At 42.6% G+C, this 144,179-nt stretch overlaps 1 protein-coding gene, 1 non-coding gene and 1 pseudogene across 2 annotated transcripts; 1 reads left to right on the top strand and 2 right to left on the bottom strand.

Moving 5' to 3' along the window:
* Positions 1-15,970: 15,970 nt before the first annotated feature.
* Trnah-gug (transfer RNA histidin (anticodon GUG)) lies at positions 15,971-16,042 on the top strand. Its single transcript has one exon. It is a non-coding gene; the product is annotated as a tRNA-His (tRNA).
* A 23,918-nt stretch (positions 16,043-39,960) lies between these two features.
* Positions 39,961-40,078, bottom strand: LOC126238143 (5S ribosomal RNA; annotated as a pseudogene).
* Positions 40,079-48,560: 8,482 nt separating this feature from the next.
* Positions 48,561-115,357, bottom strand: LOC126235349 (kelch-like protein 10). The gene is made up of 9 exons (XM_049944071.1): positions 115,068-115,357; positions 110,088-110,339; positions 101,886-102,165; positions 79,109-79,345; positions 75,662-75,831; positions 66,618-66,787; positions 54,636-54,794; positions 51,634-51,838; positions 48,561-48,732 (listed from the first exon to the last, which is right to left on the bottom strand). Exons 1-9 carry the CDS (start codon positions 115,355-115,357, stop codon positions 48,561-48,563), a joined length of 1,935 nt encoding a protein of 644 aa, XP_049800028.1.
* Positions 115,358-144,179: the final 28,822 nt, after the last annotated feature.

Genomic DNA, 144,179 nt, shown 5'->3' with positions numbered 1-144,179 from the left:
CAAGACAACATTTCACAAGAACTCATCATTTGCACGACACAGATAGACACTTATCACAGTAAGCTGAGAAGGGAATATGGACTCTAGCTCAATGTTTCACTGTGCCACTCAAACACTCGTGAAAATAGATGAAACGCGTTCGGGTTCTAACTAATGACATTCCATTTAGATCAGAAATATAGAAATACTTACGCAATGTGTACCGATGATGTGGAATTTTATTTTTCAGAACCGAGGTCCCTGAAGCCGAGAGCCAGATATCGACTTCCGGTTTGGGCTATATCGCTTCCTGTTTCTATAGCATCAGTCTGAAGCGGACTACTTTACCTGGTATAGGATAGACCTACCAACGTAAGTGCATATCGGTGCCGAATGTCAGAACATTTGGGGCACAAATCCTATCAACGCAAGGTCCCCACGTTGCACACTAGTTGGAAAGAAGCCTGTTTGCCTTAGGACTCGCTTTGCCGCCGTCCTCTGCTCTAGCCACGCGGGAAACTACACGCGCGCGACCCATCTGATCCCGAATCTCCGCTGCCCGATGCCCATGACCGCTCAATTTAATCACAACGGCCCCTTCCCCTCTTCTGCTCCCCCTCTTTCCGGCAGAGCCATATGGCACCAGTCGATATATTGCTTTAATTTACACATCTAGTTCATTCGCGTATTTGTTCAGCTAGAGATAACTGCGTTTGTCAATGCATCCGTCAGAGAACGGAATTAAAGTCTGTTTGAGCCGTCGAAATGCGGAAATGAGTACTGTGACGTTTCAGTTGTGTACCATATTCTACAACACCGTCAAAAAATAAGAGCTTTTACTTGTAAGATCGTGGCGATATTGAGAGGTAATAGCATTATCGAAAATACACTACTGGCCATTAAAATTGCTACTCCAAGAAGAAATGCAGATTAGAAACGGGTATTCATTGGACAAATATATTATACTAGAACTGACATGTGATTACATTTTCACGCAATTTGGATGCGTAGATCACACTGAGAAATCAGTACCCACAACAACCACCTGTGGCCGTAATAACGGCCTTGATACGCCTGGGCATTGAGTCAAACAGAGCTTGGATGAAACTTCCTGGCAGATTAAAACTGCGTGCCCGACCGAGACTCGAACTCGGGACCTTTGCCTTTCGCGGGCAAGTGCTCTACCAACTGAGCTACCGAAGCACGACTCACGCCCGGTCTCACAGCTTTACTTCTGCCAGTATCTCGTCTCCTACCTTCCAAACTTTACAGAAGCTCTCCTGCGAAGACGAGATACTGGCAGAAGTGAAGCTGTGAGACCGGGCGTGAGTCGTGCTTCGGTAGCTCAGTTGGTAGAGCACTTGCCCGCGAAAGGCAAAGGTCCCGAGTTCGAGTCTCGGTCGGGCACGCAGTTTTAATCTGCCAGGAAGTTTCATATCAGCGCACACTCCGCTGCAGAGTGAAAATCTCATTCTGGAAACATCCCCAAGGCTGTGGCTAAGCCATGTCTCCGCAGTATCCTTTCTTTCAGGAGTGCCAGTTCTGCAAGGTTCGCAGGAGAGCTTCTGTAAAGTTTGGAAGGTAGGAGACGAGATACTGGCAGAAGTAAAGCTGTGAGACCGGGCGTGAGTCGTGGTTCGGTAGCTCAGTTGGTAGAGCACTTGCCCGCGAAAGGCAAAGGTCCCGAGTTCGAGTCTCGGTCGGGCACGCAGTTTTAATCTGCCAGGAAGTTTCATATCAGCGCACACTCCGCTGCAGAGAGAAAATCTCATTCTGAGAGCTTGGATGGTGTGAACATGTACAGCTGCCCATGCAGCTTCAACATGATACCACAGTTCACCAAGAGTAGTGACTGGAGTATTGTGACGAGCCGGTTCCTCGGCCACCATTGACCGGACGTATTCAATTGGTGAGAGATCTGGAGAATGTGCTGGCCAGGGCAGCAATCGAACATTTTCTGTATCCAGAAAGGCCTGTACAGGACCTGCAACATGCGGTCGTGCATTATCCTGCTGAAATGTAGGGTTTCGCAGGGATCGAATGAAGGGTAGAGCCACGGGTCGTAACACATCTGAAATTTAACGTCCACTGTTCAAAATGTCATCAATGCGAACAAGACGTGACCGAGACGTGTAACCAATGGCACCCCATATCATCACGCCGGGTGATACGCCAGTATGGCGATGACGAATACACGCATCCAATGTGCGTTCACCGCGTTGTCGCGAAACACGGATGCGACCATCATGATGCTGTAAACAGAACCTGGATTCATTCGAAAAAATTACGCTTTGTCATTCGTGCACCCAGGTTCGTCGTTGAGTACACCATCGCACACGCTCCTGTCTGTGATGCAGCGTCAAGGGTCACCACAGCCATGGTCACCGAGCTGATAGTCCATGCTGCTGCAAACGTCGTCGAACTCTTCGTGCAGATGGTTGTTGTCTTGCAAACGTCCCCATCTGTTGACTCAGGGATCGAGATGTGGCTGCACGATCCGTTACAGCCATGCGGAAAAGATGCCTGTCATCTCGAATGCTAGTGATACGAAGCCGTTGGGATCCAGCACGGCGCTCAGTATTACCTTCCTGAACCCACCGATTCCATATTCTGCTGACAGTCATTGGATCTCGACCAACGCGAGCAGCAATGTCGCGATACGATAAACCGCTATCGCGATAGACTACAATACGACCTTTATCAAAGTGATGGTGCGCATTTCTCCTCCTTACACGGGGCATCACAACAACAATTCACCAGGCAACCCCGGTCAACTGGTGTTTGTGTATGAGAAATCAGTTGGAAACTTTCCTCATGTCAGCACGTTGTAGGTGTCGCCACAAGCGCCAACCTTGTGTGAATGTTCTGAAAAGCTAATCATTTGCATATCACAGCATCTTCTTCCTGTCGGTTAAATTTCGAGTCTGTAGCACGTAATCTTCGTGGTGTAGCAATTATAATGGCCAGTAGTGTATAAGAAACCTTGCAAAAGATAAAAATCGAAGTAGTTGATAGGTTAAATCCAGTCACCAGAAGAGGTTACTAGTAGGTTGAGTCATAAACGCGAGATGTGGCTATAATATCACGAAACTGTTGCTGTAAGTCATTTTATTTCAATATTTAGTTATTCACCCTCAGTATACTCACCTCCTCTGTCCCTACAACGCTCCGTGCGAGTTTACCATTAATGGAAACAGTGCTGGAACTCATGTGTGAGCTGCTTGATGATACGAGCTGCTTTTTCTTTGACTGCCTCAACAGATTGTAAAGTTGTTCCTTTTAGTGCAGATTTGACCTTGGGAAACAGACAAGAGTCTCTTGGTGCTAGAGGTCAGGCGAACAAGGTGGCGCCGGCCGGGGTGGCCGAGCGGTTCTAGGCATTACAGACTGGAACCGCGCGACCGCTACGGTCGCAGGTTCGAATCCTGCCTCGGGCATGGGTGTGTGTGATGTCCTTAGGTTAGTTAGGTTTTAATAGTTCTAAGTTCTAGGGGACTGATGACCTCAGAAGTTAAGTCTCATAGTGCTCAGAGCCATTTCTTTGAATAAGGTGGCTAACCTAACACCGGGATGCTGTACTTCACCAGAAACCTCTATCACACAATGCAGTATCAGCCGGCGCGTGATCTTTGTGCAGAACCCATGACTTGTTCTTCCACAATTCATGCCTTTGCTTTCTCTTATTTTCTCACGCTTTTGAGCAAGAACCACAAAGTAATAACGGTGCTTAATAGTCTGGCATTCAGGAACCCAATGAAGATACAAAGTTTCACGAATACTGAAAACGACAATCATGATTTTGAATCTTGATTTGCTCGTTGGAGCTTTTTTCGCTCTCGGAGAAGTTGGGCCATTCCAAAGCATGGATTGCTGCTTAGTTTCTGGATCATAAGTGAAAAAGCAAGATTCATCACATTTTACCATGCTTTAAGCAGTATTCGAAATTTCAGTGAAAACATTTTCACGAACTTCTTTTTATTCGTGAGGATTTTCGGCACCAGTTTCGTACACACTGTTGTTAAATCGGGAGTGTAAAATTAGCCTTAAACATTCTTTGTAAATTTCTTCTGTTTCAGCAATTGACCTGATACTCAACCGATGGTCAGACCGAATCAGATTACCTACTCTTTCGATATGTTCATCAATTTATTTATGTTGAAGGGTGTCGCGGGTGTGAGTCATCTTCAACGTCATCTTCTGGAGCATCTCGGACACACTTGAACCACTCAGAAACTCGCGTACGTGATAAACTGCCTTCGCCATTCACTTCTTTTATTAACAGATAGGTTTCAGCAGCAGTTTTTTCAAGTTTCATGAGGAACTTCACAACAATTCGTTGCTCCATCATATTTCCGAGAAAACAAAGTAACAGCCCTCCCACAAACTAAGGCCAAGGCCACACTGATTTGTCTGCAGACACCAGAGACACCATATACGAGTGAGAAGGCTTCGCACTTCACGCAGTTGGTCGTTCATTTTTGTTGCATGCATACTTACTCTGTGACAGCACCAGTTTTATAGCCACACCTCGTATCTCAGATTAATACGGCACAGGAACACTTCATTTCCTGGTATAATTTATGACTTCTCAAGATAAAACTACCCGTACAGTGGCAAAAATTATAAATCATATCAGCTGCCACTTCCATTGCCGTGGATTTTATCCTCCTGTTTGTGAATAATCCACTACAATATCTCATACTTTGACACTAAACTTACCCGCATCCTCACACTTACCAAATACCACAAGAATGTCTGCAGCAGACTGAAACTACTACCTGACTGAACTTGAGAATTACGTTAGTTCATCATCTATAGCTGTAAAACCATAAACTATTTGAAACGTCCCCGTAGAAAAATTAGTGAATGACTGCTGATAAACCTCTTACGTTATTTGCTTTTCAAACAGCTGAGCAAAACTGAACTTACTCAGACATTACTCTCTTTACTTGTTCTGATCAACCCTAAACACACAATATTTTTAGCGCAACGCAGTCTGACTTTCAAAAATCCCTACAAAAGAATGGCCCTAACTAACAATAACCTATACCTTTCATGAATCACTTACCTCACAAAAATCTTCGTTACTCAAACTACTGCAATACAGCGTGCGCCAATACTGTCATGTAAATAAAAGATTCTAACTACTGAAGTCACTAACTACTGATAGATTTTGATTTTGATAAAGAACAAACAATGTATTTACCTTAATAGTGTTCAAAAGTCATTATATATATATATATATATATATATATATATATATATATATATATATATATATCAGTTCATTACATCCAGTCTTACAAATTTACTGTCTCTGATGGACACACGTCCAGATCATCCGCTCTCAAAACTCCGCCATCTCTGTCCCCACATCCACCACTGCTGGCGGCTCACCTCCAACTGCGCAACGCTAAGCGCTGTTAACAGCAAACTGCCCAACACTACAATAGCAAACAACAATGCAAACCAGCCACAGACTGCACACAGCACAGCCAGTGATTTTCATACACAGCGCTACGTGGCGTTACCAGTATAAAAACCTAAACAGCCTACTTACATATTTTATTCATATTTTTGTCAACGTCAGCCGGACATCTTCAATAAATCTATAAATTGCATCTCAGATTTGAATGCTTAGCATAATGTTTTGTTTTCCGCGTGCAGTTACTCACTGCAACACGAGGCCACCGGCAGCTCGTCAGATTCCTCCGTCTCCTCACCCACGTGACACGCGTATGTGATTACCTTACTATCCGGCTTCGTAAAGTTTAATCCGAGTACTCAGCTGCACTGTATCACCACAACTCTCCCACCAGCATCCTCACAATCCCCATACTTTCTACCAATAAAACTACCATCTTCCACGAACACACCACACTAAATGTCATGACATTTACTCATACTACCAGATATAACGGAACCTCCATTCCTTGTTCCTCATTATGACAGACACCGCTTCTCTCTTTACAAATGCCATTGCTGAACTTTGTGTCACTGCAGAACTATCCAATCCCATACATACGTAACTCTGCGTAGCATCCACACCTCCATCCGATACACTCACTCTACTTTTATTCCATACCTTAGCCTCCAAATTATTGTAAACTATCTCTCTGGTGACGACTGTCCATATAAAAAGGAAAGGAGCTCCTTTCCTGACTGCAGGTGGAAGGCAGCCGCCGCGGTACTAGGAGGGGGAAGGGGACGAACCGATCGCTCCGGCCGCCTTTTACCCTCGAGAAAAATCCCCAGTACTCAATGCTATAGCAAGACAAGTGGACCTGGGCCCGCCCTGGAGGGACTGAAACGAGGAAAATTCCACGTTCCTTCTTGGGACTGAATCGGGTATCTCCAGAGCATGGGTCTAACGCTCTACCTGCTAGAACACCACGGACACGGTTTTTCCACATAATAACAAAAAGGCCCAGATAAGTGCGATTAAGACTCGTGCACCAAGGGTTCTTTATAAAGCTCATTATGTGTGTACATAGCTCACACAGCCCGGGAATCGAGAATTTCAACTTTTGCTTGTTATCAAATTCGGTACTGGCAAGATATCAAAATATGTGACATAAATGGGCGCATCTTTTGATTTCGTTGATATAGAAGCTTATATGTTTTACACCGTCAAGAGATGGTGGACTTTATTGACATAAATTTCAACTTGATACGTTCACCCACCTCCCCCATGAACCATGGACCTTGCCGCTGTTGGGGAGGCTTGCGTGCCTCAGCGATACAGATGGCCGTACCATAGGGGTATCTGTTGAGAGGTCAGACAAACGTGTGGTTCCTGAAGAGGGGCCGCAGCCTTTTAAGTAGTTGCAGGGGCAACAGTCTGGATGATTGACTGATCTGGCCTTGTAACAATAACCAAAACGGCCTTGTGTGCTGGTACTGCGAACGGCTGAAAGCAAGGGGAAACTACAGCCGTAATTTTTCCCGAGGACATGCAGCTTTACTGTATGATTAAATGATGATGGCGTCCTGTTGGGTAAAATATTCCGGAGGTAAAATAGTCCCCCATTCGGATCTCCGGGCGGGAACTACTCAAGAGGACGTCGTTATCAGGAGAAAGAAAACTGGCGTTCTACGGATCGGAGCGTGGAATGTCACATCCCTTAATCGGACAGGTAGGTTAGCGAATTTAAAAAGGGAAATGGATAGGTTAAAGTTAGATATAGTGGAAATTAGTTAAGTTCGGTGGCAGGAGGAACAAGACTATTGGTCAGGTGAATACAGGGTTATAAATACAAAATCAAATAGGGGTAATGCAGGAGTAGGTTTAATAATGAATTAAAAAATGGGAGTGCGGGTAAGCTACTACAAACAGCATAGTGAACGCATTATTGTGGCCAAGATAGACACAAAGCCCACGCCTACTACAGTAGTACAAGTTTATATGCCAACTAGCTCTGCAGATGATGAAGAAATTGTTGAAATGTATGATGAGATAAAAATAAATTATTCAGATAGTGAAGGGAGACGAAAATTTAATAGCCATGGGTGACTGGAATTCGAGTGTAGGAAAAGGGAGAGAAGGAAACATAGTAGGTGAATATGGATTGGGGGTAAGAAATGAAAGAGGAAGCCGTCTGGTAGAATTTTGCACAGAGCATAACTTAATCATAGCTAACACTTGGTTCAAGAATCATAAAAGAAGGTTGTATACATGGAAGAAGCCAGGAGATACTAAAAGGTATCAGATAGATTATATAATGGTAAGACAGAGATTTAGGAACCAGGTTTTAAATTGTAAGACATTTCCAGGGGCAGATGTGGACTCTGACCACAATCTATTGGTTATGAACTGCAGATTAAAACTGAAGAAACTGCAAAAAGGTGGGAATTTAAGGAGATGGGACCTGGATAAACTGACTAAACCAGAGGTTGTGCAGAGTTTCAGGTAGAGCATAAGGGAACAATTGACAGCAGTGGGGGAAATAAGCACAGTACAAGAAGAATGGGTAGCTCTGAGGGATGAAGTAGTGAAGGCAGCAGAGGATCAAGTAGGTAAAAAGACGAGGGCTAATAGAAATCCTTGGGTAACAGAATAAATATTGAATTTAATTGATGAAAGGAGGAAACATAAAAACGCAGTAAATGAAGCAGGTAAAAAGGAATACAAACGTCTCAAAAATGAGATCGACAGGAAGTGCAAAATGGCTAAGCAGGGATGGCTAGAGGACAAATGTAAGGATGTAGAGGCTTATCTCACTAGGGGTAAGATAGATACTGCCTACAGTAAAATTAAAGAGACCTTTGGAGAAAAGAGAATCACTTGTATGAATATCAAGAGCTCAGATGGAAACCCAGTCCTAACCAAAGAAGGGAAAGCAGAAAGGTGGAAGGAGTATATAGAGAGTCTATACAAGGGCGATGTACTTGAGGACAATATTATAGAAATGGAAGAGAATGTAGATGAAGAGCAAATGGGAGATACGATACTGCGTGAAGAGTTTGACAGAGCACTGAAAGACCTGAGCCGAAACAAGGCCCCGGGAGTAGACAACATTCCATTAGAACTACTGACGGCCTTGGGAGAGCCAGTCCTGACAAAACTCTACCATCTGGTGAGCAAGATGTATGAGACAGGCGAAGTACCCTCAGACTTCAAGAAGAATATAATAATTCCGATACCAAAGAAAGCAGGTGCTGGCAGATGTGAAAATTACTGAACTATCAGTTTAATAAGTCACAGCTGCAAAATACTAACGCAAATTCCTTACAGACGAATGGAAAAACTGGTAGAAGCCGACCTCGGGGAAGATCAGTTTGGATTCCGTAGAAATATTGGAACACGTGAGGCAATACTGACCCTACGACTAATCTTAGAATATAGATAAAGGAAAGGCAAACCTACGTTTATAGCATTTGTAGACTTAGAGAAAGCTTTTGACAATGTTGACTGGAATACACTCTTTCAAATTCTAAAGGTGGCAGGGGTAAAACACAGGGAGCGAAAGACTATTTACAATTTGTACAGAAACAAGATGGCAGTTATAAGAGTCGAGGGGCAAGAAAGGGAAGTAGTGGTTGGGAAGGGAGTGAGACAGGGTTGTAGCCTCTCCCCAATGTTATTCAATTTGTATATTGAGCAAGCAGTAAAGGAAACAAAAGAAAAATTCGGAGTAGATATTAAAATCCATGGAGAAGAAATAAAAACTTTGAGGTTCGCTGATGACATTATAATTCTGTCAGAGGCAGCAAAGGACTTGGAAGAGCAGTTGAACGGAATGGACAGTGTCTTAAAAGGAGGATATAAGATGAACATCAACAAAAGCGAAACGAGGATAATGGAATGTAGTCGAATGAAGTCGGGTGATGCTGAGGGAATTAGATTAGGAAATGAGACTCTTAAAGCAGTAAAGGAGTTTTGCTATTTGGGGAGCAAAATAACTGATGATGCTCGAAGTAGAGAGGATATAAAATGTAGACTGGCAATGGCAAGGAAAGCGTTTCTGAAGAAGAGAAATTTGTTAACATCGGGTATAGATTTAAGTGTCAGGAAGTCGTTTCTGAAAGTATATGTATGGAGTGCAGCCATGTATGGAAGTGAAACATGGACGATAAATAGTTTGGACAGGAAGAGAATAGAAGCTTTCGAAATGTGGTGCTACAGAAGAATGCTGAAGATTGGATGGGTAGATCACATAACTAATGAAGAGGTATTGAATAGAATTGGGGAGAAGAGGAGTTTGTGGCACAACTTGACGAGAAGAAGGGACCGGTTGGTAGGACATGTTCTTAGGCATCAAGGGAGCACAAATTTAGCATTGGAGGGCAGCATGGAGGGTAAAAATAGTAGAGGGAGACCAAGAGATGAATACACTAAGCAGATTCAGAAGGATGTAGGTTGCAGTAGGTACTGGGAGATGTAGAAACTTGCACAGGATAGGGTAGCATGGAGAGCTGCATCAAACCAGTCTCAGGACTGAAGACCACAATAACAACAACGTTCACCCAATCCTGCGAAAAGGCGGCTTCAATAGACAGGTTGGAAGACCGATAAAATGACAAAAAATGATACAATTACAAGTTAACAAATTTCTGGTTTTTTTCTTCACTTACGCTCTAAAGCCTTGTTTCTTCCCAGATTTCACGATTCTAGGTCAACGGGAAGTGTCCTGTAGGTTTTGATGATTGAGTTTACAAGTGTCAAAATATGTGACGTAGACAATCGTATCCTTTGACAACATTGACGCAAAAGCTTAAAGTTTTACGTCGCAGACGGACCGTAGACGTTAGTCTGTGTCATAAATTTCAGTTTGATACGTCTATCCGTTCCTGAGAAAGATTTTTCTTAACAGTCTAACATATAGATAGACGACAACAAATGATCCTATAAGAGTTCCTTTTTTACATACTGACGTACGGAACCCTAAAAAGGAGACATTTCCTTCTTTTTCTGCGGATCAGACATCAAGAAAGTGTTTACTTTTTTGTTATTATTATCATATCTTGCCAGAAACTAATGTAGAATTCAGCTGATTTTCCATACAAAAGAAACAAATCAACGAATCACGTCTTAATTCTACACAGAAGCATGATAACTACCACCTTCTAATAATATAGCCCTTCAGGTAAATGTGACATTTAAATAAGACGTACAGAATTAATTGTGTTTACATTAGTAAAAAGACGTACCGTGCAAAATTTTAAATTTTTAGCACTTTTATGTTTTTGGTAAAACGCTTGAGTCAAAATCCGGTGTCATATTATCACTAACAAGTCTATTTTACTCAAATACCAGCCCATATTGGTTTCTACGCTTATCTTCTTAGACTTCGTTTACGGCATCGAATGGCGGATACAACACACTGTAGATATTATGAAGATGAGACTGCTTGAATTGGAGCGCTAGAGGAGAAATCTCAAAACACTTGCACTCCAGGTATCCGTTTACAGAATGTAACATCAGGTTTCATCGCCGAACATTTGTAACACTGCAGCCAGAGAGCAATCAGGCGAGTAGAATTCTAGTGAAATCACGCTACTGATAAGAATCTTAACAGATTACAAATCATGACGAACTACATTAGAATCCGACTGACTCTATGCCACGAAGACCGTGGGAATAGTAGTATTCGCATGTACAGAATTTATTCATTGATGGAGATAAATCTTCAAACACTACTATGACCCTTCCTGAGGTGAGGTGGCTCGCGTGCCTTAACAATACATATAGCTGTACCACTGGTGCAACCACAGTGGATAGATCAGACAAACCTGTAGTTCCTGAGCTGGAGCAGCAGCCTTTTCAACAGTTGCAGGAGCAATAGGGAGGATGACGATTGTTTCATTTGTCCTTGTACTTTAGCTTTTGCTATCTTGGTGCTGTAAAGGCCTGGGAGCGGGTGCAAGCTGTATTCATTCTATTTCCTGATGACTTGTAACTCTACTGTATGGGTTGAAGATGATGGAATCCTCTTGAGTGAAATATTTTTGAGGTAAAATAGTCCAGTCGGAGAGCAGAATGTTTTGTGCTTTAATCGGGTAGGTAGATCAGAGAATTTAAAGAGGGAAGTGGAAAGGTTGTAGTTAGATGTAGAAGGAATTAGTGAAGTGCGGTGGAAGGAAAAATAGAACGTCTGTTCAGTTCAGTATAGGGTTATTAACACAAAATCGATCAGAGACAAGGCAAAATTAATTCTAATAACGAATTAGGAAACAGGAGGGCTGGTAAGTTACTATGAACAGCACAGGAAACGCATTATCGTTTCCACGATAGACACGAAGCAAACACTCACTACAGTAACTCAAGTTTATACACTTTCGGCAAGTGATGAAGAGAAAAATATGTGATGACATAAACTATGAAAATACTAAGGGAGACGGAAATTTTATTGTAATAGTGATCTGGAACGCGATAATACGGAAATGAAGAGACGAAAATATTGAAGGAGATCCTGAACCGCGGAAAGGAATAAAAAGGGAAGCTGTGTGCTAGAACTTTGCACTAATCGTAGTTTAATCATTGCTATTACTTGGTTTAAGAATCATGAAAGTATGTCGTTTACGTCGAAGAGATCTGGAGACAACTGGAAGCTTCAGAGATATTATTCAGGACGCTTGAATATTTTCGGTACAAACGAAAGAGGCGAATGGAGAACAATGAAACAAGCAAACAATCTTAAAAAACATTGCCCCGGAAACCAATTGTTTCCCCAATACAACATATTACGACTGAGCACATGAACACCTTGTAAAGGAGTTCCCTAGGATCCAAACTGCAGATATGCACCTGGGGACAAATAGGGACAAATACATTACAACAAATGTTCCACATGCCACTGTTCATGTGAAAGCTGATTTCAGCACGTTTCCTCATCGATACTTGGACACGTTCAAGAAACCCAATCTGGTTCTGAATGCTTTGACAGCCATCCGCACATCCGCAGTGTGTTTCCGGAGTTCATCGACCCTTTCATCTAGGCTGGAAAACACAGAAACTTTTAAATATCCTCACAAATAAAAATTCCAACAGTTCAAGTCCTGTGTCCTGGGAGGTTATGCTGTTGGCGACCCACGACCGATTCACTTGTCGAAGATTCGTACTACGTATTCCCGAACCGCTACATTAAATTGTGCCTGTGCATCATCATGCATGTCCAACATAAGATTCCTTCCACCACAAGGAACGTCATCCAGAACGTGGCCTCAGACATTAACAGTGTTGTAACTTCGATGTGACTGCACTTGAGCATTACTTCGTGTCAGGAAAAGCATTGGACCCGGACCTACGTTTAATAGGATTATTTGTTTGTTTCATTGTCCTATACCGCCCCCTTTCGTTTGTTCCTATAATAATTGTAATATACAAAACATTTCGAGGGACAGAAATGGATTCTCTCTATTATTTAGTGGTTATGAACTGCAGATCAGAACTCAAGAAATTGCAGAAGGTAGGAAACTGAGGAGATGGGATCCCGATGAATTGAGAGAACCAGAGGTTGTTGAGAGTTTCAAATGGAAAACGAGGCAACAATAAATTAAAATGGAGGAAAGGAATACAATAGAAGAAGAATGGGTGGCCGGCCGGTGTGGCCGAGCGGTTCTAGGCGCTTCAGACTGGATCCGTGCGACCGTTACGGTCGCAAGTTCGAATCCTGCCTCGGGTATGGATGTGCGTGATGTGCTTAAGTTAGTTAGGCTTAAGTAGTTCTAAGTTCTAGGGGACTGATGACCTCAGATGTTAAGTCCCATAGTGCTCACAGCCATTTGAACGAATGGGTGACTTTCAGAGATGAAATAGAAAAAGCTGCAGAGGATCCAAGAGGCAAAAAGTTTATGAACACCATAAATCTTTGGATAACGCACCGTGAGAGGTGGCGCAGTGGTTAACACACTGGACTTGCATTCAGCAGGACGACGCTTCAAACCCATGTCCGGACATCCTGATTTAAGTTTTCCGTGATTTCCCTAAATCGCTTAAGGCAAATGTTGGGATGGTTCCTTCGAAAGGACTCCGCCGCTTACCTTCTCCATTCTTCCCTAATCCGAGCTTGTGCTCCGTCTCTAATGACTTCGTCGTCGACGAGACGTTAACTATTAATCCCGTCCTCCTTTTCCTCCTTTGGATAACATGCAACGTACTAATGAAACGAGAAAATGCAAAAATTCAGCAAATGTAGCAGGCAAAAGGGAATTCAAACGCGTAAAAAAATGAGAATGACAGAAAGTGAAAAATTAGAGAGCACTAACACTCTAGAAGCATGGATGGCTAGGGGAAAAGAAGATGCTGCATAGAGAAAAATTAAAGAGACCTTAGAGAAAAGGGAAGTAACTGAATATCGAATTCAGACGGCAAGCCAGTACTAAGCAAGAAGGTAAAGTTGAGAGATTGGGGGAAATATATACAAGGAAATGAACACGAACAGTGTTATAGCAACTAAAGAGAAGACGAAAATTATAATACTGCGAGAAGAACTTGACAGATCACAGAACGACGTAAGTCGAAACAAAGTCCCTAGAATAGACGACATTCCCTCAAAATTACTGAGATTCAAGGGAGAGCCAGCCATGACAAAACTATTGCAAGATACAAGAAATAGGTGACTTCAGACTTCAACAATGGTGCCAGAATTACAATGCCAAAGAGTTAGGTTCTGAAAGGTGTGAATATTACCTACCAGATCAGTAAGTCATGATTGCAAAACACCGGCAAGAAATGCGTCCAGAAGAATGGAAGAATAGTAGAGGACAACCTCGGTGAAAACCAGATCGGGTTCTAGAGGAATGTAGGGACGCTACAACATACATCAGAAGATTGACTAAAGAAAGGTAAAGCTACGTTTGAAACATTGGAGACTTACAGAAAGCTTTTGAGAAGGTTGACTGGGCTACACTCTTCGAAATTCTGTGTTAGAGATTAAATAAGGACAGATAAAGATTATCCACAATTTGTACAGAAACGAGACTGCAGTTACACTTATAAAGAGTCGAACATCATACTACGAATTGTTCTATACGAACAGGAAGTGTGGTCGTTAATCGTTTCACAGTATCAACATGTACACACAACGATCTGCATACTGCAAAGATCTACGTCATTTTTAACCTGCATGATGATTTTATACTTGACGGACCCGTTGTTTGATATAGACGCGCGCAGTATATGCCACCGATGGTGGAATGTATGATTGAATACGCGTCTGTCAAATAAATACTTTTGAAGTGCAGCTAATGGTGTGCATCAAGATTTCCTTTATCAAGTACGCTAAAGTAATATTATTTGTACTTGTACTGATAATTTGGCAAGTCACACAGCAAAATTTTTCACAGCGTAGACCGAACAAATGACGTCACAAACCATGTTTGCTCGCATGTCATGTGGAGCTGTGTTTAACTCTTGGAAGAATTAACTCTACACCAAGGCCCAGGGATGACCCACAGCCTATGATTAAGCGTGTAAAATGTTAATGTCATAAAAGATAAGTCAGTACTGTACAACACTGGAACCACGCGATATTTCGATAGGAGTCGCGAATGCAGGGTGATCAGAAACAGTCTGAAAAGCTTGTAAGGGTGTTGCAGGATAGGATGTGTTGGAAATAATTTTAAGAAATAAATTCGATACTTTGCTCCATTTCCGAGTCATTTAGTACTGAAGTTAGCCGATGAGGCCGTTGCGCGCGCAAATTCAAGTGGCCCACCAGATACATTAGCCTTTGGCTTGGGTTCAGTCCTTGCTCCCCTCCCACGTCCAATTTTTGAATCTCTCCGCAGTTCGGTTTTAGGAAGCCAAACGGAGAGCACGTTTAGCGACACCGTCTCAGGCGGGCCGCTTGAATTTGCGAGCTCAACGGTCTGATTGGCTAACTTCAGTGCTAATTAACTCGGATATTGCCCAACGTATTGAACTTTTCCTTAATAACTGTTTCTCAACACAACCAACCCTGTACCACAGCTTTTCAGACTGTTTCTGACCACTCTGTATTTCTCGTTAATTGGAAATATCTGTTTATATAATACAGGCCATTATACAAAGATAAAGGGAGGTTTATTTGGAAGCGTGAAAAGAGAATAACAGTTAACAGAAATGACTGCAACCAGTTGTCTTTTATACTGGTAAAAAAACTTTTATTTTGCCATTATCGACTTCGAATCGCTTAGCGAGTCATCATCATCAGGTGGTACACAGTTCTTAATGTTTGTAGTATTGCAGAGGTCGATATGTGGCTGTGGCAAGACACAAAAAATTGAAACAAGTAAGCACTGAATGTGGTGAATTCTCTATAGTTATTTACAGAATAATGTCGACTTTATGGTATCGCTTACAGTTATTCGAAGTTGTATAACACGGAAGTTAATGAAGGAACTCTTCCAAACTCGATTTCGCTGCCTCGTTCTACTGCTCGACAGAGCGGCTCGAGAAAGCGTGCTGACCGCCTTGTGAAGTAGCCAGTGACGTCAGCAAGTAGTCCACATTCCTCGTCTCGTGGTCACCGCTGGGACGGTTGCTGTTCCCTGGCACCGATTACTGCCAGCCGTGATAGTCTAGTGGTTAGGACATTGCGTTGTGGCCGCAAGAACCCAGGTTCGAATCCTGGTCACGGCAAATGGTGTAATTTTTTTATTCCACAAAAATCTTTGTTGATCATCCTCTCATACGGATTCTTGAATATGACTGTGATTTATCTTCTTCTTAATACCGAAACATTTATCTAAATCAACGGAATAAGAGCAACAGTTTAATGATTATTTAATCGTAAACAGCACATAAAATGGAGTCCCTCGAAGGTGTTCGAAACAATAAATTTGTTTATATGGGAGCGCACGTAACGTTGGGAAAAGGCTTATTATTATTATAATATTTATAATCCATTGTAAAACTTGTCTAATGATTTCGAACTTGTTTTTAACAGAGCGTCAAAAAATTTTCCTAGTGTGTACGGTGACATTGCTATGGAAGGTCCGTCTCCATCTATGGGCCGGCTCGATTTCTATGTGAATATTTACAATAGGTGCGTTCTTGCGATCACTGAGTGTACCCCGTGTTGCCAAAGATTCACCATGTTAGTTGTGAGCTATTCCACGAAGGCACAAAGCAACAGTGAGAAAAATCTGACTAGTATTAATGACGGAAACGTCTTAGTGATATTGTAATAGTGATCAAATTTCTGGAGCCGTCATTGGAAAGTAGAAGCGATTCACACCATTTTGCTTTAGTCGCAATAAAGAGTTACCTGCTGTGGGCGGAGACTAAGAGTTATTAAACGATGCGGTGCAAGTTGCCTTAAACGAGCCACCTCGAATTTTGCCTCATCTTAGGCCTAAGTGGGCCACAATGAACAAAATTTAAGTAATAATTTTCCTTATATGTTTTCTAATAATTCGCGTTTTGTTAGTCAGTCGATTTTTTTTCCTTTATTCTGTTTCAGATGCCAGTAGAAAACTCCTAAAACTAAAAAAATATGAAATGTATTGACACTTATATAGATATGTGTAGTACAGTGTGGTTATAATTAAACTTTCGCTGTCTGAGAGCGCCCTCATGAAAAACGAGAGATCGTAAGACAATGAAACTTTGTGTAAACATTTGCAAGGAAATGAGGAAGATAAATAACGAATAAACCTTTGAATAAAACAGAATGTTAATTTCCACGTGAGAGGATAACATTTAGTGATCGCGTATCACGTTAACGTTCCACGTTACAAATGTCGGTCAATGTGGCGACCATGTGCATCCGCGACAGCCTGGAAGCTTGTACGGCCATTTCAGAATTATTGTTCACATCACTTTTCGAACGGTACACCATCGAACGTTCAGTTGTCGAGACACTGCCCGTCTACTGCTTGAAGCATTCTCAACCATGGCAACAGTGACTCCTTCAACAATTTGTGGCGCAATTGACATATAACAGGAGCCATTCCCAAATCGCCAGACAATTCGAACTTCCCAATCATGTTCTTCGAGCCCGTGTGGAAGGAGCACCTCTTCGTATTACCTTAATCCGTCAATACTCGCAAAGAGCAGTAGCACCAATGTTGTTGTTTTGATATAAGAGCGCCGGCCGGAGTGGCCGAGCGGTTCTAGGCGCTACAGTCTGGGACCGCGCGACCGCTACGATTGCAGGTTCGAATCCTGCTTCGGGCATGGATGTCTGTGATGTCCTTAGGTTAGTTAGGTTTAAGTAGTTCTAAGTTCTAGGGGACTGATGACCTGAGAAGTTAAGTCCCATAGTGCTCAGAACCATTTTTGATATAAGAGCTTTACGTGTAAAGCCCTGCGCACCTCACCCTAACCCATGTTGACCGTCAGCAATTGTATTGAATATGGATGCTTGTTTGTGTGTGTGTGTGTGTGTGTGTGTGTGTGTGTGCGTGAATTCCTAAGGGACCAAACTGCTTATGTCATTGGTCCCTAGAGGTAATGGTAGTGGAAAAGATGCACAGAACTGCCGCAACGAGTCACACGTACCAAGAGTTTTATGACACATTTATGGAGAGCTACTGATCTCGGCAGACACAAGAACAAACAAAATACGAGATGAACGCCACAAAAGATTATCAAGGATCGATATTCAAGAGCTTAGTAAAATTTTTAGAGAACATTATCGAGAAAAATCAGTTTCTGGACGAACAATGCATACAAAGGGAGATGATCAGGCACTGCTACACGAAACTGCTGCCTCACTACCAACAGGTATTAGCAGGAACATGCAATGAGGATATCAATACTTTCCGAAATACGCTCCACAAACTGGAGTTTGCGTTTAATGTGTGGCATAGCTGCGGAGGGAATCATGAATACAAAGGACACTTTGGCAGACTGTCGCCGCATGGAAAGCATGAAAGTTACAGTAGAAATGGACATTCAGGAAATTTGTACCATCTGTCGAATATATCAGGAGTAATGGTTTTAGAAACAATATGGACCAAATAATAGAGACTGAAATGGAAGAAAGTGAAATAATCACGGTCCTCGAAATTGGAAGATGTAACAACCAAAAAAATTACAAAAAAGGACCAAAAAGCGATGGATTGCACAATTCAGGAAATATTCGACATGGATAATCTGTCAGAGCTGACGAAGGAGGTGATGAAGTGAACCAAGACAGGGCTCAGATCGTGGAAGTCCGTAAGCCAGACCCACAACCCCATCAGTGAGGATACAGCCCTCCTACGCTTCGACGTTCAGAAGGCAGGGTGGAAGAACATATAAGACTTGCATCATCAGTCAGATCCAGTGTCATCAATGTTATTCAGAATGACGACATTTTAGAAGCCTTATTTGATGAAAAGGATCCTAGTACGACAAGGGAAATCCATCGAGTAATAGATGTCGTGAAAATATTCGGAATTTTGGATAGTGGAAGCAAAATTTTGGCGGTAGCAGAAACAGCGTTCAACAGGCGTAAGAAGAAACATACTTGGCCTGAGCTGTCATTAAGAAAAATTAGGATTAAGGTTGCAGTCACCGGAGAAATCGCTAATGTACACAGAGAAGTGAGATTTGGATTAATGTGTCAAGAACACATGTTAATAGGAAACTCCCTGGTAGTTCAAAAATTTGCAGCTGATATTATAATAGGGGTGGACCTACTGAGTGACTACGGCGCCTTAGTAGACTTAGGAAGACGTGTAGTTACCATGCAAAGAGAACAAAAGATGCAACTTACATTTGAGAATCACGTAATTTGGGCGCAGATACTGGAGAGCTGTTTGTGAGTGTATGTAGACCATGAATATAGGCAAAATGAGAATGAAGATGGTGATGATTCAAGACATAAATAAGAGGAAGGAGGAGGTAGTCAAGAAGGAGTGTGGGAATATCATGTGGGACAAAAGGTTCTGGTCAAGTCTTTCAGTCTGTCCAATAATCAGGAGAAACTGTGCCACAAGCTCTTTTCTGTCTATAATGGACCATTGTATATATACAGGACTGCACATACAAATGCATATGAACTGAAAACAATAAAATCCAAAAACCTGATCGGTGTGCGTAAATCTGTCAAATCAAACCCTTCGTTGAATAAGCATTCCAGATCGTTGTAGCGAAAGCGAGAACGGATCTGTGGACCGGAAATAGGAAACCATGTAGTACAATCAGTGCACGCTATACAAGAAGAACTACTCATAAAACATCAGCAGCCATCACAGAAAAGGGAATCCATAAGAATCAGTGCATAGTGGAAGTAATGGTGATAATCACAAGTACGAACAGTGTACATTACAGAGGAAGTGGTCAGTCACGAAATGCATTATACGTCTGGAATATGACAGTGTTGGATGGGTGTTGTGGGGTATGAAACACTGGGACCGTTCCTCTTGTGGAGCACAAATTTTTCTGGGGTCATTAATATTTTATAGTTGTCAGTTTATTGCAGGGGCAGTTTTGCTCTTGTTTATCCAGTCACTGCAGACCCGTGTCATAGACAACGGTTATTCGATTTATTGTTGTTCTCAGAAGTAATGTGACTCGGCACATTTGCAGACGTTTGTACGTTATATTGGCCCGATGTCACTGACTTATCCTTTCTTAATTTGAACAGCAATTGACAAACTTTTGCCGCCTACAGCAGCGCAGTGTGCTAAATTCACATAATAATCAAGATCATTGAAGATATTCTGGTTGAGGATTTTAAAACTGGCCAATACTTGAAATTAAACTCACCTTAAATTTATGTAATTCCGTTTACAAATATAATTTAATTGAACAATCTTAGACTAAATTTGATAATTTTACTTCATTAATTCCTCTGACTGATTAAGTAATTCCATCACAGAAAACATTGAGGAAAACATTTATTAACGTGTATAAGATAATAAGACACTCCACGTACTGAGCCCATGTTGCAAAGAATTGTGCAGGATCACATAGCGATGAGAAGCAGGGGCACTTGCATTGTGGCGTCTGCTGGCAGCGCAACACAACCAAAGGGGAAAGGTAGTGACATCAAAAATAGCAGGAAAGCCGGGGGCACAGCCGGGTGTCATGTGTCGCGGCCAACGTCAGCCGGTTCCAGCTGCCGTGCGTTCTACAGCGGGGCCCTGAACCTAACGAGCTAGCGCAAAGCCCAATGGAGCACTTAGAACGCACTGGCGACCAGCTGGTGTAGGACATGGCTGCTGAGGCAAACACAGGTTTGCTATGGCGGAGTGCGTTGTCGAAAGGGCGCAACTTGCAAGAGCTGTTGTGACTAGTTTTCTGGTACATTGACACACACGACCCTTCTACAGTCAGCAATTCGTAACAGAACGAGGCAGCTACAACTTGATATCCTAAATATCCGTTTCTCCTGGTGAAACTCAGTCTCGTGTAGCCAAATTGCACCGTCAAACATTTTTGTGCTAGCCAACTTCAATCAATATAACCTCTATTCGAATGCAGAGAACTTCCTGTCTGCTATTTGCCACATCTAATGGTACAGATTACCTTATCCTGTTTTCATAACAAAAGCTTTTGGCTAGTGGGTTGTCAGCCAGCTAGTCCATAAAATTCCTGTTGTGCTCGGGCGAGCACAATCATCTCTGTCAAAGCATAGCTGAAGCGAAATCAGCGACTGATACCAGTTGCATCCGCACGCACCTTGAGGACACTGATGACTGCTGTTCCGGATCACATTCTTGTGACCCAGAAACTATGATACTGGAAAACGTTAGTCATGATCAGTCGCACACGGAGGTGTCAATGTACAACACTCATCCCTCTCTGAATTTTCAAGGACGAGCAGGAGGCCCACGTGCAGTCCTCTGCCATGCCTGTCCCAGTGTAGCGAGATGCCCTTACTGCAAAGGTTCGTGAGACGGCTGCATTCGACTATTATGTGTACTCTTTCCGAATTCTGAGTACATTAAGTATCTCCCACAATGCTTGTGTATCTGTGAGCCAGTGCACAAGTCACTTTTAACGAATGTTTTTTCTATTCTAAAAAGGCAGATCAGGCCCACTTTTTTAATTGAATATTTGTAAAACAATATTCATTTTGCTTATTTACCTTGTTTTGTTACGAACTTCACGTCTCATATCACTTTACCTACGTAGTGTGTGAAAAAATGGAGAGCATTTGTAACAGTTACAATAACAGCACAGATATAATCAAGGTCGTGTTTTGATGGTATTCTTAAGATTCAACGTGTGTAGTTGGGCAGAATCAATATATATATATATATATATATATATATATATATATATATATATATATATATATATATATATATATATATATAGTATTCTTAAGATTCAACGTATGTAGTTGGGCAGAATATATATATTATATCTGTGGTGTTGTTGTAATTGTTACAAATACTCACCATTTTTTCACACACTACGTAGATAAAGTATACCCAATAGATAGGATGCACTACATACAGTACTCACAGAATTATTTAAGAAATCTGGAAACATGGATAGTCATAAGAAACTAATCTGGCGATTTATTAATAATTTTTCAATGTTTAACAAGCCTAAAGTGAAATCGTTCAGATTTGTTCTTTTTTTTTCGCGCTGATGGGAAAAAATTGCAACATCAAAAGCTAATTAATGTAGAGCAACGAAATTTTCGGAATACATTTTTCTAGGCAATATATTTAGGTGATGAACATCGCAAGATTACAGGTTAAAGTAAGTGTGACATAAGCCATTGCACATTTGAAATGATGGTACATTAATATCCAATCTTCCCAGCAGCATATTGAATGTAAGCTTGCAAATGTGCATATATTGTGCTGTACAGGTACTGGATGTCAGTTTGTGACAAGGAGTTTATGACATCTCCCTTACTTTATGAATGCATATGATTTATTTACCAGTGTGTTAATATAATTACTTATATATTTGCACCTGGAGTGGACGTAAGTAAGGGTGATGCATAACAAAGTATTTTTGTTGTGCTTATCTTATAATTTGCCTGAGTCGGGTAGCTGGTGATTCCTTCTAATTAAAACTCCAGGTCATACAATTTGCGGAGGTTTACAGCGAGCGCCACTACTGCCAGCTAAATAAAAGATTCAAAGTACTGAAGGCACTAACTACTGATAGGCATAGATAGCAAATGAAAGATTTTGATAGAGAACAACCAATGTATTTACCTCAATAGTCATAATATATATAGCAGTTCATGACAAATTTCAAAACTCCGCCATCTCTCTCTCCCCACATCCACCACTGCTGGCGGCTCACCTCCAACTGCGCAACGCTACGCGCTGTTCACAGCCAGCTGCCTAACACTACAATGGCAGACAACAATGCAAACTACCCACAGACTGCACACAGCACAGCCAGTGATTTTTCATATAGAGGTGGCGTTACCAATAAAAAAACCTAAACAGCCTACTTACATAGCCCCCATGCTCCCCACAAAAAAATTTTACAAATTTATTTGGGCACTGGCCAATACAGATTTGAAAAAATTTTTCATAATTACAGTAAGAAAGATATCAAATGCACACACTTATTAATACAATGTTGGTCAAAAGCTAAAATTTTCTCACAGTCCATAAAGACAGTCCTGATCATTCATCACAGTGAAACTGCCGTTTCTTTTCTCAAAGTCTGAGCAGTAAAAGACAATGCACACGGAAGCAGTGGATTTCCATGCAGTCTTGAAGAAGTAGTGTTGTCCTTCCAACGGAAAGACAGTGCTGACTCTTGACATGCTGACAGGTAATTGGCCACAACAGAGCAAACCCACAGCAGAGTCATTCGACGTTTTGAAGAATATTGGCAGGTAGGTTATCACAGAGCAGATCCACTGTAGTCCTGGTAGAGATTACGGTATTGGTGGGCCACCAGAGGTGCAGACCCACTGCAGTCCTTGTAGAAATTGTGGTATTGGTGGGCCACCAGAGGTGCAGACCCACTGCAGTCCTGGTAGAAATAATGGTACTGGTGAGTCAGCAAAGGTGTAGACCCACTGTAGTCCTTGTAGAAATAATGGTACTGGTGAGTCAGCAAAGGTGTAGACCCACTGTAGTCCTTGTAGAGACGGCCAGCAGCCATCTGTTGCAAATGTGCAGGTGCACAATCACCATCGAAGAGTCTTGCAGACAGTATAGCAAGTCCATAAACCACCACTTGAGCACTCACAAAGTTTTTTAATTGTCCTTAGAACCAGCAATGCTGTTATCCAGTCCCTTGCTGAATTATTAACACACGTGCAAACACTAACAGTCCCTACTTCTCACATATTGTCCATATACTATGACCAACAGAAACGTGTGCAGTGAAATGTAACTTACAAGTTACTTAATTTGATGAACTGGTGTCAAGTACAATTTTATAACATAAGAACACAATAACAAAGGTACAAAACACATCATTAAAAACATAATAATACAGATAACATTTGTAGTAATAGGGGCTTTACAAAAGAATAGAAATAAACATATACATCAGTGTTACAGGAATTATGACATAAGTAAATACATAAAAGATCAGAATAACTTTTGAAACATCACCTTCACATATGAGCAACAAAACAGAATAAATAATGTCTAAGCATATTTACAAGGTAAATAACATAGTATTTGAAAAATTCAACATAAATCTTATTAGCTAAACACATAAAGACAGGAAAAAGACAAATACACAAGGATACATAAACACATAGCGGAATAATACAAGGAAAGGACAGGGTTTGTTTTACTGCAGTATTTTGCAAACAAAACTTTCTTTACTTCTCGGAGATCTCCCTTCGTTCTTCATTATTTCCAAAAGTCCTATCTATACCTGCTTTCTGTACTTTTTTCGTATAACTTCTCAATGCGTTTCTTCCAATTCATCGCAACTCATTCTCTTATATAGTCTACCCCCTCTTAAGCTAACTTTAATCTACTGAGCTCAGATGCTAAACTAAGGGGCGAGGCAATGCAGCAGCACAAAACAATTAACACAAACAGCAATGATAAAAAATACAAAAGGCAAAGCAAGAAGCATAAATTACAACTAATATAAGGCAATGAGCAGCAAACAATAAAAATAAATCAGTAGTAAAACTGGCTTAACAGAGTAATACAAAGTGAAATTTAGTAGCACTATGCATGGCAAACAGCAGCAGCATCTAAACATGACAAACCTCAAGCAGAAAAAATAGTACACTAAAGACAACAATGCAGATAAGGGAAATGTCTGTTCACATCTTAATGTCTATTTAATTAAAGTGGTGCACCACAAAAACTTATTCTATGAAATAAATTACCAAGTACTTGAAAAGAAAATTATGAATGCAGTTCCTGTAAAGGTAAATATCTTTTTGTACTCCCTCATTTTTTTTGAAAAAAATTATTATTTACTCGATCTGTAGACAGAAAATATTTATATTAGTACATCTATAAAATTTTATTTTAACCAGTGCTGCAGTGCAGCTAGAAACTAGATATTAAACAAAATAGGCAAAGCGAGGCGTGAAATGTCATTCACTAGCCATATGGCATTTCATAGTGCAGTAAACAATCTTTCAACTAGAAAGACAATAGATGTGAAATGTTTCTCATCATTTCATTTCAGTAAATATCACAAATTAAGAGCTCCACAGTGTAATCATATGTTTTCAAGTGCGACCGTGTCGTTTTTGCGATGCTTTCTACAAAGGAACGTCAATAGCAAGGATAATGGCCTCCCTTTTTTTTTTGTTTTTTTCTCCACCTGCGCCTCTGGCACACACTAATGACTTCTTTCCAGGCGACTGTCGCCCATCTGGGTGCCCACGACGCATTACGTGCAGGTGGTCACTTAACTTTCTTACGGAAATATTTACGACAGCAGTTTCCGCTACAGTGACAGTCTCATATAAAAATATTTCACAGGTCAAGAATTTGGGTTACACATCTGTAGAAACAAAATCCTATAAATATAACAGCGTCCAAAAAATTTTCGCCAGCATTGTGATACATTCACGCATATACACACATTTCATAACTCTTAAAGTACGAATCTTGGTTTCCAACAACCTTTTTCACAAACCAGAGTCCCTAACCACTACTCATTATTCCTTACCTTATTCGTCGACACTTCTTCAATATTTCATCATTACAGATATGTAGCATAATCAAATAACTCATATAGCATCAGCTTACTGATCATAAACATACCGCAACAGCATAATACACATAGTCATCGTAATAATAACATCATAACACCTCAGTCAACTCTCAAAATCGTTGTAGCTTCCTCCAATAATTTCAAAACCTAAAAAAATTCACTGCTCATGTCAAAAGTGTCATCTGCCTCAAACGCACTTTAAAAATCGTGATCCCATACCAAATATATCATTCAAAGCTCTCATAATATCACAATGGGTCCGAAAAAATATGAACAGTTCACAAAGTACAGACGAAATACAATTTCATAAGTGTGAAGTTACCCAACTGTGCAATTGTGTAAACATGTGTCACGGATGTAGTAAAAGAAAGTTTATCTCTCAGTTAAATGATCAGATAGCTGTGTAATTTGTGTGTTAGAGAAATATGGTACCAATGTGTAAAGTTGTATAAGCAAATACCATATTAGCTAGGGCTCCTTGTGCTTGCCAAACACATGGTACACAAAGTAAGCATGTACCCCCCTGAGGATAAATGAATAATACCCTCAGGTGTTACAGATTACAGCACTGGAATGAAATGTATCACGGAATACCTTTGTATCATTGTACTTCAAATATCTTTAAAAATAAATGTTTTAAGTACAAAATTAATCACTCAAATGCGTGTACTGTAGCGCTAAACTGTGCGTCATGTTGTAAGATAATCTCTGTGGAAGTGTCGTAGTTATCGTCCTCCGAAAGCTAAGTTCTGCAGAAGTCAATGTACTTACCTCACGATACACAAAAATGAAATGCTTTGCGAATAGATATCTTAGTTATTACGCTTATTGCCGTGATGAAGAAAGTACTGTGCTATAACGTATTGTTGTGCTATGGAAAAGGCTGTCTCATTGTAGCTATACCACAAAAGTTACTACTAAAATATGTTTTACTTTCCAGAAGAATTCAGAAAAACTGTGCAGATATAAAACAGATACACCGCAAAAGCAACAAGGTAAATTGTGTCACACATTAGTAGCGTTGTGATATAGTCGTGTAGCTGTCAAATAAACTAACCACTGTGTCATCTGGTATCTCTCAGAAAGCACCTTGAATCCATAATGTATTTTCAAGTAAACCAAAATGTTGCATTAAAATCTCATTAGCAGTACTGGTAAATGTTCTAAGTATGTGAGCCTTATAGTCGTTACGTAATCGTGCAACAAACAAGCAAGAATGCACACACACAATAACACTGTGTCGTCTGTTCACAATAACAGTGCATTCGTAATTTCTGTTTAAAAATGTTCCCTGGGTTCTTGACTGGATAGTTAACTTTAAAACATAGTTGCATGTTAACAGATTCTAAGTCTGACAAAGCATACTAGTAATGTAAAGTGAAAAATTTTATAGCAAAGACTAAGTTAAAAAAACAGATTATCTTTAAATAAACGGTTTTACATGTGAAGTGTGGTGCTATCCTTTACTGTTCATAGTACTCACAGTTTGATTTGAATGCAATTATAATGTTGTATACGTCGCTAAGGAATGCTAAAATTTTTTTTCAAGGTTAGCGTGTATGCTATTTTTCCCTGAGCCAGCCGGCGCATGTGGCTGCCTGCGGTGCGAGTCATTGTCTGTTTCTTTGTTGGCGCGCGCCGTTATTGGGATTAGGAGACCTAGCTTCTACAAATTCGCCTTGCCGAGAGGGCTCTGCTCTGTTTGAATCCCGCCAGTTCTTATGCAATTCAGGTCTGTCGTTACGAATATATCGTCTGTCGTCATGTCGGTAGGTTCCGTAGTTTCTTCCTTGTCTGTCACGTGGTGGAGAATTTCTCCCTGAATCATAACTGTGCGCCGAACTGTTGCGTCTGAAGTTATTCTGTCTCCCTTGATAATAATAGTTCTGACTTCCATATTGTCTGTTTCTTTGATTGTTTCTGTCACATTCATTACTTCGGAAATGCGATCTTTCTCTGTAACTATTACTCTGCCAGTGGTTGTCATATGGGTGGTGTCTGTTTTGGTCACCATTTGCGTTGTAAGAATAGCCTCGTCGTGTCCAGTTATTATTTCTTTCATCGCGGAATTGCGACGGATGTGACCTGTAATTGTTGTGTTCCTGTTTTCCGCGATTGTCAGTGTCAATTTCCAGTTCTTGTAACAGTCCCTGAAAAGCTTCAATGTCGTCTTTGCAACGTCCTGCCAAAATAATATGTCGTAAATGTTCAGGTAATTTGATTAAGCAAATGCGGATGAGTTCTGAGGGGCTGTATGGGTTTGACAGGTACTGATTCTTGTGCAACATGTCTTCAAAATATTTCACAAGACTGGAAAATTCAGATTGTTCAAAGTGTTTCATCATCATGATGCTATGTTTTACTCGGTCTTGTGTAGCTTGAGACCAATATGCTGAGAGGAAGGCATGATAAAAATCTCCTTCATTGTGGCAATCGTGAATGACCGATCGCATTCTTACAGCTGGTTCATTCTCCAAGTAGCCACACATAAATTCTAATCTGTGCTCCAATGACCAGTTGGGAGGAAAACAATGAGAGAATTGATGGAGCCACACTTGTGGATGAATGTCGTTGCCAGAATTCTTAAATGTTTTGAATTTACGTGTAGTAATGAACAGCTTATAGTCAAAATCATCGTGTCAGCGAATAGCATATCGGTCATTGTTACGTCGTTTCGGCGGTTCCATTTCAAAATTCGGTGCACCTTGCCAATTTCTTTCATAGTTTCCGAAATGCCCTGTGTTATTATTTTGTGGCTTTTCCGTATTTCTATGTCCCTCTTCCCGTATTGGGGCGCGAGTGTCCTCTGAAATATGAAATTTTTATATTACTTGCGCCAACTGATCTTGTACTTCCCGGATTTCTCTTTTGTATTGCATATTAATCTGATTCTAATTTTGTTTGAATTTCTTAATTTGTTCATACTCTTCTGTGTCAGTGATGGCTACAGGTCTTGTGTCATTCAGATCACCATCTACCTTTGTAGATAAGTTAGTGAACTGATCCGAAAGTTCAGCTACTTTCTCCGATAGTGTACTTATTTCCTCAGTGTGTTTTTCTGAACCAAGTTTCAGAGTATCTACTGTGTCCTTTAAGTTTTCTTGAGTTTTAGCAAGTTGCATAACCGAATCGGTAGATGCAACTGAGTCAATTTTAGCTTGCAAGGTGTCGTGGTTTTCATGAACAATGGTTTGCAGTTCTTTTATGGCTGCTTCGTGATTCTGTAATGCATTTTCATGTCGCGAAAAAATGGTTGGAAATGCTCACAAATTTGTGTTTTTACGCCATTACAGACTTTTTGACATTTCGATTCGATGTTATGTAACTCAGTAGTTAAAACTTCACGTGTTTGTTCAAGCTTATGTTCCACTGAGTCTAACTTTTGAAGCTTTTGTTCCATTGCGTCTAATTGTTGCTGTGTTTGTCTCTGGTGTTGTTCCATTGTGTCTAACTTTTGAAGATTTTGTTCCATTGTGTCTAACTGTTGCTGTGTTTGTCTCTGATTTTGTTCCATTGTGTCTAACTTTTCAAGCTTTTGTCCCATTTGTTGCATTAATTGTAATAACAATGCACTGGTGTCTGGAACATGTTCCTCAGTGCTTTTCGGCAGTGAATTTGCACCGGCAACATTCACATTTTGACAAGCGGAAAATGTGTCTTGACTCATTTGAGAAAACGGTGAGAACCCAAAACCTGGGTCTACAATATTTGCAAAATTGTGTCCTGTCATTCCCGATTCCTGAGGTGGGCTGTTGCCGACCGACCGATCGATAATGCTTCCCTGCTCACTAATTGTTTCACTGTCTACGCCATTGTTTGCCGCCCGCTCCATTTCCCTATGCACAATTACCAAATTACTACTTTGATCATTAGTTAATTCATTACTCGGTGGCGCTAACACACTGCTTTCGTTTTCACTGTCATTTCTCAGTTTACTTTGGAGCCTAGTATTACGTTTTTCACACGCCATTATTGTCACAATATTTCACACGACAACACAGAAAAACACAATTTGAAGAGCAAAATAAAATAACATAGCAATGGAAATAATGTCTACTTAATTGCAAGCGCAGCTGCGAAATACTTGGTGCAAATCTACATGCATGTCACAACTGTTTTACTGTACAACAATGAAAAACTACAACTACAATGGAAATTCTCTCTACAATTACGCGCTAGCAATAAACAAAATCTACACTAATTACACAAACTACAAGAAATAAATCAGAAGATTCCAGTGAGGTATCCTCGGCTAAGGGTCGACGTATGAAATGTCCCCTTTTGAACAATTTATACCTGACTGTGCTTAAACTGACACACAGTATTTTTAGCGCAACGCAATCTGACTTTCAAAAATTCCTACAAAAGAATGGGCCCTGACTAACATTAAACTATACCTTTCACAAATCACTTATCTCACAAAAATCTTCGCTACTCAAGCTACTGCAATACAGCGAGCGCCACTACTGCCAGCTAAATAAAAGATTCAAAGTACTGAAGGCACTAACTACTGATAGGCATAGTTAGCAAATGAAAGATTTTGATAGAGAACAACCAATGTATTTACCTCAATAGTCATAATATATATAGCAGTTCATGACAAATTTCAAAACTCCGCCATCTCTCTCCCCCCACATCCACCACTGCTGGCGGCTCACCTCCAACTGCGCAACGCTACGCGCTGTTCACAGCCAGCTGCCTAACACTACAATGGCAGACAACAATGCAAACTACCCACAGACTGCACACAGCACAGCCAGTGATTTTTCTTATAGAGGTGGCGTTACCAATTAAAAAACCTAAACAGCCTACTTACATAATATACAAAAGTTTGACAATCAGATTACTTACAGCATAAAATATTACTTCATTTCACATGAGTTTTAGGCTAGAAATTGTACAATTTGAGATTGAAAATTAAATATGACTTTTTTACAATAATATTTTCATTAATTTAATAATTACAAATCAATTATTGCTAACATTTACGTAATATATACACAAGTTGTTTAACCTCTTTAATAGCTCATAACTTTGAAATATGCGTCCAAATGTAAGTAATGGAGTTAACTACGTGTGCTAACAATGATCAATAAATTATTTTAGTAATGGTATTAATTCTGGTTTACAAATGTGGGTTTGAAATTACATCTCACTTGAAATTACGTGAATTTAAATTTGCTTCTTGCTTTTTGATCGATTTACTATAATGTTTTCCAAACTAGACTTTCGAGATCTATTTGCAGTTAATTAGTGAAGTAATAACGATGCTAACATTTATAACTAATCAAATTAATTACATACTGATTATTATAGTTCTGAGTAAATGTTGATGGTTCATAGTGATTATTATGTTACATATTTACATATTATTTAATTATTCGTAAATTTTGTTTAAATATCATTTATAGTATTATATAGTACAATTACATAACAGGAAAAGGTGCCATAGTGGCATGATTTTTATTCTTTGTGTAACAGAAAGTACCGATACCCGGCTACAAATTCTGGGTATCGAATATTTTAGTAGTGTTGGGAGGGTGGGGGGATGTTACAAGTTCCATCCTGTTGCGCTTGGTTGATCAGTGCAAGAACGGTTAATGCTGTTCGTGGACGACGCTGGAGATGTCGTCCAATGATGCCTTATATGTCCAGTGTTGGAGACGGATCTGGTGATCGAGCAAGCCAAAAAAGCATGTCGACACTCTGCAGAGCATGAGGGGTTACAGCAGCGGTACGTGGGCAAGCGTTATCCTGTTCTAAAACACCCCTTGGAATGCTATTCTTGAATGGCAGCACAAGAGGTTTAATCAACAGATTGACGTACAATTTTGTAATCAGAATGCATGGGACAACCACGAGTGTGTTCTTGCTGTTGTACAAAATCGCACCCCAAACCATAACTCCAGATGTAGGTTGTAACGTCTCGTAGCAAAAGACATATTATGTGATAAAAAGAAAGAACATTGTGTATCATGTTTTGTTATTGTATGGAATTATGTACTTTTTTTACTATTTATTTTAATTAATATCTGTGTCGGCGAGTACTGAAACCGCCACAGACGATAAATATCACACAAAGATGAGAATGTGTGACTAGTATAAATAATACAGCACGAACATTAATGTATCTGTCTTCTTCTTGGAGTTAAGCGAGTAGGATAGCCTGTGACGTTGTATTGTACGCTAGCGTAGCCTTCTTTTGTCAAGACTGAGAGATGTACGCCATTACGTACTCATTTTAAAGGTGTGTAATAGTTAACATATTTAAATGTTTTGAATAGAGTTATTTAATGAAACCTTGCATTATTATTTGTAATAGCTTGCTTGGCATATTATCCCATCCTTTTGAGACATTTTCAGTTATTTAAATATTATCCGTGGTGCACAGCTGCGCTACGAACGATCGAGCCGCTGCCGCGGCGTATTCAAACTGCATTAAATGAAATCTATCATACCGCAAAGAAGCGGGAAGGTAATAGTGAAATAAAATTATTTCTTTCAGCTTCCGGACTTGCAGAGCAGAGCAGCAGATTTTATGATGTGTTTTGCAGGTTGACGCGGGCTGCTGGTAATATATTACTAATAGTACAAAAAAGATAAATTACCATCGTAACATGATAGGAATCTTGCTGTGCTTAGTTCTTGTCTGGCAAACCTCATAGTAAAAACGTATTTTTCTCCGACAATAGTCTCATGTTCTTGTGCTAGTCGTGGTAATTATTGGTGTTTTACTGTTAACAAAAAATCCACTGCAAAATTATTTTGATGAACAATCATTACGAACTGTAACATCAGTATTTCACAACAAAGCAATTTTCATTAACATTTTCAATAACCATAAAGTAGGGAAGATATGCTGAATTTTATAGTGAGTTACAGTAACGAAAAATGTTCCTTTAACAGAAAGCCAGATACAGAACAATAAGAACCCAATATATTCTGTTTAGTTGAAAATTAATGATCATAAAGAAATTCATGGCACAGCATTAATAAAAAGTATTTCGCCGCTCTTTTCGTATATGCGTTGTTACGCAAATAAGAATAATAATAATAATAATACAAAGCAAATAATAGAAAAGAGCTTACGAAGCGAAAAGGTTTAGTGTGTCTAGCAGGCAGACAGGTAGTTTGCAGGCCCTCAACTGGCCTCCCTGTAACCAACGCACGGCCATCTCTGGCAGAACCAGCTTTCATCACAAAACACACCCTCCAGTGAGCTCTCACTGGAAACCACAGCAGCAAATGGCGGTGGTTGGGGGGTCTGTTTAATGCGCACTACAGGGCGTCTGGCTCAGAACTGTCCTTGAAGTAACCGATGTGTAACAGTTCGTTGTGTCACTGCGGTGCCAACTGCTGCTGATATTGCTACCGCAGATGCAGTACCATGTATCAGAGCCATACGCCGAACAAGATGGTCTTCCCTCTCGATAGTACCATGTGGCTGTCTGAGGCGCTGTCTTCTTGCGACCTTACATTCTCGTGATCACCGCTGACAGCAATCGTGTACTGTGGCTACATTCCTGCCAAGTATTTCTGTAGTACCGCTGAAGGCACATCAAGCATCTCAAAGTCCTATTACACGATCTCGTTCAAACTCAGTGAGGTGTTGATAATGGCTCCATCGTCGTCTTAAAGGCATTCTTGACCAACATCAATTCATCGCATCCAGTCGAAAAGATAACTAACACTCACATCCGTTACAGCGTGCATTTAAAGGAAACCTTATTTGCTTACAAGTACGCTACTAGCGCCCCTCTTATGCAATTGGAGCGAAATCAGAATAGACATCATCTTGCAGATGTAGAAACACGCCTACCGAATTTTGTTTATGTCGAACAACTTCTTCTTGCTGTTAGTGTTTTTTTCATCAGCGTATTTTTTATCGGTCTCAGGATAAATTCAATCAGATCTAAGGATGTTAATGTTCAGTTTTTCATTGTAGATGTTATCAATGTCAACCCAGAAATTACAATTTACATACTACACTTTTCTTAGATAAATATCAATGACTAGTCAGATGCTCTTGTAATGTGAATGGCAAGGATCCAATTAAATGTCACGGAGAGTAAATTTTCACCATATACTGTTCAAAGCTCGCCACTGTCGAGTCTTGTACTGCAAGGAAGCAAGGGAGAGGATGTTGTTGTGGTGACCGGTATAATCTTTCTACATCACAAATGCACACATGGATTAATATGGTCCTTTATTTAAATGAACTGGAAATTTTACTTAACTTGAATAGAGTCCATGTATTGTGGTACAAGGTCATGAGTAATAGTCCTCTTGCAGACTGATCGGTAATCTAGCTATTACAAACTTTAGGTTCTCACTGGTAGTAAGTACAATTCTGATTGAGGTAAACTAGTCCCGCTATATAGTCACTAATCCGGTCGCTATGTGCTGCCGTAGCCTGTGAGGAACTAGATCCGCTGTGCAAGTAAACTGACAGACGCCAGACTGAATGATTGAGGCCCTTCAGTCAGCGGCGGCGGCTGTCGAGAGGGCGTAGGCAGCGTGTTGCTTGTGGAATTGTCTCTGGCCTGTCTCGTGGTAGGTGCACTTGAGCCAGCGCCTACTAATCGATCTTCGCTCACCAGCACACGGTGAACCTACTGTTTTGGGTAGTTAAGATGACGGACGTCGGCATCAAGTTTGTGACGTAATGACAATTCATTTTTTTACCTCCACGTACACCACGATACAACAATGATCTGAATACCAACGTATTAATTCGTTTAAAAATTCTCACCCTCATAACGATAACTAAATTAACTTTCTTTCAAAAATCAATCATCTTTCCCTTTAAATAAAATGCTGGAGATAATTTCTGTCCTTTGTAACTTAACAGATGAAATAATTTCTCTTTGGAAATTGACAAATCTAAACTAATACTCTTATTTCTTTGGGAATTAATATCTTTGCTTTTTATAACATTGCAGAGTTTTTCGTTATCTAATCTTTGACCTCCTCCTACCACTTTATGATATTTGCAAATTGTTCATTTGGTATAAAATTAAACTTTACTTTTTAAATATCTTTGAATATTAAATATGGTGCAAATAAGACTCGGGACACTATTTTTATTTTTAAAACAGAAACTGTTCTGTCTTTATTGACTGCTTTTTTTTTCATTTACAGGTACAAGTCAGCTTTGATTTTACGAGTGCTGGCGAATCAAATAAACCCCTCGAAGCGGAAAAGTGGAAAATAATTGAACAAATAACCTGGGTGCCATCGCCACTTCTTAAACTGCGTAAAATTTAAAATAGATACAAAATAATCCACTTTCCGCGCACCCGCTACTATTGGAGTTATTTAAACACAGCACTTGCACTACAGGTTATTTAAAACACTACAGGAAACACAAGTAGCGTGTCCTCAATAACAGGGGTTCTTGCTTTGTCGTTTAGCATTTTATAGGAAAAGCTACTAAATTGGAGACCACGCGTGCAAATCTCCAAGTAATTTAGATTGCTTCTCACCACATCACACACAACTTTAGGACGTCCCTTCTACGAATTACACTCACGTTCAGAAAGAAACAGAACACCTTGAACGAATAGAGATAGGACGTTCATATTCACAGGACAAGAACATCAGTAAGTTCTGCGGAATGGATTAGCATTTAAACTGAGTCAGCCCGCGTGTTCAGTGTCAACATCAATATCGCTGCGCAACACCACCTACTGGTAAAATGTGCCTGCGACTCTCTTTGTCGACATAAACCGAACGTAATGGATCAGTGTGACTTGAGCTGAGGTACAGGATGCCTCACACATGTATACCCGAACCGCACCGTCAAATCAGCGAGTTTGAAAGAGAACGCATTATTGGCATGAGAGAATTTCATGCATCCATCCGGGAAATTGCTGTTCATGTGGGACGAGGTATTTCGGCAGTGCAACGGGTGTGTGCAGAATGGTTCACGGAAGAGCGTAGAACACGACAGGATGAGTCAGGTCGCACCACCCCGCGAGAAGACCGACACCTCATCCGAATGGGTTTGCAGGACAGATCTGCTCCCTCCTCGGTTCTGGCGCAATAGACAAACAGTGGAACACATCGTACACTATCAGGAGTGACAGTCCGTCGCCGTTTATTGCGGCGTGAGTTACGTGCATGTCGTTCACTTCTCCGCCTATATTTGACGAATGTGCAGAAACACGGTAGACGGCTGTGGTGTAAGGAACGACATCAAGAGAGACAGGAATGGCATCAGATAGTGTTTTCGGACGAATCTAGGTTCTGTTGTTTGAAAATGATGGCCACATTTTGGTTCGCCGAAGACAGGGGAAGTAGCTTTATAGTGACTGATTCGCACAAGACATACAGCGCCAGCTCAAAGGCCTTATGGTGTGGGGTGCTACTGGGTACAACCACAAATGACAACTGGTGCGTGTCCAGCGCACTGTGATGATCAGTGAGACCTACTGGACACGTTCTAGGCGAGACAGTCTGGAACCGCGAGACCGCTACGGTCGCAGGTTCGAATCCTGCTTCGGGCATGGATGTGTCTGATGTCCTTAGGTTAGTTAGGTTTAAGTAGTTCTAAGTTCTACGGGACTGATGACCTCAGAAGTTAAGTCCCATAGTGCTCAGAGCCATTTGAACCATTTGAATCGTATCAGCCAACTATTTTTGATCATAGTGGCTACATACTGCTTGACCCGCTTCGTTTTAATGGCCAGTAAATTACTGCACTTCGACTGTTGTTTTGTCGTAAAATAATGCATTGCGACTGGAGGAGAGCGGTGTGGCTTCCTACCATCTTGGTTTGTGACATCACAGATAACATGGCTTGTCATGTGATTGATAATGGGGGAGTTGCTCGCCAATATCTTGGATTTTTGAATTTTGTAACCGTTCTTTAGAGAGTGGTTATACAGAAACGAGTATTAGATTAAATTCTGTAATACGAAATGATCTAAGAGCAAAAAAACGGTAGTAATATTTCGAAGTAATAGTTAGTTAAAATTTTACAGAGAGTAGATATTCGAAATAAAGTAACGCAAAGTATTACAAAGGAAATCCAAGGAAGACATAACAGAGCTGCGTTTTGTTTATAATGTAATATATAAAACCAATGTGCATTACTGTTAGGTCTCTGAGTTTTTGTTTTCAGCGGTGGCGAGTGTGTTCGCAGTTCTTCCGTGGAAGTCGGAATTTTGGTATTAGAAGCCTAATTAAATTGCATTCTTAGAACTGGACTAGACATTGGAGTGGTGGAGAATAGATTATTTTGGGATAAATTCAGAGACGGAGTCATTTAGAGGTGATTGGGTGTACGAACATTGATAACCATGTGAATAGTGATTGTACGTGTTAAATGAAATGTTACCATGGTGCACATAAGATTGTGAAGAGATTTAACAATATCGAAACTTTTATGTTGAATTAGGACTTTATTCGCTGTATGCGAATTATTAGACTATTGGGACCGAAAATACAGTAGTTTGGACCTTATCACACGGCGAAGCGATATCTGTGCTGTCCCGACGTCGGTGGGTCTGCGGGCATAATTTCATGCCACCACCAGCGAGCGCAACGCTAACTTGCGGCAGAAACTTGAACTATTAGTCAAAGTAGCCATAGATATACACTATTTCTTCTAGCATTTATTGTGTATGAATTAATGATTCATTATCAAGCTAAAGGGATAGGTGAACTCTTGATGTTAATAAATTACGTTCTGTTTAATCTAGGCACCTTATTTAAGCTCTTCCGATGCAATGACGCTCCTAACCAGTGGTATAAGAGTAGTGATTGCTGATGTACTTTCCCAGACCTTATCCTGCAACGGGGTCCCACTGCGTTTCAGGAAATACAAGTAAGATGTGAAAGTGTGTAGCTATAAAAAAGAACATTGACAGATGAGGACGTTAGCCAGCATCTCCACTGATGTCACACCATACTCCAAAGCAGAAACTGCAACTGTTTTAGTCAAAGATGTTGCAGAACACATCTGGATAGCCAAGCATATTACACGCTACTTCTGGGGATCGAGGAGGCGAGCCTGCCATTGGTAGACTTCGCCATGTGGAGTATCGACAACGGCTGGCAAGCAGGCTTGCTGGATGTAGTTTTTAGGTGGTTACGCACATCCAGCTAGATACTAGGTAAATACCAGATGGTAGCCAGGTTCGGCCTCAGAAAGATGCTACACAGATCGTTAGAAAATTTTCTCTCACTTGAGCATCATTTTACTTTGTACTATATCATGTACGATTATTTGACAAACTTTATCCTCCATCATTTTCTTGGGCTCCCTCTCCCCCCCTTCCATCCTCTTTTTTCCCCACCTACCCTCTCTCTGCCCCCCTTCTCTCCCCCGAGTCCTTTTGCATTTCCCTCCTCTGCCTTTTCCCATTCCCTCTCGCGTCTGCCCTGCCCCTCCCTCCCCCCCCCCCCCCCTATGGGTCCTCTCCCTTCTTTGGTTCCCTCCCCCTTTCGTTTTTTCTTCTCCTCCCTCCTTGTTTTCCCCTTCATCTGTCCGACATTTTCTTGCAGTGTTTTACAGTGAGTGTTCAGTGTTGTGTGTCTTTTGGGAAGTGTTGCGAACGGCCATCATACTGTCGCTGGGTGTGATTTTTTTATCTCTTGCGAACAGAAACCAGACTGTCGCCATGTTTTTTTAATAGTGTGTCTACTATGTTACTTGTCTGATTCCTGTGTATTTTATTAGCATTTCCAACCCCTTTTCTTTATGTTTAACTTTCCACAATTTTCCACCGTTTTACAATTTAAGTCACCGTTTTATCGCCTGCTTTTATTGTTTCTTTTCTTCTTACGTTTTTAAAAAAAGTCTGTAGGCTGTAGAGCAGCGTACTAAGCTGCTGCCAGCTCGCCCCCTTCGGAGGGAATCGAAATTCAATAAAGAAAAAAAAAAGGCAAACTTCAGAAATGTGTATGACTTGTACGTTCTTAGGTTCAAATGTAAGGAAATAGGCGCGCAAGTGACGGGCCGGAGCTGATAAGAGGCAGTGAAGAGCGTGACGGACAGATGAAAGCGCAATGTGCCTCCAACAGTCAGAGATAATATGACGAGGCAAACGCTCATCAGTGCAATGAATTCCCTGTCATGATAATTGTTCTTCTGAATTAAATGTAACATGTGACTGAGTTATTAAATTTTAATCGCGATGGTGTGAAACCTTGTAGTAGAAAGACATGTACTGAATTTTGGGAGATGTAAGCACATTGTTAGGCGCCATTAGTTGCTCATTAGATGGGATTTCTAAGACAGTTAAGTGTCTGGGGTTTATGGATCATTAAATGAAGACTGAAATTACATTCAATTAAAAATGATTGTTGCAATTAATTATTTCATCTATTTCATCTGCTTGTATTAGGTATGGCAGAAACAGGGGTGTGTGTGCTTTGCTTAGGCGGAAGAGCCTGCAAATAGTTACGTAGTCTGAAGTTATATTTTCAGTTCGAAACTTTCTAAAGGTTTTCCGTTCACTCAACTCCGCCTTAGTCAAATGCCTACATAGCACTTCGGCATTGCACTACGACGATCCTAACAGTTTCATGCATGCCGTATGAATAATTTTCATAAAAGAAAAGAAATAGCGGCACATTACAGGAATCACAGAAATATCAGGGAGAAGAAGTAAGCTACAAATCTGCAAAAAGTAAATGATTGTCGGTTTGTATATATGAAAGTGCGATGATCAGATTACTTATTCAGATTGATTTACTTGGTGATGAAACCTTGAAAGTGAATGTGTAATTACTGGGGTGTAGCGAGTGGTAACATCTAAACAATTTATATTAACCTCCTGAAGGTTCTTTGTTTTGCTGATATATGCTTTATGTTCTTACACACACGATAGGAATTAACGACGACATCTTGAAATTTATTTTGTGGAGAAATTATAGCGCCCCCCAACCGATATGAAATAATAATAATAAAATTGTTCAAATGGCCCTAAGCACTATGGGACTTAACATCTGATGTCATCAGTCTCCTAGACTTAGAAGTACTTAAACCTAACTAACCTAAGGACATCACACACATCCATGCTGGAGGCAGGATTCGAACCTGCGACGGTAGCAGCCGCGCGGTTCCGGACTGAAGCGCCCACAAGCGCTCGGCCACAGCGGCCGGCATAATAATAATAGTTTTTGCAAGTGAAGTGGGACACAAAAACTATTAAAAATGTCGTGTGACTATGAAACGCGTAAATATTGTGTTTTATGCGGACAACTACGAAAATCGATAGTTTAAAAAACAAAGACAATATAACGTATTTAAAAAATAAACAATGTCATTGTACTGAAAAAATGCACTCCGTCTTCAGGCCAAAAATGGCCTACCAGGACCATCCGACCGCCGTGTCACCCTCAGTAGAGGATGCGGATAGGAGGGCCGTGGGGTCAGCACACCGCTCTCCCGGTCGTAATGATGGTATTCTTGACGTAAGCCGCTACTATTCGGTCGAGTAGCTCCTCAGTTGGCATCACGAGGCTGAGTGCACCCCGAAAAATGGCAACAGTGCATGGCGGCCTGAATGGTCACCCATCCAAGTGCCGACCACGCCCGCCAGTGCTTAACTTCGGTGATCTCACGGGAACCGGTGTAACCACTGCGGGAAGGCCGTTGCCTCATTGTACTGAAATGATCGTATGGCATTGTTGGCCGGGAGGCCCCTTTCGGGGGGAGCTCGGCCGCTGTAGTACAAGTCCTTTTTAGGTGACGCCACATCGGCGACTTGCGAGTCAATGATGAAGGACACACAACACCCAGTCCCCTGCCGGGAGTCGAACCCGGGCCGCCTGCGGTAACGCTACCGCTACGCTACGGAGGCGGACTATCATTGTACTGATAAGTGGTCATCTTCGGTCTTCAACTGATTTACGTATGTAAATGTTCTCTCTCTCTCTCTCTCTCTCTTTCTCTATGGTCGTCTTTCGAAACGTTATTGCGTATAGTGCTTATCCAGACCTGTAACGTAACGTAATGTAATTTACTGAAGTGATGTCAAATAAATAATAAGTTAAAAAATCAATATAATTCTAATTATAGAAGTGTTAAACCTGTGTCAAATTATCCTAGTTTTCAGAATTGTAGCATCGTCTGCAGCAGAGTGAAGACAGCATCGCTGGAGCATATATTTACATTATTGCGTTACAAGTGCATTACTATCAGCGCATATTGTTTAACAATTTTTCTTCTAGCAAAGCTGGAGATCTGGACCAAGCAGTGTTATTTTTCGAATTTGCCAGTCATTTTAAGGTGTTGGGTGGAATTAGGCCCTGGCCTGTACAACGTCTAAAGGACGACGACTTTCATCACAAAGTGTGAACATTGTTTTTGAACTTGCACGTTGAAAAGCAAAGAGATAGCTAAAAGCATATTTATTTTCACGTATAATTATCAAGGTGCATTTGGTTGTGTTTTAATGTGTGCGTGCGATATCGATCGTATGTGGGAAGAATTAGCATAACATTGCTAGATTGTTTTTACTGTTTCATGAATTGTAGCAATATTACGCCGCATACAGACAATTTCATTGAAATAGTAATATTTAATATACGTAATAATATATTTTTAAAGGAATATGCAAAACATAATTTAATCTGAGTACTGACGCCTTAAAAATCTAAAACTATTAATATACATCAAGCAGACTTTTATTATGGCTGTGTGAGCGTGTGGATAGGACATACAAACGTATACACCACTTACAACATAATTATTTGAGATGAAATAAAATGAAATGATCGTTTGGCGCTGATGGCCGGGAGGCCCCATCCGGGGAAGTTCGGCCACCAGCTTGCAGGTTTTGTTTTTTTACAGACACACCGCTAACAACTTCATACTGGTAACAGTGAGGACAATACAGCTCTACATGCAGACGGAGGGGGTACACGAAGTTCAACCCGGAGAGAGTGATGCCATCAGGATGGCACTGTCATTAACACTGTCAAAACAAATATGACAATGCCTTCGCAATACATATACGGTAACAAGGAGAATAAGATGATGACGATGTTGTAGAACAAATAGTAAAAAAAGAAACAATTAATTTAACTTGAAGGAATTTATATTTTACTTGTTTCTGAAAAAGTTTTGACATTTTTATTTCAGCTAAATTTCTCTTTTTACTTCTTGTGCGTGACGTTCCACTTTCCAGTAGCGACACAAAAGGAAACATCCGTTTAATACAAAACAGTGTCTGGAACCGGACTGTTGGAACGTATTTAGTACGGTGATCTCTTCTTTGAGTTCTTCTTTGAGGTCTTCGTCTAGGCTGCGTGCTGGCAGTTCCGTGAGTCGCCGACCACGTCCCGCATCAGTGCCCGGTCTTCGTCCTGCGCAGAACAAGCCATCGGAGTCAGGACCTAAACGGCAGCGCGCAGACATTTGAAGAAAGAGTAATCGAGCGTACAATGTATTTCACATACCTAGGCGTGTCTATATTAACAGAAAAATATATATTTTAGCCACATATCTTTGTCGCCTATTACGTTTATGTTACGTAAATTGTAGGTGGAAGGAGAAGAAAGGAAAGGAACTACTGAAGTCAGCTGCATCGGGACTTTATGCATGCGGAATCAGCCCGAAAATGTGCCAGACTGAGATTCGAACCCAGGATCTCCTCCTTAGTAGGCACTTGCCATAACCACTCAGCCACCTACACACGATGTTTATAGTGGTGGTGGTGGTTAGTGTTTAACGTCCCGTCGACAACGAGGTCATTAGAGACGGAGCGCAAGCTCGGGTTAGGGAAGGATTGGGAAGGAAATCGGCCGTGCCCTTTCAAAGGAACCATCCCGGCATTTGCCTGAAACGATTTAGGGAAATCACGGAAAACCTAAATCAGGATGGCTGGAGACGGGATTGAACCGTCGTCCTCCCGAATGCGAGTCCAGTGTGCTAACCACTGCGCCACCTCGCTCGGTACGATGTTTATAGCCATTGTATGAAGTATCTCGGGACGCCCCTAGACTGACCCACATTCCCACCTAGCGCCATGTCCGAAATAACGGACACCACACATTCATATAGTTTTTTTTCTCCTTTATTGAATTTCGATTCCCCCCCCCCCCCCTCCCAGAGGGGCGGGCGGCGGGCTGGCAGCAGCTGATAATAATGGTGATGATAAGACACACAGTAAGCAGACAGGCACAATAGTAGACAGACAATTAAAAAAAAAAACACGGCAACAGTCTGGTTTCTCTTCGCAAGAGATAAAAAAAAATCACACCTAGCACTGAAAAAAGGGGCAATCAACACTGAACACTCACTTGAACACTGTACTATAGAGTAGACATGAAGACGACACACCACAGCCTAAGCCAGATAGGGGGCGGGGGGGGGGGGGAGGACCCGGACAGATGAGGGGGGAAAAAGGGGGGAGGCGAGGAAAAGGCAAAAGAGGAGGTGAGCCAATGGAGGGAGAGGACACATAAAAGGAAGGGGGGGGGGGGGCAGGGCGGACGCGAGAAGTAGTGGGGAATGCAGAGGAAGCGAAAGCAATATAATATAGTGTTTATGTTTGTCAATATACCGCTGATCAACGTTCAAGCCATCGTGTAAATGTTACATTTTTCGAACACAGGTTGATATATGCGTTTACTCGAATACGTTTACACAAATTCTAGGATTATAACCACACTGATGTGAGGGAAGCAGCGTGCTTGAAAGGGGCTTAGTCACCATCAACAGTTATCTTTCTCTAATAGGTCTACAACTTTTTGCTTCCGCCGCTTTGCAATATATAGCAGTAGCGGCAAGTGGTAGTGCAGGTGGTAGGTTGTTAAGTTTCACACAATAAGACGAGGTATTGCAAACATAAGGCCATCAAAATATTTGTCGGTTTTTGATTGCTTCATAAAGTAATTCTCGATTGAATATGTCAATGTACGAGCGCTATTCTTGTCATTTGCCGGAAGTTTTCAGTTTCTTGTTTAACGTGAGAAATTTGCTGCTGAGGCTTGTAAAATGCTGGATAAGACCTATAGTGCACCTGTTAGTGAAAGAACGTGCAGCGGATGTTTTCAGTGCTTCAAGAACGGTGCTTTTGACGAAGACCGGCGTGGCGGTGGAACAGAGAAGTTACTGAAAACGACGGTAACGATCACAGGAGATCAATACCGAAAAAAATTGATGCGTCTGAGCCGAGCACTGAAGGACAAACGGCCACAATACGGTGATAGACTTGGAAAGGTAATTTCGCAGCACGACAGTGCTCCATTTCATATCGCAAAACCCGTCTGAACATATGTGACTGTGAAGTGTAAACGAGATGGAACAACCATAGATAAACCGAGACCATACATACTTCATGTACTGACACACAGGGGCCATCAGCATTGCAGAGGGCGGTTGATGGAAAAAATGGATGCAATCCGCGGAAGGAATCACTCGAGAGTTCAAAAGTGGTCCAGCAGTCCAGCTAGTACAATGAATATGCGTAGTAGTTAAAAAGTAGTGGAACATCTCTCATAAGACACATATTTCTGTATTCACTGCTAAACAACGTTTCACGCCGTGTTAGGAGCGCCGTCACTGGACATTGGATGATGGGAAACGAGTATTTGATATGATGAATCACGCTGTACTCTGTAGCAATCAGATGGGAGTTGTTTCAGCTTGCCAGTGGCTGGAGAACGTTATGTGCCAACAGTGAGGTACGGAAGAGGTAGATAGCGATGTGGGGGTGTTCTCCGTGGTTAGGGTGTGGACCCTTTTTGCGCTTAAGAATGTGGAAGGATGTGAACACATTCTACAGCACTGATACTGAAAAAAGTATAGGAATAGTTCGGATGATTCCCGTATCAGCGTGACAATACATTCTATCATAAAGTGGTATCTGTGAGGAAATGGTTCGTGGACAATAACGTCCCTTAAATGGACTGGCTTGGTGAGAGTTCCGACCTAAACACAATGCAACAACCTTAGGGTGAGTTAGAAAGTCTACTTCGCTTCAGATCCCAGCGACTCACATCACCACCTGCTGGGTTTCGGCTGCCATTTCCCCACAGACATTTGGACACCTTACTGAAAATGTTCCTGGCAGACTTCAGTTCTCATAAAGGCAAAGGGTGGACATGCCCTGTGATATCGTACAGAGATCGCGTTGCCACACCAGCGCTAATCGGTGTGGCAACGCGAATCAATACCACAGACATCGTCGAGGGATCACTGCAGTCTGCAACGATGTATGGAAGGAGCTCCTGAAGACCACATCTCCCGTCTCAGCATAGCAGTGCCCTCACGCTGAGGTCACTATAGTGATGAGCTAGCAAGAGCTCTCCCCCATTTCGTGACCTCATCTGAAGGGGTCAACGTCACCAACATGATAGTTAAAGTTTCTGATGGACTTATTCCTTTAAATGCGAAACGTTCTACTGCAACAGAACCGTTTGTTAATCTATGCATCAACTGTCTCGAAGTTCAATAAATGTGTCATTCATTTACGTAATAAGGTGAACTAATATTGCATGTGTTCAGGTTTAATGTGCCATCTTATCGAGCAGTCAAAGAACTCAGTTGTGGCTGGACGATTGTAATTTCGTCTGGTCACAACGATCCCCATGTTAAAGTCCACTGATAGGTTTCTGGATGCTTTTAATCACATAGTGTATACAAGAAAATGAAAGCAGGTATGAGGGAGGTTCTGTTAAACATACGGCACCAGATCTTTTCGCGTTACTTGAACAGCATCACTGGTAAGTTCGTCGCTCTGTGTCATCCGATGTATCATAATAACATATACTGAACGATCTACCAAAATAACATAGACTGAAACGCCAGAGAAACTGGAACAGGCACCCGTATTCAAATACAGAGATATGTAAACAGCCAGAACACGGCGCTGCGGTGTACAACGTGTATATGAGACAACAAGTGTCTGACGCAGTTGTTAGATCGGTTACTGCTGCTACAAAGCAGGTTATCAAGATTCAAGTGAGTTTGAAAGTGGTGTTATAGTAGGAGCACGAGCGATTGGACACAGCACCTCCAATGTATCGATGAAGTGGAGATTTTCCTATATGACTATTTCGCAAGTGTACCTTGAATATCAGGAATCTGCCAAAACTTCAAATCTCCGACATCGCTGCTGCCGGCAAATATCCTGCAAGAACGGGACCAACGACGACTGAAGAGAATCGTTCAGCGTGACAGAAGTGCAACCCTTCTGCAAATTGCTGCAGATTTCAATGCTGGGCCATCAACAAGTGTCAGCATGCGAACTATTCAACGAAACATCATCGAGATGGGCTTTCGGAGCCGAAGGCTCACTCGTGTATCCATGATGACTGCACGACACAAAACTTGACGCCTTGCCTGCTCCCGTCAGCACCGACAATGGATTATTGATGACTGGAAACATGTATCCTGGTCGGACGAGTCTCCTTTCAAAAGGTATCGAACGGATGGACGTGTTCGGGTATGCAGACAACCTCACAAATCCATGGATACTGCATGTCAGCAGGGGACTTTTCAAGTTGGTGGAGGCTCTATAATGGTGTGGGATGAGTGCAGTTGGAGTGATATGGGACCCCTGATACGTATAGTTACGATTCTAACAGGTGACACGTACGTAAGCATCCTGTCTGATCACCTGCATCCATTCATGTCCATTGAGCATTGCGATGGACTTGGGCAATTCCAACAGGAACAATGCGAAACCCCACACGTCCAGAATTGCTACAGGGTGGCTCCAGGAACACTCTTCTGAGTTTAAACACTTCCTCTGGTCAGCAAACTCTGCAAACATGAACATTATTGAGCGTATATGGGATGCCTTCCAACGTGCTGTTCAATCAATCAATGTCATGTGACGAGGGCCTCCCGTCGGGTAGAACCTTCGCCGGGTGCAAGTCTTTCGATTTGACGCCACTTCGGCGACTTGCGCGTCGATGGGGATGAAACGATGATGATTAGGACAACACAACACCCAGTACCTGAGGGGAGAAAATCTCCGACCCAGCCGGGAATCGAACCCGGGTCCTTAGGATTGACATTCTATCGCGCTGACCACTCAGCTACCGGAGGCGGACAACGTGCTGTTCAGAAGATATCTCCATCCCCTCGAACTCTTACGGATTTATGGATAGTCCTGCACGATTCATAGCGTCAATTCACTCCAGCACTACTTCAGACATTAGTCGAGTCCATGCCACGTCGTGTTGGGGCACTTCTGCGTGCTAGTGTGGGCCGTACATAATATTACGCAGGTCTGTCAGTTTCTTTGGCTCTTCAGTGTATATTAATCGAGTTTCACAAATAGCGAGCAACTGGATACTTATGTAGTTTCCTTGCCAAAACAGGTAACCTGCCATAAAGTTCGAAGACTTCAGCACTCACGCGTACTGCCATAAAATGGCCCCTAAAATGTAGGCCCATATGTCATTGAGTCTGACTACTTATCGTGGAAGGGACTTTTGAAGTGTACAAGGTAGTCCAAAACATGAGAGCCACTGCTCGCCTTCATTGCTAATTAAAACCTCTGCTGCAAACAACAAAAGCCAGCAGACTAAACTGGTATTTGCTATAGCTAACTTAACTGTGTCTTTTGCAGAAGGTCTAGAAGGACAACACTGGAATGTGACAGACACTGACATCATTTAACGGCCAACTTCATCTTGCAAATGTATCCCTGAGCATTAAGGCGTTCAAGTTCATACAAAGGCTTGGTTCCAACTGAAATTGCCATCTTGGCGATAATTAGTATCTTATTGGGACTAGTGCAGCAGGGGATACAACCCGTCGGCTTTGAACAATGACGTCACAAGTCGCCAGAGAGCATGTATTGCAGAGCTGAAAGAGCTGAGGAGAATGTTGAGAAACAAAGGAATGCGAGAGAGATAAACATTGATCTTGTCAAAAGCATAAGTGTTTTTTGACTTAAAAAAAAAAAAAACTCACGAGATAGAATAAACTGATCCTACTTTATTAAGCAATATCTTGTCAAAAGCCGAGAAGCGATTGTTCTTAATGTTCTAGCTCCCTTCAGTACGTAATAAGTGTTTTTTGACTTAAAAAAAAATCTCACGAGATAGAATAAACTGATCCTACTTTATTAAGCAGCTCCCTTCAGTACCTAATAACTGTTTTTTGCCTTAAAAAAAATCTCACGAGATAGAATAAACTGATCCTACTTTATTAAGCAATATCTAGTCAAAAGCCGAGAAGCGATTCTTCTTAGTGTTCTAGCTCCCTTCAGTACGTAATAAGAGTTTTTTGGCTTTTTAAAAAAAAAATGTCACGAGATGGAATAAACTGATCCTACTTTATTAAGCAATAGTGTTTTTTGGCTTTTTTAAAAAAAAATCTCACGAGATAGAGTAAACTGATCCTACTTTATTAAGCAATATCTTGTCAGAAGCCGAGAAGCGATTCTTCGTAGTGTTGTAGCTGCCTTCAGTAGCTGATAAGTGTTTTTTGGCTTTAAAAAAAAATCTCACGAGATAGAATAAACTGATCCTACTTTATTAAGCAATCAGTAAAAAAACGAAATGGAAAGATAATAGCAAAAGCTGTTATGTTTTAGTTTAGTTTTTTTTATTGATTGCTGAATAAAGTAGGATCAGTTTATTCTATCTCGTGAGATTTTTTTTAAAAAAAAGCCAAAAAAACACAATCCACATTACCTCAATATCATTACGAAAAATATTAAGTACCGGACGAATAAAAAACAAACAATTAAGTTAATTAAATCACACATTTAATGATGCACCGAATATCAAGCGATCGCTTTTAGATTAACATTCAATTATTTTAATGATAGTGCTTATTAGAACACAGAACTGCTTTATTATCTATGCCTCGAAGTGAAGACATTACGATCTATGACTAAGGAATGACGTCATTGTTCAAAGCCGACGGGTTGTATCCCCTGCTGCACTAGACCCAACTTATTTATGAAACTAGGCATCGACTCGCAAAATCCAGGAAAAAGTATGTTTATACGTATGTATCCTCATTAACTGTGTGTCACCTTTCAGTAGCTGTCGCATCACACGTCAACCTCAGGTGCAAGTTTGCACGCTCATGGCGATGTCTCTGAATTAATTTTTAGCCTCGATTGCTTCATTTTTTAAAACTAAGTAACTATGAATGTTTATTGTTTTATCACCGCCCCTTGCGGTTTTGGAGCCACGGTCTCACCTCGCGCCGAAAGCAGGGACCGCAGCTGGCCATGGAGAGTTGCCACCAGCTGTCCCGCGGGGGCGGCAGTTCGGGGGCGGAGACCACACACGCCGCCAGTGCAGAGCGGCGGACGTTCAGGTTGGCCGCTCCGTACCTGCGCGAGCAGCTCACTCTCACAACACAGCTCTCTGTCAAAACAGCTCAGCAAGTACAGACAACACGAAAGAAAGGTAATCAGCCGAATAATAACTAGGGTATGGAAGCCTTACTATCGGCGCTTGATGATTTATTTATTTTGATCAGTTTAACATTGCATCAACGACAACGCCATTTGATACCTCATAATACACACTCAATAAGAGAGAAGTAAAATTCGGTAACTGGTAGAGACTCTAAATTCCGGCATTAAAGTAACGTTGCAAACAATAAAAATGCCGTGACCGCTTTGTAAATGATATTCCCCGATTTGTTGGTGTTTCAAAACAGACTGCCAATGTCGCTAAAGGAATTTAGTGAACCGCTCGGATCAACGTAAAACTAAGTAATACAAGTGATCGTAAAAATGTAGTAACCAATAGGGTCTGGAGATGAGTGTCACCCTTGTTAATGACTGTCAGTTTCAAATTCGACAAGAATTTTTGCTGTCATGTTCCATCCACTAGTTTCTGATGGAAAATTTGCAAAGCAGGTTGGAGTCGGGTAACTTTCTAAAGGTCATTGCTCACATGATCACATCGCTCAAAGCTGCACATCTTCAATGAACCTAACAATACAGAAACTGGACAACAGGTGACTCGACGCGTGAAATGTGGTCCGACGGATCACGCTTTTTGTCTCTTTTTCGATTCACGAGAGGGTCGAGTGCGTCGACCGCTGAATAAGACGTTTACCCAAAGTTTGTGGAGGATTTATTTCACACTGGAGGTAGTTCTGTGACGTTTATGATGTGTTTTTCGTAACTTGACTTGGGCCCGATCATTCAACAGTTTTCCATGAACACAATTCTCGGTGACCAAGTGATGGCCTATCTCCTACGTTATCATTATAAGTCTGCTGTGGACGCATATGTTCCTGTGTTGATCAACACTCAGGTGCCCTATCGCCTTTGATCAGTAGCGCTACATCAACTGATCTTAATTGCATTGAAAATGCGTTCAATACGTAATGTGACAAATCTGTTTCTCGGCCAGTTTCGGTTGAAAAAGTGTACAATTTGTTGTGGGACGTCGTGGAATATTCCCGCTTCAGCCCCTAGAGTTTCATGAAGTTCCACTTGGTGGTGGCGCTATACATAGCCTTCAAAATGGCGTCTGTAACGGAGGCGCGTTCCAAGCAGAGAGCTGTCATTGAGTTTCTTTTGGCAGAAAACCAGAGCATCGCATATATTCACAGGCGCTTGCAGAATGTCTAGGGATACGTTGGCCAATGAAGGGTGCATTCCACGGGAAGCAGTATGTGGGTGATGGTGAGCTTATTGAAGCAGCAAGACGTTGGCTCCGATGTCGACGAGTAGAGTGATATCTTGCTGGCATACAGGCATCTCCTGTAAAATGGCGTAAGAACGTTGTACTGAACGGAGGTTATGTTGAAAACTAGACCTTTGAAGCCAAAAGAGTGGGGAATAACACTGTGTACTGGAATCCTGAATAAAACCAACCCGCTTTCAGGAAGAAACGTTTCACATTACTTATTAACCGCCTGTCATACACTGAACAGCCAGAGAAACTGGTACACTTGCCTAATATCGTGTAGGGCCTCCGCGAGCACCCAGAAGTGCCGCAACACCACGTGGCATGGACTCGACTTGTGTCTGAAGTAGTGCTGGAGGGAACTGACACCATGAATCCTGCAGGGCTGTCCATAGATCGGTAAGAGTACGACGGGGTGGAAATCTCTTCTAAACAGCACGTTGCAAGGCATCCCAGATATGCTCAATAATGTTCATGTCTGGGGAGTTTGGTGGCCAGCGGAAATGTTTAAACTCAGAAGAGTGTTCCTGGAGCCACTCTGAAGCAATTCTCGACGTGTGGTGTGTCGCATTGTCCTGCTAGTATTGCCGTAAGTTCTTCGGAAGGCACAATGGAATGAATGGATGCAGGTGATCAGACAGGATGCTTACGTACGTGTCACCTATCAGAGTCATACCTATACGTGTCATGGGTCCCATATCACTCAAACTGCACACGTCTCACACAATTACAGAGCCTCCACTAGCTTAAACAGTCACCTGCTGACATGCCTGCGGCTCCAAAAGCCCATATCGATGATGTTTCGTTGAATGGTTCGCAGGCTGAAACTTGTTGATGGCCCAGCATTGAAATCTGCAGCAATTTGCGGAAGGGTTGCACTTCTGTCACGATGAACGATTTTCTTCAGTCGTCGTTGGTCCCATTCTTGGAGGATCTTTTTCCGGCGCCAGCGATGTCGGAGAAATGATGTTATACCGGATTCCTGATAACCATATTACACTCGTGAAATGGTGGTACTGGAAAATCTCCACTTCATCGCTACCTCGGAGATGCTGTGTCCCATCGTTCGTGCGCCGACTATAACAACACGTTCAAACTCATTTAAATCTTGATAACCTGCCATTGTAGCAGCAGTAACCGATCTAACAACTGTGCCAGACACGTCTTGTCTTATTTCGACGTTGCCGACCGCAGCGCCGTATTCTGCCTGTTTACAAGTCTCTGTATTTGATTACGCGTGCCTATACCAGCTTCTTTGGCGCTTCAGTGTATTAGGAACAGCGGAAGCAATGTAGCCATCAACATCTACGGGTTCTAAGCATCAATACCTGGCTTCGTCTGGATATGACATGCCTAAAGAAACTTATGTACTATTTTTCCTCGCCGTACTGAGGCCGTCATCAAGACTAGAGGCGTTGTTACATGGTTTTAGGGTGATTTCTCCTTTCAGCATTTTTTTGGTTGTGTTTGACTTTACTGCACCTAACGTTGGGTTTCAGTGCACGTTAAACAAGTAACAACTCTCCTTAATTTTCTTGAGAATACTCTCTTGGCAACAGCGGCTAAACTCCGCACAATGTACTCACCACTCGTTGGCAGAAGGACTGTAGCACTCGACGTAGGAGACGGTTGAAGTTCCGTCGTAGCCGCCGACGGCGAATATCATGTCGTCGATGACTGCGATGGCGTGGTTACTGCGCGGCGTGTACATCTCTGGGGTGAGCGTCCACTGACCGGTAGCAGGGTCGTATCTCTCGACGCTCCGCAGTCTCGAATAGCCGTTGTTTCCACCTGGAGGAAGACCTTAGCTATGACACACGTTTCACTTTCTTCTGCTGTACAGAAAAGATCACATATGGCAACATTCATTGCTGTATAACGTAGTCTATATTGCTGGAACATATAAGGGGCAGTCAAATGAGTGTGACACAGATGAAAAAAAGTAAGTATACTGTTTATTATTTCAAAAGTAAGTTTATCCCACCATCAGACAAGAGGGTCAATGTCTTCATGCAAAAATGTCTTCTGCTACCTGCGGCTACACCCAGGCGGTGCACCTCTTTCCATGAAACAAACAGACGGCCGCGAATGTCTTTCTTCAGGGCCCCAGATAACTTACGACGAGCATGAAGCAATTCTGCGGTACGTGAAATGTGTCCATCCCTGAAACGGTCGAGCAGCTCGTCACAAACCACTCGTTTCTGTAGTCGGTGAGAAGCGATGCTTGAGGCGATGTAACGAACGACTCCACTGGACAGTGGCTGACAGGGAACGAGTAATTTGGAGTGGTAAATCACTCTATACAAAGTGGCAAACCGACTAAAAGGTCCGGGTTCGACGAATGACTGAAGAAGGTTACCTGGCACTACGTGCAGTACCAGAATTTAAGTATAGAAGAGGTGGTGTTACGGTATGGGGGTGTTTTTCGTGGTTAGCATTGGATCCCGTTATTTCTCTTTAAAAAAACGCCAAATTTGAAAGGATATTAACACGTTTACGGCATTGTGTACTGCGTACAGTAGCGGAAAAATTCGGAGATGATGACTGTTTGCATCTGCATGAGACTACTGCCATTATGTGGCAATTGTGAGTCAATGGTCTGTGAACAATAAAATTCCTCAGTTGCGCTGAACTGCCCAGAGTGCCAATCGGAACGTTGTTGAACACCTCTGAGACGAGTTAGACTTCGCTCCAGACTCCAGTGTCTGACACCAATACCTTTCCTTATTTCGGCTCTTGAAGAAGAGTGGGTTGCAATCGGATGCAGCTCATATTAATGTCCACTAAACAGTTCACCAGATACTTTCCGTCAGATAGTGTTAAGTTAGCATATACGGGGCGTTCAAAAAGTCCCTCCGCAGTGCCGTATGATTGTTCGCCTGCCTGGGTTATTTCCCTTCAAGTGGACTCTCCCAACATTCCACTGTTCCGTTTATCTCAGCCAGCGTCAGTAGTATCGTTGGTGGGTGTCATTACGTGTTGACGTGAAAATTTAAGGTCCTTTGTTCGTTTGTTTCGTTTTTGTCACTGTTAAAATGCCAACCATTGAAGAACGTGTGTTTTTAGTCGAACAAGTGTTCAAAGCTGGCGGTAAATACACAGTTTCAGTTAATCAAACATTTAATTCAGTTTTCCCGGAGACAACACTCCCACATCGCGAGTGCGAGATTTGATTAACAAATTTAGAAGTATGGGTTCAGTGACAGATGCTCCGAGAAGTGGTCGTCCTAGAGTTTTGTCTGAGGATATGGTACTCGATATTTCCGATAAAATGTCCATGAGTCCGAACGGGTCAGTAAGAAAACTCGCCCAGGAAATCGATGTTAGTGTCGGAACGGCCCACACAGCTGTAAGGAAAAAATTAGAACTTTTCCCATACAAAGCGACAGTAGTGCAAGAACTGAAAAATACTGATCATGGCAAAAGACTGCATTATTGTCAATGGTTCAAAAATTTCGTTCAACAAAATGGAAGGGATATTCTTAATGAAACGTTTTTCACTGATGAGGCGTGGTTTCACTTATCCGGCTAGATGAACTTGCAAAATTCTAGTATGTGGAGTACTGCAAATCCATTGCGTTTTCATGAGGAACCACTTCATTCTGTGAAAGTAGGAGTTTGGATTGCAATTTCTAGGCGTTGGATTGTGGGTCCCATATTTTTCAACCAAACAATAAACGCACAACGATACTACAGTGATATTCTGTACCCATTCATAGGAAAACTTATGCTAAGTCAAATACTGAACGGTTATTTTCAACAAGATGGTGCAACTGCGCTTACAGCTCGCGTTTCAGTGTCACTGCTTGCTGGTGTTTTTGGTGATCGCATAATTTCACAGAGACTTTGGCCTCCACGATCGCCTGACGTGACACCACCAGACTTTTTCTTCTGGGGTGCAGCGAAAGCAACTGTCTATAAAAACCCTCCAAAATCCATCGATATATTGAAAACTGCAGTATCCATTTTCACTGCTTCTATTACAGAATAAATGTTACAGCTTGCGTTTGGAAACATGATTAGACGAATTGAATTGTGTATTCAACAACAGAGGGGACAGTTTCAACATTTAATGTGAAAATTTTAAGCAACAATGAATATTCAATAAATTAATAACTTGTATTTCACTGAGTTTCATTTCGGTATATTCACTGCGGCATACGGCACTCGCGGCGTCTCATGCGGCACTGCGGAGAGACTTTTTGAACACCCCGTATTTAATACATTACAGGTTGAGCATTTCTGCCCAGGGTTCCACTGAAATCATTTCATCTCATTGCAGGCTCCCTGAATCAGTCCTCACTGGTCCATCCATTTCGTTTCATTTATACTAATTCGATTGTAGTCAAAGTTAAACAATTCCAGTACTCAAGAGGTAATGAATCGAATCGGAGAAAAAGTGAGCAGGTTGAAACTGAAGTAGGTCGCAGTAGTTACGCAGAGGTGAAGAGACTTGCGCAGGTAGACAGGCTTGGAGAGCTGCATCAAACAAGTCGTCCGGGTGCCGAGTACAACAGCACTGAGCGTCTACTACAGCAATAATAAAATACGACGGGCGAAAACAGTGTTACGCCACTTGCTCACCCACCTACGACGTAGAGACAGCCGTAGTAGGCGACGCCGGCGACGCCGCTGCGAGGGAAGCGCATGGGCCGTATGAGGGTCCATTGGTCCGCCACGGGGTTGTACACCTCCACAGACTGCAGGTAGTTCTGCCCGTCGAAACCACCCGCCACGTACAGCCGCCCTGCGCCATCAACATTCCGTTAGTCACGCTCTACGTCTGGAGTCGCATATACTTCCAAAATTTGCAAACCACTGTGAAATCGATGGCAGAGGGTATTCCCTATTGTACAAATGATAAGGCCTTCTACCTGTTCCATTCTCGTATGGAGCGCGTGACGAGTGACTTCAAAAATCTCTTAGTGAGCTGTAATCAGTCTAATCTTGTCTCCAGGATTCCTACGGGAGCGATACGTACAGGAGTGTAGTACATTCCTAGATTCGTCGCTTAAAGCTGATTCTTGAAACATTATATGTAAGTTTCCACGGGGTAGTTTGCGTTTGTATTGTAACGTCTTGTAATAAACAAAGACAATATATTATGTAATAATTAAAATATTAGATGTGTCATATTGTGTCATTATGTAAAATTATGTATTATTTTCTTTATTTTTTATTTTTGAGAACGTCTGTGTCGGCGAGTAATAAGACCGACACAGAAGATAAATGTTGTACAAAGATCACCAAATGAATTTGTATATAAGGCATGATGTAAAGCAATGTCTTTGTCTTCTTAATCTGAAAGCTGCGAGATAAAGATCTCCTGTTGTTGTCGTAGAGAGCGCGAAGGTAGCATTCTTTTGTCGAGATTGTGAATTGGACGCCATTGCGCGTGAATGTACACAGGTCTGTAATTATTAATATATTTAAATGTTTAAATAGAGTTGTTTAAATGAAAACTTGTATTACTTAAATGTTAAAGTGTGCCTGCCTATTATCCCATCCTGTTAAGATATTTTTCAGCCATATAAAAATATTATCTGTGGAGCTGAGCTGTGTGGAGAAAGAAGAGCCGCTGCCGCGGAGTATTTAAACGACTTACAATATAGTCGAGTATACCGCAAGGAAGCGGTAAAATAATAGTAAAAAATAATATTATTTCTTTTAGCTCCCAGGCTGGCAGTGAAGATCAGCAGATTTTATGATGTGTTGCAGGTTGACGCGGGCTGCTGATAGGATATAATTTTCAGCGCAAATAATTTTATGTACCTAAAGAATCTGATAGGAAACTTGCTGTGCTCCGTTCTGATCTGGCTAAATTTTATAGTGAATACGTAATTTTCTTTAATGAGAGTCTCATGTTCTTGGGCTAGCCGTGGTATGAAATAGCATTTTAGTAAGAAATAAAATCCACTGCAAACTTGTATTTGTGAACGATCGTACGAACTGTAACATCAGTGATCATAGGACATTAATTTCAACTTTGAATAATTACGAAGTAGGAAAGATATATTGATACTTAGCATGAGTTGCAGTTACTAAAAAAAATCGTTCTTTAAATTGTAGGTCAGATTCAGAACAATAATACTTCCATCATTTTATTTTGCTAAAAAGGGTAACGATGATAAAGCAATTAAAAGCACAGCATTGTTAAAAGAATTTCACGTCACTCTTCCCATATATTTTTATAAAAGCAACAATTAACGAAAGAAAGGTCAACAACAGCTATAATAGTTTTTTTTTTTAAGAGAGAGACGTGAAACTGGCGCCCAAAAACGCGGGGCCCGAATTTGCAGTGGCCACAATTATAAAATTTTATGTATTTTCTTTCAGTGTCTATTGTTATGTAGGTGTATATGTATATGTATTTAGTGTTAAATGTATGTATATCATGATCTATGCTATGTATTAATGAATGTTCAAACACTCTTTCATGACAAAACGTACTACTGCAAGCGAGTCTGAGAAGACGATCCTGATTGTACTGAGAAGTTCTAACGACTACGTAATCCGGGGGCAGCCGGACCCCGAGATAATAGAAACTAAAGGTAAGACTACAGTGTAGTTGTCCTGTTTGTAGAAGTTGAGCTCCAGTGAAGTAATCTCATATCGCTAGTGGTGTGCAGACTGTACGTAGTTTGATGTTAGTATTTGTGACAGGACAAAGTTGATGTAGATAGTAATTTTTAGTGTGCCGTGTAGTGTATATAAAGTGATGTATTTTGTGTGCAAGGGGAAAAACTGTTAGATTTTGTGTTTTAGTAAGCAATTTAGGAATATGGTTAAGTTGCGTAGTCAACGTCCAAGCAATATGGATACTGAAGAACAACAATTAGCTAGTGAAGGAAATGTGGAACCGGGTGCCTCAAGTAGTACTAGTACTCTCTTTGAAGATATAACTGGCGAAAATGTGGGGGCAGGGCCACAGGAAGTAGTGCCACCGCCCACTAGTCATCAAGTCGATGTTGATAAAGAGATTGTACCAACACCAGAAAAGCAGGAACCAGAGAGTGGTAATCTGCCTGGTGGGTATGCAATTCAGGCTATATTAGAGCGTGTGCTAAATTACCAGGCAAAATTTGCGCAACAGCAAGCCGAGCGAGATCGCCAGCAAGCTGAACGAGATCGTCAGCAAGCTGAGCGAGATCGCAGGCTAGAAGAAAATTTACTTGCACAGCAAGCCGAGCGAGATCGCCAGCAAGCTGAACGAGATCGTCAGCAAGCTGAGCGAGATCGCAGGCTAGAAGAAAATTTACTTGCCCAGCAAGCCGAGCGAGATCGCCAGCAAGCCGAGCGAGATCGCCAGCAAGCCGAGCGGGACCAGCAACTTGTGCAATCGTTAGAAAATATGAAAAAAGAGATAGCAGATATGAAAAAGAATTACGAGTCGATACCTAAGGCCGTGCAGGAGCTGACTGAACAGGTCACCCACCTGCAAGTAGCAAACACTAACATGGTAGATGAAATAGGTGTCTTAGCCAACAGAGTAGAAAAGCTAGAAATAGATTCCACACAGCTTGTAGAGCAGAAGTGGAATGAACAGGCAAATAAAATTGAAATAGAATTTAACTCATGGCTAGAAGTGAAGGAGACTGAGATTGACACGAATATTAATTCTAAAGTAGAAGCAGCAATAGCAAATAGAGATTCAGAATCGTTCAGTACCGCCGTAAATAGTCAGGTACAGAACGATGTGCAAACCATTAAACAAATACTCAGTGAGGATATTCCGCAATGGCAAGTGAATGTTAACAAACGGATATCCGAACTGGAGAAGGGTTTAGCACAAAGCAGGAAACAAGTGGAACAGGAACCTCTGTCGCCAACAGCCCATGGTTTTGGCAACGCACAAACTTATATGCGATACAACAATGGGGAATCTGTAGTCGATAATGCGAAGAGCTGTAGCGCCGGTTCGGAGCACACAGCATATGTCCCAACGGCAAACCCATGTAGTTCAAAAATATTAGTGGAAGAAAGTTTAATTAAAAATAGACAATTTCAAACATTTACTACTGAAAGGAAATCAGTACACCCAGTAGTATTTATAAAAAGCTTTAAAAATATCTTACCCAGTGTATGGAACGAAACACAGAAAATACAATACGTAATGTCGTACATTCAAGGTGACGCAGCACTGTGGGCTACAGAAGTAGCAGACAGCTGCAAGACATACGAACAGTTTGAAAGGGCATTTTTATCGAAATATTGGTCGCCTTGTATACAAGAGCGACTAAGAAAAGAGGTATATAATCCCGAACCGTACTCACCCCGTCTTGGGAATTTGAGGCGGTACTTTGAAAAATATATAAACAAAACACGCTACTGGGACGAGCCTATATCACCGAGAGACATAATAAGACTACTCAAATCCCATTTACCAATTCAGATCAAGGAGAAGTTAATACATGTACCAGAAAGCGACATGGAAAACTTCCTGTCGGTCCTAGATTCCATAGATTTGATACAGGAAGATGTAAAATCGGCGTGCGACCATTTGCGGAATAATGGGTCAGGATGTAATCACGACAGAAACAGTAGTGCACAGAACCACAACCATAGAAATGGTGGGGGTGGTAGCAAGCGACAAGAACAATCGCAAAATGGTAGTAACGGTAGAGGCCAAAACGGGTATGGACAACCAAATTATAACAAAAAGCGTCGATTTGACGACAGATACGAATCCGGAATGTCAGGGACCAACCGCTGGAAAAATGCGCGAGGTCAGTGGCAGAGTAATTATAATGATAGTAATCGAAATTGGCAACAGAATCAGTGTAGAAGCCCAGAGCGACAGGCTAGTGACCGGTATGACAACAATAGACCACCACCGCAAAACGCGCCTATTGCGCAGCCGTGGCGGCCTACAAATCAGAACGTACATATAGTGGAGGTCGCGGACAATAGCCGTCCAAGTACCTCCCAAGTAACTAATCCAACAAACTAGAATCGGCCTCGATATGCTCTCCATCGACGGCCGAGGGATGGAGTGAGAGCAACTCGAGTAATAACAGTAATAGACCTGGGATACGCATGCTGCGATACAACGAAGGTGTCAGTATGGATAAAGATCTGCTGAACGAACCGCACGAATGTAAGAAGGATAATAACGAAAATGTGCAAGCTATTATTGAAGCTAGAATCAATGATGTTGCAGTAAACATAATTCACGACACAGGTGCTTCAGTAAGTGTGATGAGTATGGAGCTATTTAAAGCACTGGGAAAGGGACATAGTATTCCGACCTTCCCGGTTAATAATTGTAAGGTGTCTGGAGCCATTAGTGCACAGAGCCAATCAGTTAAGTACCAGGTGCAGGTGGAGATTTATAAGGAGGGCGAAGCCATAGTGAGCTCGTTCCTCGTGGTTAAAGGATTGAAGGTGGCCTGCATTCTGGGAGTAGATTTTCTCCGTGAGAGGGACGCATTGATCGACCTCTCCGTGGGGAAACTAAGCATAATTAATAGGGGTAGAAGGATTGAATTATCTATGATGAAATCGAAGGAGGTACTTGTGCCGTGCTGTAATCGAATCGATATCAAAGGTAGGAACCCTTGGGTACTACACATCGATGATTTTTCACATGCAACAGACCTCTATTACCCGAACTTAGAGGATCAAAATTTCGAAACAAATGTTGAGGCATTTCAGACTAAAGTGCACGAATCGGAAGGTTTAAATGATACGCAAAAGCAACAGTTGACGCAGCTGCTATCGAAATATACTATGGTATTTACCGACCGTCCAGGAATAGTCAAAGGGTACCACTATCACATAGAGGTGATACCCCATAATACATACTGTCGCGCAACCTACTCCATCCCTTGGTCGAGGAGGGAATTAGTAGCTATTTGTTAGCACATCCCCATACGGAGAAGATCAAAGGATTATATCCACGTAAAGACGTGAAGTTATTTATTCAGTGACACATAATATATAAAGAGTAATAGGTGTAAAAAGATTTTAATTGTGTTTTAGAATATAAGTGTGTTAGTATTTAGAAAGAAATTTGTGTGTAATGAAGTTGGGAGGAAGTGGAACCAGAAAGTGAGCAATAGCTTACACAGGACAGATTTTGTTTACAGACAATTAGTCATTAAGATATTATGTGCTTATTAAAAAATGAACAATTTTCTTGTTGTATAAAGGATTAATTTCTTGAACCATTTTCTATGTGTAGTGTGTAAGTGCAATTAATGATGCAATCTTATAGAGTAAGGGAATTGCTGTAATTGTATTAGGATAAGAAACCCTGAGAGAGAGAGTCTTTACTAGCCAGACATTGACTTTGCAATATGCAACAATGATGTAATGTGATGTTGGCTGCCAGTAGTGATTTGAGAACGACACTGGAGCAGAACCTAATTAAAAACGAGCCCGTTCCGTGGAAACTCCGTTCTGTATGTAGCAATGCTTCAATTGAAGCCTGTGTACTTGGTACACGACCTTGAATATTCATTACGCGATACGCGAGTTAAGTCAGGCAATGCAGAACCTACACTGTAGTCATATAGGAAAAATCATTAAAAAAAAAAAAATGTTATTGCTGAACGAAGTATTTATTGAACAATATGCCCGAGTCAAGCTGTCATGCACATGGTAAAATCTGTTTGATAGATGGGTGATAATCAGGCAAGCTACACTAAGAAAAAAAAAAATATGTATTAAAAAAAAAAAAAAAAAAAAAAATTTACAAAGGGCCAAATACGCCTAGCAACAATATGAAGAGTATGTTGTGATAAAGTGAAAACAAATAAATGCTATGTAAATCAGAGTGACTATGCAAAGAACAGTTAAAAGGTGTTAAAAAATAAACTGTGTGCATAAACACTTAAGGACAGGACGGAATATTGTGTGTAGTAGGGACAGAAAATGACTGTTGTATCTGCACCAATATATACGTCGATAAATCTAGTGTTGAGTGATAGACTGTCCTAGTGCAGCGCTCAACGAACAATAGACAGTGTATAAAAACAGTAGTTATTGATCCGTTCGGAGACGATTTACACAAACATCGCTCAACGGAGACATGTAGTATGAGTGTAACGAACCATTTTCGCGTGTTGAAAGACGCTCTGGCAGTGCATCAACCGTGGAAGTGAGTGAAAACGTGTAGTACAATGTGCGTGTGACGAACTCTGAATACCAGTGTCACGATGCCACAAAAAACCTGTTATCACGCCAAAACATCCTGTGCATACCAGTGAAGCGACGGCTTACTGAACAATAAACGCTTTTAACAAATTGCCTCTTCTTCCACAGCTAGTAATCTGTGTCCTTAAAGACAGTACACCGTTGTGGAATGTTTGTTTCATGCGCCACGACGGGGAGCCATGCGGAGAAGCAGAGACGAGTGCCGTGCCGCCATCCAGCCGGTTGCGGTAAACCACTGCCACTCGCCGACAACAGCGAATGGTTCAGCGCAGTTCGCGACTGCTTGGGCGCCACGCTAGCACGACCTCACTGTTATTGAGAGCCGGTCATCGAACCCAGCGGCCGTCGGTACGCGGCGTTCCAGACGACGCTACTCAACAATTGCTTCGCGCCGCCAGCTCCATACCACATTGTTGTCATTCAAATGAACTATTAACTATATGTATAATGTGCTAACATGAATGGTGTTTAATGGATACGCAATGACGTGATAAACATTTTTTTTTTTGTTGTTATCCAACACGAACTCACAATATTCATGGATTTAGTGATGTATCGATCTAATATGTTTGCGTCATGTTAATGAAAGATACTCGCACGAATGCTAGACATTTTAAATCAACTGTCGCGAGTAAGTGCAAAGACGGTTCATTATACTATTGTAAAAATGTGTAATAAGTGACTTTCATAACAATCCAGAATACAAGTAGTATATTGATAACAAAGAGACTAAAAGTGTAGCATGCTATCACAAATAGCCTTTGTTATAAGTGGACATTGAATAGAGTCTAAACTTTTCGTGAGATGACCATGGCTCCGGCGCAGTTTTCCCAGGTTTTCTGATCGCACGTAGCCCGAATGGGGGAGCCAAATAAATGTAATGACCCTGGGACTAGGTTGACGGTCACCTCGCAAAGTGTAAGAACAGTATACGAAGTGTAATTAAACCTACAGTGTAAAAGAACTGAGTAGTGTAAAGTGAATGTTCCAACCAAAGTAATAAACCATAAACAAGACAGACGTTAGTGGCAGCATATTGCCGAACATTTTCATCGTTAGTCAAATGCTGCCAGGGGGCAGTGTAACGTCTTGTAATAAACAAAGACAATATATTATGTAATAATTAAAATATTAGATGTGTCATATTGTGTCATTATGTAAAATTATGTATTATTTTCTTTATTTTTTATTTTTGAGAACGTCTGTGTCGGCGAGTAATAAGACCGACACAGAAGATAAATGTTGTACAAAGATCACCAAATGAATTTGTATATAAGGCATGATGTAAAGCAATGTCTTTGTCTTCTTAATCTGAAAGCTGCGAGATAAAGATCTCCTGTTGTTGTCGTAGAGAGCGCGAAGGTAGCATTCTTTTGTCGAGATTGTGAATTGGACGCCATTGCGCGTGAATGTACACAGGTCTGTAATTATTAATATATTTAAATGTTTAAATAGAGTTGTTTAAATGAAAACTTGTATTACTTAAATGTTAAAGTGTGCCTGCCTATTATCCCATCCTGTTAAGATATTTTTCAGCCATATAAAAATATTATCTGTGGAGCTGAGCTGTGTGGAGAAAGAAGAGCCGCTGCCGCGGAGTATTTAAACGACTTACAATATAGTCGAGTATACCGCAAGGAAGCGGTAAAATAATAGTAAAAAATAATATTATTTCTTTTAGCTCCCAGGCTGGCAGTGAAGATCAGCAGATTTTATGATGTGTTGCAGGTTGACGCGGGCTGCTGATAGGATATAATTTTCAGCGCAAATAATTTTATGTACCTAAAGAATCTGATAGGAAACTTGCTGTGCTCCGTTCTGATCTGGCTAAATTTTATAGTGAATACGTAATTTTCTTTAATGAGAGTCTCATGTTCTTGGGCTAGCCGTGGTATGAAATAGCATTTTAGTAAGAAATAAAATCCACTGCAAACTTGTATTTGTGAACGATCGTACGAACTGTAACATCAGTGATCATAGGACATTAATTTCAACTTTGAATAATTACGAAGTAGGAAAGATATATTGATACTTAGCATGAGTTGCAGTTACTAAAAAAAATCGTTCTTTAAATTGTAGGTCAGATTCAGAACAATAATACTTCCATCATTTTATTTTGCTAAAAAGGGTAACGATGATAAAGCAATTAAAAGCACAGCATTGTTAAAAGAATTTCACGTCACTCTTCCCATATATTTTTATAAAAGCAACAATTAACGAAAGAAAGGTCAACAACAGCTATAATAGTTTTTTTTTTAAGAGAGAGACGTGAAAGTATTCAAGTCTATAATGCCAAACTTCTACACTCAACACTGCATATTACTGCTGTCCAGTGAGCCACCAGCAGTGGTGGATGTGGAAAGAGAGATGCCAGAGTTTTGAGAGATAACTATATGAGCACGATCTGGACGTGTGTCCGCCAGAAAAAGGAAATTTGTAAAGATGGATGTCATGAATTGATATATTTTGAACATTATTAAGGTAAATACCGGGTTATCAAATAGTCAGTATAAATTTGAAAACTGAATAAATCACGGAATAAAGTAGATAGAGAGGTACAAATTGACACACATGCTTGGAATGACATGGGGTTTTATTAGAACCAAAAAAATACAAAAGTTAACAAATGTCCAACAGATGGCGCTTCATCTGGTCAGAATAGCAATAATTAGCATAACAAAGTAAGACAAAGCAAAGATGATGTTCTTTACAGTAAATGCTCAATATTTCCACCATAATTCCTCAACAATAGCTGTAGTCGAGGAATAATGTTGTGAACAGCATGCCCGGAGTTATGGTGAGTCATAGGCGTCGGATGTTGTCTTTCAGCATCCCTAGAGACGTTGGTCGATCACGATACGCTTGCGACATCAAGTAACCCCAAAGCCAATAATCGCACGGACTGAGGTCTGGGGACCTGGGAGGCCAAGCATGACGAAAGGGGCGGCTGAGCACACGATCATCACCAAACGACGCGCGCAAGAGATCTTTCACGCGTCAAGCAATATGGGGTGGAGCGCCATCCTGCATAAACATCATACGTTCCAGCAGGTGTTTATCAGCCAGGCCGGGGATGATGCGATTCTGTAACATATCGGCGTACCTCTCACCCATCACGGTAGCAGTTACTGACGGTTTGCTGTCCAGCGCCATCTCTCGGACATTTTGTGTACTTTGTTTTTTTTTGTTTTTTTTTTTTGTTTGTTCTGATAAAACCCCATGTCATTCCAAGCATGTGTGTCAATGTTTACCTCCCTATCTACATTATTCCATGGTTTATTAAGTTTTCAAATTTATACTGAATTTTTGATCACCCGGTACATTGTTTGTTCTCTATCAAAATCTTTCATTTACTAACTATGCCTATCAGTAGTTAGTGCCATCAGTAGTTAGAATCTTTTATTTAGCTTGGAATATTTTATTTAGCAGTATTGGCGCTCGCTGTATTGCAGTAGTTCGAGTAACGAAGATTTTTGTGAGGTAAGTGATTCATGAAAGGTATAGGTTATTATTAGTCAGGGCCTTCTTTTGTAGGGATTATTGAAAGTCAGATTGCGTTGCGCTAAAAACATATTGTGTGTCAGTTTAGTGATGATCAGAATAAGTAAAGAGAGAAATGTCTGAGTGCGTTCAGTTTTGCTCAGCTGTTTGAAAATCAAGTAATGTAAGAGGTTTATCAGCACTGTCATTTTTTAATTTTTCTAAGGGGACGTTTCACTATGTTGAACAGTTGTATGGGGTACATCCATCTGAGATTGTTTGCAAATGATGCTGCCATTTACCGCCCAGTAAAGGCATGAGAAGTTCAAAACTAATTGCGAAGTTTAATCTTCAGTAATGATAGAAGCTGAAGAAATGAATTAAAATTTGGGTGACATCTAGGAGCTGTACCCAGGTGTCGTGTTTTCTTGGCAGATGTATTACCCATTACACTGCTGTAGCAGTATGGCTGTCAGAAATGCAGGGACTACCCTCCTCCAATGACCTCCGTAACACAAACTTCAATTCACACCTTCAGTTCATTTTTCCTTCTTAAATCATCACTATTGCCGAGGCTCTCCGGTATTGGTTAGCACCCCAGTTTTGTAGGTTGGGGACGGCGTCGGAGTAGGGTACCTGTGCAGATACGGTAGCCATACTGCTAAAGTGGTGTGACAGTTAGCACACCTGCCTCGTTAGCAGGCGACCGAGGTTAAAGTCCTAGTGGTGGCACAAATTTTAATTCGTTTTTTCAGCATTTAACATTATAAAAGATGAAGTTTAGACTCACAGATCTCAAGGAAATTGTAATTCCACAGTTGCAAAATGATTTAGACAAAATATCTGTACCGTGCAAAAAGTTGAAATTGCCGCTAAAACTGAAAAGTTAGTGGTCGTGCACATGCGTACTGAAAGGAATCCGTTAAATTTTGGTTACACGAAAATTAACACAAATCTGGAGACAAGCTATCCCACAAAATAACTAGGGATAACGATTACGAACAACCTAAATTGGAACGTTCACATAGGTGATGTTGCGGAGAATGCGAACCAAAGATTGCGTTTCATTGGCTGAAGAGTTAGGAGATGCAGCTAACTCACTACAGAGACTGCCTGCACTACACTTGTCCGTCCTCCGCTAGAGTACTGCTGTGCGGTATGGGGTTCCTTACCAGATAGGATTGAAGGAGGACATCGAAAAAGTTGAAAGAAGGGAAGCTCGTTCTGTATTATCGCAAAACAGGGGAGAGTGTGTCACGGATGATAAGCGATTTGGGGTGGCAATCATTAAAACAAAGGTGTTATTCGTTGCAGCGAGATCTTTTCACGAAAGTGCAATCACTGACTTTCTCCTCCGAATTCGAAAATAATTTGTTGGTACCCACCTACACAGAGAGAAATAAACATCGTAATAAAATAAGAGAAATCAGAGCTCGATCGAAAATATTTCAGTGTTTTTCCAGTGCGCTGTTCGAGAGTGGGACAGTAGGGAAAAAGTGTTAAAGTGTTTCGATGAACCCTCTGCCAGGCGCGCAAGTGTGCACTACAATGGAACCATGTAGATGCATAGGACAGTTCGTGCCATGATGTGCACTAATTCCGCGGTTATACGTTCATTAATAATTTTTTATGATAAAGGGGCATTACTTTTACTTTTGAATCCTACGCAACAGCAACTGATGCCTTGAACTCGACTGGTGCAGATCCCAGAGATCTGTGAAGGGAGATGGAATTGTAGTTTAGATGAATCAATAAGGCTATATGCGAGACCCTCGAGTGTCACATAAAAGTATCATTATAATCATAAGCAAATGTACTCTACAGAGCTTGGTTTACGACCCGCGAGAACGAGAATCCTGTGATGTGATAAGAAGTGAGGAGGACAGAGTATAGGCATGGACACTGCTACGTAATGCACTGGGAGCGGACTTACCGTCGAGGGCTACAGCGGTGGCGTCGGAGCGCGGCGCGTTCATGGGGCAGACCAGCGACCACTGGTTGGTGTAATGGTCGAAGCACTCGACGGTCCTCAGACGCTCCTCACCGTCGTAGCCGCCTATGGCGTAGATGAGTTCACCTAGGGCAGCCGCGCTGACGTAGCACCTGCATGAGGGACAGCCAAACACTGCGTTCACATAGCGTCACACAGAACGTGACACCAAATTTTCTTATAATCTTACTCACGTATACATGTCTGTAATTAGACCCTAGATTCTCCCTTGACGTTGGCAGTCAGATCATTCTCATTCACTTCCCCCTTTATGTCTAGCCCATGAGGAGGACGAGCTGTCGGGGACTGCGAGACGAGCCAGATTATACTGAAAGGTGTGTTATGTAATTTTTAAGTAATTTGCTTGTTTTTGGCTGTCTTAGGAGGCACATGTCATATTTGTATTGTTTAGTTATGTACGTGCAGCCTCGTCAGAGACGTTGTGCTGCACGGAAACTAGTTAGGTCATCTTTGCTCTGCGGACATGCGCGGGTGTTAAATGTTGATCGCGAGGAGAGGAGGCAGGGAGTTGTGAGCGGGTGTCGCGGCACTGAGCTCGTATAGGAAGGGTGCGGAACATGGTGCTCTTGGGAATTATTTTCCGCCGGCCGTGGTGGCCGAGAGGTTCTAGGCGCTTCAGTTTGGAACCACGCGACTGCTACGGTCGCAGGTTCGAATCCTGCCTGGGGCATGGATGTGTGTGATATCCTTAGGTTAGTTAGGTGTAAGTAGTTCTAAGTTCTAGGACACTGATGACCTCAGATGTTGAGTCCCATAGTGCTCAGAGCCAAACCAAGCCAATTATTTTCTCGATCTGATGGGAGATATTATTATTATTGCAAAAGGAACGTTACCATTTTGCACTGAATGAGATAGATTTACTAAGATGGCTACTATTTTTAGTAGATTGGGAGAAGCGATAACGGATGAACATATTTTACTGTATTGCGGCAGCATTTAGTTAGGCATTCTTGGCTCAACACAGACATCCAAAACAGGAATTTCTTGCTATTTTTATAAAGGTTTGTCTCTAAAGTAAAGTCCCTCTTAGCAGGCCTTGGAAGGCCCAACGTTACCCACCGGTCGCCTTGTCATCCTCATCCCACAGGCGTCACTGGATGCTGATATGGAGGGACACGTAGTCAGCACACTGCTCTCTCGGCCGTATGTCAGTTTACGAGACCGGAGCCCCTACTTCTTATCAAGCAGCTCCTCAGTTTGCCACACAAGGGCTGAATGCACCCCACTTGCCAACAGCGCTCGGCAGACCGGATGGTTCAAATGGTTCAGAGCACTATTGGACTTAACTTCTAAGGTCATCAGTCCCCTAGAACTTAGAATTAATTAAACCTAACTAACCTAAGGACATCACACACATCCATGCCCGAGGCAGGATTCGAACCTGCGACCGTAGCGGTCGCGCGGTTCCAGACTGTAGCGCCTAGAACCGCTCAGCCACCCTGGCTGGCAGACCGGATGGTCACCCATCCAAGTGCTAGCCCAGCCCGACAGCGCTTAACTTCGGTGATCTGACAGAAACCGGTGTTACCACTGCGGCAAGGCCATTGGCGTAAAGTTTTGTCACAGTCAATATTAATTGATTTGAAAAGACAAAAAGAACTTTTGTGTTAGAATAAATTTTCATGTGAGTTACATTTTTGTATTTCTACAGTGTTGATCTTACGTAATTGTAAGTTGTAGTGATATATTTCTTTTTTTATCTCTTGCTAAGACTCCAACGGTAAAATGTTGTAAATGGAAAAGCGTCAAGAACTTTTTTTTAGATGAATTTTTTTAAATATAGTTTCCTGAGATGAATTTTTGTCTAGAGAGTAACTCAGACTATCCTACGTCATTATCCAACTCCAATTAAGTGACGAACATTCTTTTTATGAGAGATAAGGATTATGAGAACCAAGTTTTTGCACTGCACGTATTTAAGAAATCGCGTTGCACTACCACGACTCTCTGTAATTAGTAGCAGCCGAGAAACTGCCATTGCGACAGATAAGCCAACTACAAGAGATACGAGTTTTCAGTTTCACAGGGCCAATTAACAGTGGTGAGTTTAATTACTCTCATAAAAGTTCATGATTAGTTCAGAGACGGCATATTTCATTTACATTCTCGCAGTCAGATTTGCTTCTCATTCTCACAAACAGATTTAGTTCGTAACGGTAAACGTGAGATTAGCTTATACTGAGCTTGCACTGTATATGAACATATACAGATAACGTTAGTATCGTGTACACAAGGTATAAAAAGGCAGTGCATTGGCGGCGCTGTCATTCGTACTCAGGTAATTGATGTGAAAAGGTATCCGACGTGAGTTTGGTCGCACAACGGGAAGTAACAGACCCTTTATGCGAAATCGTAGTTGGAGCTAGACGTATGGACATTCTATTTCGGAAATCGTTAGGGAATTCAATATTCCGAGATCCACAGCGTCAAGAGTGTACCGAGAATACCACAAAGCAGTGGCCGACGGCCTTTACTTAGTGACCGAGAACAGCGGCGTTTGTGTAGAGTTGTCATTGCTAACAGAAAAGCAACATTTCGTGAAGCGACCGCGAAAATCAAGGTGAGACGTACGACGAACGTATCAGTCAGGATAGTGCGGCCCGCATCTCGTGGTCGTGCGGTAGCGTTCTCGCTTCCCACGCCCGGGTTCCCGGGTTCGATTCCCGGCGGGGTCAGGGATTTTCTCTGCCTCGTGATGGCTGGGTGTTGTGTGCTGTCCTTAGGTTAGTTAGGTTTAAGTAGTTCTAAGTTCTAGGGGACTTATGACCACAGCAGTTGAGTCCCATAGTGCTCAGAGCCATTTTTTGGACTGAACCTATCATTGATTGGAAATGGTTATGTTCGGCTACTTGGAGACCATCTGCAACTATTCATGGACTTCCTGTTCCCAAACAACGACGGAATTGTCACCGTGCTACAACTGTTAGCGATTTGTTTGAAGAACATTCTATACGAATCGAACGAATGATTTCGCCATCCAGATCGCCCGAAATGAATCCCATCGATCACTTGTGAGACATAATCGAGAGGGCAGTTCATGCACAAAATCCTGCGTCGCAAAATTTTCGCAATTATGGACGACTGTAGAGGCAGCATTGCTCATTATTTCTCCAGGGACGTTCAACGACTTGCTGAATCCATGCTTGGTTTAGTAGCCGCACTAGGCAGGTCCGGCACGATGTTAGAAGGTATCCCATGACTTTTGTCACCTCAGAGTATGCACATATTTCTTTCCTGTGAATGGAGTTTGTTGGTATAAAACAGCTTACATTAATAGAGTATACATTCAGAAAGATACGGACCAGAAGTAAAGCAAACAGGTGCACATTCACATAATCTTCTTTATATTTTTCCTTATTCAGAGCCGGCCGCAGTGGCCGTGCGATTCTAGGGGCTACAGTCTGGAACCGAGCGACCGCTACGGTCGCAGGTTCGAATCCTGCCTCGGGCATTGATGTGTGTGATGTCCTTAGGTTTAATTAGTTCTAAGTTCTAGGCGACTGATGACCTCAGAAGTTAAGTCGCATAGTGCTCAGAGCCATTTGAGCCATTTGAACCTTATTCAGATAACTTCCAGTCCAGAGTGTTCAAAGATTTGTCCAATAAACTTGTTGGATGTGTAGGACATACACTATGTGATCAAAAGTATCTGGACATCTGGCTGAAAATGACTTACAAGTTCGTGGCGCCCTCCATCGGTAATGCTGGGATTCATTTGGTGTTGGCCCACCCTTAGCCTTGATGACAGATTCCACTCTCGCAGGCATACGTTCAATCAGTTACTGGAAGGTTTCTTGGCGAATGGCATCCCATTTACACTGAGTGCTGCGCTGAGGAGAGGCCTGGGACGAAGTCAGCGTTCCAAAACATCCCATAGGCGTTCTTTAGGATTCAGATCAGGACTCTGTGCAGGACAGTCCATTGCAGGGATGTTATTGTCTTGTAATCACTCCGCCACAAGCCGTGCATTATGAACAGGTGCTCGATCGTGTTGAAAGATGCAACTGCCATCCCCAAATTGCTCTTGAACAGTGGGAAGCAAGAAGATGCTTAAAACAACAATGCCGGCGGGGTTTTTTTTTTTTTTGTTTTAAAAAAAATAAAGTTCTAGGCGCTACAGTTTGGTGCCGCGCGACCGCTACGGTCGCAGGTTCGAATCCTGCCTCGGGAATGGATGTGTGTTATGTCCTTAGGTTAGTTAGGTTTAAGTAAATCTAAGTACTAGGGGACTGATGACCTCAGAAGTTAAGTCCCATAGTGCTCAGAGCCAGCCAAAACAACAATGTAGTCCTGTGCTATGATAGTGCCACGCAAAACAACAAGGGGAGCAAGCCACCTCCATGAAAAACACGACCACACCATAACACAACCGCCTCCTAATTTTACTGTTGGGACTACACACGCTGGCAGATGACATTCACCGGGAATTCGCCATACCCACATCCTGCCATCGGATCGCTACATTGTGCACCGTGATTCGTCACTCCAAACAACATTTTTACACTGCTCAATCGTCCAATTTTTACGCACCTTACACCAAGCGAGGCCTATCACAAATTACGACCCTTTTCAACTGTCGGCGGTCTCTGTCAGTCAAAAGACGAAGTCGGCCTGTACGCTTTTGTGCTGTACGTGTCCCTTCACGTTTCCGCTTCACTATCACATCGGAAACAGTGGATCTAGGGATGTTTAGGAGTGTGGAAATCTCGCGTACAGACGTGTGTCACAAGTGACACCAAATCAGCTGACCATGTTCCAAGTGCGTGAGTTTCGCGGAACGCCCCATTCTGCTCTCTCACAATGTCTAATGCTTACTGAGGTCGCTGACATGGAGTGCCTGGCAGTAGGTGGCAGCACAATGCACCTAATATGAAAAACGTATGTTTTTGGGGGTGTTCGGATAGTATGGATCACATAGTGTATACGGAGGACAATTTTTAGCCACGATATATAAATTCTTACCCTGTAGTTTATGAGTTCGGCGCGTGAGTTAGGCGCTTAAGCACCATAGCCAGGTAGAAATTATTTGCTAATCTGCTTTGAGTCTTTGGTGTATCTTACCATAGCTGTTGCTTACGTATGAGGTTCTGGATCCAGCATGAAGTTCAAATTGCCTGAGTTCCCTGAAATGATTATGTGCTATAGTATCGCGAGGAGCAACGAAGAGCTTTGCCGCACTTGCACTGGTAAGGAAATGGGAAGTTGCGTTACAGAAATGAAAACTAAATATCGTCACCAAGGTTCTGATGCCAGCTGGTGGTATGTGTAGTGGTGGTCTATGATATAACGTGTGTACTAAGTGTGCAGTATTCAGTAATGAATGAACAGTGTAGCACTAGCGTTTTACAATATTAATAACTCATTTTCAACAATGTGTAATCAAAACATTGTTGTACAAGAGGCACAAACCGAATGAGGTTACACTGTTTCAAACTGACTGACCTTGCATTAGGGATGAGGATAGCTCCTGATCTAGATTTTCCGTGGTTTCCTAAACTGCTTTAGGTAAATTCCAGGATGGTTCCCACTATAAGGCCACAGTCGAATAGCAGTACCATCGTTGTCAAACTAGACTTTTAAGTATGACGTTGTGTTCTGTTATATTTTTAAACTGTAATATAGCGACATGTCCAACATACTTGTAAAAGATGAATAAAGCTATGATTGCTGTTGCTACTAAAACTACTACTATTCAAGTGTTTCCATTATTATGCTGTTCATCTGTACATCAGTGGGAAATTCAAAGAAAGATTCCCCGTCGACGACTAGATCATTACAGATAGAGTATTAAGATGTGATACCACAAGAATGGGGAGATTAGTCGAGTGTGACTTTTTCAGAGGAACTCCCCTTAGTCTATTTAGAAAAACCACTCAAAACCTGTAAATTGTTGTTGGAGGAGATATGAACACTGATCCTTCCAAGCAAGAGTCCAGTGCTTTAACAAGCATAAAACATCCAGAAAGCAAATGGTAAGACTGTTCTGCTATGGGAAATACACATGTAATTTACTTGCGCGAAGAATTACTTTCCGTGTGAGTTGCGCAGTATAAACAGTCGTAGCGCAGTACACGGTTAGGACATGCTCACTGGTGATTCATGCGCGATAGCCTTGTCGATTGGACGCCGTCCACACTTTGAGTCACGGAGGGCGAGGCAGAGTACGGGGCGATAAGAACGCCGCAAAAGGTTTGTATTACTTGCTGGAGGACACATAGTCACTTCTGTCAATATTCCAGTGACTTAAAGTCCTACGTATGCACGTAAAATGCGAACGTGGTGGTTCGTTACCGAAGAGTTGCAAACCACGGAAGGCGTTTTAAAAGTGTTATGTGGTGCTATAGGCAAGCGTCTAACTTGAAAACGAGTTCCTGGAAGTTCTTTCGTTACTTTCAAGAAGTAGTTGGTAATATGAGACAGAAGAATCAAAGCCTAATAGGAACATTGTCATCAAATTTAATCGATGCTTCTTTATCGTAACCTGTAATTGCCCTACTTGGCCAACTTGGGAGTCATACACACAAGCAAATCACGTATACTTAGCCACTAAGATGAATCGTTCCACTTCATTCCGATAGAAATCGTGTAATTAATCTGCAGGAAAATAATTTATTAACTAACTCTACAACAATGAAGTATATATTTAGAAGGAAGATAGGTAACTGCGCCTGGGATGCTGCCTAATATCAAATTTCCATTCACAAATATGTTGGAATGCTTAAGAAACCACGTAACAAGACACTTGGAAGTATAATTTGGATAAATTACGTAATACAAAGGACAGAGAATTTACATAATTGGAAAGGACAGTCCCAAGCTTCAGTTCAAACGATGACAGTCGTTCATAGCCTGGGGGAATTTATTCCTAGTGGATAATATAAATATTTCTATGTCCGACTATGGTTTAATCACTACTCTAGTTTTTTTTTTAAGTAACAAAAAATGGCTCTGAGCACTATGGGACTCAACATCTTAGGTCATAAGTCCCCTAGAACTTAGAACTACTTAAACCTAACTAACCTAAGGACATCACACACACCCATGCCCGAGGCAGGATTCGAACCTGCGACCGTAGCAGTCCCGCGGTTCCGGACTGCAGCGCCAGAACCGCTAGACCACCGCGGCCGGCCTTTAAGTAACAGTTTTAAAAAATGTCTCTGAGCACTATGGGACTTAACATCTGAGGTCATCAGCCCCCTAGAACTTAGAACTACTTAAACCTAACTAACCTAAGGACATCACACACATCAATGCCCGAGGCAGGATTCGAACCTGCGACCGTAGCTGTCGCGCGGTTCCAGACTGAAGCGCCTAGAACCGCTCGGCCACAACGGCCGGCAGTAACAGTTTTAACACTATTTCTTGGACTCCATGAGTGCATAGCCAGTTATAATAATTACTCACACCGAACACCAAACCTTAGCTTAGTTTACAGATCATACGTCAAAGGCTTTCACGGAAGACTCACGGCAACTATAGTGCACAGAATTTTTGGAGCCAGTTTGATGTCTAAGTCTCATGTTTTCTGCTAGTCTTGAATTTAGTTGGACTTAATGGTCCTTGATTTTTATTTATTTGTAGATAACTCAAAGAACAAGTCTGTCTCTCAACAAGCCAACAATCATTTAAGAGCTCAGGAACATTATTTGACCGGAAACGTTGGCAAAATACTTTGAATAGAGCCTAGCTTTGTAAGGGTGTGAATGTAAGTCACTGCAAAGATAATTTTACACGCCTCTCAAAAAATCAACTCGAAAGCTGTGAAAGGAAGAGGACAATATATTTGTAAGAGAATGTGACTTTTAAAACTGTGATTTTTGTATAACTTAGTTAAACAGCAGAAGAGGTTTCCTGATGCCATTTTCGTTGGTCCTTTTGGGCATCAAAGTAGAAAACGAGAAATGAGTGAGAGTTGTTTGAGGACGCAGCACATTGGAATTCACTCGATCAACTTCATTGCAGGTGTGAATACATCGTCTGCCAAAAAAGTTCCAAGACTGATTTTATTCCTGTCATATAACCAGCATCGGCACAGTAACTGCGGTGGTTCTCGAACTAACAATTGTAAACAATAGATGTGCATTCGACCAGTCAGATGTGAGCTACCAGCCTTAAGTGGTTGACGTCCTGTTGTGATGTGTCAACATTGTTGTCACAAATCGCAATGGAGCAACATCTCTAACTCAAGAAACTCTCAAACAAAAACAACGGGTGACTGAAATGCAAAGTGCCGACAATTATCTTATGGAAAAGGTCATCACGAGACGTCATGTTATCAATACGAAACTGCGACAAAACGACAAAGTGTAGGAATTCACGGGAAGGAGTAACGCCTTGAGCACATAACCGACATTCAAGTCAGCGTGACGCGAGACTTGAACAATATACCGAAGAAGAACTTTCCTGACAGTTTCACATGTTTATATGTTATACTTAAGTGGAGGGGGAGGGGGGGACTATATAGAACACTTGAAGTAGTAAGACCATCATCTCAAGTTTCCTCTTTATTGTTTGTTAGTCTACTCTCGAAACTTTCTGAATTGATGAGATATCTGACGCAGCAACAATATTCCCTTACCAGAAACAGAGGACACGAGAGTACGCTCTACTTCTCTGTAAACTGTTTATTCACTTTTAAGCTCCTGGACTTGCAGCGAGTCAATGCACCATCCTAAGGTTGCCAAGCCGTTTGGAATTTTTCGGCGAAAGCTCCACTCACGTGAAAGTCCCGTGGTCTCCCGATCTTAACCTCACTGGAGGCGACTGAAAGATGTCTGGAGGGGCCTGAGCATCTAGTCTCTGCTGTAAGTAGCTGTTTATTTGGTCGGTGCCCCCTAACGCTAGCAGTGTCTAGCGGAGTCTGTGCCCGATGAGTGGCTCCTGCCACGGCGGCGACGCGATTCGGTGAGTGTCGTTAATGCGGTCGTTCATTGTCGTACTCGTAAAAGGAAGTGTGCGGCACGCACCTGCGAAAGTTCATGGGCGCGACCTCACGCCACTCTTGGACGGCGGCGTTGAAGCAGCGGCACGACCGGAAGACGGTGCGGCCGTTAAAACCGCCGATGACGTACACGTCGGAGCCGATGACGACAATGTCGTGGTACGCGCGCGGGCCCGCTGGGTCTTCTTCCCACACCTGAAGATGACAAACAGCTGTGGGAGCGGCTGCTCGGTATTTCGCGTGCCAAGCGCTGCAAACACGAACGTACGGAAGTATAGCTGAAGAAAGCAAACGCCCAACAGAATTTGCGCACATTTGACTATCGTTCGCATTCAAGTTATACCTTACGTGCTTTGAGAACAACATTTAAAAACATGTTCTCGATGTTCCACAGAGACTTTTATTACTTCAGTAACCAATTTTTAGCTTATAAGGCCCTCTCCTGTTCATAGCTGCATGTCACAATCAGACGCATTTGTGGCTGTTAAGTTAACACCTTAAGTCCCCACCCCCAGTTCCTTAAGAATCGAAATCCCACGAATAAAGCAGCTTCAAACATTTGTTTACTTTACAAATGAGTTAATGTGGTAAATATTTGGCGTTAAGCATGTAAGAGAGAAGGAATCTGGAAAAGGTTTGAAATTATGTTTAAAGCGTGTTGGAAGTTGTGAAGTGCTCTCATTATTAAACACTGGATGAGAATAGTCCGAGTAATTTGCACCCCCTTTTAAGCAACAGCTAGTTTTTCACGAATCTCATTGTTTATGAGGTCATATTTCTTGAGCTATGTGTCGTACAATGATATGTAGAGACCACCATTCATCACTCTCCTTGTATATAGGCTGTCTAGAAGGAGTGCTAACTACTGAGCGGTGATGAGCTGAAGAGTGTGCGCAGGTAACGAAGAGAAAGTTATGGACGTTGGAGTCCACACCGACGTCTGCCAACAATCGTTGTTCTGCACAGCAACAGTGACTGGAACAGGGGAGGGAGGGGGAAGTAGGTGCAGGTGTAGATGTAGACGAGGGTCTTATTATCAATCTATCCCACAGGAAATGTGATTTTATATTTGCGTAACTGTTAGTGCCGTTTTCGAATGGATCCATTAATTAACTAGAGTGGTATTTCGAGTACCTTCTGCTTTAAATGTAACAGCGCTGACACCGGAAACGCTCGTAAAAAACTAAACTTTAATGGTATGTTTTGAACTTCCGTAGTGAAAGGAGTAATGTAGCCACTTCCGAACATTGAATATTACATTAAATTGAGTAGAAGTTCAACAGAGGCTTTTGAAATGATACACTCTATTCTATGGTAGTGAAACAATGAGTCGTAAAAAAGTCTTTAAGTGTTGTGTTAGGTTGTGTGACGATAGTGAGAGAATTGAAGATAAAACACGTCCAGGAGCAACGTCGACAGTTTGTGTAGAAGAAAATTCAAGAAGAGGCTGAAATTCTTCCAAATGATCGTTGTGCATCTACCAGGTTACTTAAGGAGCTCAATGGAATTCCTAAAGCTACTATACAATGCATTCTAACTGAAAATTTGGGAAAGAAGAAAATGTTTAGTCGCTTTGTGACTCACTCACTCGCTGACGATCAAAATGATTGCACAGTGGAACACTGCAGAGACATGAAAAAATCGGTCGCTATGGACCCAGACTTAATGACGTGTATCGCAACAGGTGATGAAATATGGTATTTTCAGTACGAGCCACAAACAAAGCACCAAAACTCGGAATGGAAAGGTCCAGAATCTCCGAGGAGGAAAAAAAAGGCGCGAGCGCATAGAAGCCTGCTCGTTTTCTTTGATTCCAAAGAATCGTCAAATGGTGAATGCTGATAGCCACTTGAGTGTTTTTAATCGCTTGTGGAAGATGACTGTTCGAGTTTAAACGGAATAAAGGAACGTGGTGTTCGCTGCATGACAATGCACAGGCGCACAAAAGCAAGATCGTAAGCGATATATTGGCTCAAAAAATATATCGTGATGCTCAAACACTCTCCTTATTCGATTTTCTCCATGCTACTTCTGGTTATTTCCAAAAGGGAAAACAGCAATGAGAAAAAAAGCGTTTCAAAGAGATTTCAGATGTCCAGAAGACTACGGCCGAGGCAATGAAGGCAATTTCAACGGTTGAGTATCGAAACAGTTTCAAACAGTATACTGAGGTGGCAAATGTCATGGGATAGTGATATGCTCGTGTACTGTTGGCTATAGCATCGCGTAGACAAGGTATAAAAGGGCAGTGCATTGGCGTAGCTGTCATTTGCGCTCAGGCGATTCATGTGAAAAGGTTTCCGAGGTCCACAGTGTCAAGAGTGTGCGGAGAATACCAAATATCAGGCATTACCTCTCACTACGGAAAGCGCAGTGGTGACCGAGAGAAGCGACATCTGCGTGGAGCTGTGAGTGCTAGCAGACTAGCAAAATTCAGTGAAATAACCGCAGAAATTAATGTAGAAATTACGACCAATGCAACCGTTCGGACAGAGCGACGAAAAATGCCGTTAATGGGCTATGGCAGCAGACGACCGACGCAAGTGCCTTTGCTAACAGCACGATATCGCCGGCAGGCCTCTCCAGGTCTCATGACTGGTTGGTTGGACTCTAGACAACTGGAAAACCATGGCGCGGTCAGATGAGTCCCGATTTCAGTCGATGGGAGCTGATCGTAAGGTTCGAGTTGGCGCGTACCCCACGAAGCCATGGACCCAAGTTGTCAACAAGACACTGTGCCATCTTGTGGTGGCTCCTTGCTTGTGTCGGCTGTGCTTACATGGAATAGACTGGGCCCTCCGGCTCAGCTGGACCGATCATTGACTATACATGCTATGTTTGGCTACTTGAAAACCATTTGGAGTTATTCATGGACTTCTTGTTCCCAAATAATGATGGAACTTTTATGGGTGATAGTGTGCCACATCACAGGCCGCAGTTGTTTGTTACTGGTTCGAAAAAAAAGTGCAGTTCCAGTGAATGGTTTGGCCACCCAGATCGCCCGACATAAATCCCATTGAACATTTATAGGACACAATGTAGAGGAGAGTTCGTGCAAAATCCTGCACCGACAAGACTTTCGCAATTACTGGCTATAGAGGCAGTGTGGCTCAGTATTTGTGCAGGGGCTTCCAATGACTTGTTGAAAACGAGCCACTTCGAGTTGCTGCACTACGGCTGGAAAAAGGACGTCCGATTCAATATTCTGAGATATCCCGTGACTGTTGTCACCTCAGTGTATTTCCAACGCTTTCAGTTGCGTATTGACTCATAAGAAGCCTGTTTTGAGTAAAACGTTATATAGACTAAAAATAAACAACCTCTTTTATTTTATTTCAAATCAGTCACCTTTCCTGGCGGACAAACTGTTCAGGTAAGTAGATTTCATCATTGGCCGCTGTCTGTGTATTCGGGCTCTCCAACGGGAGAAACACTGACCGCCCTCATTTGGGTGGGAGGAGTGCGCACGCACCTCGGTCCACTCGTCGGTGCGCGTGTTGTACATCTCGAAGCAGGCGGTGCTGCCGTCGCCGGTCCAGCCGCCGATGGCGAGCACCACCTCGTAGGGGACGCGCGGCCGCGACAGAGGGTGCGGCGCGGCGAGCGCCCCCGGCCCGCCGGGGTTCTCGCGCCGGTACAGCAGCATCAGCGCCTCCAGCACCACCGGCCGGCACTCCCGGTTGCCCTCCACGTACGGGTGGCTCTTCACCTGCACCCACCAAACGCCGCTGCCTGTCTGACAGAGCTCACTGCAGAGCGTAGCTGTAGTATAGTGGGACGTCCCTGATCTACACTGACTGACGAAAAAGGCGAAGAACCCGGAAGGGGAGGAGGAAACGGTATGTAAATTCATAGACTGAAAGGGTACGTCGTGTTATGTCAGTGATCACAGAATCAGTCACATTTTCAATGAATTTGGCAGTTGGAGCCTGCTAACCAATATGGCGTTTCACTCCTTCTAGCCTGGAAACATGTGCTGAGTCAGTTTGAAAGGATGTCATAAAGCAGTTGCATCCTGTCCAGAGGCAAGCCGGACAGCAACTGTTGTATCTGATCCTAGACATCCCAGATACTAGCACTGGGGCACAGCTGATGTCTCAGCTGATTCCACACATGTTCTGGTTGGGATAGATCGGGGATCTTACTGGGCATGGGACTACCTCAGTATCACGTGGACAGTTCATAGAGACACGTGCCATGTGTGAACGAGCATTGTCATGTTGGAAAATGGTACCACGATACTGTCAGATTAGAGGTAACACCGGAGAAAGCAGGATGTCCGTGACAGGTTGTTGTGGCATCAGAGTTCTCTGTGATCTGAAATCAAACCCGATGGCTTCCCACTCCATTATGACAGGAGTAAACCCATTGCGCCTCTCCAAATCATTGTAAGAATATTGGACCTCTCCCCATGTCGTCGACATACATGCTGACGATAATCATCTGAGGACATGCAGAACCGTGGTTCATCACTGAACACACTGCGATGCCGTTCATCAGCAGTCTACAAATGAGACAGCAATTCCCCAGACCGGCTGCTGTTAGGATCTGACCAATGGTGTTGGAGGTCACAGAATGTTGCAGGGAGTCTATAGATTTGAAGTGGTTGCGATGTGCTTGGTGCCCAATATGGTGATCCTCCTTTGTGATGGTCAGACAGTGTTGATGGGTATGGCTGTCCTCACGTTCCCATACGGGCCACTACCACATCCGAATTCCCCACAAACCTGAATACTGATCGATTCGACCACCGGACAAATGGAACTCACAATGAGGCACACTCAGACTCTGTCAGGTGGTGATAACGCTGTCTCACACTAGTATGCGGCATCTCTGTGTTCTTCACCGTGATCACTCAACATCTGACGCTGTTCACGCCCTTTATATACCCTACCATGCCTCGTAACAATCTTAAACACGAACAACACTAATGCCGCCTGCAGGCCATCCTGACTATCACAGAGAACTGCAACATTAATCATTTACATATCCGCCGATGGTGTGTATGTGTATGAAGTTACAATGACATCCCCCCATGTCTTCTGGGTGTTCCACTTTTTTGTGAGACAGTATATATATACTGCTGGCTATTATAGTTTCGGCACCAGGATTTATAGTAAAGAACTAACTTTTACTTACTGTGCTTATACACCATAGTACAATTTAAATTTGTAGATGATTTTCGGAGGGGGACGGGGGGGAAGGGGGGAGGTGTAGATGGTGCAGGATTCAGCACACAGAGCACAGAGTTGAAACTTCTGACAGCAAGGACAGCCCTAATGCGGGTGGGCTTTGAGTCAAATTGAAATTGGATGACATATATGGGTACATCATTCTGTGCTGCTTTTCTCTATACCATTGAACAATCTTAGCGGCCGACGAGTGGTGGCGTGACACTCTCGAGGTAACCTAAGACCAGGTATTTTTAATGACTGAGGGATCTGGAAAACTTGCTGATCAGTCACACACCTACTTTACTGAGGATGGTCAAGACAGCACCTGCAACATTCGGTCTAGTGTTATCTTGTTGAAAAATAACACCACGGAGACCTCGTTAACATGCCAGAAGTGTATCGGCCTCTGTCCAAATTACAGACAATGCAAAACAAAGGGGACAGTGTTGTCTACCCAACGGCAATCCATACCACACGCCAGTCACATGCCCTTAAGACAACAACGAATGCAACCAGACAACGTGTGTTCTCCTCGGAACCTCCACTCACGGATACGTCAATTGTGATATTGTACGGAGAGCCGCGATCCATCTAAAAAGAGGAGGCGGCGACATTCTTATGCCCGCTGTATTCGCTGGGCGCACCGCCGTCGGCGCAACTCACTCCGTTGGCACGACAACGAAGACGCAACAATAGTCGCCGTGCTGATAGTCTACGGAGCTCCAAACGTCGTCGCACTGTTAGTACGGTGCTTGTCTTACAACAGATAAGCCCGTTTCATAACTCAGTGTAAGTGACGGAGCTGTACTTCACTGAAGTGCCAAAGAAACTGGTATGGGCATGCGGTCAAATACAGAGATGTAAGCAGGCAGAATACGGCGCTGCGGTCGGCAACGACTGTACAAGACAACAGGTGTCTGGCACAGTTGGTAGATCGGTTACTGCTGCTACAATGTCAGGTTATCAAGATTTAAGTAAGTTTCAACATGGGGTTATACTCGGCGCACGAGCGATGGGACACTGCATCTCCTAGGTAGCAATGAAATGGTGATTTTTCCGTTCGACCATTTCATGAGCGTACCGTGAATATCAGGAACCTGGTAAAACATCACATCTCCGACATCGCTGGGGCCGGAAAAAGATTCTGCAAGAATGGGACCAATGACGACTCAAGAGAATCGTAAAACATGACAGAAGTGCAACCCTTCCGCAAATTGCTGCATACTTCAATACTGCGCGATCAACAAGTATCAGAGTGCGAACCGTTCAACGGAACATTATCGATATGGGCTTTCGGATCCGAAGGCCCACTCGAGTACCCTTGATGACTGCACGTCACAGAGCTTTAAGCCTCGCCTAGGTCCGTCAACATCGTCATTGGACTGATGGTGACTGAAAGCATTTTGCCTGGTTGGACGAGTCTCGTTTCAAATTGTTCGAGCGAATAGACGTATACAGATATGGAGACAACCTCATGGATCCATGAACCCTGCAAGTCAGATGGTTCAGATGGCTCTGAGCACTATGGGACTTAACTTCTGAGGTCATCAGTCCCCTAGAACATAGAACTACTTAAACCTACCTAACCTAAGGACATCAGACACATCCATGCCCGAGACAGGGTTCGAACCTGCGACCGTAGCTGTCGCGCGGTTCCAGACTGCAGCGCCTAGAACCACTCGGCCACCTCGGCCGGCCCCTGCAAGTCAGCAGGGGACTTGCTGGTGGAGGCTCTGTAATGGTGTCGGGCTTGTGCAGTTGGAGTGATATGGGACCCCTGATACTTCTAAATATGACTCTGACTGGTGACACGTACTTAAGCATCCTGTCTGATCACCTGCATCCATTCATGTCCATTGTGCATTCAGACGGGCTTGGGCAATCCGAGCAGGACAGTGCGACACCCCAAACGTCCAGAATTGGTACAGTGTGGCTCCAGGAACACTATCCTGAGTATAAACGCTTCCGCTGGCCACCAGACTCCCTAGACATGAACATTATCTACGTCTACATCTACATCTACATCCATACCCTGCAAGCCACCTGACGGAGTGTGGCGGAGGGTACCTTCAGTACCTCTATCGGTTCTCCCTTCTATTCCAGTCTCGTACTGTTCGTGGAAAGAAAGACTGTCGGTATGCCTCTGTGCGGGCTCTAATCTCTCTGATTTTATACTCATGGTCTCTTCGCGAGATATACGTAGGAGGGAGCAATATACTGCTTGAGTCCTCGGTGAAGGTATGTTCTCGAAACTTCAACAAAAGCCCGTACCGAGCTACTGAGCGTCTCTCTTGCAGAGTCTTCCACTGGAGTTTATCTATCATCTCCGTAACGCTTTCGCGATTACCAAATGATCCTGTAACGGAGCGCGCTGCTCTCCGTTGGATCTTCTCTATCTCTTGTATCAACCCTATCTGGTACGGATCCCACGCCGGTGAGCAGTATTCAAGCAGTGGGCGAACAAGTGTACTGTAACCTACTTCCTTTGTTTTCGGACTGCATTTCCTTAGGATTCTTCCAATGAATCTCAGTTTGGCATCTGATTTACCGACGATTAATTTTATATGGTCATTTCATTTTAAATCACTCCTAATGCCTACTCCCAGATAATTTATGGAATTAACTGCTTCCAGTTGCTGACCTGCTATATTGTAGCTAAATGGTAAAGGATCTCTCTTTCTATGTATTCGCAGACCATTACACTTGTATACGTTGAAATTCAGTTGCCATTCCCTGCACCATGCGTCAATTCGTTGCAAATCCTCCTGCATTTCAGCACAATTTTCCATTGTTACAACCTCTCGATATACGTCAGCATCATCCGCAAAAATCCTCAGTGAACTTCCGATGTTATCCACAAGTTCATTTATATATATTGTGAATAGCAACGGTCCTACGACACTCCCCTGCGGCACACCTGAAATCACTCTTACTTCGGAAGACTTCTCTCCAATGAGAATGAGATGCTGCGTTCTGTTATCTAGGAACTCTTCAATCCAATCACACAATTGGTCTGATAGTCCATATGCTCTTACTTTGTTCATTAAACGACTGTGGGGAACTGTATCAAACACCTTGTGAAAGTTAAGAAACACGGCATCTACATGGGAACCCGTGTCTATGGCCCTCTGAGTCTCGTGGACGAATAGCGCGAGCTGGGTTTCACACGATCGTCTTTTTCGAAACCCATGCTGATTCCTACAGAGTAGATTTCTAGTCTCCAGAAAAGTCATTATACTCGAACATAATATGTGTTCCAAAATTCTACAACTGATCGACTTTAGAGATCTAGGTCTATAGTTCTGCACATCCGTTCGACGTCCCTTCTTGAAAACGGGGATGACCTGTGCCCTTTTCCAATCTTTTGGAACGCTACACTCTTCTAGAGACCTACGGCACACCGCTGCAAAAAGGGGGGCAAGTTCCTTCGCGTACTCTGTGTAAAATCGAACTGGTATCCCGTCAGGTCCAGCGGCCTTTCCTCTTTTGACCGATTTTAATTGTTTTTCTGTCATCTATTTCGATATCTACCATTTTGTCATCTGCCCGACAATCTAGAGAAGGAACTACAGTGCAGTCTTCCTCTGTGAAACAGCTTTGGAAAAAGACATTTAGTATTTCGGCTTTTAGTCTGTAATTCTCTGTTTCAGTACCATTTTGGTCACATAATTGAGCATATCTGGGATGCCTTGCAACGTTCCGTCCAGAAGAGACCTCCACTCCTTCATGCTCTTACGGATTTATGGACATCCCTGCAGGATTCATGGTGTCAAATACCCTCCAGCACATTAGTCGAGTCCATGCCAGATCGCGTTGAGGCACTTCTGCTCGCTCGCAGGGGCTCTACACGATGTTAGGCAGGTGTACCAGTTTCTTTGGCTCTTCGCTGTACTTCGCACGAACGAGCGAACAATATGTCTGTCTTTCAGAGTGATTATCGCGTGGAGACATTGAGAGCGTTGAGTATGGACCTCCTAAACCAGTCAATTCCTGTTGGTATGAAAGTCGTGGGATCGCGATCTCCATGAGCAGCAATATCACGGAACGAAAATCCGAACTCTCTATACGCCGCTATAACGTCGAATTCCGACACTTGCTGGTAGATGTTTCTCCTTCTTAATCGAGGCATAACACGATCTCCTCACAAACAAACAGCATTCAAATGCGATTTCTGAATGAGGAATCAGCTACCTATCATTACGGAAATGCGGTACCGCCTTGAACAAACGCTAATTCCTGCTTGTGTTTGCTCAAGGCAGAATCTCATTTCCTTAATTATATGTTACGAAGCAAACAGGGACAAAAAGAGACCTTGAACCACAAGGTTAATACTCCTCCCTGCATTGTGCGACTACGGCTGAAATGTTAATCATTTTCATACCTAAGCATGTATGTGTACCCTTTATTCCACGTTCATTATATGCCGCATCATAGTGTTGCAATATTAGTGACCAGGAATGTATATGAAAATGGACGTGTGTGTGTGTGGTTGGGGGGGGAGGATGCGGGGGGGGGGGGGGCGGAGGGCGGCTTTGCCTATGTGTGTTCCAGCGTAGATCAGAAACGCCTGAATCTATTTCAACCCGACTTGGTGTACGTTTAAGTTAGTACAAGGAAACAAACGATTTCCGTTCGAATAAGATACCCCTATTTGTGAGTATAGGACTGGAAAAGAGGTGACAGTTAGCATAACTTTGTAACGCGAATAGTAATGTCAAACACACTTAGTTCACACAGTTCAGTTTAGTTTCTTACATGTTCCGTGGATCGTGAAGTACATGTAAGTAGGTGTACAAGTAAGACACATTTCCTCTGTCGATACATGGTTACAAGCAGACCAAATTTACATAATAGGATTTTTTTTTAAATCCCAGTCTACAACAAAATTTGATCATAATTGTAACCCAAATACGTACACACTATCTACTCAGAGGTTCATCTAGGGAGTAGGCGTTTTCAAATAGAAAATTATTTCAAATTTCTTAAAACTTCCATTATCTGCCATTACAGTTAATACATTTTTGTGCAAGAGTAAGGTTAAGTTCAGGATAATGTAGCTTATTAATAAATTATAATCCAACCAGAAAAACAGACGTAGGAAAACCAAGAAGGAGATGGAAAAATAAGTTGAAGTGTAGAAGAAGAAGAAGGAGAAGAAGAAGAAGAAGAAAGTCTCCCTCATGGCAGTCAACCGCGATGACCACTGAATTGAAGGCGATCGTTCAAATAGACATAAGATGCAAAACACTTAGGCAACGTGAAAAAATTTAGCCCTTAGTGTTATCAACAAAAACAGCCATGACTGACAGCAGCTGTTTTGCACAAAGCAGTATAAAAGATGCTGAAAAATATTTGGGTAAAGTGGAGAGGAATAACATTGTCTCGCATAAGCAGATTCATTCATGGCAATTTATCCTCACAAATACAGAAACCAATAGTATCTATTATCTCAAATATTACTTCATGGGATACGCATTATAACGTCGAAATATGGTTCTTTATTACAAATACCCGTCACGCTTCACATAACAAAGTGCTCTATGTTACGAGACAACTGCCGCAAAGCCGCAAAATAGGTTGAAGAGAACTATAACTGGATCTATGTGCATTTTTGGTATGTAGTGTTTTGCAATATCATTTTATGTACCACTTCACACTGAAATATCGCGAAGTACAAAATTGATAACAGTGAACGACGACCTCGCCAGAGGGCAGCTGTCAACAATATACGGAATGCGACACTGCAAACAAGATAAGCCTAAACTGTGATAATCTTTAGGTTGATCAATACAACAGTTAGACCGAGTGTGACCGTAACAGAAGTCTGACTGCACTTGCTGAGTCAGTCAAGATCGCAGCTGCCAAATACAGCCCGACGTTCTCCGCTTGCTTAGAAAAAGACAAAAGCTGAGTTTGGATGAAGTCTTCGAAATTAATAAACGTCTGACATAAAGCCGTCACTTTGTTTTGTAATCATCAGAGTAAAGTTATAACTCCTCCTCTCCTAACTTTCGCACATGGGCGTTTGTGCACCTTCAAGAAAAGCCTCCTTTGTATAGCCATTCCATATATTCGTTCGATATTTTAGCCGTCTCCTCTTTGCTTAGCATTGGCTTGCCATCTGAACTCATGATGTTCATACGTTTCTCCAAAGGTTGTCATAATTTTCCCATCGACTGCATTTACCTTTCCCACAGTCATGCATGCTTCTACAACTTCCAGTTTCTTCCTCCACCCATTCCTGCATTGCTATATTGCACTTCCTGCCAGTCTCGTTTTCAGACGTCTATATATCCTTTTGTCTGCTTCACTTGGTGTGCTCTTTTATATTTTTTTCCCTTCACTTTGATTTAATATGTGTTGTGCAGCCAGATAATGTACTTTGTTGGCTAATTATCTCACACAATTATATTTTATATTTTGTAATGAAGTGAGATAGTCACTCTGTATCACTATATGAAAAACTTGTATCTGGTGAAATGAGCTTCGCCTGAAACAAATAAAATAAATTTAAAAAATATTGTGTTAGTGGTGTGGGCTTGAGACAGTCATCTCCCTTAAACATCGAGGCGTAGCGTTGTGAGACAACGCGAAACCGAACGAGTTAATAAGATCAGTTGTAGGGAAGGAAAAGTGTCGACTTCGGTTTATTGGTTGAATTTTGGTAAAGTCTAATTCATCTGTAAAGGAGACCATGTACAAAATACTCGTGCGACCGATTCTGGAGAACTGTTCCGAGTGGAATCCCCGCAGTGTCGGCTTAAAGAAAGACGTCGAAGGAATTCAGACGCGTGCTACTAGATTCGTTACCGGTAGATTCGATCAACATGCGAGTGTTACGAAAATGCTCCGCGAACACAAACGCGAATTTCTGAGGAGAAGTTCTTTTCGCGAAACACTATCGAGAAAGTTTAGAGAACAGGCATTTGTGACACACTGCAGAACAATGCTACTGCCATCAACACACATCTTGCATAAGGACCGCGGGGACAAGATAAATCAGAGATCGTACAAAAACATATAGACAGTCATTTCTTCTTAGCTCCGTTTGCAAGCGGAACACGAAAGCAGATGACTAACAGTGGGGCACAAGGAACCCTCCGCCCTGCACCGTATAGCGGCTTTCCCAATATGTATGTAGATGAGACACAAAACTACCATCCAATATCTTTGACAAGTATCTATTGTAGAATCTTAGAAAAGCTCTGAACTCAAACGTAATAAGATATCTCGAATAGAATGATATCGTTCAAGCCAACCAGTATGGATTCCAAAAACACTGGTGATGTGAAACACAGTTCGTGCTTTTCTCACATAACCTCCTGAAAGCCGTGGATCAACGCAATGAAGTATGTTCTCTTGAATGGAGAGTCGTTAACAGATATAGAAGTAACTTTAGGCAGCGCTAGGAAAGTGTATTAGAACCTTTGCGTTCATATTGTATGTTCATGGCCTGACAGACAAAATTAACAGTAACCAGACTTTTTGCAGATGATTCATTTATCTAACAAAAATGTGCTTTCTGAGAAACAGTTCACAAATATTCATTCAGATCTTGAAAAGATTTCAGAGCGGCGCGGAGATTGGCCACTACTTTAAATTCTCAGAATCCTAAACCTATGCACTTCTCAAGACGAAAAAACACTGTATCCTGTGACTATAATATCACTGGATTGGTCAACAAACAAAAACAGCTGAATTTGACAGTTTGTAGATACATGAAATCGAATAATCACACGGGTTACTGGTGGCAGACTTTGGTTCATTCGTAGCCTACTAGGAAAATGTAACCACTCCATAAAGGAGACTGCTTGCAAAACACTCTTGTGATTCATCCTAGAATTTTGCTCACCATTGTGGGACCCGTATCAGCTAGGACTAACAGGGGATATTGAACGGATACATAGAAGGGCAGCATGAATGGCCACAAGTTTGTTTAATGCATAGCAAAGTGTCACAAAAATGTTGAAAAACTGACCTCGGTGACGCTTGAAGACAGACTCAAACTATCCAGTGAAAGCCTGCTTACAAAGTCTTCAACGACCAGTAGTAACTGTGGAGTCTAGGAAAATACCCCAACTTCCTACGTGTTGTTCCTGCAGGAACTGAGAAGACAAGACTGGACTAATAATAGCACACTCAAAGGCATTTAGATTGTCATTCTACAGGGCGTTCGGAAAGTTATTGTGCAGTTAAAATTTATGTTGGAAACGACGTCCACGGGTGTCTTTATTAGACTTAACCTACCTAATTTTAAAATAAAACACTTTCTGAAGATCTGATTGTGATATGCTTCTCACGTATGCAGTTATTTCAGCTCTTAAGTCATAAAGCTTGTTTGGGCGATTGCGATACACTACCAATTTTGCTGCTCCCCACACAAAAAAGAAAATCAGTTGTAGTAAGATCCGGAGAGCGATGGGGGCCATAAGTTTTTGCGAGGACTCGTTCCCCAAAATATTCTTCTGGAAGGCACAAAGTATTGTTAGCTCTGTGCGCAGTAGCGGCATCTTGTTGAAACCACGAATAGCTGATTTCGTTTTTTCTTTAGCTGGCCAATGAAATCTAGGATCATTAAACAACAATATTTACTGCTCACGGTTTCCTCAAAAAATAAAGCTCCAATAACACGCCGTCTAGATATTACTACCCAGACTTCAATTTTTTGATCATGCAACGGCGTTTTAAGCACAGCACGAGGATTCTCCGTTGACCGTAATCGTGTGTTTTGTGTGCTAACTGGAACCATGCCTCGTCTGTATAGAAAGTAACATCAAGAATATTAATGGATTCCTCTCAATAAAAGATGTAATCAATTTGCAGTAACGACTTCGCTTTTCATGGTCCGCATCTTTCAATTCTTGCGCTGTTGTCACTTTACACGGGAACAGTTTCAGTGTGTCTCTAACATCTTTAGGTGTAGTTGCAAGCCCGATATCTTTTTCTTGTGCCAACTTGCGCAATGATTTCACTGAGCTCTTCTGCATAGAGTCAGAAATATCCAACAACTTCTATTCCTTTAGTTTAGGTGGTCTGCCAGTTAGTTCGGAATCTAACACTGAACCTGTCTCTTGAAATTTCTAAGTCGACGAACCGCATTACGATCGGGCACAGCTGTATCCGGAAATATTTCAGCAAATGCCTCCTGCACTAAATCTTTGTATTCATCGCCTTATCGTTGCACACGATCAACAAAAAAGATTCCTTCCTCAGTTGATAGTGTCATAATTTTAAAAACAAATTGAAAATCCAGACACTAAACATTACATTCAATAGCTTCCATCAAATGAACCAAACAGTTCACTGTTACGCAAAAGTGGAACAAATTGGAATACAATCATGAATCTATAAAAAAAAAAGCAGTTCTGCCAACTTATGCTCTGCCAACTTTGCTTCGAACTGCCAACGAATCTACATATGCAGACCGTAATCCAGTGCACAGCGACCTTCCGAATGCACTGTACTACAACTGCATCTACGTAAATAATACTCAAATCATTGTTCAGTGCATGGCATAGGGCACATCATATCAAACTTTTCACTTTCTTTCCTATTTCATTTGCGTAGTGAGCGACAGAAAAGCGATTGTCTAAATGCCTCTGTACGTGCCCTAATCTGTTTTATCTTTTTCTTATGATTTCTGAGCGAGACATACTTTATGGCAGCATAATGCTCGCACAGCCACCTTCGAATACCGCTTCTCAGCATTTACCCAAAAGAGTTTCGTGTAAACTTCGTTGTCTTTCTTCCAAGAATTTCCATTTAAAAGTTCTCCAAGCATTTCTGTTACTCTTTTGTAGCGACTACTCCAAGCTGTTACAATTCTAGCAGCGCATCTCTGAATTCGTTGTACGTCTGTCGTCATGCCTAATTGATAAGAACTCCAAACACTGGAACAACACTCAAGAATTAGTCGCACGTGCGTCTTGTACGAGATTTCCTTTACAGATTCACCGCTCTTTCCCAGAACCCTTCCAACAGATCTAGCACTACCCCTAAATACGAGGTGCATTCAAGTTCTAAGGCCTCCGATTTTTTTTATCCGGACTGCAAAGAGATAGAAACATGCGCATTGTTTTAAAATGAGGCCGCGTTCATTGTCAATACGTCCCAGAGATGGCAGCACCGTACGGCAGATGGAATTTTACCGCCAGCGGCGAGAATGAGAACTGTTTTAAATACTTAAAATGGCGACGTTTTCCTTACTTGAACAGCGTGCAATCATTCGTTTTCTGAATTTGCGTGGTGTGAAACCAATTGAAATTCATCGACAGTTGAAGGAGACATGTGGTGATGGAGTTATGGATGTGTCGAAAGTGCGTTCGTGGGTGCAACAGTTTAATGAAGGCAGAACATCGTGTGACAACAAACCGAAACAACCTCGGGCTCGCACAAGCCGGTCTGACTACACGATCGAGAAAGTGGAGAGAATTGTTTTGGGGGATCGCCGAATGACTGTTGAACAGATCGCCTCCAGTGTTGGCATTTCTGTGGGTTCTGTGCACACAATCCTGCATGACGACCTGAAAATGCGAAAAGTGTCATCCAGGTGGGTGCCACGAATGCTGACGGACGACCACACGGCTGCCCGTGTGGCATGTTGCCAAGCAATGTTGACGCGCAATGACAGCATGAATGGGACTTTCTTTTCGTCGGTTGTGACAATGGATGAGACGTGGATGCCATTTTTCAATCCAGAAACAAAGCGCCAGTCAGCTCAATGGAAGCACACAGATTCAGCGCCACCAAAAAAATTTCGGGTAACCGCCAGTGCTGAAAAAATGATGGTGTCCATGTTCTGGGACAGCGAGGGCGTAATCCTTACCCATTGCGTTCCAAAGGGCACTACGGTAACAGGTGCATCCTACGAAAATGTTTTGAAGAACAAATTCCTCCTGCACTGCAACAAAAACGTCCGGGAAGGGCTGCACGTGTGCTGTTTCACCGAGACAACGCACCCGCACATCGAGCTAACGTTACGCAACAGTTTGCCGGCCGAAGTGGCCGTGCGGTTAAAGGCGCTGTAGTCTGGAACCGCAAGACCACTACGGTCGCAGGTTCGAATCCTGCCTTGGGCATGGATGTTTGTGATGTCCTTAGGTTAGTTAGGTTTAACTAGTTCTAAGTTCTAGGGGACTAATGACCTCAGCAGTTGAGTCCCATAGTGCTCAGAGCCATTTGAACCATTTGAACGCAACAGTTTCTTCGTGATAACTTTGAAGTGATTCCTCATGCTCCCTACTCACCTGACCTGGCTCCTAGTGACTTTTGGCTTTTTCCAACAATGAAAGACACTCTCCGTGGCCGCACATTCACCAGCCGTGCTGCTATTGCCTCAGCGATTTTCCAGTGGTCAAAACAGACTCCTAAAGAAGCCTTCGCCGCTGCCATGGAATCATGGCGTCAACGTTGTGAAAAATGTGTACGTCTGCAGGGCGATTACGTCGACAAGTGACGCCAGTTTCATCGATTTCGGGTGAGTAGTTAATTAGAAAAAAAGTCGGAGGCCTTAGAACTTGAATGCACCTCGTACTTACACTATGCAGTGTGCTCAAGATGTTCACCACTAATATTGTAAGCATTACTATGCCATCCTTTCTCTTTGCTACAGGCATTATCTTACGTTTATCCACATTTTTGGAGAGCTGTCATTCATTACATGATGTGGAAATGTTGTCAAGTTTTCTGCAATTTCATACGATCGACAATGACGATGCTTTTCTGAACACTTCCTTGACACTCCACGTTACTTTCTTTTCTATTGAATATTCGCTGTCCAGGACAACGTACGAGTACTGGGTTCTACTAGCGGCCAAGAATTTTGTACACATGTGAAGCTCTTATACACACGTGCAGAGTTCTGCCCAAGTGCACACATCCCTCACTATCAGCCAAGTTGTCTAAGCGGGAAGATGGGAAAGAGAGAGGTAAACTGGAAAACGCCACAATTTTAGTTATTATCTAATAATTTTTGGCACACTGAGGACATATTTAAAATTAATATCGGCTTTAAAGTGTCAACAGATGGACAGACGCAGATTTTCGAAACTTAGGAGGCCACGTGATAGTGACTTATTCATTTTCATGATCGAAAGATACGTTGATCGCAAGATTGTATTACGTTTGCAGCCTCATTACGGCAATGTGGAAACTCTTCCAGACGTAGAAAGCATAGAACTCCTGGACAGTCTTAATATAAAAGAATTTCTCTTTTAAATAGGAATTACATTGCAAAACGATCAGTTCCATCTGTACGTACACAGGAGTGCTCTCAGCTAAAATGGCAAACAGTCTCTAAAACAGCTCAAAAACTGATGTGAAATCGGCGGTGTGCTCAAAACGATTAGAAAACTAATCTCGTAATTCTTTCAGCAGCAGAATGAATTCTTCAAAATACCCGTTCCTTAATGTCATTGAGTTTAGGGAAATGCACTGTGTTAATCAGGATTTGTCCCTTCTACAGAGCGATTTTCTTTTAAATGCATTCCTGTCAAATCAGAAATAAGTCGTTCCTCACCTTGCCGTGTCTTACTGTGAACAGTGTGCAATGAAGTCCACTTAAAATGCGAAATCTACAATCCTTTTCAGATGCTCTAATTTTCCTTCCTACTTTCCTCTTTCTTTAAGAACTTCAACAATTGCAGGTCGTAATTTGAAAAATCGTTCCAGGCATGTTTCTTGACTTACCAATGTACTTTACAGTTATATACAATGTCTCCGTACTCTTTATGCAGTTCCATCAAAACATGTTGCAACTGACTGCATAATAATGCATGCAGCTTCAAAAAAATTGCTGTTCATATCCCCAGTTTCATCAAGCGCTCGATGCCTCCAAAACTAGCACAAAGTGTTTCCTGGTGTTCAGAATTACGAAACTCATACCGATCATCTGTAGATCGTTGTAATTTTTTTGCTCTTTAATAGTCAACTAAATCTCTAATTTCCTTCTGCATGGTGTTGTAACGCTGTTCCATAGCAGATTTGCAGTACTCTCGATTAGCGACTGATAACAGATGTTGATATGAATTGTTCCCAAGCTGCATACCCAGTGAGTGGACCTACGCGAAGTATCCTATGCCATGAACTTTCCGAATGGTTTGCTGAGTACAGGTGTAGATCAAGTCCTTACCACGCCATAGAGGTACAAAGTGAGGCAACTGTTACTGAACTGAAGCCGCCATTTGAAGGGACGAGTATGAATACCGGCCAAGTGATACGAAGGGTATGACAGACAACAAAGGCCAACTGAAGAATAAAATAAAAGGATGTTTACTTCACAATTTCTGCTGAATAATCAAGCCTACCTTAAATGAATGTAGTTTCCTAGTTTTCCATATTAAATCTAAAATTTAGGGCTTGTTTCTGACAAACAGGAGCGAAAATGCGGCATGTAATCGATTAAAGATAGTTGCTTCAAACTTACGAAATAGCTATTTGGGAAATCAATTTGTCATTCGCAAGTTTTTCACTCGCGATTCTTGTTTAGTATTTCCTGACACATCCTCTGCGTCTGTTTTTTGTGCTTGTTTTTTCAGCCTGTAATTTATTTTTTTAATGGAATAATTTTATGTACCTTCCTTTGCACAGTTTTATCGTATATTTTTCTTCAGTTATCTTCAACCTGAGTAACTGTAGTCTTCAATGTAATATGAGTTTGCCATTTCATTATCTCACAGGCTTCGAATAGGGATGCAGAGTCCTCGTGTACGTGATTTGCATCTGTTAAATAATTGTGTATGCATTTTTAACAGATATTTTACATAATTTACTAACAATAAGTGCAAACACAGCGCTCCCTTGATAATGGCGGCTTCAATGTGGGAACGCTACACTAGCGCCAATGAGCAATCTAGTCTATGGTGTAGATCAGGGATGTCCAAACCGTGGCCTGTAGGCCGCATGCAGCCCAAAGCAAGTATCAGTGCGGCCCAAGAAGTGAACACCTATCATATAACCCGTAAAAAAAGGCCCTTAAAATCCCGTTTATGCAAAGTAATGATACCTCATACATAAAATGTCAAATTAATTCCATTTTGCGTTTTTAGATTAAAGAATCATAAATTAATAAATTCTAAAGGTCTTAAACGTGTTAAACACTTCATGTTACACACTTCTAGAGTTTGTAGATGCGATTTTGTAGATCAAGTTTTACAAAGGAACCCGTATCGGGAAACATAATTCAACGACGCTACTGAGGGTCGAAGTATGTATATACAGAGTGATTTCGTGATGATGTTATAAACTTTCTATGCTGATGGAGAAGGATAAATGTATCAATTAGCGGTAAGGGTCACTGTACCGGAAACGAACGAGCTGAAAGTTATAAGGGAAAACGTTTCTGATACCTCTGACAGTGGAATACATGTATTGGTACTGTTGTTGCTAAGATTGTAGGGTTGGGAACTTTTAGTGGCGGTAGTATGGACCTCAACAAGAAAAAAATGTTCAGTAAACATGAGGCGTAAAATGCATACCTCAAGAGCTATGACTGCTTATCATGTGTTTCACAGCAACTAAGATGAACAAGTGCTCATAGATCCTCAGGTATGAGTTTTAGAGCCCATATCTACTGGACATTTTTTCCTTGTTTTGTTATATACTACCGCATCTAAAAGTTACCTACCACACAATCTTAACAACAACACTACCAGTACATGTATTCCACTGTCAGGGGTATCATAATGGTTTTCACTTACAAATTTCGATTTGTTCGTTTCCCCTTACCTCAAACTGCTACATTTATCCTTCTCCATCGTCAGAGAAAGTTTGTAACATCATTGCGAAACCATCCTGTATTTACTCACACTTACAGGCGTCGGTACCTATAACTTATACTCCGTAGGGTCGTTAAAAACGCTTCCGGAATGGATTCCCACGTAAAACTTGATGTACTAACCAGGAAAGTACTTGGGCTCGAACAAACACAAATACACGAAAATCGTGTGAGAAATAATGTAAAGGTATCTTATTGCACTAGTGATACTCCCGCATCTGCAAAACTCTGCAGTCGTCCGTTAGAGGCCTCTGCGTATGCCATGCCGCATTGCACACTGACCTGCCGGTACGCCAGTCGGGACCAGTAGGGACGGTGCAGTGTGCCTCTGAAGTTGCGTTTTGTGACATTATTGTGTATTGAAGCGTCAGATGGCTCGGCGATTGGTAATCAATCCTGCTAATGAATTGCGATTGGTTGACATGAAGTTACGAAGAACCCTTCTTCGTGAAGATGGTATTGGTATATGTTTTCTGGTATCTATTATAGTGCAGAAATATGAGCATAAGTTAGAAACAGATACTGTTGTAACAATAACACATAATGATGTTGATAGGGATGATAATGACGAACAACTCATTGCAAACGGTAGTGCTACGGCAAGTGCGGGAAGAGGCGATGGAAGCAGTGACAGTGAATACCAACCGTCTCCCAAGAAGAAGGTTAAAGTTGCAAGTATCATCAGGGCGTATGATAACACACTGGAGAACATGTACGATGATTATTACGTGAGAGGTTTCGACACATTCGACAAGCTTCTGAAAAGATACCCTAAACTGAAGTCTAAAAGCAATATTAAAAACATACTGGATTACGTGGCAGAGAAAAGAGAAGGAAATACAGTTTTCAAAGGAAATCGTACACTGCTGTTCAAGACCATCAAGGAGCGTGTAATGGCGAAATTCGATGAAGCGCCAGAATGCGGTTCCGCCGTTCATTATTGGCATTTACAAAATGGTTCAAATGGCTCTGAGCACTATGGGACTTAACATCTATGGTCATCAGTCCCCTAGAACTTAGAACTACTTAAACCTAACTAACCTAAGGACATCACACAACACCCAGTCATCACGAGGCAGAGAAAATCCCTGACCCCGCTGGGACTCGAACCCGGGAGGCATTTACAACATTGGGCATTGGACGCAGCCAGAAATCTCGGGTGTACAAACTTTACAGCTTCACTAGGATTTATTACTAATTTGAAAAAGGAGTTTAGGATAACATCACGCCGTATCGCTATGCTCCAAGCACAAAAAGATAAGGATGACGAAGAAGAGCTGATTGAAAGAGCTCAAACGTTTGTTGCTGACGTCAATGAGCATATCACGGGAGAAAACATCGATATTAGTTCTGTGTGGAACTGTGATCAGAGTCAGTTCAATTATGAACTTTCTTGTGACAGAACACTATCCATGAAAGGGGAGAGAAACATTGTCGCGATGTTGCAATCAGTTAACTGTGCAACACATACTTACACGATCGATGTTGCTATATCAATGGACGGACGATTGTCAGACAAACTCTATATTTGCTTCCAAGAATCCAGTGGAAAGTTTGGACCCCGCGTGTCAAGGAAAATAGAAACGCGGTGCCCTCCAAATGTCGTCGTCGATGCAAGTATGAGTGGGAAGTGACGAAACAACATCTGAAGACGTTTTTTCAGTCAGTTTTGAATCCACATTTGTCGAGAAAGTCATTAGTACTTTGTGACTCCTGGTCTGGACATAAGGTTGAACGAGTACTACTGGGAGCATCTGGCGGAAAACATGCAGATTTAAAAATCATTCCGCCTAAAACTATAAAATATGCACAACCTCTGGATGTGTATTTCTTCAGGCAATTTAAAATATATGCCAAGAGAATAACAGACTTCATTAAACTACGTTCCAGTAATATGCAGCCGAAATTGCACGACAGATTCTTTATCATGAATATGCATTCTGTCATTTACAATCAGTTATCTGCGGGAGTATACAGACCAATGCTTCGTTACGCGTGGCAGAACGCTGGCTACGATATTGGTGAACCAGTGAACAACTTCAAAAGTGTCATTGACGTGGCGTTCAACACTGATATTATAGAATGTGAAAATACGCCATGCGATCAACTTGCATTTCTTCACTGTGCGTTTTGCAGTCATTCGTATTGCTCGGAGCATTTTATTGACATTCCGCATTTACATTTATAGTTAAGATTGCTGCATTACGTATGGCGTCTACAATTACATCTACAGTGATATCTAGAGCATGACTGCAGACTTTTCCAGAAAAACGACACCCACCAGAAGTACATAATGATCCTGTAACCAAACGTTCATACAGATCTGTTTGTTCGATCCCAAGTACTTTCCTGGTAAGTCCCCTCTACAATCTCTAGAAATGTGTTACACGAATTGTGAAACATCCTGTATACCTCCGACCGCCTATGTACACAGGGTTATTCTAAATGATGGACCCATTTTCAAAAATTCGTACGTTTTCAAGTACAAATCCAAAATGAACAAGCTTTATACCAATGAAAACACGAAGTTTCCAAGTTTTTGGCGGGCGGCGTCGGGCGGGCGGTGATGGTTTTAGAAGCGGCCGGTAGAATTCGCGCGGCAATAGGGCAGTAATTCCGTTTCACTGTCAGTTGTGAGTGAGATGGCGACTGTGGAGCACAAGGTTTCCTGCGTTCTTGAGTTCGCGAAAAGTGAGTCGCAAATTTCAGCGCAGTGGGCATTGCACACCAACTTCGGTATTCAACCAACTCGCAAAAGCATTAGCCGTTGATTTAAGCAGTTTAAACAGACTGGCAATGTGTGCAAAGGAAAAAGCACAGGCCGACCTCGTGTGTCAGAGGATGGTGTCCGACGGATTCAAGAAACTTTTGTGCGCAGTCCTAGTAAGTCTACCAACAGAGCCAGTCAAGAACTTGGAATACTCCAGCCAACTGTATGGAAAGTTCTGAGACGGCGTTTGCTGTACAAGCCCTAGCGATTACAACTTGTGCAGGCTCTCAACCCCAATGACAAAGAGGAGCGTCTCGTATTTTGTGGTTATGTGCTAGCAAAGTTGGAGGATGACGCATTTCTACAGCGTGCAATTTTTAGCGATGAAGCGAAGTTCCATCTTAGTGGAAAAGTCAACAGACACAATGTTCCCATATGGGGTTTGGAAAATCCACATTCACAATTGTAACACGAAAGAGACTCACCGAAGATTCACGTGTTCTGTGCTGTATCCTGTACAATGGTTTTCTATTTTATTCATTTATTTATTTTGTGGAAAGAACTGTAACTGGAACCACGTAACTGGACATGTTGGAACAATGTCTGTTTCCTCAAGTTATGGAAGATTCTCAGGACTTCATTTTCCAACAGGATGGAGCTCTGCCCCATTGGCACCGTGGTGAACAAGGCATTCTGAATGACTCCATTCCTCAGTGCTGGATCGGTTGCAGGGGAGTTGAGGACCTGGCTCTGCATTTCTGGCCGCCGAGATCTCCTGAGCTCACACCTTGCGACTATTTCTTATGAAGGAAGCTGTTTACGTCCCACCTGTACCAACCACTCTGAACGATCTGCAGAACCTGATCACTGCTGCCGTGCACACAGTAGCAGCAGATACACTTTCGCGTGTGTGGGTCGAGTTTGGCTACCGTGTCTATGTTTCCAGTGCAGCCAACGTTGGCCACATTTATAAAATTTATCACATTTCTAGTTATTAAATAATTATTAAAAATAATTAATTAAAAATTATTAAGTTTATTAAATTGATGTCAAACGTTATTAAAAAACTTCGAAACTTCCTCTTTTCACTAGTATAAAGCTTGTTAATTTTGGATTTGCACTTGAATAAATATGAAGGTTTGAAAATACACAACTGGCCATTAAAATTGCTACACCACGAAGATGACGTGCTATAGACACGAAATTTAATAGTCAGGAAGAAGATGCTGTGATATGCAAAAGATTAGCTTTTCAGAGCATTCACGCAAGATTGGCGCCGGTAGCGACTGTAGTGGACTGTTAAGGCAGCCAGTCCACAGTGAAGTAGCCGAAAGGGCACGCGTCAACTCACGCCGTCTGGCTTTAAGTCTGGAACAAGATTCGTAATGAATGTGATAAAGAACAGAACGTAGCTACTAGAACACTTAACTTTTATATCGTCCGTTGGTATACAGCATTCTGGATGATACAAGTGAGACTCTATCTTGAGGTACATGCAACGTTACAAATGGTTAATGGCACCTTGCTAGGTCGTAGCCATTAACTTAGCTGAAGGCTATTCTAACTGTCTCTCGGCAAATGAGAGAAAGGCTTCGTCAGTGTAGTCGCTAGCAACGTCGTCGTACAACTGGGGCGAGTGCTAGTACGTCTCTCGAGACCTGCCTTGTGGTGGCGCTCGGTCTGCGATCCTGACAGTGGCGACACGCGGGTCCGACATGTACTAATGGACCGCGGCCGATTTAAGCTACCACCTAACAAGTGTGGTGTCTGGCGGTGACACCACAGCAACACCTACAACGTGCTGACATGACGAAAGTTTCCAACTGATTTCTCATACACAGACAGCAGTTGACCGGCGTTGTCTGGTGAAACGTTGTTGTGATGCCTCGTGTAAGGCCGGCCGGAGTGGCCGTGCGGTTCTAGCCGCTACAGTCTGGAACCGAGCGACCGATCCGGTCGCAGGTTCGAATCCTGCCTCGGGCATGGCTATGTGTGATGTCCTTAGGTTAGTTAGGTTTAATTAGTTCTAAGTTCTAGGCGACTGATGACCTCAGAAGTTAAGTCGCATAGTGCTCAGAGCCATTTTTGAACCTCGTGTAAGGAGGAGAAATGCGTACCATCACGTTTCCGAGTTTGATAAAGGTCGGATTGTAGCCTATCGCGATTGCGGTTTATCGTTTCGCGACATTGCTGCTCGCGTTGGTCGAGATCCAATACTGTTAGCAGAATATGGAATCGGTGGGTTCAGGAGGGTAATACGGAACGCCGTGCTGGATCCCAACGGCCTCGTATCCCTAGCAGTCGAGATGACAGGTATCTTATCCGCATGGTTGTAACGGATCGTGAGCCACGTCTCGATCCCTGAGTCAACAGATGGGGACGTTTGCAAGACAACAACCATCTGTACGAACAGTTCGACGACTTTTACAGCAGCATGGACTATCAGCTCGGAGACCATGGCTGTGGTTACCGTTGACGCTACATCACAGACAGGAGCGCCTGCGATGTTGTACTCAACGACGAACCTCGGTGCACGAATGGCAAAACGTCATTTTTTCGGGTGAATCCAGGTTCTGTTTACAGCATCAAAAAATGTCTCTGAGCACTATGGGACTTAATTACTAAGGTCATCAGTCCCCTAGAACTTAGAACTACTTAAACCTAATTAACCTAAGGACATCACACACAGCCGTGCCCGAGGCAGGATTCGAACCTGCGACCGTAGCGGTCACGCGGTTCCAGACTGTAGCGCCTAGAACCGCTCGGCCACCCTGGCCGGCTTTACAGCATCATGATGGTCGCAACCGTGTTTGGCGACATCGCAGTGAACGCACATTGGAAGCGTGTATTCGTCATCGCCATGCTGGCGTATCACCCGGCGTGATGGTATGGGGTGCCATTGGTTACACGTCTCGGTCACCTCTTGTTCGCATTGACGGCACTTTGAACAGTGGACGTTACATTTCAGATGTGTTACGACTTGTGGCTCTACCATTCATTCGATCCCTGCGAAACCCTACATTTCAGCAGGATAATGCACGACCGCATGTTGCAGGTCCTGTGCAGGCCTTTGTGGATACAGAAAATGTTCGACTGCGGCCCTGGCCAGCACATCCTCCAGATCTCTCACCAATTAAAAACATCTGGTCAATGGTGGCCGAGCAACTGGCTCGTCACAATACGCCAGTCACTACTTCTGATGAACTGTGGTATCGTGTTGAAGCTGCATGGACAGCTGTACCTGTGCACGCCATTCTAGCTCTGTTTGACTCAATGCTCTGGAGTATCAAGGCCGTTATTACGGCCAGAGGTGGTTGTTCTGGGTACTGATTTCTCAGGATCTACGCACCCAAATTGCGTGAAAATGTAATCACAAGTCGGCTCTAGTATAATATATATGTCCAATGAATACCCGTTTATCATCTGCATTTCTTCTTGCTGTAGCAATTTTAATGGCCAGTAGTGTAGGTCCATCATTTAGAATAACCTTGTATTACGTGCGGCCCAAAAATAGATTTTTTCCCCAGTGTGTCCCAGGTGAAAAAAAAAGGTTCGACATCTCTGGTGTAGATGTAGGAGAAGGGTGACTCACGTTGCGCTGAAAGAAGTGGACGTCGAGGAGGCCGAGGCGCACACAGCGCATGAGCAGAGGCAGGTAGCGCATGCGCGCCGCTGGGTTGACGGCGGTCCAGCGCAGCACGCAGCACCAGACGAGTTGCTCGCTGCGCGCGTTGAGCCAGTCCGTGCTGAGCAGGGCGCCCAGTTCGGCGGCGGGCAGGCAGAGAAGCGCGTCCGTCTCCATCTCGACGCGCGGGAAGTGCCGCAGCGCGTACCGCCGCGCCGCCTTCTCCAGCCGAATGCACGACGGCTGTCTGCGCATGTCACCAGTCGGCTGGAGCGGCGAGTGGCATAATGCGTTGTGCACCAGACAGAATGTACAGGGGATGGACAAAAATATGGGAACACTAAACGGTGCTGGAAACCAGCAGGCGTTCTAAACAGCTTTCAATAGTCTCGCAATGGATAAATACAGGCCGCGTATGGTTTTCAAAGGAATCTTACACCATTCTTCCGACACAAAAGTGGCAAATTCAGGTCACGATGATGGAGGTGGGTAGCGATCACGCTCCATTCTCTCCAAAGTAGACCACAAACGCTCAACAATACTGAGATACGGCGATTGTGGTGATCAGGGGCGTTGCGATAGTTCAACTCGTGCTCACAAAACCAGTCATGGACGATGCGATCTGTATGAACGGGGAACACAGCATCACCACTGGGGAACAAAAATTGTACCATAGGATGGACTTAATCATCGAAAATGGTCTCATAATCCTTGGCAGTGATGTGACGTTGCAGAGTAACCGTGGGCCTCATGGAATACCACGATATGGCTGCCCGATTCACCACCGAATCCGTGTCATGTTTTCCTGACAAAGCAAACTCGGGCAGAAGTTGGGAACAGTGTGAAACAAAATGAGATTTTCACTCTGCAGCGGAGTGTGCGCTGATATGAAACTTCCTGGCAGATTAAAACTGTGTGCCGGACCGAGACTCGAATTCGGGACCTTTGCCTTTCGCGGGCAAGTGCTCTACCAACTGAGCTACCCAAGCACAACTCACGCCCCGTCCTCACAGCTTTACTTCTACCAGTACCTCGCCTCCTACCTTCGAAACTTTAAAGAAGCTCTCCTGCGAACTTTGCAGAACTAGCACTCCTGAAAAGAAAGGATATTGCGGAGACATGGCTTAGCCACAGCCCTGTCTCCGCAATGTCCTTATATCCTTTCTTTCAGGAGTGCTAGTTCTGCAAGGTTCGCAGGAGAGCTTCTGTAAAGTTTCGAAGGTAGGAGGCGAGGTATTGGCAGAAGTAAAGCTGTGAAGACGGGGCGTGAGTCGTGCTTCGGTAGCTCAGATGGTAGAGCACTTGCCCGCGAAAGGCAAAGGTCCCGAGTTTGAGTCTCGGTCGGGCACACAGTTTTAATCTGGCAGGAAGTTTCAGTGTGAAACAAGATTCATATGACCAAAGGCCTTTCTTCCACTGCTCCATAGTTCAATTTTTATGGCTTCGGCACCACGTTTTCCTGTTACGGACATTAGTCTCACGGATGGAATGGTTTAGGAATATGAAATCGCCCCGCAATTCTCTGCTGCTGGAGCTCCCTTCGTGTTGTTTTGGTGCTGACAGGGTTCACGAGTGCGACAGTCAGTTCTTCAGTGAATTTTGGAGCTGTCGTCCTCTTCTTTTGCGTCACAATCCTCTTCAGTGACCGTCCATCACGACCACTCAACACACACTTTCGTCCGCGTTGTGGGTTAGAGGATGATTTTTTTGCGCTATATGCGGTACAAACCTTCGATACGGTGCATATTGAAACAGCGAACACTTGTACTAGCTTGGTTTATGAAGCGCCCACCACATGAGCACCAACAACTTGCCCACGTTCGAGTTCATTTATCTCCGACATGATGTACTCACTTCTACACAGAACGCTGTTCTGACTACGAGTCACGCTTGCAACGTATTGAGGGCATTCCACTGGTGCCGTTCGTCGTCAAATACAACTGCGCACACTGCTCAAGCATGAATTTCTCTCGATGTCTCCATATTTTTATCCGATCCCTCGAGGTGGCATTATTCCCACCTACATTTTGCTGTGCTGTGAAATGTTTACCATTTGCATATCCAAGCAAGTGCCAAACTTCACGCCAACGTAACGTTTGTTGCATGCCGTATTCATGGTGTTCCAACTTTAATTACCGCCAGTGTAGGTCGGTAGCTACTGGTTTGACATGCAAATAATTCTCTCTTCATAAACTCTTTGGCATGGTAACCATGCACTCATAGATGGCAGATGATCCTTCCCTGAGATCTGCTGAAACGTGCGACCTTATTGAGCCCAGGACAGTCGGGACATCATCTTCATTTCTCGTTTATTTCAAAATTGTTTTTAGTGTGTGTACATCACAGAACATTAAATGGTTTGGGGTGCAATTTAAGCCCAATTATGGAAGCAGCCCATTGTTCTTTACGCAGAGATATATGAGACCTGGAAACTTATGGAGACCACCTAGGGTGATTCTCTTATATGCCCGAGTGGAATTAACAAACTGTGATCACGGAAGGGAAATGTCAAGAAACTGGGAGAAAGTAACTGTGAGGGAGCTGTAGTAGCTTCCAGCATCCTCACAATAACATGTGACTTCCAAAAAGGGCTGCATACACAAAATTTACGTTATCCTCTGTATGATGCCGCTCATTGCTGATAACCCCACAACTCGCCGTCGGGCGTGCTGCCATGACTGGCTAGCATGCACCATATCGAGAAACAGAGTGGGGAGTATTCCAAGCCTCACAGCTTTACGAGCAGATAATGTGATCGTGTACACCTAGGTTATGTTTCTCATTTGGCTAGGCTGTTACAGAAGATAATACATAGCAATTGTCCAAAAGTTTTAATCTATACGATAGCAGATATTTCCCTATTGTTTTCCTATGAGGAAACAGAGCACCAGTTCGTCGTAGGCATAAATGAGTCTAGAAGAAATGGCTGAGAACTATAGCCAAGCTGGATGATGATTCAGAGCACTTCCGATAAAACCACCGCAAGCACCGACTACTTTTCACACATTCATTTATCAGAGCAGCTTATCATGACAAAGTCTTAAATTAGTCACTCTCTTAAAGAAGCGCACTGGTCGATTTGGAGCACTGTAGATGGTAGAGAATTGGTAACAGGTGGTCATATGACCCCCCCCCCCCTTCCACCACTTAACAGAAATGTGGTGTGTATTTATGAGTTGTATCCTGCGTAACTCATATGCTAAAACACCTTTGAAATTGCGTTGAAGCACTAGTACATCTGCGATATTCAGGGTGAATCACCTGAAATTTGAACCGTAAGTATTGTAGAAATGGAAAGTGCTATTGACGAGCAGTTTTCACAGAATGGACTGGTAGTCAGGTGCGCATACTGTTAGCCGATAAGCCGGCCGGTGTGGCCGAGCGGTTCTAGGCACTACAGTCTGGAACCGCACGACCGCTACGGTCGCAGGTTCGAATCCTGCCTCGGGCATGGATATGTGTGATGTCCTTAGGTTAGTTTGGTTTAAGTAGTTCTGAGTTCTAGGGAACTGATGACTTCAGATGTTAAGTCCCATAGTGCTCGGAGCCATTTGAACCATTTGAATTTTGTTAGCCGATAAACAGATTGTAATGAGACTTAGGAAGTGTATTTCTTGTGCAAACATACAATTTTTTTAATGGGGCAGTGTCTACTGACATTAACAAACCAAAAGTAGGGTAAACTGGAACGCCAGTAGTGTCTGTTTTAGGATTCTAGTGCGAGTCGTTTAAGAGATACCGTATTTTGAAAAGCTTCTACACTGACACTTTTTTATTGAACTTACGTAGTTGCTATGTGCGATGTTGTTGTCTTTGCTTATAGTGTGCTTGCCTGTTCCTTCAGTGCATTGGAACTTGCTAGGCAGTGTGTGACGGTCCAAGCAGTAGGTCGTGCGTGGACAACGGGATTTACCACCGCAGAAAAAGCCAACATGCTCATTGTGTATCGAGAGTATAGGAAGAATGCAGTTCGTTCTTGTACGGTATATGCGTCGTGATACCCCAGTAGGCGTCAACCATGTCGGAAATTATTTATCAATCTCTTCAACCAGTTACGTCAAAGCGGTAGCGTAACACCTAGACAACGTAAGAGAAGGAAACAAGTGATGACAGAAGAGGACGAAATTTAATGCTCTTGCTACTGTTGCAGTTGATACGCCCTTTAGGTTCCGCACAATCGCACGTGGAAGTGTGAGCCACGTAAGTGTCCTCCGCACTCGCCATTGACCTAGGTTCTATCCCTATGACATTTATCTCCATCGAGATCTGCCTGGAAAAGATTATGAGAATCCTGTTACCTTCTGTACATGGTCATTAAGACAAGACACTCCAGACGTATCATGTATCTCGTTTCGTGATGAAGCCACATTTACCAATCATGGCCAGGTAAACTGCCGAAACATGCACTATTGGTCTGTTGTCAATCGCCGGTGGCTCCGTCAGGTGGAACGTCAGCGTCCATGCAGTGTAAATGTGTGGTGTGGGATAGTGAAAAATCAGTTATCAGGCCCGATTTTCATAGATGGAGCACTGAATGCGCACAAGTATCGCAGCCTCCTAACAGACCATCTTCGGCCGGCCGGTGTGGTCGAGCGGTTCTAGGAGCTTCAGTCTGGAACCTCGCGACCGCTACGGTCGCAGGTTCGAATCCTACCTCGGACATGGATGTGTATGATGTCCTTAGGTTAGCTAGGTTTAAGTAGTTCTAAGTTCTAGGGGACTGATGACCTCCATAGTGTTCAGCGCCATTTGAACCATTTGAAGACCATCTTCCACGGATGCTAGAACGCGTTCCTCTGCAGACTAGAAGAAACCTGTGGTACCAACATAATGGCTGTCCAGCTCATACTGCATGAAGTGCTACAGCATATCTACACAAATTATGTCTAAATCGTTGGACTGGACTCAAAAGACCTGTACCTTATCTTACTAGTCGCACTAATTTTAAGCCTGTAGTCTGTATTTTGTGGGGAAAGCTGAAAGACACTGTCTACAACAGGGCTTAACAACTGGCCGGTTTTGAGCGTGAGTACTCGCGTCTGCTCAGGCACGTGCTCGCGAGCAGGTGAATGGTCGCGGAACAGGGAGGGCGGGGAGGGAGGGGAAATGCGCGCGCACGTTTGAATAGGGCCGCAGCTTGCCTATTGAAATCACGCCGACTGTGTAACGTTTAAAGTACTAAGACAGCTCTAACAGTCACTTCGCTGGTTAAGAATCATGTCAAGTCGCCGTTGTGTAACCCCAACCATGCTTTCGCAGTTGGGAGGAATTGTATCTGTTTACAGAAAAAGATGGTGTTGCAAAATGTTTAGTATGTCACAAAACGCAGAATTCTTTTAGGAAATTTAATTTGCAGCGACATTATATGTCGTACCACGCGAAAGACTACGGAAGTGGAAAATGTGATGGACCAGATCGTGCACAGGAAGTTATTAAACTTAAAAGAAAGCTATCCGAAAAAGATCTGGACGACGAAGAAAAATCAACTGAGGCAGCTCTCAGAGTGAGTTACAAAATTGCTTTCCTTTTAGCAAAATCCCTGCGCCCCTTCACTGATGGCGATTTAATAAAAGAATGTTTGGTAGTTGCAGCGGAACATTTGTGTCCATCTCAAGTTGAACAGTTTCGGATTCTGCCATTATCTAACATGACCATTATGCGTCGCATACAGGACATGGCAGACGACGTCCAGAGCCAGCTTGCAAATATCTGCAAAGATTTTATGGCTTATTCTCTAGCTCTGGACGAAAGCGTTGATATCACTGGAACAGCGCAGCTTGCCATATTTATTAGAGGTATTAAAAGAGATCTTCATGTGAGGGAGGAGCTCCTCGATGTAGTAGCCATGAAGAACTCTACAGCCGGAGGTATTTTAAGTAGTATTGAAGAAAGTGTTGAAAATATAGGATTGTCGTGGAATTCTTTAGTTTCAGTGTCTACAGACGGTGCACCAGCGATGACAGGGAAAAAATCAGGTTTCCTTGCGCTGTTGAAGGAGAAAATGCAGAAACTGACCGTTCCGAACGAAATATGGGGCGTTTACTGTGTGATCCACCAGGAAAACTTACGTGCAAAGAGTATCACTCTAAAAAATGTGATGAGTGGTGTTGTTCGTAAAACCAATTATAGAAGGAAGCATGGGCTACAACACAGGCAATTTAAAAGCTTTCTTGAGGATGTAGAAAGTCAGTGTGGTAGCCTGCCTTATTACAGCGAGGTCCGCTGGCTTAGTCGTGGCGAATTATTAAATCGATTTTTTTGCCTATTAGATGAGATAAATATGTTCATGGAAATAAATAACATGTGTGTTCCTGAATTGAAAGAGCCTTCATGGAAATGTGATCTCGCATTCTTATCAGATTTAACTAGCCATCTGAATGCTTTGAACATTTCACTACAAGGTAAAGATCTGCTAATTACTCATTTCATAGATCGAGTACGAGCTTTTAAAATGAAATTGACACTTTGGGTGAGTCAGCTGGAAACAGGAAATATAGCTCATTTTCCTAAATTATCATCCATGCAAGATGTTCACAAAGACTGTGAACGTTATTAACATAGTTTAGTTGCCCTTAAGGAAGAATTTGATCAACGCTTTCAAGATCTGACAGCACTAGACAGTGATTTTGATCTGTTCTCTCCATATTCAGCGAATATTGAAGAGATTCGTCCTGAGCTGCAACTATAAATTATTGACCTGCAGTGTGAAAGAGAATACAGAGACAAATTTCAGAACAAGAAAAACATTTTGGAATTCTACAGACAGTTCCCTCAGGATACATTTCCTCGTTTGCACAAACTGGCGGCTACAATAATATCAATGTTCGGTTCCACGTATGTTTGTGAACAACTGTTCTCTGCAATGAAATGTAACAAGACGCGCCTGAGAAACGCATTGTCTGATCGAAATTTAAACTGCACGCTGCGCCTACGATGCACAAGAACAATTACTCCGAACATAGACGCAATTATAAAGGGCAAAAAGTACAAGGTAACCGAGAATCCCACACTTCAGTGACACCTTTTATTGTGTAATAGTTCACAAATTAATACGAATGTAGAGGCATACACTAAGCTAATAAAATTATGTGGCAAGTGTACATTCTCCTTTATTTGTTTCATTTGTTGCAGTAATAATTCGTGAGTGATATCCCTGCAGGAGGCCGCGGATTTACATTGACTGGCGGCAGCTGTTGTGTGTACCACGTGACTCTCCCCACTCTCCGCTCTGGTCCGGTAGTGGGGGTAGCGTGCTCGCGCTGCTCCGTGCTCGCGCCTTGCTGCTCACAGCTTGCTCCGCGAGCACGTATGTTGTGAAGCCCTGGTCTACAAGGACATACCAACTACACCCGATGATATGCAACGACGTATTACTGCAGCCTGCTCGGACATCTCCGCTGAAATGCCAGCACATGTTCAAAAATGGTTCTGAGCACTATTGGACTTAACTTCTGAGGTCATCAGTCCCCTAGAACTTAGAACTACTTATACCTAACCAACCTAAGGACATCACACACATCCATGCCCGAGGCAGGATTAGAACCTGCGACCGTAGCGGTCTCGCGGTTCCAGACTGTAGCGCCTAGAACTGCTCGGTCACTGCGGCCGGCTCCAGCACGTGTGCACCAGTCGTTCCACACCAGATTGGAAGTGTGTACTGCCGCTGCTGGTGGTCATTTTGAACACAACCAGTAATGGCCAATTGTCTCGTTACTGGTCAGAATCCGCATAACTAGTGTATACACTTGGGTTGTTCCTTACTGTGCGCTACCACAGGTAGTGTGTCAGTCGGGAACTTTTCAAAATACGATATCCCGTAAACCACTCGCGCTAGAATTCCGCTGCAAATACCGCTGACATCGTAATGTACCACATTTTTAGTTTGTTAATGTAAAAAGGCATTGTTCCATTAAAAAAGCGCATGTTTGCGCAAAAATACACTTTCTAAGCATTATTACCATCTGTTGACTGGTTAACAATACGAGCCCCTGACTACAAATCCAATCTGTGAAAACCGCACATCAACAGCACTTTCCATTTCCGCAATATTTGCGGTGCAAGTTTTACTTGATTTGCCTTGAGTATTACATACTACGATTGTTTTTTTTTTCTTTTTTTTTTTTTTTTGTCTGTTGTGCTTATAACAAGAGGACTTACTGCTGAAATTACCTAGCGAAGAGCATGATGTGGATGCAGTTACTGGGAGAAAGCATGCTGATGAGCAAGTCGGTGCAGAGGTCGTGCAGGCCGGTCACGCACAGGTAGTCGGCGACGACCAGCATGCGGTAGACGTTCGCCTCGTTCAGGGGCAGAGGGCGCAGGTATGCGTAGTCCAAGATGAGCCTCATCTCCTCCGTCGTCACACCAGGGATCAGGACGTCCGTCTTGCAGACCGTGTGTAGCTTTGTGGTGAACAGTGTCCTGCGGCAGCGGGGCGCACAGTTGGAAACGCTAGGCAGGCATACGTACAGGTGATCGACAGTTTGAGTACAATCGCCACACTTATTAATCTTGAGCTTTCCGCACCTGTCCCATCTAGTCTCTCCTATGCCAATGTTGCACGGATATCCACTCCACAAACGTTCTATACCTCCAAACGCCTGAACGACACATAGGATCCTTTGACATCTCATGAAATTTCCACCTCTCCCCTCTCACAATGAATACCTCAGCACATCGTAAACTAGCTGCAAGTTCGACTGCTGTAAGTTTATTTTTTCCGCTCTAATGGGCAATCCTGGTACGCTGCCACTCTCATACTAACCCAACAGCTACCAACACTCCTTGTTCTCTCTCAAAATACCCCCCCCCCCACCCCTTCCACCGCCCTGCCGGTATTTAGCCATCCTGTTAACTGTAGCTCTTCTCTACCTGTCCTATCTGACATCAGTTCTCCTTCCCCCTTTATATCCGCTGTCTATTTCCTTATCATATTACAGCCCTGCCCGCACGTTCTGTTACCCAGCATACACCACAACGTCTATCCCCTTCTATAATTACAACCAGACGGATCCCTCTGGTTATATCCACACCCTATAACCCAACAGAATACCCTCCTCTAAATATTGATCCCCATAACAGGCCCTTTAACTTTAAGTGAAAGTGCAATGCTTCATTTTAAGATCGTAATCTATTTACGACTCCTTCTAAAAATCTTTTTATTATTTTTATTTCACCTTTTAGTTTTTCGTTTAAAAAAACTAATAAAGTCAGCAGTTAAATTTTATATTAGGAGCATAAACGAAATTCGTTTTTTGATAATTTTAAAAACATATGTAAATGTCTCGTCCTTTATGTTCTTTCACTATATGTATATTTTAAACCTTTTGGCTGAAGAGAGACAGGTCTGAACCGCTAATAGACCACTCTCCGCCGACATGGGATGAGGGGGATGAAAAAGCGGTAAGGAAAAATATCTATCGGCTCCATCCGTTGCAAGTTTTAGGAACCCCCTGAAATCCTTCAGGGACATTCACATTACCTCGCATTCCAAATCCGTTTACCATTCCAAACACGAATCCTACTCCAACTCATCCAGTTGCCATATCATCTTCTCTTCTTGGAGCACCTTTGAACGCCGTACATTAACCGAAGAAGAAACTTCCATCTTCCAATACCCTACCCTCTAATTACCAATCCAGATACCGTGCTGTACCATTACACCTTTATCACTCTTCATATGCTCTTCCTTGTCTTATCCCGGCTTTCCTCTCCGGATTTTCAATCATTGTCCGCTCCCCAACCATGAAGTTCATCCCGACATATCCCCTTCTCAGCAGCCTCAGGTAGTAGCCACGTCGCGCCCTAGCATCACCTCTGTGTATCCATCACTTCCTTCTACCTCCGACCCTCCTATAAAGCTCAGTAAAAAGAAAATTTCCTGGTACGGATTTTTAATTGCTCCATTATAGCAATCATCTTTTCATCTCCGTCGTGAACATGGGCGCTCACAGTCATCTCCACCGACCATTATCTCACAGCAACAACAACAATTTGCAAACCATAGAACTGTATTGTCTAAACAACAAAATTATTACCTTCCTATTATGACTATGATTGCTCCAGTTTGCCGTGGGGAATCTAAATTACAATTTAAAATAAAATGAACCTCTCACAATAAGGTCTTCGGGAGGTAAACTGCTGACTGCCGTGAAAAGCCCAGTGCCCCTCTCATGTATGAAGCACAAATTACACATCCAAAGAAAAGCTGCAATAGGGAGCAGATGATGTCATCAGGCCAAACTTCTAAACTGCCTACCTTTGACGCTCGATTATTGGTCTTTGCTTCTGTTCAGTGTCGAAAACCCGTACCGATTCATAATTAAGCACGTACTTCTGATTACTATTGAAGCTATTGCACTGTAACCGAATGCCGGCGCATAGAAGACATGACTAATGTGTGCGTAACAGTACACTGAGAAATTTGTCTTCCCTCATCTCTACAATTACAACCAGGAGCAGCCCTTTTGCTTATATCGCGCCCTACAAGCCAACAGAAAACCCAAAGTTCCCCTCTCCTAAATATTCTTTTCCCATAAGAGGTCCTTCAGCCTTAAGTGAAAGTGCAGTGTAGTGTACATCTATATAAAGATAATAAGATGACTGTTTAAAACAAGACAGTTTGATTACTTAAAAAAGTTGAACTTGATTGTACTTTGTGACGCCACTAGTCTTCCTCCACCATGGACTAGCCTCATTCGGCTGCTCCCTGGTGAATGTATTAAGAAATACTAGCGTTCTGTAGTAGTGATCGTGGAATAATTGGTGCTGTATTCCGTTCGATTACTCTGTGTTTTCATTTTCTTACTTAAAAAATATCGAGACAGTAGTTGGCAGGTGCACTTTAACACTTCTATGGAACTGTAAGAACAACAGCCCGATATTTCTATTGAATTTTCTGTGCCAACAAGAGTATATGTGTGTGTGTGTGTGTGTGTGTGTGTGTGTGTGTGTGTGTGTGGCTTGAAGGACCAAGCCTCTGTACTGCAGGTGGCCAACAAGATTTTAGCCTGGTGCCACCCTGTCGTCAAAACCCGCCGTGTCACATTCCGACACATCCAAAGTCTATTGTTTTTCTCCGAATCTTCGCCAAGCCAGGCCGGCTGCTTTCCTCTCTGGCATCCACCCCTCACGCCTATTTTCGTCGCGACCGAAACACATGACACCAAACTGACTGGTTGACTTTTTAGTTATTTGCTCCATTTCTTTACAAGGTACGTACACTACTGGCCATTAAAATTGCTGCACCCACCAGAAATGCAGATGATAAACGGGTATTCATTGGACAAATATATTATACCAGAACTGACATGTGATTACATTTTCACGCAATTTGGGTGCGTAGATCTTGAGAAATCAGTACCCAGAACAACCACCTCTGGCCGTAATAACGGCCTTGATACTCCAGAGCATTGAGTCAAACAGAGCTAGGATGGCGTGCACAGGTACAGCTGCCCATGCAGCTTCAACACGATACCACAGTTCATCAAGAGTAGTTGGTTGGTTGGTTTGGGGGAGGAGACCAGACAGCGTGGTCATCGGTCTCATCGGATTAGGGAAGGATGGGGAAGGAAGTCGGCCGTGCCCTTTCAGAGGCACCATCCCGGCATTTGCCTGGAGTGATTTAGGGAAATCACGGAAAACCTAAATCTGGATGGCCGGACGCGGGATTGAACCGTCGTCCTCCCGAATGCGAGTCCAGTGTCTAACCACTGCGCCACCTCGCTCGGTCATCAAGAGTAGTGACTGGCGTATTGTGACGAGCCAGTTGCTCGGCCACCATTGACCAGACGTTTTTAATTGGAGAGAGATCTGGAGAATGTGCTGGCCAGAGCAGCAGTCGAACATTTTCTGTATCCAGAAAGGCCCGTACAGGACCTGCAACATGCGGTCGTGCATTATCCTGCTGAAATGTATGGTGTCGCAGGGATCGAATGAAGGGTAGAGCCACGGGTCGTAACACATCTGAAATGCAGCGTCCACTGTTCAAAGTGCCGTTAATGCGAACAAGAGGTGACCAAGACGTGTAACCAATGGCAACCCATACCATCACGCCGGGTGATATGCCAGTATGGCGATGACGAATACACGCTTCCAATGTGCGTTCACCGCGATGTCGCCAAACACGGACGTGACCATCATGATGCTGTAAACAGAACCTGGAGTCATCCGAAAAAATGACGTTTTGCCATTCGTGCACCCAGGTTCGTCGTTGTTGTTGTTTTTGGGGAAGGAGACCAGACAGCGAGGTCATCGGTCTCATCGGATTAGGGAAGGATGGGGAAGGAAGTCGGCCGTGCCCTTTCAGAGGAACCATCCCGGCATTTGCCTGGAGTGATTTAGGGAAATCAGGATGGCCGGACGCGGGATTGAACCGTCGTCGTCCCGAATGCGAGTCCAGTGTCTATCCACTGCGCCACCTCTCTCGGTGGGTTCGTCGTTGAGTACACCATCGCAGGCGCTCCTGTCTGTGATGCAGCGTCAAGGGTAACCGCAGCCACGGTCTCCGAGCTGATAGTCCATGCTGCTGCAAACGTCGTCGAACTGTTCGTGCAGATGGTTATGTCTTGCAAACGTCCCCATCTTTTGACTCAGGGATCGAGACGTGGCTGCACGATCCGTTACAGCCATGCGGATAAGATGCCTGTCATCTCGACTGCTAGTGATACGAGGCCGTTGGGATCCAGCACGGCGTTCCGTATTACCCTCCTGAACCCACCGATTCCTTATTCTGCTAACAGTCATTGGAACTCGACCAACGCGAGTAGCAATGTCGCGATACGATGAACCGCAATCGCGATAGGCTACAATCCGACCTTTATCAAAGTCCGAAAGGTGATGGTGCGCATTTCTCATCCTTACACGAAACATCACAACAACGTTTCATCAGACAACGCCGGTCAACTGCTGTTTGTGTATGAGAAATCGGTTGGAAACTTTCGTCATGTCAGCACGTTGTAGGTGTCGCCACCGACGCCAACCTTGTGTGAATGCTCTGAAAAGCTAATGATTTGCATATCACGGCATTTTCTTCCTGTCGGTTAAATTTCGCGTCTGTAGCACGTCATCTTCGTGGTGTAGCAATTTTAATGGCCAGTAGTGTATATTCAGCCCCTATTTCTTAAAGTGTGCACTGTTGTAGGTACGCACCTGAAGTACATGCTGCAGGTAGAGAGGACGACGCGATGCACCAAGAAGAATCCGCCGTCAGCGAGTCGGACGACGGCGTCGCACAGCAGCTGCCGCCGGTACAGATCGGACAGCGCGAGCGCCCGCCTGGCGTTCAACAAGTGCGGCCCCGTCCTCAGCAGCCGTCCGCGCTCCTCTGGCTCGAGTTCCTGCTGATGTTCGCGTCCAAACTTCGGTAAAAACCTCAGCAGCCGCGTCAACTTTTGTCTCAACTCCACACATGTTCTGTTCACTGATGTGACAAAAGTCATGGGATACCTCCTAATACCGTGCCGGACCTCCTTTTGCCCGGCGTAGTGCAACAACTCGACGTGCTATGGACCTAACAAGTCTCTGGAAGTCCCATGCAGAAATAGTGAGCCATGCTGCCCCTAAGCTGTACGTAATTGTGAAAGCGTTTCCGGTGCAGGATTTTGTGCACGAACTGACCTCTCCATTACGTCCTATAAATGTTCTATGCGATTCATGTCGGATGATCTGGGCGGCCTAATCATTCTCTCGAATTGTTCACAATTTTCTTCAAATCAGTCTGAAACAACTGTCGTGTGGTGACACAGCGCCTTGTCTTCCATAAAAATTCCATCTTGTTTGGGAACGTGAAACCCGTGAATGGCTGCAAATCGGCTCCAAGTAGCAGAACATAACCATTTCCACTCAGAGGTCGGTCCTGTTGGATCAGAGGAACCAGTCCGTTCCATGTAAACACAGCCCACACTATTAAGGAGCCACCACCAGCTCGCACATTGCCTTGTTGAGATCCTGGATCCATGGCATCGTGGGGTTGCGCCACACTCGAACCGTGCCATCAGCTCTTACCAACTGAAATCGGACTAATCTGACGAGGCGGAGAGTTTGCAGCCACTTAGGGTCCAACTGATGTGGTCACGAATAGGCGTTGCAGGCAAAATTTCGCCGCGCTGTTCTAACGGATACGTTCTGCGGACGTCCCATATTGATTTCTGTGGTTATTTCAAGCAGTCTTGTCTGTTGGCACTGACAACTCTACGCAAACGCCCGTTACTCTCGGTCGTTAAGTGAAGGCCATCAGCTACTGCATTGTCCGTGGTGAGAAGTAACGCCTGAATGGTTCAAATGGCTCTAAGCACTATGGGACTTAACATCTGAGGTCAATAGTCCCCTAGACTTAGAACTACTTAAACCTAACTAACCTAAGGACATCACACACATCCATGCTCGAGGCAGGATTCGAACTTGCGACCGTGGCAGAAGTGCGGTTCCGGGCTGAAGCGCCTAGAACCACTCGGCCACAGCGACTGCCGAAGTAACGCCTGAAATTTGGTACATTCGGCGCGCTCTTGACACTGAGGTTCTCGGAATATCGAATTCCCTGTTTATTTCCGAAATAGAATGTCCCATGTGTCTAGCTTAAACTACTATTTTGCGTTCAAAGTCTGTTAGTTCTGTCGGGCGTCCATAATCCAGCCGGAAACCTTTTCACACAAGTCACTTGAGTGCAAATGACGGCTCCGTCAACGCCCTGCCCTTTTATACCTCGTGAACGCGATACTACCGCCATCTGTATATGTGCATATCCTACCCCATTCACTTTTGTCACCTCAGTGTATATTGACTTAACTGCGGAGACGAACTCAGAATCGAGTAAAGAAAGTCCCACAGGGGTTGATATTGTATCTCCTGTAGTTCTTACCCTACGTAAAGGACCTTTCAGTGACTCTGAAGGGCTGACTGAAAACAACAGGAAAAGAGTCACAGTATTTCAGAGACTATGTCTTCCACATAATGAAGATAGTGTTTTCTAATAGCCTTCTATAGGACTATAAAATTTTTATTTTGAAATGAATCATCTCATTTTACAAGGTTATATCTTTTACCCGCTCGCACATACAATCTTGGGGCACTTTGGGCTTCTCCAGACTTATTCGTACGTATTTTACGGTTCATCTTCGTCTGTACTTGCATCTACAAGATTACTCAGCAATTCACAGTTAGGGGCCTGACAGAAGTTTCATTGGACCACCTTCAAGCTATTTCTCTACCGTTCCGCACTTTGAACAGCGTGTGGAAAAAACGAACACTTAAAACTTTCCATGCGAGCTCTGACTTCGCTTATTTTATTGCGATGATCATTCCGCCCTATGTAGGTGGACGCCAACAAAACATTTAACACTCTGAGGACAAAGTAGATGACTGAAATCTCACGAGAAGATCCTGCCGCAAAGGAAATTGCCTTTGGCTTAATGATTACCGAGCAAGGTGGCGCAGTGGTTAGCACACTGGATTCGCAACGGGAGGACGACACTCTAACGCACTTACGGTCTTCCTGATTTAGCTTTTCCGTAATTTATCTAAATCCTTCAGGCAAATGTCGGGCTGGTTCCTCTGAAAGAAAATAGCCGACTTCCTTTCCGTCCTTCCTAATCCGCTGGGACCGATGACCTCACTGTCTGATCCCCCCCCCCGCCCCCCCCCCCCCAATCACCAGCCAAACTTAATGATTGCCACCCTGATTCACACATCCTGTCCGTGGCATCCTCCCTCCTATTTCGCGATAAGAGAAAACGAGCTACCCTTCTTTGAACTTTTTCGATGTCCTCTGTCACTCCTATCTTATGCGGATCTCACACCGCACAGCAGTACTCCAGAAAATGTTGGACAAGCGTAATGTGAACAGTCTCTTAGTAGACCTGTTGTTGCATTATCTAAGTGTTGTGCCAGTAAATCGCAGTCGTTGGTTTACTTTCCTCACAACATCATCTGTGTGATCTTCCCAGTTCAAGTCAGTCGTAACTGTAATCTCTAAGTATTTACTCGAATTTACAGCCTTTAGATTTGCGTGTTTGATCCTGTAACCGAAATGTAACGGATTCCTTTTAGCACTCATGTGGATTACTTCACACTTTTCATTATTTAGCGTCAAGTGCCGCTTTTCGCACCATACAGCTATTTTGTATAAATCGTTTTGCAGTGTCTTTTGATCACCTGATGACTTTATAAGATGGTAAATGACAACATCATCTGCAGACAATCTAAGAGGGCTGCTCAGATTGTCTCCTAAACCGTTTATATAGATCGGGAACAGCAGAGGGTGTATAACAAAAAATGGTTCAAATGGCTCCGAGCACTATGGGACTTAACATCTGAGGTCATCAGTCCCCTAGACTTAGATTTACTTAAACCTAACTAACCTAAGGACATCACACACATTCATGCCCGAGGCAGGATTCGAACCTGCGACCGTAGCAGCAGCGCGGCTCCGGATTGAAGTGCCTAGAACCGTTCGGTCAGAACGGCCGGCGGCGTTTAACACTTTCTCGCCGAACTCCAGATATTACTTCTGTTTTACTCGATGACTTTCGGTCGGTTAGTACGGTATGTGATCTTTCTGACGGGAAACCACGAAGCCAGTCGCACGACTGAGACGACACTTCGTAGGCACGCAATTTGATTAGAAGTCGCTTGTGAGGCACGGTATCAAAAGCCTTCTGGAAATCTAAAAATGTAGAATCAATTTGACATGTCCTGTCGATAGCACTCATTACTTCGCGACAGTAAAGAGCTAGTTGAGTTTCACAAAAATGACACTTTCTGAATCTGTGTCGGCTTTTTACCAGTAAATCGTTCTTTTCGGGGTAACCTGTAGTATTCGTACACAGTATATGTTCGAAAATCCTATTGCATATCGACGTTAGCGATAATGGTCTGTAATTCAGTGGATTACTCCTACTTCCATTCTTAGGTATTGGTGTGACTTGAACAACTTTCCATTCTTTGGGTACGGATCTTTCGACGAGCCAGCGCTCATGTATGATTGCCAAGTGTGGAGCTATTGTATCAGCATTCTCTGAAAGGAACCTGGCTGGATACAGTGTGGACCGGAGGCCCTGACTTTATTAAGTATAAACTGCTTCGCTGCACAGAGGATATCAGCTTCTACGTTACTCATGCTGGCAGTTGTTCTTGATTAAAATTCAAGAACATTTATTTTACCTTATTTGGTGAAGGAAATTCGAAAAACTGTGTTTAGTAACTCTGTTTTAATGGCAGTATCGTTCGTAACATCGGGTGGTTCTGATGGAATGGTCTGTCTGCTCATTGTCAACACTGACAGTGAGCAGACAGACCATTCCATCAGAACCACCTGATGATGGCGGAAAGATTATTCGCCGAAATATCGTGGGACTTCAACGATCGCATCCGAGAGTCCCGGAAACAACCTTTGCGTATCTTGGGTTTTTTTTTTTTTTTTGCATTCTTTGAAATTTGGCACGTTTTTTTTTCGTTGCTTCGGCAATAGAGTTCTGACCTGTTTTGTGTACCTTAGGGGGTCAGCACCAGCTGGTATTAGTTTATTTGATATACATCTCAATTGCCGTCGACAGTATTTCTTTGAATTTTTAACTACGTCTAGTCTACACTTGTTACTGTTCTCAAAAATCAATAACGTGATCGAACAGTTAGGAACCTCTTCGCCTATTTGTGCGAAATAAGTTAAAATTATTTACGTTCAGGATAAACAGTCAGCCCATGCACCAATGATAGACCCTCTACAGCTCTTCTTGTGTTTCTCTATAGTCTTCTGATATTGCATTTTTCCTAAAAAGAACAACCTCATGGAGCTTCCAAACCTACCCACAAGATCATTTACGTATATCGTAAACGGTAGCAGTGCTATAGCACACCCCTGTCGAACTCTCGAAATTACCATTACATTTCGCCCCGTTCAGAATAAAGGTTTGAGTTCTACCTCTTCTTAAGTCGAAAATCCATTCACTAATCTTGTCCGATATTCGATAAGCTCGTATTTTGTTCATTAAATGGCAGCGTGCAGCTGTGTCGAGTGCCTTTTGGAGTAAGGAAAGGAAGGAAAGCTGCAATCCAACATCGCTGCGGAAGGGAAAGTACAATTGCGCTGTCAGCCTGAAGGGTAAGACTTCCTTCTTGTCATAGGTCCACCAGTTTACTCGCAATATATGTCGTGTTTCTTAAGACTAATTTTTTGCTTTATATATATTTTATCATCAAATCGCAAGTTCGAAAAGCAGAGGAGTAGAGAAGCCCAGGCGTCCAATGCGGAGTAGGAGTCTCTTTACTTTTGTATATCATTTAATATTTTCACAAAAGTTAAACGTGTCGTCTCCCTAAAGGACAACAGAGATTCAGACAATGGTCAAATTCGTCTCATACTTCTGCAAACACGTCTGGCGTTACCGTAAAATGGGGTGAATAGAACAGTTTGCAACTTGAAAAGAAAAAACTAACAATTTTAAAAAGAAATATGAAAATCAAAATAACATGGGATTATAGGTCTTGTGCCTAACTTTAAACTTGTAATTAGGTTTGGGACCTAGCTCATGCTTTAATAAGATAAAAAAATACAGACACAGCAGCGTTAATCTTGTTATTTTGTCCATTCATTGGTCTTTGGGGTGAATAGGGACGTGTCAAAATCTGTTTTGGATCTCTGGTTCCCAACACTTCCGAGAACATTGCCCCTGAGAGCAATCAGATATTAGCTCGTACCCCCGTCCCCCGAACATTCTCTATTATCATTATTAGTGCCTAATTAAACCACAGAACGAAAAAGAAGTTCCTTTGAACACTTTCATTTCTAAAATGACAAAAGCTAAATGATATTTAGATTTTGTAGGTATTTTTATTAAACCACGAACTAATTGGCCAGTGGGTCAATTGATACTGCTTATTTCTAACAACATATTTTTTACAAAATGTTGAAGGATTCTCAGCGCATCGCTAGTGCTACCTACAAATGCTTCTCAGGAAAGGAAGCTAACCATCCACATTGAGGATTGCTACAGAACACGGCTCCTCTGCACCACTCCTCTCCCTAACGACACTCGCTTCGCCCACATCTTGCACACCCATTTAATCTGAACTGGCAGAGTAGTTGCTAGACTTTAGATTGCCTATACTTTGGGCCTGACCACTATCACTGCTACTACTACTACTACTACTACTACTATTACTACTACAAATAATAATAATAACACAGCTTAGCCCCTACAGCAGTTTAGTAGCCATTACATACTTACTCTTCTGTTTTGCTCTCATTTGTTCCTTTATTGTTGCAAAGTGAGTAATGAACCAATTTATGGTCTGTAGCTGGAATTACCTACAACTCAGAAAATACATTTTCACGAGATATTTAAGCATATGTTTTACGAGGTGCATTGTACAAAGTACATGTTTAGTGGCTGAACTATGTGAGAAAGGTGATGTTTATACATTCATTACACTATCTGTAAACTCTGAAACATTGCATTAGGTGTCAATGCTAGCATTATAAATATATGTAATTATCGGTAATGCATGTAATCATACACTATCTGTAAACTCTGAAACATTGCATTAGGTGTCAATGCTAGCATTATAAATATATGTAATTATCGGTAATGCATGTAATCAATATATCAGATTTACGAAATAGTGATAATAGTAAGGTTTTTTTTAAAAAATATGTGAATAGCAAAACGGTATTATAGTGAAGAATGAAATTTTTGAGTTATCTGGAACAATGTCCAGTCTACACCTGGCAAGTATGCAATGGTTGTGTAATGTGGTTAAACACTCAGAGGCGCCAAACACAAACAAGCAAGCAGCACAGTGCCACAGATTAAGCGAGTAGGAGCATCAGGGCCAGCTGATTCAGCTCCATGACATCACTGCAAAGGAGGTGTAACGATATTCTGTTAACGGGGCAGTATGGAGTAACTACACATAAATATAACGTAAGAACGCCTTTCAGGCTGCAAACCTTGCATAAAAGGACTCTCTGAAACCATGAAATTGAACAGTAGTCTAGCAGAGAACGCTGATTGGTTCAAAAAATTGGAGCGCATTTGGTGTCTCATATGGGGAAATCATATCGTCAACCGCTATATATCCCTCCCCTTCTTCCCACTCAATGCGCAGAGTTTGATCATTCCATCTGCATCACTGATACTGATGGAAGGCCAGTTCCATTAGTTGCAGGATGAGCTGGTGACATACAACGAAGTGCTGCCAGCCGCTGTCAGTCTGGAGTCTACTTCTACGAGTCAGCAGCCATTCGAATGTGGAGGAGGGGCAGGGAGGGGGGTGGGACTTAAACTGCGTGAGCTACCATTCCTGCCGATCATAACAATGGCTGGCTGAAGATGAAAGCTGGGAAAATCTCCCATGGATGAAGTACTAATCTGTCCAACTGCCGACTGTTTGTCTTGGGATCAGGGCACTTAATACCGCTACTCCTTGGCAGTAGGTGTACCGCCTTATTGGCAACATGCTGGGACTGTCGCTCAAGCTGTCCCTTCGGTCATTGTTGGGACTTCCACCTTTTCACAAACACGACAATCGTCATCAGAGGTCTGCAGATTTCTGTGGGCAAATGTAAGAGCAATTACACTCACTGACTGAGAGTGTTGAGGCTTTGGCAGACGTCTGCAGTCAGGCTAAGCTCCACCCTACACAAGGCTGCAGAAGTGACCACAGGCGACACTAGGTGCTAAGACCACAGGTTTCACAATGGGCACTGACACGTCTCTCAGCACATTCGTGTTACGCGTATGCAGCACAGCTGCTACCAGGCTGCACTATGAGGAGACTGGATCACGGTAAAACACTAAGCAAAAAATGGATGTTAATTTAATGCTGTCTCATTGACACCTTGGGCATGACATGGGTCCCCACCTTGCCTCTCTGCTTGACCCTCCTGAGCCCTCATAGGCAGCCACATCCAGGGAAGCACTATAAATAATTTAGTTTCATTACCAAAACACAACTGAACCCATTTGTTTTTACCCCCAGGAAAATTACATTTTACCAGTCAGGAGTAATTACCCCTCCCCCCAATTTGGGAGCCGTTGATGTAGGAGAATTAGTAACAAAATATACCTGGTTCAAAAAAAGTTTTATTCAGTATAAAAACTAAAAATATTGCATGAATTGTAGATTTTTTGTTCGGTTTACCAAATTAAAATTGCTACATCTCTTCTTACTTTAGTGTAACATTAAACTGATGAGTCTAGTTTGTTTGTTAATATATTAAGTCACAGACTTCAAAATTTTGAACATAACTGCTGTCCAGCATTGGTGAATGTAAATAAATGATCTAAGAATTTCAGCCAACCAGTTGCAAGTGTAAAGGTTTATTGACAACCCTTGATCATGGTTTCAGCAATTGTAAAATTGTCTGCTTTAGAAGTACACGGACAGGTAAAGTAACATATTGATTGTAGAGTAAAGAAGCTCATGTCGAGTAACTTGGAATATGTGACCATCAGTAAACCCAAATAAAATCAATTTAAAACATAGCTATTGGAGCTTGGCTAAGCTTAAGTCTTCAAATTAAATATATATGGAATTAAAACGCAGCGAAATGCCCCTTATGTGGCTGGTGGCAGCCAGCAGTTGCTGCATGGCACCAGCCACTTACGAGCTGTTTCATTGCCTTTTAATTCCATGTGCATTTAATGTGAAGACTTTTGCGCTTAGCCCAGCTGATGGTGACATATATCGTGTTGCTTTAACATGAGCTTGTTAGTTTTCCTTTATACCTGCAACTGCTTTGTTGATTTGCTCAAATCGTACGTGCACTGACATCAGGTGTAAACATAATGCCTTGGATTCTACATGGCTATCCCCAGAAGTAACTAAGATCTTTTGAACTACATATCCTTTAGTAAGTGATGACTCTTGTCTCTTAAAATAAATGTTTTTAATCGTCCTTATTTTTCTACAAAACGTCAACCTACACTAGCCCTTCTAAATGACAAATTTCACAAGCACACCATGTAAATGACTGCTTACTTTTGTACATATTTTAATCACAGCATAGTATCTTGGGTTGAGAACAGTGTCAAGTGGTTCTTCAAAAATGGTTCAAATGGCTCTGAGCACTATGGGACTCAACTGCTGAGGTCATTAGTCCCCTAGAACTTAGAACTAGTTAAACCTAACTAACCTAAGGACATCACAAACATCCATGCCCGAGGCAGGATTCGAACCTGCGACCGTAGCGGTCTTGCGGTTCCAGACTGCAGCGCCTTTAACCGCACGGCCACTTCGGCCGGCAAGGTTCTTCACTTCCGTAAATTCATAGTCTTTTTTTTTTCTTTTTTTTTTTTTTTTTTTTTTTTTTTTTTTTGAAGAAACACTGACGATTACTGTTCCTATTCACGTCAGAAATTCCGTGAACACAGCCCTACATTTTAAGTGAGCTGAAACACAAGTCAGATCAAAGTACACTTTAAAGCTAAATCTTTGGTTAATGAAATAGGATTGAAAACGTCATTATCACGTACCGGTACCTACATTAAAAGACACAATTTAGATTGGTATTTACAAATAAAATTCAAAGCAAGCCAAGTCAGCACCACTTTCGATATCTGTCACAGAAGGAACGAAACATCAGCTGGCAGTCTCACGAACTTTGAAATTCACAATTTCTGTGTTACATTTATTCATTACCAGACTAGACAAAGCAACCTTTTAATGTAATTCCCATTTGTCTCCCGACACAGTAGCACAGAACTTTTCAGGAAGTTTTATTTCTGTTCAACCATTTTTTCTACTGGCTCCATTTTACAATACCGCATTTACTGTTGTTTCTATGTGGCGCTGTTGTTCACCCAGTCTTGTTTTAAGAGGAAGCACACAGACGGATTCTTTCACAAACCCATACCAACAAAAACTCACATACTGTGAGATCAGGCGACCTAGGAGACAAATGTAAGAGCTGTACGACCCTTATGAACGATACATAGTTGACGTAGCTCATTTTTGAGAAAAAGTTACAAGCAATTGGCAGTGCAATGACGCTCTGTTCTGTTGAAAACTTATTTTCGGCAAGTACGCAAATCTCATGAATCTGAGGAGACAGGGTCTCGTGCTCGACAGTGGCACTGTACTTCAGAACATAGCCTCATCACTGAATGAACTCACCGAACTCTATGCGTTTTTATCATTATCTTGAAATGGCTGTACCAATTGAATCTGTGTGGTTTCAAACACAAATGTAGCCACAAAACACATATTCATAAGAGAATTCTGAAAGTTGCTCTAACTTAATAAGTAAAGTCCTTAGAGATACATGTAATGCATAAGTGACATTGGTAATTTTTTCAGACAGATTACAATATGCAATTTGTAAACCACCTTATAAGAAAGAATTAAATAACTATCGTCCAGTTTCCTTACTGACATCTTTTCCAAAATATCTGAAACACTAATGTACTCAAGAGCAGGCTCACATCTAATCAGAAAACATTCGTCATATCATAGTTCGGATTCCAAAAGAGTTTCTCAACTGAGAATACTATTTACACATTCATGAACAAAATATTGCAAACTTTATACAGTAAAATATCGTCAATTGCTATTTTCTGTGATATTTCCAAGGTGTTTGATTGTGTATATCATGTTACACTCTTAGAAAAAGTTTTTATGGAACTGTTGGCTTTACATACCACTAATCTGAATTATACTTAACAAACAGAATGCAAAAAGCTGTGCTGTATAATTCAAACGATGATCGAGAGGTAAAAAATTTTACTGACAGGGTAGAAATCACAAAGAGGGACCCACAGAGTTCAATTTGGGCCCTACTCCTATTCCTTACATATGTGAATGACATTCCACTTTACATTCAAGAAGCAGAATTGGTACTTTTAGCAAACTATGCTAGCGTTTTACTGCATCGAATTAGGGAGAAAACAGCAGAATAGGGTGTTAATGACATTTTTCAAAGAATTATTAAGTGTTTCTCTGAAAAGTGACTCTTTCTTAATTTTGAGAAAACACACTATATTCATTTCTGTACAACAAATAGAGTCACATCATCAACTGATGTAGGACATGGTGAGGAGCCAGTAAATAGAGTAGAATGCTCTAGATCTTTTGGTGTACATAGACGAAAATTTGAACTGGAAGATGCATATATCTGAGATTCTCGAACAGTCAGGTTCAGCTACTTTTGTTCTTCGTATAACTGCTAGTTTTGGAAACAAAAGAATGAGCCTCTTGACATATTCTGCTTATAATGTCTTATGGAATTATTTTCTGGGGTATCTCATCACCCAGAAAGATTGTATTAATTGCGCAAAAGCGACCCGTAAGAAGAGTATGTGGAGTTCACCCACTTCGTCGTTTAGGTGCCTCTTCAAGGAGTTAGTCATTTTAACTGTGCTATAATAATACATATCTTCAGTAATGAAATTTGTTACAAACAGCCCAGCACAATTTGAGAAGAATAGTGAAGGCCACACCTACAAAACTAGAGCAAAAATGGCCTTTATTACCCATTGTTAAACCTGTCAGTGGCTCAGAATGGAATTTAATACGCAGCATCAAAATTTTTTTGTCATTTTCCCAAAGACATACAAGGTCTCACAGGTACTGAAGAAAGTTTTAAATCTAAACTAAAATCATTTCTCCTCAACAACTCCTATTCCATTAACGAATTTCTATTTAAAAACTGGTGCCTGCGAAATAAGAAACCAGTTTTTAGGTGTAGTTGGATGAGCAGGGCTGTAAAATAAAAGTAGTGGAGCAAAGTTCATATGGGCCCATTTCGTTAGTGCAGGTTGCCTACATCAGGGGCAGATATGCTCTCAGGGGCAAACCTATTGTTCTCCTTTGACTGACAGGTCCTTAAGCTATTGTTCTAATAAAAGGATCTTTCCTTTTGATTGACAGGCACTTACCCTATTGTTCCCCCACCCCTCCCTCCCCCTCCCCTTCAGGAAACCTCCCCTCGCTGCTACAGGTACACTTTCAGGTCTGAGTTATTGGAATAGCCCCTGTCACTACTATTAGTTTCATTGATTACTTAATTAACCTCTCCCCATCTAGTAAACCCCTTCTCCTCCCACCCTCTCCCCCTCCCCCAGAAAATGGCGGAAAAAAGACTCCATTGATCGGTCATTTGGAGGGAAATCGATTGCTATGTATGGAACATTGTTATAGGGATTCAAGGCTTTTCAGGTCTGAGTTATTGGAATACACCCTGTCACTACTATCAGTTGATTGACTACTTAATTAAATTGATCAATTAAATAACCTCTCCCCTTCCAGTAAACCCCCCCTCTCCCCCCCCCCCAGAAAATGGCGGGAAAAAGACTAAGTTGATCGGTTATTTGGATTGAAATCAATTGCTGTGTATGTAATATTGTTTTAGGGCATTCAAGGCAGTGTATGGAATATATGGAAAGGGTATATCGTTTATTTATAAAAAAAATGAGTTGATGGGGGTTGGATTTCTCTTGCTAATCATTCTCTGCCATTTGGAAACATGTAGGTCTTCTAAGAAGTAATTAAATGGGGCAAACATGTTGCATAACCTAATGTTCAGCACTGTACTCTGGGTGTCTTAATCTAATGTTCGCCACTTTGTCGTTACGTAACCTATTGTCCTGTTAACTGGTTTTCCATGTCACCCCCATTTCCTTATATTATTTCCCCGTCTTTGATACCAAATTAAGTAAGCAGTTATGTCCTCCCACCATTTTCTGGTACACTTTTCGAATTTCACTGCTTTTGAACGCTATTTCTCGCGCATTCTTCTCTCATCCACCCCCTTAAAATATTGTACTGCGTTTTACATAAGAATTATTCAAATTAACTAAGTGTTCTGCACTTAACCTGCTGTTCTGCTCCATGTCACCCACTCAACACAGCCTCCCCTTAACTATTGTACCGCTAACACTACGTTGATATAAAAATGTATGCAAATTAATTAAATCGATATTCTTCACATATATGGGGTAGTTTTTATAATTTGCAGCGTCCTATTGCTCTTTGAGTATTGTTTGTTTGTATGCAGGGCCCCTTACCAGTTGGGTCTGATTCAAGTGAATGAGAAGATCTAAAGAAGAACCACAAGATTCATAACTGGTACATTTAGCCATCGCGAGAGTATTACAAATCTCATTGAAAGTTGGAAGGGGGACACACTTGTAGATAGACGACACACTAAACGGAAGAGGCTGCTCACTAAATTACAAAATCCTATCTTCACCAAAGATGTAGAGCATATATTATTACCACCAACTTTCATATCGCACAATGATCAAGATAAGGGAAATTAGAGCTTATACTGAGGCTTTCAGACAGTCGTTTTTCCCTTGCGTGATCTGCAAGTGGAACAGAGGGGGGAAATATGACTTTCGCGTGAATAGTGCCCTCTACCACACACCGCTTGGTGGTTAGCGGAGTATATATGTAAATGTAGATGGAATATAGTTTAAACAAAAGATTGCTAGTAAAATATACATCCTACCACCCAATGCCAGCGCCGGAGTCTGGGTGCATCGGTGGTCCCTGCGAAGCTACAACGCAATCATTCGAGTCCTGCAAGGATGAGGTGTCAGCATCGCTTTCATATGTGACACCTGAGAAATTCCTGTTGACATACGTATTCACCTAGGTATCGTTGCTGGCACGATGCATAGGGTCAAGTGCGGAGAGAGAGATGTTGGAATACTTCCCAGAATAGCACACTGTACATTGTTCCTCGCGCTCCTAATGGAACTTGTGAGCTCTGTCTAGCATGCACTCGTACCCAGCACAACTAACGCTTCATGGCGAAATGTTCTTCCTGACGTCAATATACTATTCAGATACGTTAAACGTTCACACCGCTAAAAAGCCTGTGCAGTCATGTGAAAACACGATTAATCATAAAAGCATTCTTGTTGTTTGGAAAGAGATCACTGTCTAAGCACAGATGGGGGGAAATCAGGACAATTTTGCAAACAAAATTCGAAGCACTGTCATACAGAAGAGAAAAATGTCCCGAATTTTCTGTATACACAGCTACATGTCTGGAGATGTCCTAATGACACAGAGGTGGATGAGTGATGGCATCCCCGCCAGAGATGGATGTTGTGCTTCAACTTATCTTTGAACATTTGCTTTCTCAGAACGTTCCATACATACCTTACCTCCATTCTTGTTCGAATCAGTTTGTAGACACTCCTACATCCCGGCACAAAAGATGTCTTGTAAATTAATAGAGCATTATGATCGTAATTTGTACAGATCACCATATTGCACCAACAATTAAGGCCTGCAAAGTGCCCCTACATATCGTCAAATTCAGAAAGACTCTTACTCAATTACACTGCTCTCCCACTGAGTCGGGAGCTTGAATATTAGAGCGCAAAACCGATCTCCAACCGTGTCGATGTAGTAAACATACAAGTCGTATCCTGTGCCGTACAAAATCATCACTTTTACATCATTCGTACATATACTGCGAAGACAGACAGCACCGTATATACTCCTCACAGCACTAGATATTTCCCTGCGAGGTTCAGTGGTCATCCATTCCCGACAGGTGACCAGAGCACCCTCAGCAGACCGAAGTCTCTCTCGGAACTGTACTACAAATTCGGACTCTTTCCCCCTAGGCACAAACGCGTTACTGTTTCTGGTCTGGACCTTCTCGCTTGCTTGCTTTTCTACACCCATCTCCAGACTCTGGGATTACAAGAACACATGTATTTTCGCATGGTTTGCCACAATATTATACCATTTTCGCGGTACTTCTCGATATCAAACACACAGCAGTAGCCTACCGATCGCTCACACAAGATAATTCCGAAGATGTAGACTTGAAATTATTTCTCTGCAAACCCGAAACTTTAGCGCTTGTCCCATCTATGAAGACCTTTACATGAAAAACACTCGACTGATATTTCCACTCGCGAATACCGATGTCAGTGATGTAACAGATTCCAAATCATCCATATAATTTACAAAGTCAAGTAATGTGTTTCTCATGTCTAGAGAACCAGCAAACGTGTCTTTCACCTGCTAGATATACACACCACAATCAATGTTCCCTCAACTAAATAAAGGCGCGAAATGTGCAGAAGCAGTCAACCAAACAATTTACATGCGAGGGAATAACGGTCCAGTGCAAACACATGTCCCTATTGAATCTTCTCAAATTGCCACACGATCACGAAAGGTGCCCAACACATACTAAGTATTAGTTCGCTATTCTGCCGTCTAGAGGACGACAAAGTTAACTCAGTTACATTCTTGCATTCCAACAGGCCTTTGCATTCGAACGGCTGCTGCTGTTAACAGGAAACGTGAATCATTCCCACACAGGTCACTGGCTCTGCAGGTCGAGCACGCATAGACAGAATGATCCTATGAAATCGTTCACATATATATTTTACCCCTGTACTTACAACTAAATGTTACCATTGCGGTCTCAGTTGAATGACACTCGACAATGAGCGAAGTATCAGAAATACTCCCTGATCACGGTTGTGGCTCTGGAAATAGAAATATCCGTACCCATTCTTATAACTTGCCATAATCTTCCGTTACTATCACAGTACTCCACGTCAAATCCATACCCCCTTTACGACTGGACATAGTCATTTCCTTTTGCACATATCGGAACACAAACACATACTTTATAAGCCTGATGCTCAAATGCAAACCTATCATGCACCCCCCACTGCTAAGTATAATACCTCGTCAATAACTGATCACTGGCTATATGAAATAATACTGAGAGAAAATCAACCATGGGTGGACATGTCTCATAAGTTTTTCTTGCGAATGCTACCGCCATGTCTTAGAAAGAGAGGTTTAATCGTCTTACATAATGCCAGATGTTAAAAAACCCAATCCCAACAACTAATGTATGTTACTGTCACAAGCAGTCTTGGTTCTACAGGTGCACACAAGTATCCATGTTAAAAATTATACCAGCCTTACAGATCGAGGTACGACATTACCACTGAATGAGGTGGTTTTTTGTCCAGGCAAATACCATGACAGCGATTGTTGTATAGTATCAGACCAACAGTGCACTTACTCGTCGCCGACAGTGCAACCTCATAATAAAATTACCCAGTTTAGGAAGTGATTTAGCTAAGGAACGTGGTATGAAACCGGTATTTGCGAATCCCTCACGCCACTGCAGATAGATACTTCTACAGTGGTTGTAACACATTCTGTCTCGATCCCATGCCAGAGGTTTGGTGATATACCCACTGGGCTATAGGCGATGGTTGATTGAGAAAGAGCACAAACAGTAGATGGTGTGCTGATTGAGGTCGTAAGAAATGAAGACAAACTTTTCAGATCTCTAATGCTACCTATGTTTGCTGCAATCCACTATAATTATGCAAAAGATGGGAATGGATTACCATAAATAGGAGACTATCTATCGATGATTGGTGGAATAATGTGTTCTTGCAAAGCAGTGGGTAGCTGGGTGACTGGAAAAGTAGTTGAAACTAGGTAGTTGAAAGCGTAGCAACCCCCTTTTCGTACCTATGTGAAATGTGGGGAAATTGAGGAAGTACTTGTGTGTCTTCTGCTTAGCACATAACAATTTGTATATGGGGGGTAAGTAAGCGACAGCAAGAGGAATCCGGGAAAACGTCGACACAGAAGCGAACTAAAGCAAGGAAACAGTCATTTTTTTCTTCTGTTGAGGCATGTGAAATTCGAAAAGTGTACCAGAAAATGGTGGGAGGACATAACTAGTTACTTAATTTGGTATCAAACGTGGTGCAATAGTTTAAGGAAATGGGGGTGACATGGAAAACCAGTTAACAGGACAATACGTTACGCGATGACAAAGGGCCGAACATTAGGTTAAGACACCCAGAGTACAGTGCTCAATATTGGCTTATGCAACATGTTTGCCCCATGTAATTACTTCTTACAAGAGCTACATATTTCCAAACAGCAGAGAATAATGAGCAAGAGAAATCCAACCCCCACAAACTGATTTTTTAAATAAATTATCTATATACCCTTTCCATATATTCCATACACTGCCTTGAATCCCCTAAAACAATATTCCATATACAGCAGTCTATTTCCCTCCAAATGACTGATCAACTGATTCTTTTTCCTACCATTTTCTGGGGAGGAGAGGGAGGGAGGGGAGGGGGTTTACTAGAGGAGTAGAAGTTATTTAATTGTTCAATTTAATTAAGTAGTCAATCAACTGATAGTAGTGACAGGGTGTATTCCAGTAACTCAGACCTGAAAAGCCTTGAATCCCTATAACAATGTTCCATATGCAGCAATCGATTTCCCTCCAAATGATCGATCAATGGGGTCTTTTTCCCGCCATTTTCTGGGGGAGGAGGAGAGGCTGGGACGGGAGGGTGTTTACCAGAGGGAGAGCAGTTAATTAAGTAATCAATCAAACTAATCGTAGTGAAGGGGCTATTCCAATAACTCAGACCTGAAAGTGTACCTGTAGCAGTGAGGTGGAGGTTTCCTGAGGGGGATGGGGGCGGGAGAGGGTGGAGGAACAATAGATTAGGCGCAGTGACATGGAAAACCACTTAACAGAACAATAGGTTAACTTAGACCTGAAAGTGTACCTATAGCAGCGAGGGGAGGTTTCCTGACGGGGGAGGAGAGTGGAGGGGAGGGGGGGGAACAATTTGGTAAGTGTCTGTCAATCAAAAGAAAGGACTCTTTTAGCAGAACAATAGGTTAAGGACCTGTCAATCAAAGTAGAACAACAGGTTTCCCCCTGAGTGCACCCTCTCCTGAAGTAGGCAACCCTCAATAACAAAATGGGCTCGTACAAACTTTGCTCCTCTACTAATAATGTGTTGATAAATGTTACCATTAAACGTTTATACATATCCAGTAAAGTGACTCGTTCAACATCATTTCAATAAAAGAATCGTTCACATGTGCTATGGAGCATGTAACTAATTAAGCATACACATGAGAAATGGATGATTCTCGGCTGTCACAAGGAGAAGACTTCTGTGAATTACATGCAAAACTCTGTTCAGTGTTCTCTACATCTTGACCGAGCATATGGGGCTGACCTGTGGATTTCCTCATACATAAACAACAAGTGTCTTGAAACAGCTGGCGCCATGAACGAATGCTTTGGACTGTAGGAGGTGCAGTGCAGTATTCACGACGAAAATACCACCACACAGTTGTAACTAAATTGCACCTGCTGAAATGGAGAATGCTAACACTTTTTGTTACAGTGTTATTGTTATGTCGGCTCGACATCCATTGGGCAATGAAAAAGCGACTGAGCATGCTGACCAATAGAGACAACCACCGATGTCAACTTAAATTGGCGCCAATGTAACCTTTTGATGGATAGCTAAGTTAAAATTGTCCTCCAATTTTGTTTTCATTCATGTAAAATATATAGTCTTCTGAAATCCGATAAATCTTTTTAAACACTTTGTACAAAGTTTACTGACGATGAAAGATGGCGGTGCCTTCTGGGCAGTCCACTGCCATGGTAATACCCAGCAGGCACTTCCCCTTTCATTTCCTTTCGGTGATTATCACACAGTTTCATTCGGCTTTGGTGTATCTAAATTTTCCCTGAGTGATAATAATCTGATGGACTATCAGGGTTAGGGTAAACCACTGATTGATCTCACAGTACTTGTATGATTTGAGTCGCAGTAGTAGATTTAAACTCGGCTATAGAGACAGATTTTTGGACGCTGGAGGTGGCCATGGCTTTAGGGGGAGGTTTAGAACTTTCCCCCAGCAGCAAGCGAGTTCGCGGGTTCCTTTGTAGTCACCGAACTGGCCGTGGGCCCTGGAGGGCAGTGGTTTATGGGCTGCCATTCTGGCATTCGGCCTTGTTCCGCTAGCGGCCAAACAAGAAGGTGGGAACACCGTGTCTGAATGCGAAATGACACTTCTTTAGAAACCGTTTCATTAGTGAGTGGATGTGATGTGGGAGCCTGGTCTCCTTATCCCTTGTGCGGGTCCAGGTAAAGTGGCGTCAGGCAGACGACTGGCTAATGTGTTTATTACAAGAACAGGCGTACCTCGTGAGATGGGATGACAAGTTTCTCCAGATGTTGCGTTTCTTAGATGGCGCCGGCACTCGCCAAAACGGCGCCCACTAAATCGTTTTAGGGACTAGATGGGGCTTGTTTTCTATAGGAGGCTTCTGTCATCTTGTGAAATGCGCCGGAGCTTTGGCTGCAGGACCTCCAGGTGTTGTGTGCTGTTTTTTCGGAGGACAGAACGTGTACTGCACTGCAGTGATTGGTTGAGGAAGATCGGGTCTCTTTGCTAGAAAACATGATTTGCGCGGTAACCACTGCTGGTCCATGATAAGAGGGGCGTTTGAAAAGTCCGTGCAAAAATAAAAACTACTTACATGTTTGGGGTAAACCTTTTTTATTTTTCGACCTATTCTCCTTTTAGACTTATACTCTTCGTCCAACACTGTTCTAATTTGTTGATCCCTTCCGAATAATAGGAATTGTCCAGGTCTGCAAAATAGATTTTAGTTGCTGCAATCACCTCCTCGTTTGAATAAAACTTTGTCCCACCAGTAGTCCAAGGGAGCCAAGTCTGGAGAATAGGGGGGGATGTGAAACGAGTTGGAATCCTGTTTCCATTAATTTTGCGACCACAACCGCTGAGGGGTGTGCTGGTGCATTATCGTAATGGAAAAGGCCTTTTTTGCGGTCCAATGGCCGGCGTTTCTCTTGCAGCTCGGTTTTCAAATGGTCCAATAACGATGATTAATAAGCACTTGTAATAGTTTTACCCTTTTCCAGATAGTCGATGAGGATTATCCCTTTCGAATCCCAAATAACAGTCACCATAACCTTTCTGGCCGAAGGAATGGTCTTCACCTTTTTTGGTGCAAATTCCCCCTCGGTAACCCATTGTTTAGATTGTTGTTTGGTCTCAGGAGTGTAGTAATATATCCATGTTTCATCCACAGTTACGAACGACGCTTAAGGTCTTGCGGATTTCCCTGAACAGCTGCAAACCATCCTTGCAACACTTCACACGATTCCGTTTTTGATCAAGCGTGTGCAATCGCGGAACCCATCTTGCGGATAGCTTTCTCATGTCCAAATGTTTATGCAAAATATTATGTACCTGTTCATTCCAGATGCCCACAGCACTAGCAATCTCACGTAGCTTAACTCTTCTGTCATCCATCACCATATCATGGTTTTTATCAATGATTTATGGAGTCGTAACCTCCACAGGGCGTCCAGGACGTTCAGCATCACCTGTGCTCATATGGCCACTCCGAAAATTTTGAAACCACTTATAAACTGTTCTAATCGAAGGTGCAGAGTCATCGTAATGTTTATCAAGCTTCTCTTTCAAAAATGGCTCTGAGCACTATGGGACTTAACTGCTGTGGTCGTCAGTCCCCTAGAACTTAGAACTACTTAAACCTAACTAACCTAAGGACATCACACACATCCATGCCCGAGGCAGGATTCGAACCTGCGACCGTAGCAGTCGCGCGGCTCCGGACTGCGCGCCTAGAACCGCGAGACCACCGCGGCCGGCAAGCTTCTCTTTAGTCTCCTGAGGCTTTTTGCCTTTCATAAAGTAATGTTTAATCACCACACGAAATTCTTTTTCGTCCATTTTTTGACAATCACTCGACGTCCTTGATTCACACGAATGCCAAACACAAAGAAATATACCAATATGACTGAAACTTGGTGTGCGTTCTTTCCAAAGATGCTACTAATTAAACATGACCTCGATACGCGCTGGTGGTGCCATCTCTCGAACTTTGCACGGACTTTTCAAACGCCCCTCGTAGGTTTATTCAAGAACATTGGGGGAATAGCTGTTTTTGGAAGGCTTTGAGCAATGGGAGAGGCAGGGACTTGCTTCTCGACCGCCACGGAGTACATTCCACAGAGAGAGCAGTTAGTTGTAAAGACGTCCTGACACCCTTGTGAAACTTTGTATTTTCGCAGACATGAGACAATCACCGGCGGACGTGGAGTCATCTCCCGCAGTACGAAGCTTCGGCAGTGCCCGCACACAGACAACATCTCGTCTTTCACCGTCTATATCGGTAAAGCTGCGCAGCTTTGGCAAATTCAGAAGCCTATCAATCGTTTTCAAAGCCATCTTTTTTCATAGCAGCCTTGTTCTTGCAGTAATCACTCCCAGTGACTATTGCATGCCTAATTATATTTTGATGCGAGAGACTAATCAGTGGAACGATACAGCCGAATGTGCTTGCCTAGATTGGCATCCTTCCACTCACAGTAGCCAGTCTCACTTACACGTAAATTCCAGTTATGTTCACCAAGTCTATTGCCAACCATCCTGAGTTCGTGTTAATTGTTATACGTTGAAGTTTCTGTTTACATGTTTTTTCTCTCTTGACCTTGATATTAGTTAATAAATCTCTTTGTGATACTGTCTGTCCTTGTTATTAATTTTTCAACGAGACACATTCTTATTCCCTACGATTTCATTTATTTTGTTGTGGGTTTGAAGGAATTAAATTAATTTTATGTCAAATTAGCCAACTCAGGGGTGATCCACACTGGGGCCACTAGTCTGGTTTCCTTGCGCTATCGATAAACGTGGCACCTCTTGGGTGTGGTGGTTACGACTTTTTAGTCGTTTGGCAGACGGGGAACTGCCGCTACGCAAGCGACCTTGCAACGATACAAATGTGCTAATCAAGGGCCCAAGCTCAAGTTTAGGGAGTCACAACTTAGGTTATACCTAAACAGACCTGCAACTCGTTCACAGCAAGCATTTCAAGTCTTAAATTCACAAAGCCTCATTTTAAGCAATAACAAACAAACAAAAATAATCTGCTGATGAATAGCAGGCATCGATGATCATAAACCGAATGAATATCTATTAGCAAAATTCTTTGCCATTTAGATGGGTAACAAAATAAAGTTGCGTCGACACACAGATGCACTATGAACACGAAGCCTGCAAATTGATAAACGTGTTTTTAAGATTACCGGATGTTCACCAACTAGTAGTATTGCGTATTTCCATAAACACTGACACTGGAACAGAAGGTAGCAACTTACACCAACAGCGAACAGTGTTCTGTTACTTGATTTCAATGTAGGAAAGATTTGGAAGCTATGGGGATTCATTGGGCAATGAAGATAAATTTAGCTTGTAGCGGAATGTCCACAAATGTACTCAGAAGTTTGCAAATGGTGTGACATGGTAATTCCTCCTCGTCCAAATCATCATATTATATTTTGTCCCCAAAGTTTACAGCTGTTGAAGCCATCGCGATGGAAACTGCCGGCGCTGGGTTACACTACTGCTGCAGTAACTGGTCATGGCTCAGCACACTAAAATGTTCATGATACACTCCAGTTCAGTGGTTCCCAAACGTTTCTGAGATATTAGCAAGTAGCCTCCGTCCGCCACCCCCCCTCCCCCCCACCATGGACTTCAGGCTTACGCAAATCGTTGCCACCCTGTTGCAGAATTGACGTTTCTTTGTAGAATTTCAAGGCAGGCGGAGCAGATGGAGAATACAAAAGAATGGACTTCCGCAAGGCAGTGTCTTAGCGCCAATGCTGTTTAATATCTACACCAATGACCAACCGCCGGCTGCTGTGGCCGAGCGGTTCTAGGCGCTTCATCCGGAACCGCGCGACTGCTATGGTCGCAGGTTCGAATCCTGCCTCGCGCATGGATGTGTGTGATGTCCTTAGGTTAGTTAGGTTGAAGTAGTTCTAAGGGGACTGATGACCTCAGATGTTAAGTCCCATAGTGCTCAGAGCCATTTGAACCTCTCCACACAAGAAGCTTTCTATATGCAGACGGCCAGGCATTGGCAACTCAGGGTAAGAATTTTGAGACAGTAGAAGAAAATCTCACTGCTGCTCTGAAGATTCACACAGAATATTATGAGGAAAATGATCTCAAGCCAAACCCATCAAAAACTAAAACGTGCTTTTCATCTGAAGAACAGAGAAGCTTATCGGCAGCTGCATGTGAACTGGAATGGAAAGGAGTTTGAATATAGCAGTGCTCCAGTTTACCTTGGTGTTACCCTGGATCGCTCCCTGACCTTCAAGGCACACTGTACCAACCTTAAAGCCAAGGTTTCATCGCAAAATTGCCTACTACGCAAGGTGACTGGTCCTGGATGGAGTGCCCACCCCCAGACAGTAAGAACAACTGCCCTGGCACTCCGCTTCCGAATATGCCGCTCCAGTGTGGTACAATTCTGCACATGCAAAAAAAGTGGACACCACCCTGAATGAAACCTGCAGGCTGATCACAGGCTATCTGAAGCCAACGCCAATACAGAAGCTGTATACACTTGCAGGTATAGCCCCACCCGATATTAGACGCCAGATAGCTGCTAGCAACGAGAGGCAAAACGTCTGCAATAATCCGGCCCACCCCTTGCACGAACATTAGCCACCACCTACTCGACTGAACTCAAGGAAGAACTTTCTACAGTCTTCTGTTCCAATTGACAGAGATCAAAGTATAGCCAGGGTTGAAATGTGGGAAAAAAGACATTCAGTCCATCCAGATCGAGACGTAATTGAAGAAACTCTGCCATCTGGTCACCAAGAAGGATGGTGCACATGGAAATCCTTGAACAGACTGCGCTCCGGCGTTGCAAGAACGAAGGACCACTTGAAGAAATGGGGCATCGCACAAGGCGGAGACACATTGTGTGAGTGTGGAGATGAACAAACTGCAAGCCATCTCCTGAATTGTCGTCTCTGCCCATATTCTCGTATGGGACTGGAACTGGCCTTGGCTTATAGCAACACATTCAATGTTGCCAAATACTGGACACAACTAAAGTAAATGTGTTTATTATGTAAAAACTGATTTTTTACTCCTGTGCTTGTTGTTGTTGTTCTCTTCAGTTCGCGTGACCGCTACGGTCGCAGGTTCGAATCCTGCCTCGGGCATGGATGTGTTTGATGTCCTTAGGTTGGTTAGGTTTAATTAGTTCTAAGTTCTAGGCGACTGATGACCTCAGAAGTTAAGTCGCATAGTGCTCAGACCCATTTGAACCATTTTTTTGTCTTCAGTCCTGAAACTGGTTTGACGCAGCTCTCCATGCTACTCTATCCTGTGCAAGCTTCTTCATCTCCCAGTACTTACTGCAACCTACATCCTTCTGAATCTGCTTAGTGTATTCATCTCTTGGTCTCCCTCTACGATTTTTACCCTCCACGCTACCCTGCAATGCTAAATTTGTGATCCCTTGATGCCTCAGAACATGTCCTACCATCCGGTCCCTTCTTCTTGTCAAGTTGTGCCACAAACTCCTCTTCTCCCCAATTCTATTCAATACCTCCTCATTAGTTATGTAATCTACCCGTCTAATCATCAGCATTCTTCTGTAGCACCACATTTCGAAAGCTTCTATTCTCTTCTTGTCCAAACTATTTATCTTCCATGTTTCACTTCCACACATGGCTACACTCCATACAAATACTATCAGAAACGACTTCCTGACACTTAAACTTATACTCGATGTTAACAAATTTCTCTTCTTCAGAAACGTTTTCCTTGCCATTGCCAGTCTACATTTTATATCCTTTCTACTTCGACCATCATCAGTTATTTTTCTCCCCAAATAGCAAAACTCCTTTACTACTTTGAGTGTCTCATTTCCTAATCTAATTCCCTCAGCATCACCCGACTTAATTCGACTACATTCCATCACCCTCGTTTTGCTTTTGTTGATGTTCATCTTATATCCTCCTTTCAGGACACTGTCCATTCCGTTCAACAGCTCTTCCAAGTCCTTTGCTGTCTCTGACAGTATTACAATGTCATCGGTGAATCTCAACGTTTTTATTTCTTCCCCATGGACTTTAATACCTACTCCGAATTTTTCTTTTGTTTCCTTTACTGCTTGCTCAATATACAGATTGAATAACATCGAGGACAGGCTACAACCCTGTCTCACTCCCTTCCCAACCACTGCTTCCCTTTCATGTCCCTCGACTCTTATAACTGCCATCTGGTTTCTGTACAAATTGTAAATAGCCTTTCGTTCCCTGTATTTTACCCCTGCCACCTTTAGAATTTGAAAGAGAGTATTCCAGTCAACATGGTCATAAGCTTTCTCTAAGTCTACAAATGCTAGAAATGTAGGTTTGCCTTTCCTTAATGTATTTTCTAAGATAAGTCGTAGGGTCAGTATTGCCTCACGTGTTCCAACATTTCTGCGGAATCCAAACTGATCTTCCCCGAGGGCGGCTTCTACAAGTTTTTTCCATTCGTCTGTAAAGAATTCGTGTTAGTATTTTGCAACTGTGACTTATTAAACTGATAGTTCGGTAATTTTCACATCTGTCAACACCTGCTTTCTTTGGGATTGGAATTATTATATTCTTCTTGAAGTCTGAGGGTATTTCGCCTGTCTCATACATCTTGCTCACCAGATGGTAGAGTTTTGTCAGGACTGGCTCTCGCAAGGCTGTCAGTAGTTCTAATGGAATGTTGTCTACTCCCGGGGCCTTGTTTAGACTCAGGTCTTTCAGTGCTCTGTCAAACTCTTCACGCAGTATCGTATCTCCCATTTCATCTTCATCTACATCCTCTTCCATTTCCATAATACTGTCCTCAGTTACATCGCCCTTGTATAGACCCTCTATATACCCTTTCCACCTTTCTGCTTTCCCTTCTTTGCTTAGAACTGGGTTTCCATCTGAGCTCTTGATATTCTTACAAGTGGCTCTCTTTTCTCCAAAGGTCTCTTTAATTTTCCTGTACGCAGTATCTATCTTACCCCTAGTGAGACAAGCCTCTACACCCTTACATTTGTCCTCTAGCCATCCCTGTTTCGCCATTTTGCACTACCTGTTGATCTCATTTTTGAGACGTTTGTATTCCTTTTTGCCTGCTTCATTTACCGCGTTTTTATATTTTCTCCTTTCATCAATTAAATTCAATATTTCTTCAGTTACCCAAGGATTTCTACTAGCCCTCGTCTTTTTACCTACTTGATCCTCTGCTGCCTTCACTACTTCATCCCTCAGAGCTATCCATTCTTCTTCTACTGTATTTCTTTCCCCCATTCCTGTCATTTGTTCCCTTATGCTCTCCCTGAAACTCTCTACAACCTCTGGTTCTTTCAGTTTATCCAGGTCCCATCTCCTTAAATTCCCACATTTTTGCAGTTTCTTCAGTTTTAATCTACAGTTCATAACCAATAGATTGTGGTCAGAGTCCACATCTGCCCCTGGAAATGTCTTACAATTTAAAACCTGGTTCCTAAATCTTTGTCTTACCATTATATAATCTGTCTGATGTCTTTTAGTATCTCCAGGATTCTTCCATGTATACAACCTTCTTTTATGATTCTTGAACCAGGTGTTAGCTATGATTAAGTTATGCTCTGTGCAAAATTCTACCAGACGGCTTCCTCTTTCATTTCTCTCCCCCAATCCATATTCACCAACTATGTTTCCTTCTCTCCCTTTTCCTACTCTCGAATTCCAGTCAGCCATGACTATTAAATTTTCATCTCCCTTCACTACCTGAATAATTTCTTTTATCTCATCGTACATTTCATCAATTTCTTCATCATCTGCAGAGCTAGTTGGCATATAAACTTGTACTACTGTAGTAGGCATGGGCTTCGTGTCTATCTTGGCCACAATAATGCGTTCACTATGCTGTTGGTAGTAGCTTACCCGCACTCGTATTTTTTATTCATTATTAAACCTACTCCTGCATTACCCCTATTTGATTTTGTATTTATAACCCTGTATTCACCTGACCAAAAGTCTTGTTCCTCCTGCCACCGAACTTCACTAATTCCCACTATATCTAATTTTAACCTATCCATTTTCCTTTTTAAATTTTCTAACCTACCTGCTCGATTAAGGGATCTGACATTCTACGCTCCGATCCGTAGAACGCCAGTTTTCTTTCTCCTGATAACGACGTCCTCTTGAGTAGTCCCCGCCCGGAGATCCGAATGGGGGACTATTTTACCTCCGGAATATTTTACTTAAGAGGACGCCATCATCATTTAACCATACAGTAAAGCTGCATGCCCTCGGGAAAAATTACGGCTGTAGTTTCCCATTTATTTCAGCCGTTCGCAGTACCAGTACAGCAAGGCCATTTTGGTTAGTGTTGCAAGGCCAGATCAGTCAATCATCCAGACTGTTGCCCCTGCAACTACTGAAAAGGCTGCTGCCCCTCTTCAGGAACCACACGTTTGTCTGGCGTCTCAACAGATACCCCTCCGTTGTGGTTGCACCTACGGTACGGCCATCTGTATCGCTGAGGCGCGCAAGCCTCCTCACCAACGGCAAGGTCCATGGTTCATGGGAGTAGCTCCTGTGCTTATTATGTAAATATTTATTTCTTACTGGCGTGGGTATTATGTAAATATTGGTTTCTTACTCATTTTTCCCTTTGTATTCATTTTATTACGTTTAAATGTCTCTGAGTTACTCATGTTTACAAATATGTATATTTTTAAATCAGCACAGTCTGTGTCCTAGTACTTCTGACACGAATAAGTAATAATAATAATAATAATAACAATAGTAATAATAGCAATAATAATAAAGACTTGGCCCTGCAGCAATGTAGTAACCATAGCATAGTTACTGAAAGTGTTGGTCCTACAGCACAGTAGTAACTATTGCATAGTTACTGTTGTGTTGTGCTACCAATTAGTATGTTTATTGTGGTGAAGTGAATCAGAAGCAATATCTGGTCTATTGCGGGAATTGCCTACAACTTCGAGAAGACATTTCCGTACCTATTTAAGTGTCGAGTGGCTTGGAAGGAGTTGCCTAGCGGGGCGAGATGCCTAAAGCTGCCATTTCCGACAGGTGGTGACGTTATGCGACACCGTCATGCACTGCGCTAGCTAACTGTGTGGCGGGAAGGCAGCTGCGTATGTGGTTGTGTTATCGTTTTTCCGCTTTTAAACCAACAAATAAAGGTAAGAGCTAAAGCGGACAGCTTCTTAATGGTGCACACATATCTTCACGTGCTTCCGAGTGCAAGAATAAAGTAGAAGAAGCAAATATTAAATATGCTGAGCATACTGGCTACTCAGTAATGTGTGTTGCCATCCGCAGTTTCCATGCGGCAGACATACTGCGTTAGTCACAGAACGTGGCATCTCACCCCGATCCTCGGGAGAGACGCCGCTGTTTTGTTGGAGTAAGATGGCGAATTTTATTCCTCCCTTACATACGCATTATTTTCATATGAAATGCTTCGAACGTATCTAAGGACATCAAATAGTGAGTCAGTGGTATGAAGAATCCCGACAAATGGCTGTGGACCATATCAAGACTGGTGGAATAAATTGTTTTAGTTTCCAAAGGATATGACGACCCATACGGAACTCTGAAACAACATTTGGTGAAGAACAATGAAAGAAGCATGCTATGGACCCATAAAGTAAGCTATATTATATTAATTATAATGTTCAACTTGATTAGGGAACAAAATGAGTATAGTCTTTACTGTAATATTTTACTAAATTAAAAATTAAGCATTCAAAGGCAAAATTATTCGATGTTAACTGTGGTGCTCGAACTGCACATTTCAAATTTCTGCAAGCATTTCTCAGTGTCGAATAACTACCACGTTATTATTATTGTTGTTGTTTCTAGGTAGCCCTGGTGAAGAGAACGAGACACTATTGGTCAACTACATAAAGAAGATGCAGATGTATGAATTTCCACGAACCGGAGAAACTCTGCACTGGTTGGTATTCCAGTTTGTGGAAATAAATGGGATTCACGTTTGATTTTCTAAAGAAAATCAAATGACTAGTTGGGAATGGTTACAGTTCTTTCTGAAACGTTACCCACATTACGAGAAAGCCACAAGGTCTCTCTGTTGACAGGGCTGAGACAATTAATTGGGAAGCAATTACAGTACTTAATATATTAACAGCTGGATAAGCCTGGGCGCTTGCTTGTACAATATGTATTAAACTGGCTTTCAGATAAATCCTGGGCTAGATAATGTTATAGCAGAAATAGGTTCTCTTACATTTAGTCAATTAACTTTTTGGAAAAAAAGGAAAAACCATAGTAGTTATCACTTGTTGCAGTGCTGAAGGCAACTTTATTCCTCCGGCGTGTAGTTTTATAGGTAAAAGAAAGAAGCCTGAATGGGAGGATGGACTTCCAAATTGCTCAATTGTATTTTTGAACGAGAAACCAGGGTACGTCAACTTTCATATATTCTGAGGAGGATGGAAGATTACTTTTGTTCCAGGAAACAACAACGAAAAGTGTTTCTGATTCTTGATGGCCATACCTGGCTTATGATGTGATCCTTATTTCTTTACCTCCACATTCCACGCACTGT

The sequence above is a fragment of the Schistocerca nitens genome, chromosome 2 (genome assembly GCF_023898315.1).
Source record: "Schistocerca nitens isolate TAMUIC-IGC-003100 chromosome 2, iqSchNite1.1, whole genome shotgun sequence".
NCBI lineage: Eukaryota > Metazoa > Arthropoda > Insecta > Orthoptera > Acrididae > Schistocerca > Schistocerca nitens.
Note: the sequence above shows the minus strand (reverse complement) of the source record. Positions and strands in the feature narration are given on the sequence as shown.

Coding starts and splice junctions, on each gene's coding strand:
- LOC126235349 (XM_049944071.1), bottom strand. CDS start 115,357: ATGACTTTTGTCACATCAGTGAACAGAACATGTGTGGAGTTGAGACAA. Junction 75,832..79,108: donor GCACCGACGAGTGGACCGAG/GTGCGTGCGCAC, acceptor TGTCATCTTCAG/GTGTGGGAAGAAGACCCAGC. Junction 51,839..54,635: donor CGGCTGTCTCTACGTCGTAG/GTGGGTGAGCAA, acceptor GTCTTCCTCCAG/GTGGAAACAACGGCTATTCG.